Source organism: Phoenix dactylifera, chromosome 2 (genome assembly GCF_009389715.1).
Source record: "Phoenix dactylifera cultivar Barhee BC4 chromosome 2, palm_55x_up_171113_PBpolish2nd_filt_p, whole genome shotgun sequence".
NCBI lineage: Eukaryota > Viridiplantae > Streptophyta > Magnoliopsida > Arecales > Arecaceae > Phoenix > Phoenix dactylifera.
The window spans coordinates 12,457,652-12,561,469 of record NC_052393.1 but is presented as its reverse complement, the minus strand read 5'-3'; the positions used below and the strand labels follow the sequence as shown (position 1 = coordinate 12,561,469).

The following is a 103,818-nucleotide window of genomic DNA, read 5'->3' as shown; positions in this document are numbered from 1 at the left end:
TGCTGAGATCGAGCTCCATCACGATTTAACTCAACCAATATGTAAAAAGGAGCAAAGATAAATTGTTACCGAAACATTTCTGATATTATAAGAAGCATATATTAAAAGCTTAACCAACATATATATGATTAACTTCTACTTAAAATATTAATTTGAATATCTATGTTCAAAAATATTTTAAGATCATAAAAGCTTGTTTACAAAATTTCAGCTGGTATTCTGATTATGTGATCGTGATAAACATGACAGTTTATATTGCATCATACAGTGAGAGATTGATATGGTCCAACGCATATGTGATGTATAATGGATGAGAAAGGTTGAAAGCCTCTTTAGTGGGTGGACGATCTTGAGAGTGGGACGCATGCATTTTCCAATGTTTCACACAACAATCATTATATCTATCATTATAACAAATTCAAGCATCATGTATCATCACAATAGGCGCCATCATTTGATTATTATTATTATAGCTATCATTATAACAGTTTCAAGCATTCATGTATCACTAAAATAGCCACCATTTAATTATTTTATTTATTGCATGTTCCCTTATATGGCATCATGATGGTTAATTTCAATAAAGAAATCCAAATAGAAGAGTTTGCAAATAACGATTGTAGTATACAACACGAGTATAATAAATAGGTTTGGATTGACTCATTCATATTTGTAACAACGCATGACCTCACCCAAAATAACTAGCCGGAAGATATTATTTGGATTTCTTGATCCTGTATAAATACTCAAGATTTATCTAGCAAATAACCGATGTGGAACTAAGCACACGCCCACACAGGTCCTGTATAAATACTCAAGCCTTGACGTCCTCGTCAGGCTAAGGGTTCAAATCCATTCAAATCTAATCATAAATACCACGATCGGTCCGTGGTAAGCCCTACTAAATTCATGCTATAGTGTCTCCTAATCTACATAGGTTATGCACCAGATCTGCTCTGACATCATTTGTCATAACGCAGGATAGGACCTCACCTAAAATGGCTAGTAAAAAAATATATTATTTCGATTTTTTTCTGTATAAGTATGCAAAATCTATTCAGTAAATAATCGAATCTGTACGGATCATCACAATATCCATACTTGTTATCCGGTCATACCTGAGAACTGGTGCTCGTAGGAGAAACAGGATGATAAGGATGGACTCGCGAGTATTAGCTTGCTTCCCGTCCAACCGGTGCTCCGCTGTCTTTCCCTCCCACCGAGGTTATTGAGCGTAAAAATCATGCATCCCTACGCACGCTTTCAAAAAATAAATCCTTTTCTAATTTTACGCAGGCCATCACGTCATTAGGTTAGCACCTGCTAGTTTTGACTCATGGTAGGTACATACATTAGTTGGATCATGGAACTGCCAAAGTAGCTTCCATTCTATGTGCATTAGATTAGATAGCAACACATCAATTGACCCATTAGTTACGGGTTGGCGCTTAGTTAGATGGTCATGGTTGATGGTCACATCTCTCTCAGGAAGTCCGGATGGCAGCTCATCTTATCCATAAAAAATTTTAGATAGGAGTGACGATGTTTGACTGTTTAATTTATTTAATTTGATTCAATATATTATAAATTAAATTAGATTATTTATTTAATAAAATAGTCAAATTATAATTTATATTTTAAATTTATTTAATAAATGTGTCAGAATCAAAAGCAAAATGTAATAGGTTAGCATTAGAGTCACCAAGGTAAACCGATCGAGGTCTCCCTTGTTAAGCATTGTCGCCTCTTTCTTTCTCTTGTCTTGTCAAACAATAGCACGAAGATCCACCCCTTGGTTCGGAATATAGGGATGATGTGTGAGGTTGGGGTGGCCGTCCAGGCCAAACACGTATTCAAAAAAACTAATGAGGCAGCCGATTGGGTTGCTGCCTTCGCGGCTCATCATTCAGGATACACCCTCTGGATGGAGAAGGGGGAGCTGCCACTGACTCTCCGTGAGTTAGTGTTTTTGATTTTATTGAATATATTCGTATACATATTGTATGAAAATTTATTTTTAGTTAAAAAAAAAAAAAAAAAAAGAGCACAAAGATGGACCTCAATCAAGTACGAGTGCATTCAATAGTAATTTCGCCCAGAACCTTGTTCTTCCGTAAATTTATACCGACTTGCCACCTTATTCTCCGGAAAACAAAAGTGGCAGGTAAGTACGACTTCATGCGTTTTGTCTTCTGTTATATGATAAAATAGAAGTCAAGTTAGCTTTAGATTAGAACACAAGGCAGCTGTATAGGCTTATAATATGCTCCCATACACCTCATTTGGTTTTCCACGAGACAATGAATAAGATATGGCTCATAGAAAGAAATACTTGTTTATTTTTATTTTTCAACAAGTTTTAATAGTCCTTATGCCTTCCCCTTTCTCATCAAATTTGTCCTTTGCTGGTGATCCAAATAGATTCTCAAATTCGATAAACAAGTTTTAATAGTCCTTATGCCTTCCCCTTTCTCATCAAATTTGTCCTTTGCTGGTGATCCAAATAGATTCTCAAATTCGCTAAACAAGTTTTAATAGTCCTTATGCCTTCCCCTTTCTCAGCATATTTGTCCTTTGCTGGTGATCCAAATAGATTCTCAAATTCGATATGCACTATTTTACCTACCACAAGCAAGGTTGAACAAGATCTAGATGTAAGATCCGCCATATTGAAAGTCAAGCCATAGGCTGATCTTTTAGAGACTATAACTTGGTCATATGACGTCCGATTAAGATGATTTTTTTTTAGTTGAGTAGTTTTGTAAGATCTAGCCTCTAACATTCCAATATGGCTAAATTTGGGGCCTAAAATAGATTGATCAGACCAAAAATTTTCTTTACAAATAAGATTTTGACTGGACGTAACTCTCTATCTGAGAAGAATCAAGTGGAGCAATAGAAAGAAGAGTTGATGAAGAAGTCGAGATCTACCTCCTAATAATTTTTTATTTTTTTATAATATTTCTACTAGTGATGTCTATTTTTAGAAATAGAGTTGTTGCGGGATTTTCACCCCGGCAACAGCCTTAGTCCCAACCGAGCCGAGCAGAAAGAGACCGCGTCCCCCACGAGGTATTGTCCGCTTTGGGCGCTCCGGTCCGCGCGTCCAGCGCTGACGGAGGGAGACGTTTCCGGCCCACGCGTCCAGCGCTGACGGGGGGATTGCCCTCACGGTTTTGTCCCACAAAAGGGCCCTCGTGAGGAAAGGATTTCCATCCCCCATTTAAGGCACAGAACCTTTCCGCTACTAGCCGATGTGGGACTAAATTCGGGTGCACCTCAACTGTTGCTGGTGGTCCAAACCGAGAACGATTGGCACAGCGATGTGAACGGGGTTCCGTTTGAGTTGCCTTGGTTGGTGTTGATTGCGCTCCACCTTCCACCGAGAAACCTGCAAGCAAGCCTCGCACCACCACTGGGGTAGTGGGGGCCCTCCGACAATCAAGTCAGAGGAGATTGGAGGAGAAGGAGAGATAATAGTAGCAAGTAAGAGAATGCTCTGGAAGTTCTTGCTTACCCCCCCTCCTCCCCCCAGCCGCATATATACCAGGCTGGGGGGTCTTTCAGGGGGGTTCGTCATCGTGGGGCACGATGGAGCTGCCACTGACACGGCCGTTACAGGGCGTCGTGGGGCAGCGCTGGGTACGGCCATGACAGGGCGTAGTGGAGCTCCGCCTTGTACAGCTGTTACAGGGGATCGTGGAGCAGGAGGCTGCGGCGTGCCTCTGGGGACTAGCCTGTCGTTGTCGAGAGATGTCCGACTCGGGGTCGGGCTGCGGAGATGAAGATGTCCGACTCGGGGTCGGATTGCTGGATCAAGGGGCAGCCGACTCGGGGTCGGGCTGCGGAGCCGAAGATGTCCGACTCGGGGTCGGATTGCTGGATCAAGGGGCAGCCGACTCGGGGTCGGGCTGCGGAGCCGAAGATGTCCGACTCGGGGTCGGATTGCTGGATCAAGGAGCTGCCGTAGTCTTCCTGGGCGCGCGTGCCGGTCACGTGGGGCATGGTGGCTAAGTTCCCCCGTAACAGTAGCCCCCCACTTCCGAGCCCGGAACCAGAAGGGGAACGGGTGAAGGGAGTGATGCTTCGAGATTGCCGCCATCCCTCGGAGAGGCGCGCGCGCTTCGAGCCCCCCGCCTTCTTTATGGCGTATGGCGGTTGTTGCTGACCTGGCAGTCTGAGGATTTCGGCGGACATCCTTCCTTGATGGCGTCGATTCGCCTTTGGGGCGCGAGCGACCCTTCGGCAGCCAGGCGTCCTCTGGCGTCACCGAGGTGTCACCCATCTTTTCGCCTATTTAACCGGGGGCCCTCCTCCGTCCGCCTTTCTCTTTACAGACATCTTTGAGTTTCTCCTTTGCGCTGCCGTCATTGCCGTCGGACTGTTCGCTTGCTCCTCCTTTGACGCTCTCGGAGCCGTTCTTCCTTCTCTTCCGGTGAGTTGCCCCATTCTTCAATTTAAAGCTCTCCATACTTTCTCCTTTTGTATTAGTGTACTCCAGTCGTTCCGGTCCTTTCCCCCTTCTTGACCCCGTCCTGACTGTAGATTCACTGGCCATTAGGGATGGGCGAAGTGAGAGCAGACCGCATTAAGTCAGAGCTGGTCGCCGAAGACCTAGATAGGTTCGTGGCTCGATACCACCTTCCCGAGGCCTGCAATGTTACGCTCCCGGGGCCCGAGGAGAGGATGTCCCATCCTCCTCCAGGGAAGGTTGCCATCAATGAGGGCATTCTTCAGGCCGGGTTCCGCTTTCCCCCCTCGGACTTAGTTGTGCAGGTGCTTCGGGGTTTAAGAGTGGCGCCGACGCAACTGGTGCCGAACTCATGGCGCGCCCTGACGGCCTTCCAGGTTCTCTGCCGCATGCACGAGGTTTCCGCCACCCTGAATGTCTTTTGGGAATGCTACGGCCTGAACGGCCACCCCCAGGACAGAGGGTGGTGGTGCTTTGCGGCGCGGCGAGGGTGCGGCCTCGTCAAGGAGGCTCCTTCCTCCATTCACGGCTGGAAGGAGCGTTTCTTTTTCATTGACGTAGATCCCTCTTGGGGAATCAGGGCCACCTGGGAGACGCCGATGAAGTCCCCGATCGGCCTATCGAGGTTGTCGAGGGAGGAATCCGATGGCGTCGCCGTCTTGAAGGGGTTGGTTGCCGAGGGCCGGCTCCCCCCGGTGTCTCGCCTTATTTCTGAGGACACCTTGGTGAACGTCGGCCTGAGCTCGGTCCCCGCTGACCGTGAGCCCGCCACCATTTCTTTTTTAGCTCTTTTCTCCTCTTTCGTCTCGTTCTTTCCTTCAGTTTTTCAACCTCCGACCACCTCGTCCTTTTTGCAGAGATCGACGACGTCATGCGGTCGGACAAGGCAACGGCTGTTGGTAGGACGTCCCTACTGGAAGCAGTCCGGAGGAAGAAACGAGCTCCTCCGAGCGGGGCCCCACCGGCGAAGAAATCCCGCCGGCAGGCGACTCCGACGCCGACAGACGGGTCCGGACCCACCGATCAGGGGGGCGCCGTGGGCGCGGACCGGCAGTTGACGCTGTATCAGCCCTCCGATGCCGAGACTACCGTTTCTCCGGAGGCATCACCCGGGCGCGCCCGAGATGGACGGGTCGGACGTGATCGGTCACCAGCCCAGCCTTCGACTCGGTCGGCTCCGGATGATACGAGGAGGGACGCGCCGAGGCCCCGGCCGAGCGGGACCCTGTCAATTCCAGGGGCGGTCCCCGCCCCGAGCATGGTCAGCATGACTCTTCCCCAAGCGATGGGTAAGGGTAAGGCTGCAGAACCACCGTCCGACTCCGGGGAGAAGTCGGGGTCGGCCTTCACTTTCGCCGGCGCCCGAAACCTCATCGAGACGGTGCTGCTGGAGAAGGACCGCAGGCGGGTCCGGGAGATGAGGGTCCCTGACGTTGGGGCTGCCAGCTGCGTCTGTCTCATGTCGGTGAGTGTTCTTTTGGTCGCTTTCATCATTCATAGGCTCTGTTGATCCCCGCCTGACGCCCTCGTTTTTCCTATCTCTTAGCTCGCCCAGTACATGATCCGCCTGGAGGAGTGCTACGAGGAACAGGCGAGGCTTCTGGCGAGGGCCGAGAGCCAACTGAAGGCAGTAGAGGAGGGAGGTCAGGCTGCGGCGGGGAGGACGACCAGGGACCTCGAGACGAGGCTCCAGGTGGCCGAAGAGCGGGCACTCGGCTTCGTCACCCTCGAGAAGCAACTGTTGGAGGCTCAGGAGCAACTCAAGGTTGCCTCGGGTCTCGAGGGCGAGATCAAGAAGGCGGAGGAGCGGGCCGAGAAGCAGTCCCAGAAGGCTGCCGACTACCGGGAGAGGTGGGAGAAGGCCCAGCGGTCAGCCGACAACGCCCGCAACCGAACCCGGTCTCTTGAAGCCAAGCTGGGCGAATTGGAGTCGGCCTTGGAGAAGTTCCGCGCGAGCGACCAGGAGCTTCATTCGCGCCTGAAGGAGGCTGAGGCTGCTCGCATTGCTGCCGAGGCGAAGCACAAGGAGGCTCAGGCTGATCTGCTGAGGGTCTCCTCCGAGGCGGACGACCGGATTGTGGCGAAGGTCTTGGAGGCGAAAGCTCAGATTATGGAGCGGGCAGAGGCGGCGCTGGCCGAGAAGAGTGCGGAAATCGGGCGTCAGGCGGTACAGGCTTATCGTCAGTCCGCCGAGTTCACCCGTGATATGTCGGAGGCGGTACAGGCCTATCGTCAGTCTGACGAGTTCGTCCGTGACATGTCGGACGCGGGGTCCGACTCCTTTATCTTAGGCTTCGAGGAAGGCCTGACAAGGGTGTCGGCTAAGTACCCCGAAATTGACCTGAGTGGGATCTCTCTTCTAGACTCCTCCCCGGCGCCATTGCCCGCTGATTCTCCAACCGCCTCCCTACCCCCTGCGGACGTGCCCGGCGTTCCCGACCCGGGGGTTCCTCCAAGCTGACCTTCTGTATTTTTGTTCTTTTCTTTGTGTGTTGGCGTTTTGCCAAGTTGTATGGGTCTCGGCCCTGAAACAACGAAAGTTAATGCAAATAGAGTTTCTTCATTTCACTTTCGTCCTTCTTCTTTTTAACTCTTGGTAGCGTCTCGCTGACTCCCGACTCTTGAAATTCTTCTGGCGCTAGGCCAGGTATCTGAGGGTTAGGCCTCAGGAAATTCTTCCGGCACTACGCCAGGCATCCGAGGGTTAGGCCTCAGAAAATTCTTCCGGCGCTAAGCCAGGCATCCGAGGGTTGGGCCTCAGGAAATTCTTCCGGCACTAGGCCAGGCATCCAAGGGTTAGGCCTCAGAAAATTCTTCCGGCACTAGGCCAGGCATCCGAGGGTTAGGCCTCAGGAAATTCTTCCGGCACTAAGCCAGGCATCCGAGGGTTAGGCCTCAGGAAATTCTTCCGGCGCTAGGCCAGGCATCCGAGGGTTAGGCCTCAGGAAATTCTTCCGGCGCTAAGCCAGGCATCCGAGGGTTAGGCCTCAGGAACTTCTTCCGGCGCTAAGCCAGGCATCCGAGGGTTAGGCCTCAGAAAATTCCGCTCGTTGGTCGGCCAAGGCTGGCGCAAGCCGAGGCGACCGGTCGGGGCTTCAGGCTAGTCTGCTCCCGGGATGATCATCGGGTTAGCCTGGCATCCGAGGGCCGAGCCTCGGGAGATTCCGCTCGTTGGTCGGCCAAGGCTGGCGCAAGCCGAGGCGACCGGTCGGGGCTTCAGGCTAGTCTGCTCCCGGGATGATCATCGGGTTAGCCTGGCATCCGAGGGCCGAGCCTCGGGAGATTCCGCTCGTTGGTCGGCCAAGGCTGGCGCAAGCCGAGGCGACCGGTCGGGGCTTCAGGCTAGTATGCTCCCGGGATGATCATCGGGTTAGCCTGGCATCCGAGGGCCGAGCCTCGGGAGATTCCGCTCGTTGGTCGGCCAAGGCTGGCGCAAGCCGAGGCGACCGGTCGGGGCTTCAGGCTAGTCTGCTCCCGGGATGATCATCGGGTTAGCCTGGCATCCGAGGGCCGAGCCTCGAGAAATTCCGCTCGTTGGTCGGCCAAGACTGGCGCAAGCCGAGGCGACCGGTCGGAGCTTAAGGCTAGTCTGCTCCCGGGATGATCATCGGGTTAGCCTGGCATCCGAGGGCCGAGCCTCGGGAGATTCCGCTCGTTGGTCGGCCAAGGCTGGCGCAAGCCGAGGCGACCGGTCGGGGCTTCAGGCTAGTCTGCTCCCGGGATGATCATCGGGTTAGCCTGGCATCTGAGGGTTGTCAGGCCTCAGGAAATTCCGCTCGTTGGTCGGCCAAGGCTGGCGCAAGCCGAGGCGACCGGTCGGGGCTTCAGGCTAGTCTGCTCCCGGGATGATCATCGGGTTAGCCTGGCATCCGAGGGCCGAGCCTCGGGAGATTCCGCTCGTTGGTCGGCCAAGGCTGGCGCAAGCCGAGGCGACCAGTCGGGGCTTCAGGCTAGTCTGCTCCCGGAATGATCACGGGTTAGCCTGGCATCCGAGGGCCGAGCCTCGGGAGATTCCGCTCGTTGGTCGGCCAAGGCTGGCGCAAGCCGAGGCGACCGGTCGGGGCTTCAGGCTAGTCTGCTCCCGGGATGATCATCGGGTTAGCCTGGCATCCGAGGGCCGAGCCTCGGGAGATTCCGCTCGTTGGTCGGCCAAGGCTGGCGCAAGCCGAGGCGACCGGTCGGGGCTTCAGGCTAGTCTGCTCCCGGGATGATCATCGGGTTAGCCTGGCATCCGAGGGCCGAGCCTCGGGAAATTCCGCTCGTTGGTCGGCCAAGGCTGGCGCAAGCCGAGGCGACCGGTCGGGGCTTCAGGCTAGTCTGCTCCCGGGATGATCATCGGGTTAGCCTGGCATCCGAGGGCCGAGCCTCGGGAGATTCCGCTCGTTGGTCGGCCAAGGCTGGCGCAAGCCGAGGCGATCGGTCGGGGCTTCAGGCTAGTCTGCTCCCGGGATGATCATCGGGTTAGCCTGGCATCTGAGGGTTGTCAGGCCTCAGGAAATTCCGCTCGTTGGTCGGCCAAGGCTGGCGCAAGCCGAGTCGACCGGTCGGGGTTTCAGGCTAGTCTGCTCCCGGGATGATCATCGGGTTAGCCTGGCATCCGAGGGCCGAGCCTCGGGAGATTCCGCTCGTTGGTCGGCCAAGGCTGGCGCAAGCCGAGGCGACCGGTCGGGGCTTCAGGCTAGTCTGCTCCCGGGATGATCATCGGGTTAGCCTGGCATCCGAGGGCCGAGCCTCGGGAAATTCCGCTCGTTGGTCGGCCAAGGCTGGCGCAAGCCGAGGCGACCGGTCGGGGCTTCAGGCTAGTCTGCTCCCGGGATGATCATCGGGTTAGCCTGGCATCCGAGGGCCGAGCCTCGGGAAATTCCGCTCGCTGGTCGTGCGCCTGTCGCTTGCCGCCCGACGGGGTTTCTCCGTGGCCAGCTGCGATCATGTTTCTCCTCCTCTCCAAGCGTCGCCTGGGGAACACCAGATGGGCATTAAATGCTAATTGAGGGGTTACCTGGGAAATCGGATCGCCAGTTGCTGCTTGCGAGGAGTGTCAGTTAAGCGGCCGCGATACGCGCGTTCTTCGAGGCGGATGCGGCCTGGGCGCGAGCGGAGATATGTGGACCCAGGGGTACAGGCCGCTCGGAGTGTCCTGCACAAAGAATGCGATTAAGGAGAATAACGCTTAGGAAATCGCGGGAAGATACGCCTCGAGAGCCGGATCGGCTCCGGATTCAATGCGCCCGCATTTATTGGAGCCACCCGCATCGGAACGACCGGGGGGCCGCAGTTTGGCTATAAATATAGGTGCAGGTGCGATGGAGCCTGCCAAGCCGGAGCTGTTCAGGTTGCCATGGATCGTGGGCCTCCTCTCCGGCGCATGGTTGAGAGACCCCTACCGAAGGAACGGGAGGCGCGCCCTTCGCGACTTCCGCCAACTAGCCGTTTCATCTGGGATCAACAAGGAGGTTCTCCCCGGCGGAACTCCGCTCTAGGCGTTTCATCCGGGATCACGTCTCCCCTCCTTGAAGTTCGGCCTCCCGATTGAGCTCCGCGCCAGACGCTTGATCCGGGACCGCGCCTCCATATGCTTTTCTCCCTTGTATTCCTTCTCTTCCCTAGCACTGGGGAGGACCGGAATATCCCTTGGAGGTGGCGTTCCCCTGGAGGCAGCAGGAGCTTCTTCTGCGGCGGCTCCTCGTCTTTTTCGTGAGGCGTGGATGGCGCCTCTGGGTAGGAGCAGTGTGGACTTCTCCTTCGTCCACTTCTTCTTCATCCGCGCCGGCTCTTCGTCTTTTTCGTGAGACGTCGATGGCGCCTCCGGTTGGAAGCACCCACTTCCGGTGGGATTGCAGCCGCTTCGGATGGAGGTTTCGGGATCCCAGATCTTCAGCTCCTCGGAGTCTCCACCTCTTCTTTACTTTCTTTACACCCTGATTCCCCTCTGGGAATTCCTCGTAATCACACGAGCACGCCATTGTAACCAGAAATTATTGAAATGAAAAGTGTTATACATTTTTGAACTGTCTTTCTGGCATTGTTGCTCTACTGGTAATACATCCGCAGGTTAGCGGAATTCCAGCTCCTTGGAATTTCTCGACCATCTAGGGCCTCCAACTGGTAGGAGCCAGGTCGGTTTACCCAGCGAACCCTATACGGGCCTTCCCAATTTGGCGCTAGCTTCCCACCTTCCGTAGGTTGAGATGCTTTAGCTCGCCTTAGCACCAGATCTCCGATTCTGAAAAGCTTCGGTCGGACCTTGGAGTTGTAATATCGGGCCACCCTCCGCTGATACATCGCCATCCGAACCTGCGCCATTTCCCTCGCTTCTTCCAAGAGATCCAGGTTCCCTCGGAGTTGCTCCGACTTGGCCTCGGGTCGGTGTGCGGCCACCCGAGGTGAGGGGAGTCCGAGCTCCACGGGGACAACGGCTTCCGTGCCATAGGTTAGGCTGAAAGGCGTCTCCCCGGTAGGGGTCCGATGCGTGGTCCGATACGCCCAAAGGATATTCTCGAGTTCTTCGACCCAAGCTTGCCCCGTCCGACCGATTCGCGCTTTGATTCCTTGGAGGATTGTCCGATTTGTGACCTCGGCCTCGCCGTTGGTTTGGGGATGCGACACAGATGTGAACCGATGCTCGATCCCGAACTCCTCGCAGAAGTCACGAAAATGCTTGTTGTCGAACTGTCGACCATTATCCGAGATGAGGACCCGAGGTACCCCAAATCGGACAATGATGTTCTTCTTCACGAACTTCCGGACTTGCGCCTCCGTGATAGTGGCCAGCGGCTCTGCCTCCACCCACTTGGTGAAGTAGTCGATTGCAACAATCAAAAATTTCCGCTGAGCTGGAGCGACGGAGAATGGTCCGAGGATATCCATTCCCCACTGGGCGAAGGGCCAGGGTGCAGTGATTGGTGCCAAGGGGACAGAAGGGACTCTCTGGACGTTGGCGTGGCGCTGGCAGGCGTCACATTTCCGTACATGATCCTTTGAGTCCTCCAACAAGGTAGGCCAATAATAGCCTTGCCTCATGATCTTGTGCGCCAAGGACCTAGCCCCCAAGTGTGATCCGCAAACGCCTTCGTGGACTTCGCCGAGGACGTAGGCCGCTTCTGAGGGGCGGAGGCACTTTAAGAGGGGGCGGTGAATGAGGTCCGATACAACCTCCCTTCATAGAGTACGTAGTGGGCGGACTTCATAACAAGTCGCCGAGCTTGATCTTCGTCTTGAGGGAGGATCCCTTCGGCGAGGTAGGCGACAAGCGGGTCCATCCAAGGCGGCTCCGGATCAATCGCCATCACCGCTTCAGCCTCGCCGATGCTCGGGGCATCCAGGGTCTCCAGGTAGATCGCCCTCGACAAGTTGTGCGCGTCTGCGCCCACTAAGCGGGACAACCTGTCGGCCCTGGCATTTTCACTTCTTGGGACCTGTTGGATGTCGACACTGCCGAGGTCGGGAATGAGTGCTTGCACCTTTCGGACGTAATTCTGCATGGTCGGGTTCCGGGCCTCGAACTCCCCACGGACCTGCCCGACCACCAGCTGGGAGTCGGTGAAGACCTTCAGGCGCCGGATGCCGAGCTCCTTGGTGAGTTTGAGTCCCGTGACTAGGGCCTCGTACTCCGCCTCGTTGTTGGTCACTGGAAATCCGAACCTCAAGGCATACTCGGCTATCACTCCATCTGGACTGGTAAGAACCAGCCCGGCCCCTCCACCTTCGGGGTTCGACGATCCATCGATGTGAAGCGTCCAAATCGGGAGGTCGAGGCTGGGTGTTTCCGGCGACCTAGGTTCCGCCTCCTGCACCGTGCACTCAGCGAGGAAATCCGCGAGCGCTTGGGCCTTGATGGCGGGTCGGGGCTGGTAGCGGATGTCGAACTCACCAAGTTCTACTGCCCACTTCACCAGCCGTCCCGCATTCTCAGGATTGCTGAGGATCTGCCGCAGCGGTTGATCGGTCAAGAGGGTGACAGAATGGGCCTGGAAATAGGGGCGAAGCCTCCTGGTCGCGGTCAGCAGCGCGAAGGCGATCTTTTCAGCCTTCGTATACCGCGTCTCGGCATCCCGTAGGACCCGGCTGATGTAGTACACAGGCTTCTGGAGCTTTGCCTCTTCCCGAACCAGTACCGCACTGACTGCGGTTGGGGAGACCGCCAGATAGAGGTAGAGCATCTTCCCTTCTTGCGGCTTGGACAGCAGGGGAGGAGACGCCAAGTATTCCTTGAGCTGGTCGAATGCTGCTTGACATTCGGCCGTCCAGAGGAAGTCTTTCGGGCGTTTCAACACCTTGAAGAAAGGTTGGCAGCGTTCGGCCGATTTTGCCACAAATCGTCCGAGCGCGGCGACCCTCCCAGCGAGCTCCTGAACCTCCTTCACTTTGGTCGGAGGGGACATATCTTGGATGGCCTTGATTTTGTCCGGGTTGGCTTCGATCCCCGCTGGTTGACAATGAAACCGAGGAACCTCCCGGCCGAAGCGCCAAATGCACACTTCGCTGGGTTCAGCTTCATGCGAAACTTCCGCAAGGTGGCGAAAGTCTCCTCCAGATCCGCGATGTGCTGGTCTGCATGGCGGCTCTTCACCAGCATATCGTCCACGTACACCTCCATGTTCCGGCCGATTTGCTCTTTGAAGATTTTGTTGACGAGGCGCTGGTAAGTGGCGCCAGCATTCTTCAGACCGAAGGGCATTACCTTGTAACAGTACAGCCCCCGGTCTGTTATAAAGGCAGTTTTCTCCTCGTCCTGTGGAGCCATCATTATCTGGTTGTAGCCGGAGAAGGCGTCCATGAAAGACAGCAGCTGATATCCAGAAGTCGCGTCGACCAGTTGGTCTATCCGCGGAAGCGGAAAGCTATCCTTGGGGCATGCCTTGTTCAGGTCGGTGTAGTCGACGCACATCCTCCACTTTCCGCTCGCCTTCCGGACAAGTACGACATTTGCCAGCCATTCGGGGTAGCTGACCTCCCTTATGAATCCTGCCTCCAAGAGCTTGTCTACCTCCTGGTCGACCACTCGGATCCGATCCGGGGCACAGTGTCTCTTCTTCTGTTTTACCGGTCGGTGGGTCGGGTCGACGTTGAGGGCGTGAGAAATGACCTCCGGGTCGATCCCAGGTACATCGGCCGCCGACCAGGCAAACACATCGACATTGGCTCGGAGGAATTCCACCAACCGGGCCCGAGCTCCCAGGTCGAGATTGGCGCCGACCCGGATCGTCCTGTCCGGGCGACCTTCTTTGAGGGGAACTTCGATCACACCCTCGGCCGGCTCCCCGTGCCGCAAGGCCACCTCGTCTCTGGCGTCGAGGGACTCGACGCTTAAGGCTTCTACGGGCTTCTTCCCTTTGAGAGTTGCTAGGAAACATTGTCTTGCGGTCGGTTGGTCACCTCGGACCTCTCCAATCCCGGCCGCCGTGGGGAACCGCATGAGCAAGTGGTACGTAGAGACCACCGCGCGAAGGGCGTTCAGTCCGGGTCGTCCGAGGATAGCGTTGTAGGCCGAGGGAACACGGACGACCAAGAACCCGAGCCGCACCGTGGCTTCTGCGGGTGCAACGCCCGCAGTCACAGGCAGCTCAACGACACCTTCGGCCGAGATAGCGTCACCAGTGAATCCTATGAGGGGGGTGGATGTTTTGTGCAACAATTGTCTGGACAAGCTCATCTTTTGGAAGGCCTCGTAAAACAAAATATCAGCTGAGCTTCCACTATCCACAAGAACACGCCTTACATCATAGTTTGCCATAGTGAGGGAGATCACCATGGCGTCATCGTGGGGGGTCTGAACCCCCTTTACATCTTCATCACAAAAAGTGATTACATTACCGACCCTCTGCCTCTTTGCGACGGCTGCCCCTGACGCTTCAGTCGAGCCCCCTGCGTTCCTCTCGGGCCGGGGGCAGCCCCCAGTGATAGTGTGGATCACGCCCGCGACGGGTCGATTCTGCTCCCGAGGCTCCTGAGGGGCCGGGTCGGCCGGACGCGGGTCTGCGGGGGACGTCGGTCGTTCACATATCGACCGAGACGCCCTCGGCGGATGAGAGCCTCGATCTCGTCCCGAAGCTGGAAGCAGTCTTCGGTGTCGTGGCCGTGGTCCCGGTGGTACTCACAGTACGCCCGAGAGGGCCTCCTCCCAGGAATCTTCTTCATCTGTCTCGGGACCGGGAGGTCCTCCCGCCCCTTGATTTCCATGAGGATCTGGGCCTGGAGAGTCAGGAGAGGAGTGTACCGGTTGAAACGTCGGGGCGGAGAACGAGGGCGTAGGGCGCCGTGGTTCCTCGCCGGCGACAGGCTTCTGCGCCGACGTTGAGGCGTCGGGCTCCTCCTCTGGCGTGCCTCTTTTCGCCTTTTCTTCCCGAGCTTTGGAGGGATCTCGGCGGCCTCCTTGCTCCGGTGGGCGGCCGCCTCCTCGGCGTCCGCATACTGGTTCGCCCGGGACAACAGCTCCGGGAAGCTCCGCGGCAGGCGTTTGTCCAGGGAGAAGGTGAGTCTGCCCTTTCGGAAGCCACGCTTCAGGGCCGAAAGAGCCACCTCCTGGCTCAGGTTCCGGACTTCCAGCGTAGCCTTGTTGAAGCGGGTAAGATAATCCCGCAAGCTTTCTCCCTCGTTTTGCCGGACATCAAAGAGGGAGTCGGAGACCAGTCGCCGCCGGCTACTGACGGCGAAATGGGTGATGAAGAGGCGAGTAAACTGGTCGAAGGACTGGATTGAGTTAGCCTCCAAGCCGGCGAACCAGGCCCTTGCCGAGCCACGGAGGGTCGCCGGGAAAGCCTTGCAGAGGAGAGGATCTGATGCTCCGTGGAGGAGCATAAGGGTCCTGAAACTCTCGACGTGATCCCGCGGGTCCGCCGCCCCGTCATAGGGCTCGATCGCCGGCATTTTAAACCCCGGCGGATTCGGGGTCCGCAGGATCCTCGAGGCAAGCGCCGGCTGGGAGGAGATCTCCAAGTCGGCGAAGGGATCTTTGGAGTGGCCCTTCAGGACCTGGAGTTGTCGGTGGAGATCGTCCACCCGCCGGTCCAGGGAGCGCGACCGATGGGTGGGAGACAAGGTGCACCGAGAGGGGGACCGACTGGAGCGCGGGTTCCTTGAGGACTGGGGGGTCTGGGAACGCGCCCGGGCCCGCCTCTCGTACCCCGCGCAGCTCCGATGGGAAGGTCCCGGCAGAATGGACCGTGCTCGAGAATCTTCCTCGCGCCGGCGCTCCTCCCCATGGGAGAGGAAGGAGCGCGGGTTGAGGAGGACAGTTGAGCACTCAGGGAGCAGCGGCTCCTGGGCCCGCTGCGGCGCCCGAGACATCACACCCTGCAGGTTCTGCACTGCCTCCGCGAGGGTGCGAACCTGCTGGGCTAACTGGTCGAACTGAGCGGCTTCGACCATCTGAATGGGGGGTGAAACGGTGGAGTGTTGCTGAGAATGTGTTGGAGACGCAGCGGCCTCCCGGCCGGAGGCGCGAGAGGCCCCGCGACCGGAGGCATTGGAAGCTCCACGACCACCTCGCCGTGCCATTACGATCGCTCTGAGATTCGGGCCCTTCCTCTAGCGCCAACTGTTGCTGGTGGTCCAAACCAAGAATGATTGGCACAGCGGTGTGAACGGGGTTCCGTTTGAGTTGCCTTGGTTGGTGTTGATTGCGCTCCACCTTCCACCGGGAAACCAGCAAGCAAGCCTCGCACCACCACTGGGGTAGTGGGGGCCCTCCGACGATCAAGTCAGAGGAGATTGGAGGAGAAGGAGAGATAATAGTAGCAAGTAAGAGAATGCTCTGGAAGTTCTTGCTTACCCCCCCTCCTCCCCCCAGCCGCATATATACCAGGCTGGGGGGTCTTTCAGGGGGGTTCGTCATCGTGGGGCACGATGGAGCTGCCACTGACACGGCCGTTACAGGGCGTCGTGGGGCAGCGCTGGGTACGGCCATGACAGGGCGTAGTGGAGCTCCGCCTTGTACGGCTGTTACAGGGGATCGTGGAGCAGGAGGCTGCGGCGTGCCTCTGGGGAATAGCCTGTCGTTGTCGAGAGATGTCCGACTCGGGGTCGGGCTGCGGAGATGAAGATGTCCGACTCGGGGTCGGATTGCTGGATCAAGGGGCAGCCGACTCGGGGTCGGGCTGCGGAGCCGAAGATGTCCGACTCGGGGTCGGATTGCTGGATCAAGGGGCAGCCGACTCGGGGTCGGGCTGCGGAGCCGAAGATGTCCGACTCGGGGTCGGATTGCAGGATCAAGGGGCAGCCGACTCGGGGTCGGGCTGCGGAGCCGAAGATGTCCGACTCGGGGTCGGATTGCTGGATCAAGGGGCAGCCGACTCGGGGTCGGGCTGCGGAGCCGAAGATGTCCGACTCGGGGTCGGATTGCTGGATCAAGGAGCTGCCGTAGTCTTCCTGGGCGCGCGTGCCGGTCACGTGGGGCATGGTGGCTAAGTTCCCCCGTAACAAGAGTCATATTAGAAATTAAGAAAAGAAATTCAACCAAAATTATGCAAATGTGAACCTTACTATTACAAATAAAGACTATGTATCTTTTTTTTTTATATCATCGATGAAAAAAAAGAAGACTTAAACCCTACTTTTATAATTCCTCTATATTTTTCTAGTTTTCTTTTAAGAGATTCGACTTAAGTAGATTGAGAAAAATTTTTCTTTTTTCGATATTATTAATAGGGGAACATTGTGCCCGTTGTGTCATTACATACGACATCAAGTTCATTCATTTTTAAGTTGGTTCCTAAGTGCGGCCAAAAGATATACTAATTTCAGAGTGGATGCATGCAAGATTTCCGCTTAACTTTTGCACATTTATATATATATATATATATATATATATATATATATATATATATATATATATATATATATATATATGATATAATCTAACACTTGTGGTCAGCTTTTTCTAATCGGGATTAAAGAAAATTTAAGCTCATTTTGTGCTTCGTGGCACCGCAGTCAAGATCAGCATCATGTACAGCCTCGCTCTAATAGTGGATATGTTTTGTTATCCTTCATATATATGTTTTTTTGGAGGAAACATTCTAATACTCTGAAACCAATGATTACGCTGGATCTAAGAATAACGTAGCATAGAAAACCGGACTTACCAAGGAGTGAATTAGGTATATCTCAATGTCCAAAATCAGCTACACATACTTAATTAGACAATTTATAAACAATGTAAGGATCATGAATTGCATGTAAGAAATTGTGCCTCGATCCTTCTTGAGCGAAGACTGATTTAATGTTTGGTCTAATCCTAGTCGTTTCTTGACATGCACATCTATAACCAAAATATCCAGGCTTTCTGAATTTAGCAAAAACATGCACCATGTTTTAGAGAGTATTCACTTTATTTAAGTACTAAATGAATGATTACGGTAATTGGCTTATCTCCTGCTAAAGAAATTTTTAACAATCATTCCTCTTCATGATATTCTATGATATATGCTTGTTAAATCCCCATGCCACTGTTCGTTTGCGAGAAGATAGTGATTGTGTTTGCATGATCATGCCACCTGCCTGCATGCAATGAGCTAAACAATTTTTTTTTATTTAATAAAAGGGAACTTTATGCAATTCTTAATGGCCAACTATATAGAAATTGAAAATAAATAGTTGGCCTTCTATGAAAGGCAGATATTTAGTTGAAACACTTCCTTCGATCCATCAAAATGGTTCAATATGCCAAATGTAAACTAGATTTATTTTACTTTTAGCTCTACATTATATAGATTAGATTCGATCATTTCCTCAAAAGAAGATTATACTTTACCACATTAGGATTAGACTCAGGCTTGAAGGGAATTGAAGGAATTTATTTTTCTTCTTCAAAGCTTTGCCGTTGATATAAGTTGTTACTTTATATATGGCTTATATTTAGAAGTCGATGGTCCTCTTGTTCGAGGCATCAAGGATCTACAGAACTGACCTGAGTGCAAGTATTATTTGAAGAGGAACCCAATAATCCGTCCATGATCACTAATCACGGACCGTAGGCATATCTGAGGTGTTTCCAAGGAGGTGCTTCCTTGGAAGACACCTGATTCAAATCCAATCCAAATGCTTCCAGATATCCTTGTCAAAGACTGATAAAAGGGTGGCAGCTTTCTTGATGGTCTCCTACACGGTGCATTACTCTGGAGGCTTCCTTTAGGTGAACCAGGCAGATATTTCCGACTTGCTTAGATAGTTTCTGTTTTTTGATTTTATTGGTTGTACTCATATTTATTTGGTGTGAAAAGCCGGTATACAAAAAGAAAAAAAAAAAAGGGTGACAGCCTTGAATCTAAATCCCATCTGAACAAAGAGCCTTGAAGCCAAACGCTACGCACAATTAGAAAGTAGGAATTTGAAGAATTTTATATGTTTTGATTTAATGCTTAATGAATGAGTACATGCACCTACTAATGTCCACATTAGATTAATGCATGAAACTTTGCAATCACCTTGGTCTTCTTCCATGGTGCTAAAACTGTGCACGCTATGATCGCCGAATCTCCAATTCACCATTGAAAGAAATGGTCGAAAAAGAAACATATGGATTGGCTGATTAGGAGAGATGAATGATTTGCTAAGTAATCGTTGTGAGTTTAGCACCTCCTGTCATTATCTTAAGGCAATTGGGCGAGTCAAAGGGGGTGATACGACTGGCTTTCGGTGTCCCCCCAAGGTGGCCATATATGCCAAAGCTGCAAGGAAGATTCCCATATTTTTTGTGCGACCCGAGAACGACGCCGCCGGCCATGTATAAATTATGAGAAACAATGAAACAAGCCAAGTGCCATTTCTAGTCAATGAATGAAAACTCCAACAAAGATAGATTCCTTAAGGAGAGAGAAAGTAGGACAACCAAGTCCTGTAGCTCCCTTCTTTAGGGATCATGGGTGGTGCAACATTAATATTTAAAAGAATGCTGGCGACGAATAGTAAAATTTTGTGTTACAATTTATTTTTTTTGAGCAAAATGGTGGAAACCCATCATAATATTTCATTGATTAATTAAAATGAAGTAGAAGTTGAAGCTAAGAATGGAACGAGATGATCCATTGAGGGGAGGGCGATGGGAAGGAGGCAACAGTAGAGGCTCTACTTTAACAAGCATAATGTTTTTCAGAAATCTCCTCTCCACTCATTAATCAAATCATCCATAAGATCGAGATCGAGGAATAAATTCAGCAATTGCAATTTCTAATTTAAAAGTTTATTGTGGCCTACCCTAATAGCTTTTTTTCTTCTTCTTAATTGAATAAGTTAGCAAAGAAGGAGAAAGCCGACAATCCTCGAAAGAAAGGGCAAAAAGAAAAAAAAAATATTGGAGAAACAGAGAGGTGGGAGAAAGCGAAAGTCCAAGCCCAAGCAACTAGACATTAATTGCCCACTACTTATACTTAATTGTTTGGTTATATATTATTATTATTATTATTAAACAATTTTTTACCCATGCGAGATAGGTGTTTAGCTTGCCGTTCTTTTGACTTTCAATCCTTCGTTCTTTTGACTTTCAATCCTTTAGACCATGCAAAGCCATCATAACGTTTTTGGTGCCCCCAATTACATTATATCTAATATCGATAGAAAAGATAACAACCGTAACCGTATGTTATAGCATCAATAGCAACCATATTTTTCAGTCGAATCTTTTATCTGAATACACATATTTTTCTAAAATCTGATTTTTTTATCAAATTTTCTTCACCAAATAACATTTTTTTTTTGTCCGCAGAGAAGTGAATGGAAATATAATGCACTTACTTTTCCATTACTATCAATTATTTTTTGTTATAATGACATTATAACAACTACTATAATAATGATCGTTTCAATTTAAAATATTTGAAATGCTATTTTTTGAGGCAAATAACGGTCATTATAACCGTTATATCAGTCAATCGCAGTTTAGGTGGGGGCCTGATGCAAATTATTAGAAAGACTCCTTATGAGTTCATGCTGGGAACGTCAATAAGTGCACTGGAACCCAAATCTCACTCCTGGAGTATATGTTCAAGTCCAGGCTGAATGCATTTTATGTGAAACTTGGAAAGTTGTTAATTAAACGATGATATCATGCATTTTTGACTGCATTTAAGATTGAAGCCTACGTGTATTCCCGGATGGCTTGTCCATGGAATAATCCAGGAAAAATAAGGTTCCGAGGTGAGAGTTTGTGAAGGGGAGGAAATATTTTACTGCCACGGGAAACTTTGATTTTTTAGGATCCTGCGTAACAAAAATCACCTTCTAAGGACTAAGATAAAGGAGACTGGGTTGCATCTTTTGCACGCAAGAATGATTCATTGGACATGTTCGGAGTGCATTGAGATCTGTACGGAGCGCGATCTGATGGGTGACACTGCGGAAAAAAAAGATCAACCATTCTGCCGCGTGAAAGATATAACTCGAGCCCAGATGAGTGTGTCATCCCATTTTTTCTGGAGGGTTCGGGTTGTATTTTTTGTGCAAAAAAATAATTCACTTTCTGAATTGCATCCCATGCAAATCTCAAAGCAAAGGATGATTCACCTTCTTACATGATTATTGTACAACCCAAAGATTTGACGTTGCGAAAGAAGGTCAATCATTTCTCTATGCAAAAGATACAACTCGAACCTTTTTCCAGATTGAATGATTGGATTGCTTACAATGATTTCCTGAGACTCTTCTCAATCGCCCCTTCTTCCTTCCCCTTCTTTTACAAGGGGGTTTATTCCTGGACAGCTTATCCGAACTTTCAAACAGGCCCTAAGCAAGTAGATGTTTTTGTTCCATGAACGTAGTTTAGTCTATCCATTCTTCAACGAGTTATTCGAGGTTACATTGGTCTTCGCTGCATACCGTCCCTGTCAAACTCGAGCAAAGAAATTTATGCATGGATGGATAAAGGTTTGGGCCGTGGACGGTTAAATTAGTTAGGCCTCCAGGTACAGTGGGTAATGATGACCAATACGTTTGCGCCTTAAGACTGGTGGGCTTCACGAGGCCCACTGAACAAGGGATTTGCTATAGGCCACAAAACATGGACCCGACCCGGATCCGACCCGCTGTCCCCTCACCTCGTCCCGTCGTTGCCGATCTTGCCAAAACCCTAAACCCTTTCCTTTCGACGGTGGAAGCGGGCGACCGAGCGAGCGAGCGAGAGAGAGGGAGAGCTCCGATCCTATACTTCTTTCCTTTCGACGGTGGAAGGAAGGAAGCGGGCGGGCGAGCGAGAGAGAGAGAGCCGATAATGGCCTCCGCTGTATTACCCGAGGCCGCCTCCAAGGTGTTAACCCCGGAGACCCTTCGCTCCGCCGCGAAGCAATCGGAGGGCATCCACCTCGTCCCCCTATCCCTCCGACGCGCCGTCAAGAAATTCCTCCGAGGTCTTGATCTATTCGCACCACTTCGATTCTCTTTTCCTTCTTTCGAGATTCTTTGAAATCTTTGTCGTGTTCGAAGCAGAGAGGCAGGAGGCCCACATGAACCGCAAGGTTCTGCTCCTCTCGGAGTCCTTCAGCCGCATCAAGGACGCCAACCTCCAGCTTATGGCCTCCTCCTCACGGGACCTTGTCGACGACCCCCACCGCCCCGTCGACCACCGTTCCGCGCGCTGGAAGATCCAGTCGGCCTATGGGGACATCGGTCTTAAGTATAGGGAGGACGAGACCGTGGCCTATGTGGCCTCCCGTATGCCCGCCGTCTACTCCGCATGCCACCGCGTCCTGAGAGAGGTTCAAAGCTGCCAACCCCCCCTTTTTTTTCTTCTTTTCTTTTGAATAAGACCATGTTGCTTTGTTTGTGTGCATTAGCCCTGTTTCTTGTTCGCTTCTCCCCTGTATTTCTTCTGAGGGTGGCTTGCTCTTTTAGGTTCGTCGGAGGTTGCCGGAGTTCTCTCCAGCGAGGGTCTTGGATTTCGGTGCTGGACCAGGTTCGGTACTTTGGTGAGAATACCATAATTTCATTAAAGTTTGCAGGATATTATCTTTTGATTATTCCCAAGGATTGTACTTGTAAATAGTGGAGGTTGTGTATGTCAGGTTATCTTTTCTGTATTACCAAAATTGAAATTCTTCAGGGCAATGCGGGAGGTCTGGCCTCGTTCTTTGGAGAGAGTAAATTTGGTAGAGCCATCTAAATCAATGCAAAGAGCTTGCCAAAGCCTTCTTCAAGGTAAACTAATTTCTGATATCAATGCTTCTTCTTTTGGTGATTGGGGGCCAGTAAAGGTTATCATCTTCAAAAGAAACTCTCTGACCCAGATTATGCAGTTCATTCACTGGATGTTACATACAGTCCTGCAAAATGTTACTGCAGTATATTTCATAAATCATCTATATCATTAATGTTCCAAAAAGATGTACGATTAAAGGTTTGGAATGGCATCTGAAGGACTAAGAAGAGGGAAAATTGCAATTTGACAATAATACATAACTCCTAATACGATTAGGTTTCTTACAAGACTGAAAGATGGAAAACAGAGCTACAATCATCAAAATTTCGAAATGGATGAGATGAGCACCATGATATTTTACAAGCACAAAACCCCTGCAATGCCCAGGGCATGCTATTGTATGTTATTTGGAAGATCAACATAACGAATACAAAAACAAGTCATCAATTCAATCATATGACAGTGCGATGGCTAGGTATTTGTCGGGGAAAAGACGTTGTCAGTGAAATAGTAGCAATTATGGCAATCAAATTCCGTGAAAAATAGTAAACTAGTGAATGGGATTTAGTTAAATAAAGCCTAGGGATATAGTTTGCTCAAGGCTCATGCAATGCACATTATGCTATTTAATCTGAAAAGTATGATATACTAAATATATTTAAATTGGTTTTAAAAAAGAGTAACAGAGCTGGAGCACAATGAATCAATAGCATAGAAAAAAAGGATATGCATAAGATTTAAAAAATATTACTTGATAATGCAATTTAGCCATAATGAAAAAGTCTCACAATTAGCAAGCAAATTCTACAGGGTTGGATCAAAGAAAGGGACTATGGACCTATTAAATAATAAATAGCACATTATTTGGTGTATTTATTTTTTTACAATATTTATGGTAATGGTTTGTTATTATGCTGACTTGATTATAGCTTCTCAGTTTTTGGAAGTTTTGTTTTATATCTTGGTGAATACTTGTGATTCATAAATTTTATCCTTGCAAATTATTTAGTATCTAGGTTGTCATGGCATATGAAACACAACAATTATTTGAGATAATTTGAGTAATTACTTGTTGCTTTTGTCATAGATTTGAAAAACTTACCGCTCATTCATAGCTATGATAGCATTCAAGCATTGAACCGTAATCTTGATAAGCGTGATAGAGAGCATGACCTCGTAATTTCTGTGAGTTCTCTAAACTTATTATTGTTTCATGGATGTTTATTGATTATTTTATTTTTGTGCTAGGATAATGGCATCATGTAAGCTGTCCTACCCTTTCCTTTTCTTTATTTTCTTGCATAAGCTAGGATAAATACTTTTTCAAAATACGTAATTACTTAGGCATGTATTTAGTGACTTGTTCTTAAGATGATAAAATTATTGAAATGCCCTTTTTCTGTAGTTATCAATTTAGAAACTTAGATGAAAGAATATCTAATAGGGTTAGACAATTTTGCTACTAGGATTTTATTCCTCTATAGAAGTGATATAACAAAATAAAATTTGGCTAAAGGCCGATTTTATTACTATTTGTGAATTAGGGAGTGTAAAGCTAGCAGGGAGAATGATCAAGGGTTTGATTTTTAAGAGTTACAAAACAATTGTCTTATGGGAAGCAGATGTGCCAATTGAGATTTAGAACTTAGAAGCAATGTTGCATGAGCATGAATAGGACAGTTTGATTGTGACATGTGTTCATAATCAGACTCAAAAGGAAAAGAAAAAGGGCATGTGTTCATTAATTTTCTTCTTCATAGTTATCTTTATTAGCATACTTTATCAACTCACTCACCCCCACATTCTTGTGCATTTAATTGATTTACAGTATTCAAATTTTCTAATGTTGTTAATTTTCAAGAGTTTGAAATTGTCATGCAGCAAGCTGGTCGCTTGTTTGAACTTATCCCCTTTTTCAGTTTTCTAGTTGGAAGGACATGATAGGCCAGTTATTGGTAATGTTTGGAGGAAGGTCATGTAAAGACATATAAATCCATGTTTGTGCAGGGGGAGAAAATTAGGTTTTATGAAGACATGATATGAGGCTAGACCTGTTAATAGGCAGTCTCACTAGGCTTGGATTTATAGCATTTTGGCTTGGGCATGTTGAACTTGTTGGATCGCCCAGCCTGAGCCCGACTTAGTGGCAGTCCTCTTTGAGGTGAATGGATGACTAAGTGGAGATGAACAAGCTCATATAATCTTAAATGGGCTAAGTGTCAATCGAATTGGATGGGCAAAAGACCATTAATGGTTCTGAAAGTTCAAGGTATTAATTGAGAAGTCAGGACCAATGTGAGGCAGTTAAGAGCCCCTCCTCCTTCTAGATTATTTTCATGTCTTTTTCCTTCCTTTCTTTTCTTTGTTACCCCTACCGCGCCCCTCTCCCCCCCGGGGGCTGTAGAGAATTTGAACTTCATTTTAATTAAAACCTGAGGGCTGATTGCCTTCTTTTATTTTTCTTTCTTTTTGCTGTTGCTGTAAAACTTGCTTGTTGGATAAGAAGGTGGGATTTTATCATTAAATGTCCTTGCATCGTGATGAATTGAAGATTATGAGTGTCCTCTTGAGCCATGGATTCTCCATTGCTACAATTCTCTTTAATCACACTCTTTTCCTTCCCTTTCATTTTTCTTAATCTTTCTCTATATATCATCTGGATTTTTTAATTATTTATGGATTCTTCACATCTGTTTTCACTTGCAGTGTCATGTTCCATTAATTGTATTACTTGGTTTTCTTCTTTAGACCTTTTATTCTAATGATATTGTTGCCCTTTTGCTACCTTTTATTGGAATCTTTTTGTGATGGCTCTATAAATTATAGTTGAAATCTACTATTGCTTTCTTGAAAGCAAGGTTTTAAATCTAGTGGGATAGGGTTTTTCACATAGAATGGGATGCGCCGCCTTCCCGTATTGTCTCGACACTTGGAACGGGATGTCCCAAGACGTGCTGATCGGGACACTGAGATGATGGTGAGAGTTCTGTCCCGACACATGGGATGGTACTCCATCTCGGTGTCCCGCAGGTAGGGTCTGCTGAACCGTACCAGTATCGCCCGGGATCGATAGGTACAGTCTTTGAAAACGGTTTGCACCGGCAGGGAAGAAGAAGAGGAAAGAAAAGGAAGAAAGAGAAAGAAAGAAGATTACCGGTTCGCACCGAGCCTCGGGCTAACCCCCTTCCGAGCACCCGGACGAGGATCAGCCCCCTTCCTTGCGGTTTCTTTTCTTTCCTTGCTCGCAGAAGGGGGAAGGAGAGGAGAAGAGAGGAGGAGAGAGGGGAAGAAAGGAGGAGAGAACGCTCAGGAAGAAGAAGGAAGAAGAGAAGGAAAAAAAAAGAAAAAAAAAGGGAGCGCCTGCGCAGGCGTTAGCGAGGAATCACAGGCCTAGCTCGCGCCCGCGCGCCATTCCACGCGCAGAGAACTGTGTGCGGAAGGAAAAAAAAGAAAAAAAAGGGAGCGCCTGCGCAGGCGTTAGCAAGGAATCACGAGCCTAGCTTGCGCCCGCGCGCGGTTCTCCGAGCCGGCCAGCGAGCCCATGCGGGGCAGCTCGTGTGGGCCATTTAATCCCACAATGCGGACGCGCACGCATCGTTTTTTTTTTTTTTTCCTTCCATGGTTAGTCGGTTGGGGACCGGTACCGGTTCGGCATACCTTGCCCGCAGGACATCCTGCCGAGACTTGAATCCTTGCCCGGAAGTTTGGGATTGTTTGCTGAACTGAAATTTCCAATTTAAGTTCCGTCTCTAATTTGACTTAGCAATGATGAAAGGGAACTACCAACCTAGAAACTCATTATGTTGGTTTTGGCTTGCCTATTAATTGAACTTGTCCGAGTAGCACCCCAAGCCAAAGTCATATTAACCTTAGTGCAGGCTGGTTTTAAGCTAGATTTTTTAGGTCTGAAAAAAGGCCGAAATAACAGTCTAAATGCCTGTTTTGGGTAGGTTTGTTCTGCTGGGTTTTTGTTTGCCTGCATGTGTGGTTGCATCTGGTACATCATTCTTGACATACAAACTCATAGTTTTGGATTTGGTGTGTGTACTGCACTAATTTGTTTTTAATTAACTTAGCATTAATATGCGTAGTGTTCTTGCTGCACATCTTGAAGATTTCAAAGCATCACACTAGCTGTTTAAGCCGATCATTTTAAAATATTGTTGCTTATGCCGACCTAATGGCATCATTCTGAATCTACCTGCTGCGTCTTGGCTATCATTCTTAATCTACAAACTCATATTCTTGAATTGACTGTAGTACACTATTTAATTTTCAATTTCATAATCATTTGTTGTGGTAGTGTTTTTGTTGCATCTCTTTAAAATTTTAAAGTATCATACTGATTGCTGTTTAAGCTACTCACGTTAAAATATTGTTGCTTATGTTGAAGTCGTATGCACTTGGGGAGATACCGTCATTAAGTGACCGGATCACTGTAGTACGTCAGCTTTGGGATCTTACACGAGATGTTTTGGTATGATCAACAAGCTTAGTGTTTTATTTTAATTCATTTATTTTGGCTTCTTCTTGGTTATGGTTATTGACTTATTTATGATGTCAATAAAAATATTTTTTTATTGACATTACTTACATTTGTTTGTAACAACTTGGATGATGTTTTTACCTGTGATTATCTAGGGATGTTTTAGATTTTAGAATATTTTCTAGAATTTCTTGAATGTAAGCACATATCAAATGATAGCTTGGTTAAATTATAGGCAGTCATATTCCACAAAAAAAACTGCCATGTCATATTCAGCTAAAACCATGTTAATGTAGTTATCAAGATTCAAGGCACTTCTTTACCTTTTTCTATTCTTGAAAGACGGTTAAAGGAAAAAAACTTTCATGCAGAGAGAATGAAAATATCACTCTAGGTATCTACCTGTGTTCCTGTTGAAAAGCTTAATGAACTGATTGGAAGAGAAATTATAAAGGACTAGGGCAGTCAAAAGATTACATGGTTCACCTTAACAACAGCCTAATATTGTTTTAATGCATGATCTTATACAAATTCCTATACAAAGACATTTGATGTTTTCTAGACTCATCTTTTGTGTACTCAAATTTTTGAGTGGCACTTCATAAGTTTTCTAATTTGTGACAAAACATAATTTTAACATTTAGACTTCTATTTTATTCTAAGCCTGTCTGAAAGGTGTCAAATTTTGGGTAGGTTTTGTTGGAGCCTGGGACCCCACATGGATCAAAAATTATAACCCAAATGCGTTCGTATATACTGTGGATGGAAAAGAGGGTAAGCTGATTGTTCCCATTAATTCTCTGCTGCTTAGTTCATCTAACTTTTAATGCTTAATTAATTATAATCATTATCTGTTTGCCTTCAAAGAAATGCCGCAAGAGTAATGATTCATCAAGGGAAGTTTCAAGTGATGTAAAAAGTATTGCTGTTGAGAGGGCCTCGCTAAAAAGTGGTGCATTTGTGGTTGCTCCTGTGAGTTGCTTGAGAACAATTTCCTCTATAGTTTTTAAATATAAGGGTTTGGTCTTTCGGTCACTTACACTACTGGTTTATTTTTCAGTGTCCGCATGATGGACGCTGTCCACTGGAGAACACTGGAAAATATTGCCACTTTGTTCAACGCTTGGAGAGGACATCATCACAACGTGCTTATAAGGTGACTTTTCCTTTTTCTTTTCTGTTTCTTTGTACCTCTTTATTTTTCTATCTTGTAGAAGTGAAATGGATATTTGTGCTGGTTGACTGTACTATCTGAAGAATTATGCTAATTATGTTTATGTTTTTTGCTGCTATCATTATCATTTTATTAGCTATAATAAAACTCATTTTGATTATTGCTTGGCTTTGGGTGTGAGGTAGGGAGGAAATTTTACAGTCTGAACAGTTACCTATTTACTGGAGAAATATTGATAAAAGATGGGGTACGAGTGTGTCTGCTTTTGATCACTTTTGCCCTAGAAGCCTTTTAAAAGGCCACATGATTGCCTCGAGAAGACTCCCAAACTTCGTGCTTGCTGCTCTTTTTTGATGTATGTGAACACTAGAGATCCTTGCATGAGTGTGGGTAGCAAACCTGGCCTCTATATGTTTTAGCTTCACAATCACACTTTAACTGCTCCACAACTTACTGTTAATTGTGATGGTTATGAACATGTCAATCAGATTCAGCGACCCTTCTATCCTTTGTGCTGATCCATTCCAATCCCACCTGATCTGACCCCAAATGAAAGGTCATGTCTCAGGTGGGTATAATTCCCAGAAGGGTTAGCAGCCACTTTATCAGTTCCCTGTATCTCCTTGGTTATCTGAGAGCTGATCACCTTGTGAGGCTTCAGTTGTGATATGCCTAGTGCCTGAGCACTTCTTTGTGTCTATTCATGCCTGTGTTACCAAAAAGAATGTCGTATTTACTTAGTTCAGGGGCTCATTAAATCTCCACATGGATGTGGAAAATGCAATGAAGCTCACATCCTCTGTGGGAGCATGATGAGAATCTTATTCTCTTGAGGAAGGCGATGAAATCTCTCACTGGTCTAGTTCCTCAAAGAAAATTCATAGAAAACTTGTTTTCCTTGGATGAACTAGCTTTTCAATCTGTTTGTCTCACAACTTATTACTTACTACATATATATAAAAAAAAACTTATTGCTACATCTCTGGAGAACTTTTCCTTTCCATGTATGACTTTTCCTTTTCTGCAGATTTCCGTGCAGCCAAACATACCCACACTCTTTTCTGCAATTTATTGCAGCAGGTGGGCATGTTTATGGGTGCTTTTGCATTCACATAAACGGGTTTCTATTAGAGGTTTTTCCAACCATTGTTACCAATAACCTTTTCTTGGCACATAGCCTATTTATAGCCCTTGAAATGTGTGGACTAGAGGAACATGTTGAGTTGCCCAATTTTTCTTTTGCTATTGTCTTGCAAGGTTGGAAGGTGTAACCCATTGGTTGGTTACAGCTTTAACTTTGTCTGAATCTTGTTTTTCATCACACCAAAAGCTCATTAAAACCATCTTGTTCTAAAAAATTAGCATTCATGTAGACTTTATTTAGATGATTTAAACATGCAGTTTAAATATTTGAAACATATGCTCATCGATCTCTTTTGCTAAGAATGTGCTCATTAGTCAGGAGTAACACAAAATAATCTAGATTAGGAAAAGATAGTCTTTTCATACCCTTTTTTTTGCATCTTTGTTGCTATTTTGCTATTTTTTCCATTTTACTTATTGTGCCTCTTTGCTGGTGTTACCTAGACACTTGATGCAGGCGCCAACTGTCCAAGTTTCCCCAATGTTTCCACACTTTATCCTTAAGTTCCAAAAGAAAGAACAATTTCATACAACACAAAAATGATGTATATATGTATTTGGGTTGCTTTTCATCTATTTAAATGTTAGACCTTCTTATTTCTTTTCTTTTTTCTTTAAAAAAAGGGGTTCTCCCTCAAGGGAGGTAGGGCAGGATTTCTGTTCATAATGCTCGTGGAACATATGTGCTATGTGTTATACTACACTTGCCATATCAGTACTGAAACTAGGGTCGGTAGTGCCATTCTATGCTGTATGCTAATCCTTCTCATGAGCTCACTGTTGGTTTCCAGTGTTTATACTTCATACTTGTATAAGGGCAAGCCATTGGAAGCTTTTGTTGAGCTGTGAAATTAATGGCTCTTGCGCACTACTATTGGCTAAAAGGGCGAACAGTTAGTTCTCATCTTCTTATTGAAGCACCCATTCTGACCAACACAATTACTTGGCAATACTTAGCACCAGAACTGTTGTGGCAGTAGTCCTTTCTATGGCAGCATTTTAGGATGGCAGCAATGCATATGTTACTTAAAGATGTGCACCCAGTTTGTTCTTGTTTCTGATAAATGGAAAAAAAAGAATTTTATGGTAGTTGCCTTGTGTATCTTGATAGTTTTTTATGCACCGATGACAGAGACGTGTTACCGTTAAATTGGAGAAAGAAAAACCATTGGTTTAAAAGGTAAAAACTTATTGGGGCAAAGATGAAGACTAAAGTTACATGGGAAGGGATGAGAATAAGATAATGTCTTTGTAAACTATTGCATTTTTATTTTATAAGAAAGACTTTCAACCCTGTAAGTATCGTATTATTGTTACATTTCGTTGAAAACTTATTGAGATATTTATTTTACATGGTAATGAAGACTGGACTAGCCCAAGAAGTGAACAACTCTTAGGCTTGCTTGGAGGATTCAAAAAGAGTTGAGAAAGACGTGTATATCCATATAAGTTTACATATACATGCATACATATATACACACACACATAAGCGAAAACTGTATGGAACTATATGAAGGGCAGGGGGAAAGTCGAGGTCCTCCCCCCAAAAAAGCTGATTTCTAATATTTGTAATGAGGTTTGCTGGTTGTAAATATCAATTCTTAATTTATTCTGGAGATACCATTCATTACTACTTAGAACCATCTTTGGATTATGCATTTAGATTCTCATATTCCAAAAACTAACCTACGCCCCTTTTAATTTTGAAAATGTTGATCGATATAGCATTATCACTAGTATGTGAGCCTCACCTCCATGCAGTGATTTGTATGCCTTTTGTCTCCTTTTCCATGTAAAGGTTCTAATAGTTTAATATCCTCTCTCCTCCCCCAGCGGTCTAAAGGTGAGCCATTACGCGGCTTTGAGGACGAGAAATTCTGCTTTGTTGCTTTAAGACGTGGGAAACGACCACGGTAAGATGTGAACAATTGAGTTTCAATATGCACGAGCATCTTGATGTGCTATGAGAAAATTAGGCTGTTTGAAAACTCGTTATCTTATTGTAGACTGGTATATTGCTAAACCATTTTATGTGTTTGGCGATATCTGTTAGAATTTAGCCCAATATGCTTGATTTAACTCCAGCAGCCTGTAAATTTAGATGATTAGTAATCCACTACTATTTACTCTTGAGCTAAAATGCCTGCTTGTTATTATCTTTTTGAGGTTGTTTGTGCACAATTTTTCTGACTATTTATTTTCTAATTGTATTAGTTGTTACAGTGAAAGTTTAACTTTCTTGATTTCTTATTCCTTTTTTTCCTCTTCCTAAACAACATCATCCCTGCCATTTGATCTCGTTGTTGCATCTGGTAAATACTGGATGAATCATATTATTCTTTATGTGCGGTAAAGAAAAGTGCTGCATTGATGGGCTATATTTTGGTAGAGAATGTCTCAACTGCTTTCATCCAGGCACGATACAACTTTCTGAGCTGATGTATCTAGGCCTGATTGGCTTGTCAGTTGGGTCATTGCCAGGGTGGAGCCTGGGGAGTGCTGAGCCACATCAAGAAGAATAAAAATTCTGCTTACAAAAGAAAGTTTGAAAATAACACCTAATATCAATATCACTTGTTCTTATACTGATCAAAATTCTGATGTTTTCAAGAAAAGAAAATGTATAAAAAATTGGTAAATTTTTATGCCCTATTTTCTTTCTTACCAGATGTCATCAATAATTGAATCTATGCTAAATTTCTGCTAGCTGGAGTAGAGATATATCCAAGCTCAGTTTGGCTTGATAATAACCACGACTACCTGAGCTTAGGCACATAATGCTTGTCCTTCCCTGTATACAATTCAAGACTTGGTTACACTGCATGCGAATGTTGACAAACTTATACATCAGTTATTTAACAATTAATTTGCTATTCATCTGCCCAAACTTCCCAATCTTATTTGAGTTTATTGCCTCCGTGTTGATTTCCCTACATGACCTTGGCACCAGTTTATGTTAGTTTGTGGTTCAGCGAGGCCATTTTGTTTTTAATATAACATAAATCTAGCATGGTCTAGGAGGGCTGAGATGTTTCTGTTTGAGTTATCATCATGTTGACTTGTCATTGCAATGCAATGAATATTAGCATAAAAATGAAAAAAAGGTTTGTTCTTATGTATGTTAGCATGCCTTGTCTATCTTTCCACAGTGTAGTTGTTTTTTTCAGTGTGCCAGTGCTCAGCACTATATTACACAAAAAGATGTATTATGCTGGCAATTGATCAATATTTAGTAACTTCCTGCTCAAGTTATTTAGAAGTATTGAATAGCTACGTACTTTTCAGGACTAATTTGTCTAAAATGATTCATCTTGGAGAAGTAGTAAAAGTTGTCTTGGAATATATTTTGTTTAATCTTGGAGAAGATTATCACCTTAACTTTTTCCATACACATGAATTAAACATTTGCTATGATACTTTCGCCATAATATAATATACAATCAACTTTGCTAATATGATTAAGATGGAAATCATTTTGTACAACAACATATGAAGGTTCATTTTGTATAATAATATATGAAGTTTTACATTAAATAATGTTTTATTGTTTCTGAAAGTCATATTCAACAAATAAACTGCCCAATTTTTCGATCACAGTAGGCATTGATCTGAACTTTCTATGGAGTAATCAATACATGGCTTCAGTTCAAGTTTAGAAGAAGGAAATACATTTACCTTCTGCTTTTATTTCAATATTTTAGCAGTTCGATCCTCTTAAGAAATTTGAACAATTATAATGTTATCTGGCTCGTTTTTGTTGAGTAGGGAAGCTTGGCCGCTTGACAGTATGGAATTTGAGACACTCAAAGAACGTCTTGCTAAAAGAAACCCTGAGGATCTTATTGTTGACTTTGGTAATTAACTATTCATTCTAATGTTGTTGAAATCAATTCTATTCTTTATTCTTGTATTTTGTTATATTACTACTACTTTGGATTTTTCTATTTTTTGAAATTATGTTGAACTATCAAATATGAAAAATTCTACAATTGAACTATGCTGTTAAATGGTTTGGTTGTGGATAAAATTGCCGTCCTTTGAAAATCCCTGCTCTACCATATATCCTAGCACATATGTCTCTGTATTTTGGCTCAGTTAAGCAGAAAAACATGATTTCAAACTTACAATGGTAGCTTGCATGCATGAGTTTTCCTATGCACGTATGCATGTGAGTGCATAAGTATGCATGTTTGGGCATACTGGTACAACCATGATCCTTGTGGAAAGCATACATATGCTCGTTTTTAAAATAAAAATCCATTTGTTGCATGTTATATCGGCCTAAAACATTTTCTTTTTTAAAAGAAAAAGATGTGCGTGTCATGATCATCCATCTATTAAAATTTAAACACATTTAACTCTGCCTTTTACTTGAACATGTGCAGTGCTTATTTGAAATATAAAATTGGCTATAGTTAATGAAACACATTAGCCAACAATTTGATGGACGCCAGCAATTTTTTCATGGTGATCAGTAAAATTGCACTTTCTTTCTTTCTTTTTGAACTCCATATCAAAATCAGGTTGATGGTTGGTTGTCATTTGTACCAGAGGGATGAGATACATGGGCTGTTGGAGGGAGAGGGATTTGAGTTGCTATATGGTGGTCAGTTTTACAGTCTGGTGATTGGCAAGCATTCCAGGGGCTTTAGGTGCCGCTGGGAAGATGGATAGCTTTGATAATGACACGAGTTATCCTAGGAAAAACTTACATATCAGGTTGATGGGTATGCAAGATTGAGGAGAGGAAATTTCTTTCAGTCAGTCTAAAGGTGATCAAGATAATAGATGGCTGAAATTACCCCTTAAATGTGGCCTAATGAAAGTGAAGTTCAATGGATATCTTAAATCAAAATTGGGGAGCATCCCGCATAGAATTTCTGTATTTCTAGATAATAACCTTTTGGAGATAGGTGGAAGTGGCAACTTGCATTGCATGATAAGTAAATTGAGTGAATAATGGCTTTACATCAAGAGCTTCAACTTACTGAGCCACTATGATGAAAGATTACTGGAGCATTCCAGAAGTGTTGGATGGGTATCGGTTTTGAGAGGGGGCATAAGGGAGGGAGGGAGGAGAGAGGAGAGGGAGAGGGAGGGAGGAGAGAGGAGAGGGAGAGAAAGAGAGAGAGAGAGAGAGAGAGAGAGAGAGAGAGAGATGTATATAGTAGCCATGTGTCGAGTCATGCAAAATTCGAAAGTATTAATGAGAGAGAAATTGTTGTTTGTCAAAATGATCCAGAAGGATCTCCAGATCGATGTGCACCACTCTAGATCGATGTGCACCACTTTAGCCACTATGAGTAGAGTTGGACAAGGTCTAGGAGCAAGATCCGCCACATCGGAAAGTTGAGTCGTAGGCCAAACTTCTGGAGGCCATAACTTGGGCATACGACATCCGATTGAGATATTTTTTTTTTTTAAATCAGGCAGTTTTTCGAGGTCTACGATGCGGCGCCATGCCCTATAAGGAGCGGTGCCCTAGCGATCGAGCCCAACTTTTATCGTTTAGGGCCTAAAATGGCCTGGTCAAACCGAAAGTTTACTTTTCGAATAAAACTTTGATCGAATGTAGCTCTCTATTCGAAAAGAATCAGGCAGAGCGACAGAAAGTAGAGTTCATGTAGAAGTCGAGATTTACCTTCTCGAGATTTTTAACTTTTTTTAGAACATTTCTACTAGAGATGTTTATTTTAGAAAAAAGAGTCCTGCTAGGGTTAGGAAGAGGAATCCGACCTAAATTGTGTAAGGACAGACCTCACATTATAAATAAAAGCTATGTACCTTGTTTTTTTAGTTATCAATGAAAGAAAAGGGGACTTAAAGTCCTATTTTTGAAATTCTTCTATCTTCTGGTTATTTTTCGAAAGATTTGAGTTGAGCGGGTTAAAGAAAATCTTCTTTCTCCTTGATCGGATCAGAAGTTCAGGTCCTGCCGCTGGATCCTTGTGACCGTTCCAGCTAATTATTAGGTCTGCTGTCCGTGTGACAGACTTCTCTACATATAGCGCAGAAGCCTCCATGGCCCCCACACTGTTGACCTCCCATGGAAATCCCAGGCATCCTACTGCCCGCTACATGCATTGCACATGATAAATACTGGTTTTATATGACAGATAATTATCTGTATATAGGTTTCTTAGTATTACTAATCCAGAATTCCTGGGACCATGATCTGAGTATTTAGTTTAAATTGTTAATATATACAAGCGTCACATGCATCGCATCGGATACAATATACATTCCAATAGTCTGGAGTTAGGCAACAACTAATTGGAAGAGCATGTTTGGGGTGGGGGGCAAGATCCATACCTTTACTGTCTGTTGGAATATTGTAAGAATACACCTTCTTATTGTAGTGCTGCAGAGATATAAAGGAGTTCTTTAGATACTTCTAAATGCTGCACTGATGTAGCAATTTAGAGCATGACATGTAACAGAACATAGATGGCTAATGGGGAATATAAGGAGCCAAATTTCGCTACTGTCATACTGCATTCAATGTGGTGGTGGTCTATCATATCCAAACTTGCAAAATGTTGGAGGGAAGATCTTTGTTCCTTGTTTTCCAACCTTGCTTCCTCTCCCACTTTCATCATGTCCTGACCTTAAAATCAATTTTGCTGAAAAAGGTTTGATGTTTCAGTGGTGCTATTCAGTCACCAGATATTGGAGTATCTAATATCCAAACAGATCTGAAATGGACTCCGGAATTCCAAGTCTATAAATAGCTCCGAGCATCTACTATGGCAATAAGCTATACATGCCTCAATCTGAACAGTATTTTGGTGTTATATCAACCCGCATATTATAACAGTGATTCTCTGCATGAATGTCCGTCCTACTGAAGTAGGCTCATCTTTCTCTTCTGCTGATAGAACCTCCTTGTTCTTTTCTTTTCTATTATAGTGGAAAAACCCTTCTTGATTTTGTAGAATATTACTAGTGCTAATGTCTTTGTTATGGTTTTCATCAGAGGATCAATTTGAGACTGAAGCTGATGAAGAGAGCACATTTGAAGATGCTCTAGTTCCCTACGCTTCTGATATTGCAGAAACCAGCATGTTCCACCAAGATGATGATGATGAAGAAGAACAGGTTCGTGCAGATCTCGGAGGTGGTTGGGGTCGTATTATCTACACCCCACTACGGAGGGGGAGGCAGGTACAGATGGATGTATGCAGATCCACCAAGAGGGATGGATCTGAGGGTGCCTTCGAGCGTGTTGTGGTCACACAGACTAAGAATCCTACCTTGCACCTTCAGGCTCGCAGATCTCTTTGGGGTGACCTATGGCCATTTTAGGTATAATTAAAGAGTCCGTTATCGGTCACCATTTTTTTAATTGTTATTGTCTGTTATTAAATGCCCCAATATTGCATTAAAGAATACACTTGGTGGTGTGGTATGGCAATATTTATACCAACCAGTGAAAGGGAAACTTGCAATTTTTATATTATCATTAAGAAATATGATCTGTATATCAAGCATCGCAGGTGGCCATAACATGGGAAGTTTCCATGGGAGAATATCTAATAATATGCAGGAACGTGGACCATAGGTTATCCATGATCGGTTCAATTTCTTCTTTGTGTTATTCTCGCAAGATCCCTCCATCAAAACCGTAATGGGAAGTGGTATTTCCACTCGCTTGTTGATGCCATTTTTTGGTTACGGTTCCTCATGGTTCACCACTTCTGAATCATCGGTCTCTGTCAATCTCTCTTCAGAAATGAGCCTTCTGGAATTTCCTGGCATCACAATTTTCTGTGGTGAGTCCAGCGAGGAGCCTATTCTGTTTCACGGACGGCATCTGTCTCGAGTTTGTCCATTGGGTCACACATCTCCGTTATAGGCCAGGTCAAAAAAAAAAAAAAGGGTACCTTCCAACCAACTTGGTAGTACAATGTACTACACATGTTATTGCCGGAGTCGCTAAATACATTTTGTGGACTTGCGAGGTCTTTTGCTCGAATCCTATCCGAAAGTCCTCCCTCTTGAATGCTGCTGCCGCTGCTGAGACTGGAAGATGGATACCATGGTGTGAGGAGCAAAGAATGACCTAATGAGGTACCCTCTTATGCATGGCTGGGTAAGCTATCAATCTATTTTCATGATATATGATTTGGCAAAAGACAGCTCGAATAATCCCCAATATCAAACCAAATCAACTCTAAACTAGCGCACATCAGAAATGAGGCCTATTGTGCTTGGGTTGCTGGTTCTCGAACTTGGCAGACCATCATTAGAAGGCGTGGAGATAGCAAAGGGGCCGTTCAACGTTAGTTATCCTACAGCTTTGACGCAGGTTTAGCAATTTTATGTTGAATTCACCACTTGTTCCAAAAGCTTAAGCTAATAGGATGGGGTAGATTTATTTATATATTTTATATTTTCTTACGCTCCTCCTCACATGTGGGCTGGACTTTTCTTTAATGGGTAAGCCCAACATGTGAAATTTTTAATAATGAGGTTAAAAAGTGCGGAGATAGGGTTCGAACTCAGGACCTCTGCTTTGATACCATGTTGAAATCACCACTTGTCCCAAAAGCTTAAGCTAATAGAATGAGGTAGATATATATATATATATATATATATATATATTACATTTTATTCGCGCTAATTACCTGTGCAATCTGATAGTTATGCATTATGAATGGAAATAAGTAATAAGCATGAGAACAGTGGTTTTGAAATCTGATCCAATGATCTTTAAGCAATTTAGCAATGCCCGATTCACATTGTCCTATTGTAACTCATCGTATTTCATTACATGTTCAATCTAATACATTTTTCAAATAAGAACGCTATCAAATGTATCTTTTACTCAAGATTCAATTGAAAAGACAAACACTAGGACATTCTAATGCATCATTCACCTAAAACTACAACACCAACATCGGACTAGGATCTATATGCGAGTTAGACTTGAGCCACAATTGGGTAGCCCATATTTTGGACGCATGCTGCCATGGAGGCACACCTGTGACCCTTTCCGTGCTTCTGGGATAGGGGAGCAAGCGAAGCGACTCAGCCTTGGCTCACTAAGAGCTCATTTGAGCTCGGCTTAGCTAGAAAATAAACTAGACTTAAAACACATTTGAGCACTTATGCTGTTTGAATATGGCAGGAAAGCTCAGCTCAGCCTGATTAAAGCGTGGAAAAAGCTCGGCAGAAGGTTAAGCAATATTCAGCTCGACCACTCTTTGTTTTTTTTTTTTTTTTTTTGATAGATTGGATAGATCATATAGCTTTAGTATGAGTATATCAAAAAATACAAGGTGACGTAAGAGGGAAGGTTGTGGAATAGTTTTATAGCTAATCTAAAAGAAACCACTGGAGTGTTGAGCAATATAGGAGGCGATCTAATTAGCTATCCTTTTCGTCTTTTGGGCATCACAATCTCTCGCCAGCTTGTAGATGTTCTACAGCAATGGATGTCTGTTGCCTACTCTATGCTAATCTTGAATTCATCCGATCACCGTACCAAAGTTTTTTGCTTGGCCACTTCCTTTTTAATATAGGTGGCGTTATTCTCTCCTCCCTTGTAATAAATTTTTTTTTCTGGGTAGCCTTTCGGCCTCCCGTGACCACAAAAAAAAGTAAAAAGTAAAAAAGAAAAGAAAAGAAAACTAGATAAGAAAACCAGAATGCGTCGGTGGACAACTACCAGCTACCATTCCATGACCCAACACCAACAGCAGTACTATAACCTGTCCGCCTCCCCTAACCTCCAAAACAAAGAAAATAATGCGCCGGGGGGACCTCCACCAACCGCTATTCCATGACCCAGCAATCACACAGCTTATTCCTAATGAATTGAGGCTCTGTACTGCTGTAATGCACAAACTACCCATAGTTTTATGCCGAGACAATAGTCTAGAACATGAATAGAAGGCACCTTGCCGGGCTGCTTTGTCTTCTCCCCTCTGGCTTGTAATTATATCTTGATTCTTGGTGTTTTGTTTCTTTCTGTGCGGCTTAATTTAATCACTCCAGATCTTCACCGTGCTGCTTTAATTGTCTTCTCCCCTTCCGCTTGTAATTATATAGATTCTCAGTGCTGGAGGGCTTTGTTTCTTTCTGTGTGGCTTAATTTAATTACTCGAGAGCTTCACAACGTTAAAACAGAGAATTCGTACATTCCTGGGGGAATTACCTGCGTCCAGAAGTTGCGATACCAGAGGTGAAAAAAAGGTAGTTTAAGGTAGATTAATTAATGGCGCCCTCGATTTGGTTGTACCGTACCTTTTCATCATGCAAAATCGAGTCATTAGAACTCATGTTTTAAGGGGAGTATAATAGTAAAAGAAGAGAGTGCGTGGCTTATCGGGCACTGGTGATGGCCTAATCAGTGCCTCGAACAAACCTTGCTTTTTTTGACCAAAAAAAAACAAGCCTTGCTTCTTATGTTGGTCCCAACTAGCACTATCATAGCGGCCTCGAGGTTATGCTAAATTCCCACGGATAGGGGGAGCAATTATATACTCTTTATTTTGGTTTGTTAAAGGTGCCCAAAAATTTATATAAAATTCGTAAAATGCTGAAATAGGTGGTTTAAAATTGACAATATGACTTTATATTTAAGTTGTTTGTAAGCTACCAACAACATTGAAATTATGTATGAAATCTTCCTAAAAGTATGAACCATGAAAATAATATTGGCAAATCTTTCGTCCACTTGGGTTATCTCTAGCTATATACTAAAGGTACAAAAAGAAGATTTTGCAGCTTAATTTGAAGACTGCAACTTAATTTGATACTTTCCCATATTGCACGGGATGTTTTCTTTCCGCTGCTGGACGGAAGTCCCCTTGGTACCTATACAAATTTGTGAAATAAATTTACTCCATAAATTAGACTAAGTAGTTTTATAAGAAATCTGAATTAAGCTGCAAAAATTTTTACAAATACTTGAGGATGTGGACAGGCATGCAGTGTGGTAGGGGAAGAAATTATTAGTTTGACTAGGTCAACTGAGAATGATATTATGACTCCATCTCCCCATCTTTTTCATGTGGTGGACCTTGGATCGTAGGTCCACCGTGGACCACGTCCACCTCATGCAAGGAAAGGAAAGCTATGTTGATTATCGATCTCCTCAAAGAGAGGGAATTTAGTAGTCTGCTAATCCTTCCAAAAGGTTTTCCAAGCTTCCCTGCACACCAGCCTTCCAAACCACAGTAAAACTTCTACGGGAGCAGTCGCAGGTGATCTCTTTTTAGCCTTCCAATGGTCTTTCTTTCCTGTGTCCCTTGTCATCACCTTTACTCGAAGTCCGTCTACATTTTATCTCGGCTATAGGGGTTGGTGGGCGTGGAACGTTTGCTTCCAAATTAAATTTGTATCCCACTCTTGGGATGCCTCTGTTCTCTGAGTCAACGGCCAGGATCGTGTAAAATTTTTACCTCTCTCCTTGTTTGGGGTGTTAGCTCCGGGAAGGGACAGGGGAAGGAGAGAGGAAGGCCACCAAAGGTAGTCAAGAGAGCGATCAAGTTGCAAAAATGAAAGATTTTTTATCTTTTTGTAATTATAACGAACATAAATCAATTAGATAGAAAAGGAGAGAAAAAAGAACTGTTAATTGGACTCCCCTGTTTCTTTTGTTTGCGGCCTGTTCTGACCATGTATCATTTAATAACCCCCAAAATAAAATCGGTCCCGCCTCAGGTTCAAGTAGGGACGTAAATGGAAGAATGATATTTGTCCTGTCCGACAGAGTATGATAACGAAAACTGGGTTGGAGGAATCATGAAACCTGTTCTTCTTACTCTCGCGGACATAACGTGCAAATCCCTAGTCCGCGCGGTCTTTTTTTTCCCCCTCTGCTCTGGACAAAGAGAGCTCAAACCAAGAGTTATAAAGAGGACCTCCTCCTTCCCTTCTTTCTCACAGCACTTCTAGCTTCCATCCTTCTGCTCTAGAGAGATGGCTTGGTCTTCCCATCTCATGGTTTGGCTCAGCTTATTTCTGTCGTACTACGTTCCGCTGGGCTTAGCAGCCCGTCATAAGTGGCCTGTGGGAGGATCTACAAAGTTCTACGACTTCAAGGTCTCTTACTATGTCAACCTCCCTTGCATTACCATTACTTCTCTCTCTCTCTCTCTCTCTCTCTCTCTCTCTCTCTCTCTCTCTCTGTGCGTGTTTGTGGCGTTGTGGGTGAGGAATGCGGTGGGAAAATTGTCACCAGCTAGGTTTGGAAACCCAGAACCGCTCTCCAACAAGAGGCGTAAACGAATTGAGCTCAAGCGAGCCGTAGCTAGTATTATGTTCGTTTTGTATTTCTAAGCTTGAGCTGATATTTAATTTTGAACCAAAGTTGAGTTGTTTACAGACATCTCTTGTAATATTTTGAGACTATCGTTTATGTACTTTGATCTAACTATTCTGATAATATCTTAACTATCTATTATATACCATTTTTTTGTCTATTTATAATTTGATAAAATAAAATATCTTTACACAAAATAATATTCAGAATATTATATAAATATGAATAACTTATTTAGTTTATATATTCATATTTCGAGGTTAATCAATGGAAGTTGTAGTTAAGCATAGTTAATTTCTAGCTTGCTTTGTTTGATAATCGAGCTAGCCAAACTCGAGTCTAACAAATGTTGGCTCAGGAGTAGCTCTCATTTGACGATGCATGCATTGAGAAGATGGAAGTCCTTGGCTTGATATTATTTGGTTTGCTGCTCCTGCAATGTGCAAGAACACATCTGATCTCTCCAGAAGCAGTACCCGGCCTCGCAAAAACTCAATTCACCACTGGCTTTTCATTGGACGCCAGGGGAAAAGTACTTGTAATGTCTTAGAAGTTTTTGACTTTTGGATGTTTGCGGACTCGAAATAATTAGTTAGGTGTCAGAGAAGCAAAGAAGACCTCCTTCCAAAAAGAAGTTCCTTTGATGGTACGTCGGTCTTTGTTTTTGGTGGGTATGAGGCATAGCATGGGGGTCATTTAGGATGCCTTTGATTGCATGTGACTCGAGCATCTTCGAGTTCAGTCAGGACAACTTGCAGCTATGCACTGCTTTTTAAATTAGGATGTCTTTGGTCTCTTTTTTTTCTTCCCCAACTTGCAAATGCAAACTCACATGGAACTCCATCTTTAAATAATTGTAGTTTAGAGTAGAAAAGCCAGTCATGGTAGTTTAGAGTAGTTGAAGGCGTCTATTAGAGCATGGAATCTTCTATTATTCAGTAGTAAACGGAGCTAGCTAGTGTAAAAATAGAGTTGCAGTAAATCTAGCTATATGCAGCTAATTGTTTGTCTTTGCCGTAGGATAACAAATCAATTATTACTGTACCACAACGTGCCCAATATATCGACAACTTAGAAGGAAATGATTGCAAGGGATGTTCCAGAAGACAAATCTATTTAGCTCCTAGTCTGTAGCTTCACTGCACAATTCTGAACGTAATTACATTCTGCAGAAGCATCAATCTGCAGAATTTAGTAGTCTCACTTTGCTTGGTAATTTGTCGTTCAACCCTCGAGCTGTCTATATATGTACCATATACTAGACCATGTTGGTTAGTGAATGAGAAAGTTAAATTCTCTCTTGACGGCCCTAGCGGAAACTAGGATGAATTCTCATGTTGCTGATGAATGCATGTGTTATACTTGTGAAGGTACAAACCAAGAGGATCACGAAGATTTGCAAGACGAGGGACATCGTCACCATCAATGGCAAGTATCCCGGTCCGGTCGTGTACGCCCAGGAGGACGATCGGGTGATCGTCGCGGTCACGAACAAGACCCCATACAACGCCACCATTCATTGGTAATCAGACCATCACCATATGTGATTAATTTGTGCTGCAGCTTGATGCCTGACCGAGCCCAACACCACCTTTAGGGGTGTGCTTGTGTGCATGGGCTGGCTCATCATCTATATCTATATTGTGTGGTCTATAGGCATGGGGTCCGGCAGAGGCTGTCGTGCTGGTCGGATGGACCGTCATACCTGACCCAATGCCCGATCCAGCCCGGCCAGTCGTTCACCTACGAGTTCACCTTGGTCCAGCAGAAGGGCACGCTCTTCTGGCACGCCCACATCTCCTGGCTCCGCGGCACCGTCCATGGCGCCATCGTCATATATCCCAAGACTGGGGTACCCTACCCCTTCCCCAACCCTTACGAAGAGCATATACTAATTTTGGGTAATCATCTCTCCTCTGCCATCTCTTTCCCAAGGATATTGCATTCATCCATGAGGTTTTAATTACAACGAAAGTAGGAAAAATAGAAAAGAAAAACACAGTTCCATGTTTTAAAATTGCTTTTGGAGATGTCAAAAGGTTTAATTGGGAGCGATCATGAGAGTTGTGATGGTTCTAATGGGTGCGGTCGCAGGGGAGTATCGGTTCAATAACTTGGTGAAGCTGGAAAAGAAGGTTCTTGCAAGAGGTACAGGTGCTCCACCGGCGGATGGATACACAATAAACGGCCGCCCAGGGCCTCTCTATAACTGCTCGGCAAATGGTATAGTAGTTTGCTCACATCCTATCTTATGCGTCCTCTGTTAATTTGTTTTCTTAGATAGAGATTATTTAGGTGGTGGTGGTTCCACCTAACCTCTCAGCCATGTGAAGAAGCCTATTTTAATTACGGAGCTAGCTGTCCCCAATTTTGGCCACTCCACATCACGCATGCATTTATAAGCTGCATGCGTCCTTATGAATAATTAATAAGAAGTTACAAGTGCATAGGATGGGCCACTTCATACCGAATCCAGGCTAGCTCGTACTCAGCTAGATCTTATCTGTCTCATAAAAATTAATCTTAGGGAAACTAAACTGATATTTTTTCGCATGTAGTAAAAATTAAGCTCATCTATGATATGAGACCTCACATGGAGTGGTGGCCATGTTGCTGTTGCTGTGTCTCATAGTGTGATGCGAAAGGCCACCGGCCGCCACCAACCTATATACATATATACATACCATAGCTTATGCACATGTTTAAATAATATGCGATCGATCGCTCTTTGTGTACTTGTGATAATTTGAGAGATACAGTAATGCTGTTTAACCGATTTTTCAGATGTATACGGGATTGATGTAATACCTGGCAAGACATACCTTCTACGGATAATAAACGCAGCCCTGAACATCGAGCTGTTCTTCTCCATTGCCAACCACAAGCTCACCATCGTCGAAGCTGACGCCGAGTACACAAAGCCCGTCACAGTAGAGCGGCTCATGATCACCCCAGGGCAGACCATCAACGTCCTGGTGGAAGCCAACCAGCCGATCGCCAGGTATGACATGGCAGTAGGACCTTACGTGTCGGCGCAGAACATTCCATTCGCGAACATCTCCGCCATAGCCCACTTCCACTACTCCGGCGCCAGCGTCACCACCATGGCCCTTCCCGCGCCCCTCCCCGTCTTCAACGACAACCTCGCCGTGAAGAATGGCATGGATGGGCTGAAGAGCCTCAACGCCACCAACCTCCCTCTCGAGATCGACACCAATCTCTTCTTCACCATCGGAGTGAACGTCGAGGCATGCCATTCCTCGACTCCTAACAAGAGCTGCCAAGGTCCCAATGGTGGGACCTTCGCCGCATCGATGAACAATATTACCTTCGTGAAGCCCAGCATTTCATTGCTGCAAGCCTACTACGACAGCTTGCATGGTCATTATACTGATGATTTCCCTTCGAGGCCATTAAAGGTTTATGATTTTGTCAATGGCGCACCTAACAACTTTCCAAATGATACTCAGTCTTTGAATGGAACTAGAGTGAAGGTCCTGGAATACGGTGCTAGGGTGCAACTCATCTTGCAGGACACAGGGACTGTGAGCACAGACAACCACCCCATGCATCTGCATGGCTACAGCTTCTACGTTGTAGGGTATGGGACCGGGAACTACAACTCCAGGACTGCGAAGCTCAACCTCGTCGATCCACCATACATGAACACCATTGGTGTTCCGGTTGGAGGATGGGCTGCAATCCGGTTCATTGCGGACAATCCTGGTATGTATGTTTTGGCTCATCAAACATCAATGGAAAATGCTTTGTGTGCCTCTTGGTGTACCCATTCGCATACCCCAACCCGGTCCTTTTTGTGAGCCAACAGGGATGGAATGGAGAAATTGTTAGGTGGACTAGATCCGCCGTGGATCTAGGATGAAATCATTCTAGCGCATGTTGCTGTGACATATAAAGAGAAAGAAGAGAAGAAAAAAGGGATTAAATTCGAGCATGTGGTTCGGCCTATGCCAAGGGGCACTCAAAGCAGTGCCGTTAATTTTTTCTTCTTCTTTTTATTGCAAGCATATATAATCGAATTTATATGGACTATGGTCTTTGATTAATTTTTTGAATTTTGGTGATTTTGTAGGTGTGTGGTTCATGCATTGCCACCTTGATCTTCATACAACTTGGGGTCTCTCTATGGCATTCATTGTGAAGAACGGTAAGGGCCCACTGGAGACCCTTCCACATCCTCCGGCAGATTTGCCCCTGTGTTGAGATGCAAGCAAGAAAGCAAAAAAAATTGCTTTATGTTGTGGGGATTGTCTGCTGACTTTGGGAATCGATACCATCTGAAATGTGTATTATCTATATAGGAGATCTTTCAATTAGAGCTTCGTTTTGATTTTTTTTCTCTTTTGAAGATAGTTACTTGTATGATTGATTTCTTTTAGTATAAAGGAGATGAAATAAAGCAATCTAACAAAGCACTTCTTATATTGATCCGACTGGGGAGAAAAAAGATTTTCTTCAACCCGCTCAACTCGAATCTCTCGAAAGATAACTAAACAAAGATGGAAGAGTCTCGAAAGTAGGGCTTTAAGTCCCTTTTCATTTGCTAATGATTAAAAAAATGAGGTTCATAGTCTCTATTTATAAGCTAAGGTCTGTTCTAACATAATGTAGGTCGGATTTCTGTTTCTAATCTTAATAGGACTCTTTTTTTTAAAATAGACAGCTTTAGCAGAAAAAAACTAAATATCTCGAGGAGTTAGAACTTGACTTTTACATCAACTCTGTCTTCTGTAGCTCTACCTGATTCTTCTTAGATAAAGAGCTACAGCTAGTCAAAGACTTATTCGAAAAGAAGGGTTTCAATTTGACCAGTCTGTTTCAAAGTCTAACAATGAACTTTTAATCTAATTTAATCTTTTAGTTGTAGATCTCGAAAATATACCCAATTTTTTTTTAAAAAAAGATCATTTCAATTGGGCATCGTATGACCAAGTTATAACCTCCGAAAGTTTGGCTATGACTTGGCTTCCTGATGTGGCGGATCTCGTTCTTGAACCCTGTCTAACCCTACTCATAGTGGTCAAAACGGTTCATATCGAGTCTGACAATCTTTTCGGATCAAGGCTCCCTCTGTTTAGAAAATTTAGGGCTACGACTTGGCTTTCCAATATGGCGGATCTCACTCTTAAACCCTATCCAGCCCCGCTCGTAGTGGTCAAAATAATTCATATCGAGTCCGAATATCCTCCTAGATCATGGCTCCCCTTATTTTGGGGGATTTAGTTCCCGCTAAATCAGAAGTGAATGTGAAAAAATGTCTGCTTCTCCATATCGCAATTGAACCATCTAACTTTGCTTGGAGATGGTTTCTGGCCTCGTTCTTCTTCGCTTTTGAGTTTCAGCAAACCACTTGTTTTGCTCCTGCATCTATACTTCGTGGCAGCGACGTTCATTGCTGTCCTTCGTGGTCGATAAAGACCATAGTGACTCCTCGATCTTGATCTCGGTAGATCGATTAATGAAACCAAAGAACGAGAGCTTGGCATCTCATAAGTAGTATCAAAATTTCGTACCATCATTACAAACTTGTTGCTGGCATTAACAAGTCGCTTCGTTTGGGCAGCAGTTGCACTTCTTGCATTTTGTAGTCGTTGACCATAAACCTCTGTGCTTGCTCAACCGTAAACCATAAATGCTGACTTCAAAATTGGATAAATCTGCCTCCTATCAAACTACGTTCTAAATGACATGGCAATCTTGAATTTATAAATTTACTAAGTTTCTAGAACACATGAAAAACCACAAGTTTTATGTTTGCTTCGTCCCTTCAAATCATGACTATTCTTTGTTGTATCATGGTGGTGTTTGGATATCCATTGCCCATGAACTTACATTTGCATAACCATAGCTAGGTATGAAGAGGATTTGAAAAAGTATTGTCTTAATCTTGAAAATTTTTTAAAGCATGGTGAATATTCTGATATTAATGGTCTTGATCTATTTTCAAAGTTAAAAGTTTTAAAAAAAGTTTACAAACAGAAACTAGTACCTCTATTAATATATTAAGTTTTATAAAAAAATAGATTCTTTTCTAAATGCATGCATTGTTTATAGGATATTGTTAAAAATACCTGTAACAGTTGCTTGCTGAAAGAAGTTTTTCAAAATTAAAGTTGATAAAATCTTATTTGCGGTCAACTATATCATAAAAAAGATTAAATGGATTAGCTATATTATCGATTGAAAATAGTATTTTAATGAATCTCGAGTACAAAAGTTTGATTGGTAATTTTGCATGCAAAAAGCTAGGCAAATTATTTTCAAATGAATTTTTAAAAGTATTTTTCACGTATTAATTTTTTTTCATTATTTTTCAAAAAAAGCCAGAATTCACCAAAGCCCCTTGTTGCCCAAGGTGACAAGCCAAGAGGGGGGGGTGAATTGGTTTCTTCTAAATTTTGATGCTTTAAACGTTTTCTTAATTAAGTGCGGTGGATGCTTTCTTAAGCTATTTGAGTGAGTTAAACTAACGCAAGAGTAGAAGATGATGCAAGAGTAAATGAAAACACAAGCACAACACAAACACAACAATATATAGTGGTTCGGTGCTCTCCTTAGCACCTACGTCCACTCCCCAAGCGTCCCCTTGGGAATTCACTATAATCTCGTGGATTACAGTTGGATTGTTTTCCGGGCTCACAATCCAAAAACCTTTGTTGGTTTTACGGGCTCACCAACGAACCTATACACTTTGGTTTTCCGGGTTCACCAAAAACCTTTGTTGGTTTTGCGGGCTCACCAACTAACCTTTACACTTTGGTTTTCCGGGTACACCAAAAACCTTTGTTGGTTTTGCGGGCTCACCAACGAACCTTTACACTTTGGTTTTCCGGGTTCACCAAAAACCTTTGTTGGTTTTGCGGGCTCACCAACGAACCTTTACAAAGTGTTTAATTAACAAAAGAAAAGATTCAAACTCCTAAATGAGCATATGAAACAATATAAGCTACAAGGAAGAGTTAGAAAGTATTTATCGCTTTGAAGTCGCTTTGCTCTTCTTTGTCAAGGATGCTTCACTCTTTAAAGGGGATGGAGCTCTTGATGCCTCTTTGAATCTGCTCAATCCCTTTCTTTGATTCTTGAATGAAGCTCTTGATGAAGAAGATTAGGGCACTTTTGTATTCTTGGGTACTCTTTGATATTCAACTCAAAAGTTGTTCTCTCTGATGAATAGTGCCCCTTTAAATAGCTTCCCACCTTCTTAGGACAAGTCCCAATGGCTAGATTTGAAAAACTAGCCGTTACTCACCTTGGAAAGGACAAAAAGTACAGTTGCAGAACTAGCCGTTACTGTTCAGCCCGTGTTTGGGTCGGCTCAACCTGTCCTTGGGTCGACCCAACTTTGCCTTGGGTCGACTCAAACATTCCTTGGGTCGACCCTCTCAGAAACCACAGAAACTTCAATTTCAGCCTTCCTTCCCATGGGTCGACCCAACCATTCTTTGGGTCCACTCAAAGTCCACTTGGGTCGACTCAACTTCTTCTTGGGTCGACCCTCTCAGTAATTCCAGAGAACCATTTTCTGTCTGTCTTTCTGTCTTGCCTTTGGGTCGACCCTCTCAGGGTTTGGGTCGACTCGAGCTTGGGTCGACTCAACCACTGTTTGGGTCGACCCTCTCAGTAAATCCAGAGAGCATTCTTCAGTTGTGTTTTTGAGGTTCTTCAAGGTTGGGTCGACTCATGCTTATCTTGGGTCGACCCAACTCACTGTTCATTTGTGCCATTTTTGCAGAAGTGTGCCAAATGATTTCTTGATGTGCCGGGGTTGACCCAATCAACCTTTGGGTCGACTCAATCCACACTTTGCTGCATTCTCAAGGTTAGATTCATTCAAATGAACAAGGTCATGTATCTATTTTCAATTAACCAAATATACTGAGAGTAATGAACTTATAAATGAAGTATCAATTTAACTTATAGCATACTCTAGATAATTGCTTGTTAATCATCAAAATAACACTATCATCCTCAATCTCCCCCTTTTTGATGATTACAAAATAAAGAGTATAAGTCTATTGATACTTGTCTTTAAAATCAGTTTATAAAAGGGATTAAATTGCTGAATTTCAGCTTTTCATATATACTTGTGAAATCTCCCCCTATATCATTCAAATGTTGCCAATTTGACTTTTTGAATTGCTCCCCCTTTCATTTATAATTCATTAGCAATGAAACTTCAAAAATTGGAGATAAACTCTGAGTTTCAGGTTATGTATCGGGGTGCGAGAGGTGCGTGCCAAATTCTGAATTTATATGTGCCAAATTCTGAACTTTGATGGAAATTTTTGATTTAGTCAATTTCATTGTTACAAATTGCTCCTCCTTAGATGTATAAGCTTTCTTATATGATTTTCAATTTGTTTGCCCATTTATTTCTCTTTTCTTTACATAACTTTTATCTTTATTTCTCCCCTTTTTGTTATATTTCTTTACTTCTCCCAAAATTAATACTCTTTCTTTACTTCTTAAATAAAATACTCTTTCTTTACTTAAATTGAATACTCTTTCTTTTCTTAATACTCTTTCTTTTCTTAAATACTCTTTCTTTTCTTCTCCCCCTTTTTGTTATCATCAAAAATATATATATGGGAAAAGATGCAATAAATAATAAACTTCAAACTTCATTGATCAAAATAGGAACATTTTCATACATTCATGTCAAAAACAAAGACAGATACAATGTTCCTTAATCAAGATTTAAAGATACATAAGATAAAAACAAGATACATAGGAGAAAAGCAAGATACATGTGAGAACTAGATATCTAGCCTAGGCTCTAAACATAGACGCTAAGATCAGCCTAGGGGGGAATCTAATGGCTGGGATCTAGTCCTCATCCTCCTAGCATACGTGGCGAGGGGAGGTCGAGCCTGGTGAGACTGTGTCTGGCGTGGAGCACGACGAGCGGGATGACTCTGTGCCGATATTTCTGACTCAGCAGCCTGTGGCACAGACGGTCCATGTGTCTCTCTCTCTCCGGAGTGCTCCTATCTGCTGCCTCAGATCACTGATCTCAGCAGACATGACATCCAACCGGGCGTCCAATCGGCTCGTGAGCCCGTCAGTAATAGTCCTCGCCTGAGCTATCATGAGCTCTGTCATCCTGCTCCAGAAGTCATCCGTATCTGTCGGAGGAGCGGATGACGATGGTCCAGCCTCTGAGGGTACAGTAGGATGATCCATAGGCTCCTCATCCTCATCCTCTTGTGCCTCTCCCTCTGGTGCCTCACCCTGAATGCCTGCACCGGTGTGAATCCACTGCCCGTTCACTTTCGCATATCCCATGCGTATGAGTGTCCGTGCAGTGTACGTGTCCGTGTGATGCAGACTCTTGGATGCCTCCTCCTCAAGAGGTAAACCATGCTGACGGAAGATCAATGTAAGTATCATACCATAAGGTAGTGATACCCTGTTGCTGCACATCACCTTCCTCATCTGCCTTAATATCATAGCCGGAAGATTTAGAGGAGTCCCCCGAATCATGCACTCCATAACTGCTAGATCTCGCTCTGAGATGAGATCAAATCTCCCGGTCTTCGAAAATAAAATCCTATTTATCATATTGAGCAATAACCTCATCTCAGCGGAAAGAGAACTAGCTATTACCTTCTGAGAAAAATCGAAGTTCTCGTTTTCCATGATCAATTGCAGAGCTCTCATTTTGTCTTCTGGCCTCTCCGGAGTGGCTCCTATGCAGGGTAGGTGTAGTAATTCACTCAAGCTCTCCTCGGATACACGGATCCGAACCCCTCGAACTTCCGACACAAGCCCTCCCATACCAGTCTTGAGGAAGGCATAGAACTCTTGTACCAACCCGGGGTAGATGACCACATCTAGGGAGCAAAGATACTCCCAACCTTGTCTTTGGATCCATTCCCAAATCCGAAACCCTTCTTAATTGAAAAACTCCGAATGGATCCTTCTCCCAGTAGTAACCGGCCTCCCCGCAAATCTTGCAAGGATCACTGAGGGGGAAGGAGGAGGAGGGACCTCCGCACGTGCCTCACGTCTTGGAGACACGGGAGAAGGCTCGGTAGGGTGCCTTTCCTCTTGTTGGACCCGGGTCACTCTTCCGGATCTCTTGGCTACGGCTCGTTTGGGTCCCATTTCTCCAAGATCCTTAGGAAATCTACTATTTGGAGGAGTTTAGTGGAGACTGGAGAGTGGGGGCTAGTCTTTTCGGAAGAAGACAAAGGGCAAACAGTGCCCTAGATGTGCTCTCGGGCCCCCTTTTAACAGTGGGGTCCCGACGTTGGGTCGACTCAAGATTTTTCTTGGGTCGACTCAACGTTGGGTCGACCCATGTTCTGGGTTGGGTCGACCCAAGTGCAGAAATTTTCTTTTCTCTTCCTTTTTGCTTCTAAAAAGTTTTCCTTGCTTCCAATCCTTATAAACTCTTTATGGAACAATGATACATGAGTAAGAAATCTATAGATAACAAATTTGACTCATGTTTCATGGGATTTTTGAAATTAGAGGAATGTATCATGAGACTACTATCTCCCTTTTATATTTCTTTAATAAAAAGGATCACATATGCCTAATTCCCTCCTGAGCATACAGAATCTATCTTCACTCAATGGTTTGGTAAATATGTCGGCCAATTGTTTTTCCGTGCATATATGTTCAATACATACATTTTCATTTTGCACATGATCCCTAATAAAATGGTACCTTATTTCTATGTGTTTGGCTTTAGAGTGCTGAACTGGATTTTTAGTGAGATTGATAGCACTAGTATTATCACACTTAATAGGAATATTATCTAGTTTGACTCCATAGTCCTCTAGTTGTTGCTTGAGCCATAATACTTGAGCACAACAACTACCAGCAGCTATGTATTCAGCTTCAGCTGTGGACAATGCCACTGAGTTCTGCTTCTTACTAAACCATGATACTAAGTTATTTCCTAAGAATTGACATGTGCCACTTGTGCTCTTCCTATCTAACTTGCATCCAGCAAAGTCAGCATCTGAATATGCAAGCAAATCTAGACAGGAGTCTCTCGAGTACCATAATCCAATGGTGGTAGTTCCTCTTAAGTATCTAAGGATTCTCTTAACAGCACTTAAATGTGACTCCTTAGGATCCGATTGGTATCTAGCACATATCCCTACACTAAATACAATGTCGGGTCTACTAGCAGTAAGATAGAGCAAGGATCCAATTAGTCCTCTATAGAGCTTAATATCAACACTTTTTCCTTTTTCATCTTTGTCTAGCTTACTAGTAGGATTCATTGGAGTGCCAATTCCCTTATGATTTTCATTCCCAAACTTCTTCAGTATTTCCTTTGTATACTTAGTTTGATGAATGAAAATGCCTTCTTTGGTTTGTTTGATTTGTAATCCTAGAAAGAAGCTTAGTTCTTCCAACAAACTCATCTCAAATTCTCCATGCATTAAATCAGCGAATTCTTTGCATAGAGTATCATTAGTGGCACCAAAGATTATGTCATCTACATATATTTGCACCACTAATAGATTTTTGTCCTTTCTTTTGATGAATAAAATTTTATCTACATTTCCTCTACAAAAATCATTTTCAAGCAGAAATTTACTTAGTCGATCATACCAAGCCCTAGGTGCTTGCTTTAATCCATATAATGCCTTATGTAGTTTAAACACATGATTTGGCAATTCATGATTTTCAAATCCTGGAGGTTGTTCTACATATACTTCCTCCTCGATAATACCATTTAAGAATGCACTCTTCACATCCATTTGATATAATTTAAAATTCATGAAACATGCAAATGCCAGAAGCAATCTAATAGCCTCTAATCTAGCTACAGGAGCAAATGTCTCATCAAAATCTATTCCTTCTTCTTGATTGTATCCCTTAGCTACAAGTCTAGCCTTATTCCTTATAACTAATCCATTTTCATCTAATTTATTTCTAAATACCCATTTTGTTCCAATTACTGAATTATGCTTTGGTCTTTCAGTTAATGTCCATACATTACTTCTTTTAAATTGATTTAATTCCTCTTGCATGGCATTTATCCAGTTAGTATCTTTTTCAGCCTCTTCATAAGTTTTAGGTTCTAATTGTGAAACAAAAGCAAGATAATCATTTAAATTTCTAAGAGATGATCGAGTTCTTACCCCTTGAGATGGATCACCAATGATTAAATCTTTAGGATGTCCATGTGCATACCTCCATTCTTTTGGCACGTCTTGGGGTTGTGGTGGCACGCAATCATCTCCCTTATCTTGATTTGGCACGTCATCAATTTTCAACTTTTCAAAGTCGATAATTCCTGTATCATCATCAATAGTATTTTCTTTCCTAGCAGACTCACTATCAGACTCATCAAATATAATATTGACTGACTCTTCTACTACTAAGGTTATTTTGTTGAATACTCTGTATGCCTTGCTAGATGTGGAGTATCCTAAGAAGATACCTTCATCTGACTTGGCATCAAATTTACTTAAGTCCTCCTTGCCATTATTTAAGATAAAACATCTACATCCAAACACTTTAAAATATTTTGCAGTTGGTTTCTTATTCTTCCAAAGTTTATAAGGAGTTTTCTTAGTTATAGGTCGTATTAAAACTCGATTTAGAATATGGCAAGAGGTGTTTATAGCTTCAGCCCAAAAGTACTTTGGAAGATTTGACTCGCACAACATTGTGCGTGCCATTTCTGCCAATGTCCTATTTTTCCTTTCAACAACCCCATTTTGTTGAGGCGTTCTAGGTGCTGAAAATTGATGTGATATTCCATTTTTAGTGCAAAATTCCTCGAAGTGTTGATTTTCAAATTCAGTACCATGATCACTTTGAATGGCTACTAAGGTGAGTTTCTTTTCATTTATGGTTTTATTATATAGTTTCAAAAATTCTGAAAATGCTTCATTCTTATGTGCCAAAAATGAAACCCATGTATACCTTGAAAAATCATCAACAATAACTAGTCCATATTTCTTTCCTCCTAGACTTGTAGTTCTAGTAGGTCCAAATAAATCCATGTGTATGAGTTCAAATGGTCTAGTTGTTGATACTACGTTTTTCGATTTGAAAGATGACTTAGTTTGTTTTCCCAATGAACATGGTCAACATATTTTGTCCTTTTCAAAAATCAATTTTGGCACATCCTTTATTAATTCCTTCTTAACTAGTTTTGATATTAATTCCATACTAGCATGTCCTAATCTTCGATGCCAAAGCCAACTAGTTTCAATTTTCTTTTCTTCATTAGTAATTAAGCATAAACCATTTTTCTTGCCTAACTCATGAAGATCTACTAAGTAAATATTTCTTTGCCTTTGTCCTACAAGTACAATGCTATTATCTTTAGGATTTGTGATTATGCATACAGATGCTTCAAATGTAACTTTAAATCCTTTATCACAAAATTGACTTATGCTAAGAAGGTTATGTTTCAAACCCTTAACTAATAAAATATTTTCTATAAAAATAGATGGAGCAATGAAAATTTTACCCTTTCCAATAATATACCTTTTACCATTGTCTCCATAGGTCACTACTCCACCTTTCTTTGGTTCCAAGGTGACAAATTGATCTTCGTCACCGGTCATGTGTCTTGAACAGCCACTATCTAGATACCATCGTTTTTCCATTTTATCAGCTGCAAGACACACCTGCAATCAAGATCAAGAAGAACCTTTAGGTACCCAAGCTAAGTTGGGTCCTTTAGGGTTAGTACTCCATGTTCCTTTTGGAACCCAAACTTTCTTGAATTTTATCTTTTGATTATTACTTGATCTGTTTTGACTAGACTTTCTAAAATTACATTCATATGCTCTATGTCCTATCTTATTACAACAATAACAAGTAATATTTTCCCTTTTAGCTTTTACAAAAATATTCTTTAAGAGTTTTTGTTTCCTATTTGTTCTATACCCTAAACCGGCCTTATCATATACAGCTTTTTGGCTATCAAGAATCAAGTTTAATTTGGTAGAACTAAGAGTAAATCTATCTACCAAAGATTTATATTTTTCAGCATCTTCTTTTAGCTTGACATTTTCAGCAATTAGATTTTTGGTTTCATTTTCAAGTTTCCTACTTAATGTTTCATAGTTATGAGACAGTTTTATCTTATCTTTAATGAGAGATTGATTTTCTTCTTTTAGAGCTTTATTTTTATTAATTACTTTCTTATGTTCTTCCATGAGTTCTAAGAATGCATCATGCAATTCATCAACAGTAAAATCACAGTCAAGTTTAGAATCTACCTCATCGTCATTGGCCATATGACATATTTGGGCCGTGTCTTGATGATCTTCCTCCTCCGAACTTGATTCCTCACTTTCACTCCAATCGGCCATAAAATTCTTCTTTTTCAACTTTCTTGCCATCCTCTTCAAATCTGGGCAATCTATCTTATAATGCCCGGGTTTGTTACACTCATAGCAAATGGGAGTCTCCTTTTCTTTTTCCTTATCCTTAACCTTTTCTTTGCTTGAGTTACCTTTAAGAAAGGGTTTCTTTTTATGGAACTTATTCTTACCTCTCATGAATCTTCTGAATTTTCTCCCAAGCACTGCCATCCCTTCTTCATCAATATCTTCATCATCATCTGAATCTTCCGATTCAGTTTGTTGTCTAGGGGTGGTAGTCTTTAGGGCAATGGGTTTTCTTCTCTTGACCTCATCTTCTGAATTTTGCCTCATTGTCAACTCATGGGTCATGAGAGATCCTAGGAGCTCCTCTAACTGCAGTGTGTTGAGGTCCTTTGCCTCTTGAATAGCGGTTACCTTGGCCTCCCAATTTCTTGGTAGAGACCTGAGAATTTTACGCACCAAATCAGAGTTAGAATAAGACTTTCCTAAACTTTTAAGCCCATTTATAATATCAGTAAAACGAGTAAACATATCAGTTATGGACTCAGTAGATTCCATTTTAAACAGTTCATACTTGTGTACTAATATGTTTATCTTGGACTCCTTAACTTGATTGGTCCCTTCATGTGTGACCTCAAGTCTATCCCAAATTTCTTTGGCGGTGGTGCAAGTGGATATTCTATTAAATTCATTTACATCTAAAGAGCAGTAAAGTGTATTTACAGCTTTTGCATTTAACTGTGCTAATCTTCTATCACTTTCATTCCAATCCATTTCTGGTTTGGGTATGATAGTGCCATCTATGTTAAGTGTGGGTATGTGAGGTCCTCTAGTGATGATTTGCCACAGTTCATAGTCCGAAGCTTGAATGAATATCCTCATTCTAGCTTTCCAATATGTGTAGTTTGTGCCATTAAATAGAGGTGGTCTATTTGTGGATTGTCCCTCACTCATTGCACATCCCACTTGGGTTGTCATGATCTTTAACTCTTGATTGTTAGATCAATGAGCACTATTAGAGCACCTCGCTCTGATACCACTTGTTGCCCAAGGTGACAAGCCAAGAGGGGGGGGTGAATTGGTTTCTTCTAAATTTTGATGCTTTAAACGTTTTCTTAATTAAGTGCGGTGGATGCTTTCTTAAGCTATTTGAGTGAGTTAAACTAACGCAAGAGTAGAAGATGATGCAAGAGTAAATAAAAACACAAGCACAACACAAACACAACAATATATAGTGGTTCGGTGCTCTCCTTAGCACCTACGTCCACTCTCCAAGCGTCCCCTTGGGAATTCACTATAATCTCGCGGATTACAGTTGGATTGTTTTCCGGGCTCACAATCCAAAAATCTTTGTTGGTTTTACGGGCTCACCAACGAACCTATACACTTTGGTTTTCCGGGTTCACCAAAAACCTTTGTTGGTTTTGCGGGCTCACCAACTAACCTTTACACTTTGGTTTTCCGGGTTCACCAAAAACCTTTGTTGGTTTTGCGGGCTCACCAACGAACCTTTACAATTTGGTTTTCCGGGTTCACCAAAAACCTTTGTTGGTTTTGCGGGCTCACCAACGAACCTTTACAAAGTGTTTAATTAACAAAAGGAAAGATTCAAACTCCTAAATGAGCATATGAAACAATATAAGCTACAAGAAAGAGTTAGAAAGTATTTATCGCTTTGAAGTCGCTTTGCTCTTCTTTGTCAAGGATGTTTCACTCTTTAAAGGGGATGGAGCTCTTGATGCCTCTTTGAATCTGCTCAATCCCTTTCTTTGATTCTTGAATGAAGCTCTTGATGAAGAAGATTAGGGCACTTTTGTATTCTTGGGTACTCTTTGATATTCAACTCAAAAGTTGTTCTCTCTGATGAATAGTGCCCCTTTAAATAGCTTCCCACCTTCTTAGGACAAGTCCCAATGGCTAGATTTGAAAAACTAGCCGTTACTCACCTTGGAAAGGACAAAAAGTACAGTTGCAGAACTAGCCGTTACTGTTCAGCCCGTGTTTGGGTCGGCTCAACCTGTCTTTGGGTCGACCCAACTTTGCCTTGGGTCGACTCAAACATTCCTTGGGTCGACCCTTTCAGAAACCACAGAAACTTCAATTTCAGCCTTCCTTCCCATGGGTCGACCCAACCATTCTTTGGGTCGACTCAAAGTCCACTTGGGTCGACTCAACTTCTTTTTGGGTCGACCCTCTCAGTAATTCCAGAGAACCATTTTCTGTCTGTCTTTCTGTCTTGCCTTTGGGTCGACCCTCTCAGGGTTTGGGTCGACTCAAGCTTGGGTCGACTCAACCACTGTTTGGGTCGACCCTCTCAGTAAATCCAGAGAGCATTCTTCAGTTGTGTTTTTGAGGTTCTTCAAGGTTGGGTCGACTCATGCTTACCTTGGGTCGACCCAACTCACTGTTCATTTGTGCCATTTTTGCAGGAGTGTGCCAAATGATTTCTTGATGTGCCGGGGTTGACCCAATCAACCTTTGGGTCGACTCAATCCACACTTTGCTGCATTCTCAAGGTTAGATTCATTCAAATGAACAAGGTCATGTATCTATTTTCAATTAACCAAATATACTGAGAGTAATGAACTTATAAATGAAGTATCAATTTAACTTATAGCATACTCTAGATAATTGCTTGTTAATCATCAAAATAACACTATCATCCTCACCCCTAAATGTATTGATTAACATATATTTATATGGAGCCTTAGATAATCCCATAGATGAGTTGGCTAGAGGTGGGCATGGTGCCACATCACTATATACTTCAGCACCCACCGATTCCCTTCATCACCCTTCTCGACACACCACTTGCACAGAGCCATGGTCATCTTTGGATAGCTTCTTATGATTGAAGGGGATCTATCTTTCAATAACGATCATCCGTGATTGACATGATGGCCATTATTGGATGGAGCTCCCTGTCATATTGCCTCATGGGCTGTGAAAAACAGCATCCAATCATGCCTTCCCACCAATCACGGACCGCCATGACTGAAAAACAAACCATCTCCAATCCAAGTGAGGACCGGAGAGGCTCCAAATCCTTCGTATCATCCTTCAACTTTTACAATGTAAAATTTACAACTCAAGATGTCCCATTGACTCTTACACAGTTTGCAACTTAATGACGTTTAACAACTCTTCCTGATTTCTGCGCATAGGTAATAAGACGTAATGAATAAGACTCCCGACTTATGGTTAATATATTGAACTAATCCAACAGTACTCACGCACAGACAGACAGGGAGCGCGTGCGTTTTGTGCTACCTTATTTACACAAAATTCTATCAATTTTCTTCTGAAAAAAATAGAAATTCCATAAATTTGAGTACGTGACATATTTTGTAGTGGCATGATTGATGCCAGTACAAGTTATTTGTCTATTAAACTTGTTGGGCTTGGTTGAGAGCGCTGCCTCCGTAGGCTGCATCATTTTCCTTATGATATTAGTTAAAATGTACAGGCACACAAGCGTAGAAAAATATAATTAAAAATTAATTATTGTAAACCAAATAATGAAAATTTATCTTGCTAATATTAGCATATTAGTTGAGACATCCATGTTATTTATGACTATAGTATTGCAGCACCAAGCTACTCATAATTGAGTATCCGATCAATATCTAGTGTTCAAGAGAAGAAAAAAAAAGAACAAGCAAGTGAACAAAACAAGGAAACAATTAAGCAACATGGTATGTGAATGAGGAAAGAAAAATAAGACAAGGGAAATAGGAGTAGTATAAAATATAGAAGGCCATCATGGAATATTTCTCGGAAATCTAATCTATAAGTGGAAAGATGCAATCCTTTTTTTTCACTGCGAAATTTTTTTTATGAAGTGGAAGGATTCTTGCAGAAAATAGGTAGCATGTCATTAAAATGACAACATGTAAAGGCCGCAAAAGTTCATGACTATATTATACAAGAAGAGAACTACTTCAAGGCCCCTGAAGAAGAGCAAGAGCTTAAGGATAGAGAGAGGTGGAGAATATTAGGATAAAGTTTTATTATTATTATTATTTTTGTTAGTGCAACAGTTTTATAGAGCTCCTGAGTAAATATATCGACCAACATCAGTTATAAAAATATCCCGTAGCCTCTGTGACGTCTCCTAAAATACAGACCCATTAAGGTTAAGCTTCTGCTGCTTCTCTTCATGAATAGAGTTCTTTTGAAAAATGCATAAGTTTCGCTATCAACAATGTAAAAGATTGGTGAGGAGAGAGGATTAAATCCAGGGGTAGATATGGATCATTGATGGAGAGATATGGTTGGTGGGAAGGCTTATATCTTAGTCCTTAGAGGGTAAGTTTAAAGGTTTAATTTTTAATTTTTATTTATCCGTGTCGGTGGACAAGGATGATGCCATTTTCTGGAAGCTAGAAGTGCGTTGGGACGGGTGATATGTAAATAAAACGATAGAAATAAATGTATAGATACAGTTATACATGAATGAAAAGGTGCAAGATATATCATCAGTAACCTATGTTTTCTTGGTAGTATATGGTTGTTTTGTTAACTTTGACCTTTTGTGTAGTAAATTTTTTTTTTGACTTTGTCATGGAAGTTTTTGACTTTTATGGAAGTTCTTGTGTGCTAATGTTTGACTTGTTAATGGAATCATGGGCTCTATAACTCTTAATTCACTAAAATTACAATCGTTACTTTGGGCTGGATATTTTGGAGTTTTTTTTTTTGGTGAAACATATTTTGGAGTTTGGTTAGGAGATATGAGAATAAAGAAGAACGAAATTTTGACAATTGATTTGGATGAGGGGAAGAATATTTTGAGATATTGGAACAAATGCAAGACAAAAATCAAAGGATACACATCATTTGACTAATTTGCTAGAAATAACTACTTCGAAAATGAAAATCTTTATTTTCAAAAAAAAGAAAACAAAAAAAAACAGGAACCAGAGAATTTCCCAATGGCACGAAAGAAGGTAAAGAAAGTAAAGAATGACTTGAAGATTTTATTCGACAACTATTTCTTTATTTCAATTCCTTCTCAAAACAAATATTTTTACGTCGCTGGACGAAAACTACTACTCAATCCAATTTCCTGCATTTGAGGATATGGAGGAACCAAACATCTATGAAATAGTCTGGTCCTAAACATTACTAGATGTAGTTCGCCTAAGGAACACTATCACATATGGTTTCAGTCCAAACTCAAACCTTCACTAAGAATTTATGCGCGACCTGTAGGCCTAGGGTACGTCTCTTAGCCAATGGTACAGCACGAATTCATGTCACAACTGGTTAAAGTGAACCAATCAGTGGTTGGGCCAGAGGGGGAAAAAAAAACCTTCCTCCTAAAATCTGCAAGTAATGATGCTGAAAGCAAACTAAAGTTAAGGTTTGAACAGACCACGGAATATCAACAGCACTAGCTCGATCTATATGCAGGCCAGAGGCCGGCAACATTGCAATCTGGTACGTTTGATTAGTACTGCTGCCTCCGTTGATTTTTCTAGCAAATCTAATTTTCATGCTGGTTGTTAAAAGAGGAGAATGAGAGAAAAAAGTTATATATCTATCTATGGACTGGAGCAACCTTTATATAGACTAGGAGGCCGATGAAATTTGGTAAGGTAAATTTGGCACAATGTCCTACAAAAATTTTAACACTGGTGATCAACCGGGTGAAAGCCAATAAGGTCATCAAAATGTCCCCATAAATAAGGCCGTTAAAGAAGCAGTAGTGTACATACTACATAGAGGCCTCGTTATATTAATTAATTGCTGTGTTCTCTTATAGCCAACTAACGGCAATCTTTTTGTCTATTAGACCAGAACTTAGTCTAATAAGGAATAGAATTATCTTTGTAACTGTAAGTATGAGTCATTATAATAGAAAATAAAAAAAAATGTATTATTTGTGCAAATCACTGCCGACCAAATAACTAATTAATATGAAGGAATTAAACAACGACAACTGTGATCAAACAAGAAAAGAAATAAAAATCACTATTTAGAAGTTCATTGTGTATATAATTAACAAAAATGAGGCATCCGTGATACTCGATGTTCTAATCTTTGTAGTGCATCAAAGAAAGATTTCAAACAAAAAACGTCCACTCGGTAATTGGCATCACATGCCAACCGACAGCCTCCTGGGCTTCATTTCTCTGCATGGAGGTTGCCAACAAACGATCAAACCAAATTGGAGTTGTTGACTAAACTCCCGGAAGATAGGGCGTTCTATAAGGCGAGGAGGAGCAAACCTTGCTTGGGTGTCAGAAGCTGGAGCAGAGGAGCTTTACGTTCCTTCCCATGGGAAGGCTTCTTGCTCAAATGAGTATTCCATTGAGAAAGATGATGCTCCGTGCTCTCCCAGAGTACTGCGGGCTTTAAAATGAAATACTCATTTGGGCAAGATGTCTTGCATGGAAGGTGGCAAACAAACCAACCAGGGTCTTTCTTGCTCATCTTCCAAGTTACCATTGAATTCTCCATTTCATTTGTTCTGTATCTCATTCATCTGGTATTCTCCTCATTAGTATTGTTTTCCCGGTAAAGTGCGTGTTAATCTATTTGAGGATACCTCCTCCACATGATTCCATTCTTCGTGTCAGTTACAGACTGGATACTCATCGTCCCAGTCGACAATTTCTAGAAGAACAAGAAAACCAAAATATCTACTCAAGAACATTGCAAATTCTACCTCAAAGATCTTGGCGCACCGTGATGCGTTCGGTGGCAGGGACTTGATATTGTTTAAAAAAACTTATATCACATCAGAGACAAGATTTCTTTTTTAAACATCTAATCTTCTCAAACATTCCTCAAGAGCAAAGGCTTTTGTGTGTGTGTGTGGACAGATAATCTTCTATACTTGCTGCTCATGTCCGACAGTACCTCTTGTGGCTCGACCAAAAGAGACTGCCTCTGTACTTCATATAGATAGATAGATAGATAGATAGTAGATAAATAGTATTAAGGCCTGACCTGCAGGTCTTCTTTCAGAGTGGTTGAATGGTGGATGGCAGGAGGAACATCTCATCCACCGATGGAACAGGAGAGAAGCATGCCAAATTAGTGGGAGGACCCACATGCCGAAGGCTAAAGGCCGTCAGCTGTAGTTCAGGTAAGCTCTTCCACTCAATTCTCCAAGACAATGTATTATGCTGCTCCTACTTTCGCCTAGCTCTTCTAGTGGACGCTCAGATGCTTTTGAATGTTTCGAATTCAGATTTCTTAAAATGTACCGATAAATTTCTTCGGTAAACACATGACTGCAGAAAAGAACATGCATCTACACATAATTGTATATATCCAATTCCACATATCAATACAGAATAAGTATGCCCAAAATAATGATGGCATCCACATAGCATATCAATGCATGGATTGGTACTTCATTTGTTTGCAGTACATGTATTTGCAGTCCAGTTCATTATTGACTGAACTAAAATTCATGCTTTGGGTGTCCTAGGTGTTGAAGGAGATTCCACATAAAACCGTTTCCCTTGACTGCTGTCAGATTTTCTTAACTTGCATTGACTGCCAAGAGTGAAAATGGCCATTATGCTCTTTGATTGTCTTCGTATTGGATCATAGATAGCTGCTCGGCGTCAAGGTGGGGAGTGGGGTAGGGGTTGGAGGCACGGCAAACTAAATGAGGTTGAAATAGTCGGGAGTTAATTGTAACAGCTGATAAAGACAGAAGAAAAAAAGAAGAAGAAAAAGAAGAAGAAAAAAAGAAAATCTTATGAAATGTAGGAGAGAATGCAACGGGCTGAGAGAAAAAGCAGGCCTTGAAATAATTATGCGTTGGCTGATGTGCTGAAAAAATTTGGCTGATAGTCATTCAGACTAGCGGAAGATCTGTAAAACAAAGTATTGCAAAGAGGGAATGATGTTGGATACTACTTTGAAATCGTTTTACCATCTTTCATCCTTTTGGAAAGAAGCGCCAAAAGGAAAACAAACCTTCTGTATAGACAAGAAGTTACAGTACATTAATTCAAAAGTGGGTTTAATCGTGTAAGTAGCCAAGTGCTGTATGTATAGTATGGCATGCATTTAATAAATGTGTCATGTAATGCATGCAGCTAAAATTTTCTTTTGCTGAATCCTAGTTTGCATCATGGATGAACAATTAAATCCGGATGCAAATCAAAGTGTCTGATCTGGAACAGGAAAAAAGGAGATATGGGAACAACGTTAAAGGAAAAAACCCAAATTGTTTATATTAGTTTTACTATGGAAATAAAGAAATATCAAATAAAATATTTATTGACATTCTTCATCCTCCATAAAAAATTACAGAAATCTGCTATGTTGTTAAGTACTAATTTATTAGTGATTTATAAATTTTAACTTCAAACACATTGATAATTGCAAGTGTATATGAAAGCGCTAGCACAAGTAAATTGATGAAGCTCCCAAATGCCTTAAAGTGTGGCCATAGGTGTGGGATTGTTCAATTGTTGTACATATAGAACTTCCATCCACTACACTATAAAAAAAGTGAAAGCTTAAATCACTTTAAAGAATATATTTTTGTGACTGAAGAATCTAGTATGCCATTTGAAATACTATGGACCATACTTTGCTTCCGTACAACTTCAGTAGGTTTGGCTAAAACATACACAGATACTAATTACTCCGGCGGTCAACATAAATTTTGTTCACATGTTGTAGCTGAAACAAGCTCACTGCATGCATAACAAAGAACTCTGGATGGAAGCTCATACAGAATCAACTCTTTTGGTCACCATACATCTATATGGATTTTTATTTTAAAGGAGGATATGATGATACGGTCATAAGTAGGAAAGAGAACTGGAGAAGATAGGCAAATTCTATTATAACAGAATAACAAGGTATAATAAACTAGGGATCATCACAAAATGAACTGAATATCAAAGTGATCTTGTATAAAAATAGCGTCCAGAAGAATCATCAGAGTTGAAAAAAGCACCTGTTTAAAATAATTCACTTTCATCCAACTTTATGCAAATAAGCACCAAGATCTGAGATTAGGAAGACACATAATTTCTATTAAATTATTATGGGTTGACTTTCTGAAATATCCAAACTTTGCAACCATTCGCACTTGGCCTGGATGTGAACATTAACCTTTCATTGCTTTTCAGATTTAAATAGTCAACCTGAGAACAAAATAGCCAAAAGTACAGTCGGAGAGATTCAGGAAGATGTCACGTTAGATGAATGCAAATTACTCTATCACATCAGAGCACACTTATTTTCACGAAAAACATGTGAAGCCCATAAATGCATGATGTAGCATAATTAATGGGGGGAAAAAAACAAAGAAAACAAATCCTTGTTGACAATCTAACCTGTTCTGGGTCAAGAATTAAAAGACAGAATGCATCAACTGGGCCAGTGGATGGATCAAGTTGATTCTCTGCTCCAGGATTTTCAGTAATAACTGGAAGACCAGGTATAGGTCCTAGGTACTGTAATCTTGACTTTGGGGAACTTGCAAACCAAGCTTTCTGTCTCTGCTGCATAAATGAATATTGATTGATGATTTCAGTAGATATTAATAACCAACTAAATCATTGGGCACTGAAATTAATTTCTTCTTTTTAGTTACACAAAATGAAGAAGTCTGGATAAGCTCTGCAACATAATCCATGGGGCTTTTCAGAAAAGGGCAAGGTACAAAGTGAGAAGGCTTCTATTTTCAGCCTAATTTAAGCTGCTAAAACTTTAAACAATTAAATTTAAATAAACTTAGACATATGGGGAATAAAAAATTTCACCTGCATATGTCAACTAAACAATAAGTGGTTTCTCAACAACTGATAGATAGTTTGAAATAAAAAAACTAAAGGTGAAAAAGAAAACTTAGTATAGAGTAATCAAAGCTATTGATAGAAAGTCTTCTTTAGGGTGGCGACTCTACCACCACTAAAGATACAACCATACTCACTTAGAGTCATAAGCAGATTTCATGGTTGCAGGGGTAAGTAGCATGACTAGCAGGTGTTAAAATTTTACTAGGTACTATGACATTAAGAGAAAGAGAATATATGAATAAATTATAAAATTTTGGTATGAAAATTGCCTCGCCCTCTATTCTTCCTCTTTTGATACCAATTAGTTCATCCAGATCATAAACAGTGGACTCTATAAGCGAAATATGCCCACCACTGACAATTTGAGATGCCTGGTATTTCCGTAAGCAAAAAAAAAGGGTAAAATTATACTTCAAATCTATAATGTATTAGTTGCTCGATCAAATATGGTCATAGTCAACTTTATATGAAAATTAAGCCTAATAAGACAGGTTACAACATTACCTAGATGGTATTTGTGGTTTTCTGTTCAGGGCCTAACTCGAAAAGCAAAGAAAAATCTTCTAGACCCAAAGGATTTCTTACTTGTGTTTATGAAATACTATGATGGGTAGGAACAATTGTTATAGATAGCAAATCATTGGATTAAAAAGAAAATGCTAAAAAAAACTAAGAACAAAAGATAAAGAAAGTTCTCATTTGACAGACATTGATTTTTCCCCATTGCAACTCTCTCATGTGCCCCATTCTTTTCTCTTCCTGGTTTTCCTTCTATCTTCTAGAGTACGCCCAACCTACCTTGTGAACATCACCCTTCCTTATCACAACTGCCTCCAACCTAAGTACGAAGGTAATGTCCCCTACCTCTCTCTCTCTGTCTCTCTCTCATGCACACGTGCATCGCATGCGTGTTGTAGTCCACACCCACACACACATTGCGTGCATGTTATACAACTTATACTCCACACCCTTCCTTATATTCTTTGGCCTTGGTTGCAGGTGACATGGGTTTGGAACACAGGGGTGCCATAAGAACAAAACAAAAGGATAGTGGATGGCTGGAGCAACATGAGCTCTTGCAAGGAGATGGAGAGGAGTATGGGGTGGGACAGAGAGAAGGGAGAATGTGAGAAGGTTTATATCGTCATGGTGAGGATAGTGAGTGGGATAAAGGATAGGTCGAAGGGTGGATAGTGTTAAAAATCTTATTTTGTAGGGGATTTAGGGATAAGAACATGTGGCTTTGTGGTCTTTAGGATGTGATTTGTTGCTCTCCATGGAAGCATGCTTTGATTTATATACTTTTGATATCACCTAGCTTGATGCACTCGACAAGGCATAGGTTTGGGGTATCTGAAAATGGGTTTTAGGGTATAAGAAAGTAAATGATAGGAGCGAAATGGATTCTAAGGTTAAGATGTTGAGACTTGAAGAAAGCACTTTGGGTTTCTTATGATTTGGTGTTGGGTTTAAAAGACCTATACCCTTCATGAGAAGTGAATAATTGGGTTCACTCAATGGCCTTTGGAGCTGCACATCTATACCCTTTGATTTTGGGGTTTATGTGTCCATTTATATCCAAATGCAAGATAAGATCGAAAGACTGAAGGATTTTTTTTTTTTACCCAGAGTGTCAGGTTTCATCCTATGGAATGAACATAAAAAATTCTATAGCATTTTCATCTCGAGGGATAATAAAATCTGAACTACTCAACGTGATTCCTTAAGGAGAGTATGCCCATGGTGTTTGTGTTTTTTGTTATTGAAAGTTTGGAAACAATGAGTTTCCTTAAAGTAAGCACCACCAATGTGCCACGTATGCCATCATATGCAGCTACCCTAACACTTGACAGGGTCTATAGATTATATATAATTTGCTTAGTCATTGTTTTGGAAAATAGTTTTGGACCCAGGATATAAGCCAAGCAATGATGATGGTTTCATAATTCAAAATATGTGCAAGATTATAAATCTATCATTGCAACTTAAAGATTTCTACAAACTTTAACGTGATTTGCAACTAGATGATATAGTGTGATGAATATAATTATCCATTTCCATGATCGGTACTACTGAATTTACATTTGCATTATATTATACCCACTCATACATATTCCTGAATTATTAATAATATACACGAGCTGATAAGCATAGATGGATATATACTTACGCAACTTTACCATTCCAACCAATACTTCCAACATTCATAACCCCCTATTTTAAACTCATGGCAGACCATAAACCACATACTCCCTGAGTACTTCAAGCATGCAGTATCAACTGTAGATTACATATTAGAAAGAAAGATAATTTTTGGTAGAAGTGATGGTCAATGTCAATTGGCTTGATTCACTCACAAAGATCCAGAATTTTGACAATTATGAAAGTGGTTTGGTTAGCTGTTTAGAGAGAAGCAGGAGTAAGAAAGAAGGAAAATTTCCAAACTGTGATGTGGGACATCAAATACTATTTGGCTGTAGCACTAAAGCAAGATAAAATAAGTTGTTCCTTGTCACACAACCAAAAGTCTTGAAAGATGTAAAATTAGTACCAAAAGAAAGCATGTATGATTGCTGTCCAAGTTGGTGTCAATATAAATATTAAACTCCAGCTAAGAGGGAAGGAAAGAGGATAGCACTCGGGAAAAGAAAAGAGCACTAAATGGACCACGAAGTATGGAAGCAGACACCATACTGGCATGATGAGAGAAAGAAGGGGCATTGATAAGCTCGCCTGCCATATGATAGCATGTACAATGTTGTTAATTGGAATTTCATAAGCATAGTGGCAAGATGAGAGAAACAAGGGGCACTGATAAGCTCGCCAGCCATATGATATATGATGCACAATGTTGTTAATCGGAGTTTCATGACCGTAGCAGACCACCCACTAAAGAATATACATAGTAGGTATGTCATGAGCTTTCCGTCAGCAGGATTAAGCAAACTAACATTATCAGCATAACATAACCACATTATACACACAATGATCAGTTCTGACATGCATAATAAATATCCATAATGAATAATTCGAAAAGGCAACGATGAGACAAGAAAAAATTAGGCAAAGAAGTTGGGTTTAATCCTTTGTCCAATGTACTACTTGGAGGAGTTTCGTACTAGGAACTATCAACATTCATTATTTATATGCTATAACAAGATAATGAGGTCACAGTAAAAGTGTCAAAGGCAAAGGAGGATTGATGAGAACTCTGAAAAAAAGGCATGAAGAGCAATAGAAAGCAGAATGAAATAACAAACACTACAACATGAGATATTAAAAAGCTATATATAAACCTCACCGTCAAGATAATCATGAAGAAAAGAATTATTCTTGTTCATATAAGAAGAAATGCATTCACTAACAAACCACAATACCAGCAATAAGAGTGTATAATTACAATTTAAACCTTTGAAGTGACCATTCTTGTACACCTATCTTCAAAAATTCACTAGTAATTACTTGATGAGATGTACTTAGAATGTACAGCCAAGTTGTTGGGAGCCATTCTAGGTCTAATCAATTAGACTATTTCCATGTTTCGAACCTGTGATACCCAGGTCAAAATGGAGCAACCTTACCTACCAAGGCTCATACAGACTTTCAGTATAAAGAAGAAAAACTTTCCTTTATTGTCCATGATATTAAGAGGAGAGAGAGATGTGGTCCACATATAAGATGGTTAGTTATTATATTTTGCATAATCAATCACTGCATATTATTGTGAGATATATACTTATCTTACCTGCAAGGGTACATCCTGAATTGTAAGTGAATGGTTGCAATGTTGAATGCAATACTTCTCAACTGGCAAGAGCATTCTCACATGAGAGGGAACAAGGTCCTACGTGTGAATTTGCTGAAATTTCAGAGGCACCTTGGTCATGGCTAATTACCATTTATTAGATTGAGATACCTAATGGTAGTAATGAATCTCCTGACGAAGTGATTCATGGCAAGTCTGAACTAACGTTACGAAGAGCATGAACCATTTAAAGAAGGCCATCACAATCTGGAGTACATCTTCCATAGTCGACTTGATAGCCATCGATAGGGTTGCACATAGGAAAGCATCAATGGAGAAAGGTCATAGGGAAGAACAATAAGAGCTCAAAAGGTTTTTATAAAGGTGCTTAGAAATAAGTATAGACTATAAAAAAGGTCAATCCATAAAGGTTATATAATGGTGCCAGGGAACCATATGAGGTAATAGGCTCAAAGAATTAACAAGAGAAAAGTGAAAGCCAAGTAAGTGGAGAAGGGACTGACAAACTGAAGATGCAAAAGCAAATGATGCAAAATAAAGAGGCATAGGCAGAAAATATTAATATAGGACTCTCCAAATGATGATATGTAAATAATTAGAGGCATCAAGCAAAAGCTACACCAGCATCTTCATGATCTCAGGTTTGTATCTTAATTGAACACAGGCAGGCAGCAAATTAGTAATAATTTGGAGAGTAGATGGACAAGGCAATGTAGACTTATGAGTGTGATGGTGCCAATATGCAATAGAAAAGTGAAGCACTAATAGAAAATATAACCAAAATTAATACAGGAAGCGAGTTATATAAGATAACCTAGGTAAGGTTGGCCCAAAACTGTCGAAGAACAAAAGTAAACATGAAAAGCACATGCACAGAATTAAGAATGCAATGCTATTATCTCTTAGCAACAATAATTAACTCGGAAATGTGGAAGATGACAACTGCAATGGGAGATTGTGGTGTCAAGATACTTTAGAAGGAGATAAAATCACTTTCAAAGAAGAATATTTTGACTGTTAAGTTGTAATATATGAGATAAACATCAAAAAGTGGCATACAAGATAAAGTCAGGTAGCTTAAAGTCATCAATGAAGCGCATCTATAAAGAAAACCACCTATTTACTACAAGGAGTTTGATCAAACTGAATAAACAATAATAAGCAGGGAAGAAGATTGTGTCAAGTAATGGAAAGAAGAACATTCAAGTACTCTGCTAACCTGTAGCAGTATAGCTTGTATGGTTTGACAAAGTAAAAAAGAGATGTATCACTTAATTCAATGCTGAGCATCATGGATAATACCACGATAATGATGCAACAGGTTGAAAGTGGACAAACTAGTGGAATAGGAAGCAGGAAAAAAATCCAAAGAGAGATTCGACATACAGCCACCTTACTCCATAACAAACCTATCTCTTTGCTTTGTGCGAAAGTCATGGAAAAAATACAGAAAGAGAGTGATAACATGAAACCAAAATCACCTGAACAACATTGAAAGAAATATTTGCATATATAAATAGATTTGTGAACTGTGAGTTGCATTTTTGCTTTCAGTTACATGAGATTGCAATATATTGATGAAGGAAAGCCAAAAGTCTACTCAAGGGGCTTGATATACTTCTCCACCTTGTGTCCAATAATCTATGGACAAGAATCTCATCTTTTGACCAGTGCATTTTGCTTGCTGTAATGGATGGTACTTTACAACCTCATGTTTTGACAAAAGATGGCAACTCAAATGGCATTAGGCAGTGTCATAGGAGGAATTCAGATGCCTTCTGTTCAAACTATTTAAGGCTGCTCTTTTTTCTTAGTAAAAATATTTTTGAGTCCAGAGCAGTGACTGCTGAACTAAGCCAAACCGGCCGGTTCAGCCCGAACCAAGTTAGTTCGCCATTAGAAAACGGATCCGGCCACCTAGGGCCCGGAACCCAATTGGATCTAGCTGGAACCATATGGAACCGATACCAAACCATACCGGGCGTTGACCGGTATGGATCTCGGTACCAGTTCGGTGAACCTTGGTCCATAGCCATTCCAACATCAGTCAACAAAAGTGTAGACAACAAAGAAATGTCCCTAACAGAATCATAGACAACTAAGAAACATATCCAATAAAATTCCACAAAGCAATACAATAATGCAGCACTTTCAAAATAAAAAGCAGGAAAACCATGCACTCTCAATGATCATGGATCCCATACACAATTCAGCAAATTTGTTAATAGCTTCCTTGTTACATAGATCACAACTGTGGATATCAAGCAATCTAACCTGAAGCTTCAAAGGGTCCAAATTTGACCCATTAATGATATCAATCCTTCCACTGATGCGGAACTGCTCCCAAGAGTCTGTGAAATACCAACATATCTACAAGCATCCAAACATTGTCAGGACCTAAGAAAGGACCTCAATTCTTAAATACGAGTCCACATAAAATTTAATTGATTAAACAGGCATAAACAGGGAATATTGACTTCCAATACCCAACCTAATAGTAAAAACTATATTTGTATACATAGCAATCTAAGTTTTAAAAGAACTGACATTATGACTCTTTTAATTCATGGACTTGAGCTTCTTGGAGAATGCTACTATGCATTATCAAAAGGGACTAAAGCATAAAAAATGTACATTTCTTTATACTACGATTTGGCCTTCTCCTTTATCATGCTAGTCTGGTGGCGCGGTAACTGAAAGCTACTGCAAAGTAGTTTGACAAATTTCTACCTTTTTTATCCTCATGACCTATCCCAGAGTGTGCATTAAAGTTGGCAATGGCAACAACACTGACTTTAATATGGAATAATATAAAAAAGATAAAGACGCCACTGATTTAGGACTTTATGCACTTTACCGCTAAGACAGTGGTGGTTAATTTTTGACGAATAAAAGATTTGTTTTAAAAAGAAAAAGCACGTTTTACATGCTTAGTAGAATATAAGACAAGTTATTCCAACAGAAACCAATAAAAAAAGAAGAAACATACACCCCAGAAAAGCAATTACCTTACCTCCCCGAAAGAGCAATACTTGATGTCCTCAATCTGTCAAAATCCACAGGATCAAGAACAAGTACCTCAAAATCGAACTCCTCTCGCCCAGTCAAATATCGGTCCCAAAAAAGAAACTTTTTCGAATTAATTCTACCTTGCTGCTCCGAGCGTCCGTATTGATCTGAATCTTATCGCAATTCTCCTGGAATCCTCTGACCAAAACAAAGAATGGAAATGGTAAATCCCCAAACCCTTAATTATATATATATATATATATATATATATATATATATATATATATATATATATATATATATATATATATATATATATATATTAAATGAAGAACAGAGAGACCTGAAGACCATGGTCCGATTCGCAGGTCTGCCATTCGAGCCGACCGTTGCCTGGAAGATAACGAACAATTTGGAACCCGTTATCGAGAGAGCGAGAGAGAGAGAGAGAGAGAGAGAGAGAGAGAGAGAGAGGGGTACGAGTTGGAAGAAGGCGGAGTGTTTGAGGTGGGAGTTGGAGTCCAAGGCTTTGAGGAGGAGGGTCTTCCAAGGCGCCGAAGCCGACGCCGTCCCGCCGGCCATGATCGATTCTTTCTTGGAAATAGCGGTCCAAGGGATCGAAGGCAGGAAAGCCAGTGTCTGGTCGCCGTGTTTTGATGACGATCGACGTCACCTTATCGGGCTACTCGGCCCGGTAACGGGGTGTACCGCACGTGCCTTCCACGCTGCAAAACGGGCAGGGTTGACTTGTGACCTAATTCGGCCAATCCGTTTAGACCCAGTCCAACCTAATTTCAAGAACGAGTGAAGCTAGATCCGGTTCTAAAATTGAACTCATTCTATTTTTCGGATCGAATTTGGGTTTACTAAATTCCATCCTAACGCATTTAATTTTGGGAGCAATTTTGGGTTTCTTACCCAATGACTCGACTCGAACCTGGTATACTATTAGAGCCCGTTGGGATGCTTAAGGATCTCTAACTCTCTATTCCTCTAATCTCTTCTTATATTTGAGGACGAGAGGAATGAAGAGACTATTTTTGTGTACTATCGAATGTCATGAATTTTACATTAAGACTTAGGTTGGTTATATTAAATGCGAATATTGTTCACCTAAGAAGGAAGTCCAGTCTAATGAAGATAAAATAAAGTATAATTTTTTTCATATGGAAGAAGATGGATTCATGATGAGTCTTTTGCAGCTGTTGAACTTTGTTATGTATCATTATCAAAGCTATATTTCCCATATTAGCCCATGTATGTTTTTTTAGTAGTATGTTTAGAAAAAATAGTAGTAGATGCATTCTAACAAATTCAAGAGTTATCAATGCTTAATAAAAAGGATTAGTATAGATACACTTCTTTTCTGCTAAAAAAAAATATTGTTTACATGAATAGAAAAAAATTTTTGTAGCTAACAAGATTGAGCCTACTATTATTAGGTTAGTTTGTGATGACATCAATCCTAGATGCTTGGGCACTTTCACTTATATGGTCCTGCATAACCTGCTTTCTATAGTTTTTACTCATTGCAAAAGAAACTAAGCATAGGGAATGATAAGTATACGGATTCGGTGCGGACTCAATCAATCGGACAACCCAGCCCTCGCTTCACCACTTCCAAGACTGACCAACTCAAACTTGATCTGGATTCGAATTTTTTAGGTTAGGACCGGATTATACATGGATCCAATCCGACATGAATATATTGGGTCAGAAATTTTAGCCATGGATTCGACCCAATCTTCTATTGGGTTAGGTTGGGGTCCAATATTAGAACCCAAATAAAAAATTAAATTGGATTGGGTCACTCATGATCTAGTCTGACTCGACCCAATTGCATCCCTATTTTTCGGCACCGAAACGTGTTCTCCCTGTGAGTTAGAAAGTTCCCGTGCGAGACTGGTGTAAGATTTCAACCTAATGGTGTCTTCTTCTTTTTTTTTCAAAAAATGGTGACATTTATCGCGCTCTAGAATTCACCGTGTGCATGTCTCTTGATACAGGCGGAGATCTCTGCGCATAGCTGCAGATTCCTGGTAACAAGTCCAAAAGAATTCCAGTTTTCTTCCTTTCATTAAAACCATCCCATGCCTTGAATTCAGTCTCTGATAATTATATATTTGAAAATATTGTTACACCCATTGCGAGGCCTATGCATTTCGACGCTTTCAAGCAAACAATTTGTGTAAGCCTTTGGCAAATTCATGAAGAAACTATCAAAGTTCATCATGCTTCGAGTACAGCTTCTTTTTTTTTTTTTGCTTAAGAGTACAGCTTCTTTAACATAATTTCTTCTTCAAGAAAATGGAGGAGCAAATCTCCACCATATTTCATTAAGGAAATGGAGGAGAATATAGGGTCGCCACTCCTAAAGAGAGTTCAAAAAACTAAAACATTTTTTTGGTACAAAAAACTAAAACTTGCATGTGAAGGTTGGAAGATACATATTTTGGCACAGCACCGACCAGTCATTGAGAAAATTCAGTTCGTTCAGAGCAATTGAGTTCAGGGATGCAGATCGGTTAAGGAAAACTCCAGAATCTCTCATTCCAGGAAGCCGAAGAGACAGCCATGATGGTCACGCGAATATTTGGCTGTTGATCCTTTGGAAAAGAAAGAAGGAATCAAACTTGCTCGGTGGTGATGTTCAGCGGAGATGTTAGATTCTCATCTCAAACTTCCCATGATTGGCGCAGCATTTTAGGAGACATTAATTTCTCTTATTTAAAAAAAGACTGATTCACCTAAGGATACAGGGCTTCTGCAGTTGTACATTGAAGCTACAGAGATCTTTAAAACCATTTATGAAATTGTTCGGTTTGTTGTTGAATGGTTTAACAGGTCTACTTATAAACTACTATTTTTTTAAAAAAACTTCTATTACTCTTTTGTGTTTTTCTTACTTGCAAACTCTTTGTAAATAGTTTTCATGAGCTCTCTTTTCTAATAAAGGCCCGGCGGCTCTGCCTCCCTCTTCATCAAATAGAAAAGACATTTTGCCTCCCAAATATCCTTGGCAAATGGGCAGCTAATAAGGAGATGATCAATTGATTCTCTAGCCTTGCAGAAAACACACCCTCCAATGACTTTCCCTACTTTTTCCCCAAAATCTCTTTTGTATTGAGCTTGTTTTTCCGATAGAGCCGCATGAAACATTTAATCTTCAGTGGCAGGTGCATAACCCATAAATCTCTGGCAAAAGATGTGAAGATCCGACTGAAGTCGGCAAGGAGTGCCGACTTCAGTTGGGTCATCGTGGTCTCCCCACGAAGACCACGCCGGCCGAACGGCCAGCGGGATCTCCGCACACCCCCCCCCCCTCTTCCCTCTTCCCCTCTCTCCCTCTCCCTGATCTCTCTCTCTCTCTCTCTCTCCCTCCCTTTCTCTTTTCTCTGAGAGCCCATCCCTTCCTCTTCTTTTTCCCCTCTTTTGAGAAGATCGTCGGAGCCCCGTCGCCGCCGGAGCCGCCAACGCCGCCGGGGATCCATCGTCGACGACCGGAGGTGAGAAAGACAATCATCTATCTTTTTTTTATGGATTTAAAAGGGAAAAGAAAGAGGGATGTCAACCGGCTTTATTTTCCTGTTTTTGGGAAATTTATTTTGTGGGATTCGGCCGGCCGACGGTGGCCGGCCGGGGTCAATCCGGTCGAAATGGGTTCGGCCGGAGGTGGGTGAACGGGGGCCAGGCTTCCAGCCCCGGTCTCCCTCTCTTTCCTCCCTTTTCTTCCTCTCTCTCTCTCCTTCTTCTCTTCTTCTTCCCTTCCGTCGCCTGTGACCGTGGGGTGACCGACGGCGGCTGGCCGAGCGCCGCCGCCGAGGGCCACGGTCGGCCGCCGAGGGCCGACCGGAACCACCACCCCCCCCCCTCTTCCTTTCTTCTTCTTCTCCTTCTTCTTCCTCTTCTCCTTCTTTTTCTTCTTCTTCTTCTTCCAGCTGGGTGCTTTCCTTGCATCGTTTTCCGTGCCTTGTTGTTGTCTCAAACCAGACACAAATAAACTTTGGGTGTTTCCCCTTGCATCGAATTCCGTGCCTGAATTGTGAACCGGACTTGGACCGGGTTCAAACTGTGAACTGGTTTCATCTATGCCGTGAATGAGGTTTGATCCGAGTTGAATGAATGGGTTTTGTTATGGTCTGATTGAACCAGTGATCAGTAGGATGGATTGAGTTTGAGTTGAATCCGATTGGATCTGTGGGCTGGTTTGGGTTGGGCCCGAAATCTGATCTGAACCTGTTATCCGGTTTGGTTCAATTGGGCCTAATCTATTTTGGGCCACAATTGACTTGGGTTTAAAGGATTCTGATTTTAGGGTATATGTTTGATCTTGGGGGCCCATTCTTGGATTTATGAACTTAGGAGTTTAAGGGGTTGAAATTAGTTTAAATTATGTTTCTTAATTAATTAAATAATTAATATTTATGTTTAATCAGGGGTTCGTGGTATTTGTGGCAGGGATTTTTTAAGCGAGCCCAGGTAGGTGACCTATTGCTTTAAAGTAGAATTTTAACATGTATCTTGCATTTGTTGATTTATTGATTTATTATTAGCATTATTGTTAGATTTAGAATTAAATATTTAATTTCATAAACTGTTATGTACTGTACTATTGGGAGTTTGTTCATGACTTGAGTTGGAAAGTCAATTTGTTGACTTTTAAAATCCGCGTGACTATAGTCTAGGCCCCGCCAATGGGATGATACGTTGGCCCTGTCGACTTGTACTGATGAACTAGTTCCGACACCGCGACCACCGGTGATAGAATAGTGGCGGCACAGGGGTGCATTTTGCTCTTCGGAGCGGCTCAGTGGAGCGTGAGTTTGGCACCAGGGGGTGCGGCACAGTGGTGCGTTGGCTCAGTGGAGCGGCTCTTCGGAGAGTTGTATTGGCACTTCGGTGTAACCATGCCACTGGGTGATGTGGCCGTAGTCATGCGGTTGAGTTATTTTGAGTCTCGGATCGGGTTTACGGATTGTCGTATGAATTTTTGGATTCATGAGTTTTAGCTGCTTTTTATATGCATCATGACATGTTATATGATGACTTTATTGCATGATGTTGCCTACCGAGCTGTTAGCTCACTCCTACTATTTACATTTTTGCAGGTGATGACATATGATTGTAGGAATTATGGGATGGAGAGATCATGATGTAGTTAGCTAGTAGATATGGATTTTCTTTTGTCTTATGTATATATGTGGACATTTGATATGAAAACTGGAATTTATCTTTATTTAGTTATTGATGTTGAATCTGATTTATCTGCCTTGCGTGCCTGCGGAGTCCGCCCTGCAGGTGGCGTCTGCTCGCGCCCCGGGCCCCGAGTTCGGGGCGTGACAGATCTATTGGTATCAGAGCATAGGTTAAAGATCACTAGGAACATTATAACAGAATCATAATAAATATAATAATAAATAATAATAAATTAAAAAAAAACTTAGGAATATAGGGACACATGTGAAGAAATGAGAGTGGGGTAGAAAATCTTATGGGTGGGTGGATCTAACACTAATGATGTGTTATTCGGAAAAAAAAAAACTTAGAAATATAGGGACACATGTGAAGAAATGATAGTGGGGTAGAAAATCTTACAGTGGATGGATCTAACCCTGATATTGTGTTACTTGTGTATGTATCAGCATGCCGCCCCGCCGTGCACGTGTGGCACCTCGCCGCCTGATCGAGACTATCGGGAGTGATCCAGTCACTTCTCATCCGACTGAGAGAGTCCAGGAGGACGAGACTGATCAGACAGTACTGGATGGACCAGATCATGGCCAGGAGAGCAGGATGGGAGGACCGACCCAGGTGATGGAGCTGATCAGAGAGGTTGTTGGGTTAGTTCGGCAGCAGAGGGGACCACAGCAGCTATTTCCCTCTGCTAGTTCTTCAGATCAGGGGAGGAGTATAGCAGAGTTCAGGAAGTTGGCTCCTTCGGCCTTCAAGAGAACTACCGATCCCCAAGAGGCCGAATGTTGGATAGATGAGATGGAGAAGGCCTTCAGGGCCATGGGTTGTACTGAGGAGGAGAAGGTCAGATTTGCCACCTATATGCTTCAGGACCGGGCTCATCATTGGTGGGAGTCTGTAGAGAGGACCATGATGCAGGATGCAGGATCTGTGACCTGGCCGGGATTCCGCATGGCCTTCTACTCCAAGTATTTCCCTTCCAGTCATATCAGGGAGCTGGAGAGGGAGTTTCTGAGCCTCTCTCAGGGGAGTATGACTGTGGAGGACTATGAGGCTGAGTTTGATCGGTTGTCCCGTTTTGCACCATCTCTTGTCCAAGACCCTAAATCTAGGATGAGTAGATTTGAGGAAGGACTGAGGCCTCGCCTGCGTCAGGGTTTAGCTGCTGTTCACTCGACTGATTATGATGACCTAGTTGACAGAGCTAAAAATATGGAGATCATCTGGAAGGAGACACAGGATGCTCAGAAAGGGAAGTCGAAGAGGACCAGGGACTTTGATTCTGACGGTGAGCGGCATCTGCGCCGACCTATGCAGTTCCGCCCAGGAGCAGGGCAGCGAGTTCTATATAGGAGGACTGCACCGGATCACAGGGGGATATCAGGAGTGTGCTTCAGGTGTGGCCAGACTGGACATAGAGCTGTTGAGTGTCTTCAGACACGGCCTGGTATTGGGGCATGTTTTAGGTGTGGTCAGCAGGGCCACCGGATAGTTGAGTGCCCTCAGACTTCCAGTTGTCCTCGTACTAGATCTACGCAGAGGCCACCGAGTTCTATAGCTCCTCAACGACAGACTTCCTTCACTCCAGTACAGGCTACCCAGTCAGCTGTCCCCAGGCAGCAAAGGGGAGGAGGATCTCGTACCCAGGGACGAGTTTATGCACTGACCCAGCAGTATGCTCAGGCATCCAACACTGTAGTGACAGGTACACTGTTGGTATCTTCCACTTATGCTTATGTGTTATTTGATTCTGGTGCTACGCATTCTTTTATCTCATCTTCATATGTGCATAAGTGCGATTTACACTACTCTTCCTTAGAGAGGGAACTATGCATTAGTACTCCAGCTGGAGGTACGATGACAGTTAGTCAGATCTGTATTTCCTGTCCAGTACTAGTTGAGGGTAGAGATTTGAGAGCTAATTTGATTGTTATGAATCTGCATGACTTTCATGTAATCTTGGGTATGGATTGGTTGGCTGTATACCACGCTACCATAGACTGTTTTCTGAAGAGGGTGACCTTCCGGATCCCGGGTATTGATGAGTTCAGTTTTATGGGTGATGACTGGGGTGTCTCTTTTCAGGTAGTGTCTGCTATGCAGGGCATAAGATCTCTTAGAAAGGAGTTTCCCATCTTTATGGCCGCAATTGCAGATTCTGAGCAGTCAGAACAGAGAATTGAGAATATACCAGTAATCAGTGAGTACCCTGATGTCTTTCCTGATGATCTGCCTGGCTTACCTCCTGATAGAGATGTCGAGTTTGCTATTGATATAATCCCTGGTACTGCACCTTTGTCTAAAGCTCCTTATAGAATGGCCCCTGCTGAACTAAAGGAGCTGAAGGACCAATTACAGGAGCTATTGGATCTAGGTTTCATTCGACCTAGTGTCTCTCCTTGGGGTGCTCCAGTATTATTTGTCAGAAAGAAAGATGGTAGCATGAGACTGTGTATTGATTACCGGGAAATTAATAAAGTGACTATTAAGAATAAGTACCCTCTACCCTGGATTGATGATTTATTTGACCAGCTTCAGGGTGCTCAGGTATTTTCCAAGATTGATCTTCGATTTGGATATCATCAGCTGAGGATAAAAGAGTCTGACATAGCCAAGACTGCCTTTCGTACCAGGTATGGACACTATGAGTTTCTTGTGATGCCTTTTGGTTTGACTAATGCACCAGCAGCATTTATGGACCTGATGAACAGAGTATTTAAGCCTTTTCCGGATAAATTTGTCATAGTATTTATTGATGATATTCTGATATATTCAAGGAGTCAGGCAGAGCATGAGCATCACTTGAAGATTGTTTTGGAGACTCTGAGGCAGAATCAGTTGTATGGTAAATTAAAGAAATGTGAATTTTGGTTGGACAGGGTGATGTTTTTGGGGCATATTATCTCTAAGAAAGGAATTATGGTTGACCCAAAGAAGATTGAAGCTGTGGTTGATTGGAGCAGACCGAATAATGTGTCTGAGATTCGCAGCTTTCTTGGATTAGCCGGTTATTACAGAAGGTTTGTGGAGGGCTTCTCTAGTATTGCCGGACCCCTGACTCGACTCACTCGCAAAGGAGTGAAGTTTGAATGGTCGGATCAGTGTGAGAAAAGCCTCAAGGAATTGAAACACCGTCTAGTATCAGCACCTATTCTGACCCTACCAGTTACCGGTACTGATTTTACCATTTATAGTGATGCTTCCAAGAAGGGTTTGGGTTGTGTACTAATGCAGAAGGGAAAAGTTATTGCTTATGCCTCCCGACAGCTCAAGCCCTATGAAGAGAATTATCCCACTCATGATCTTGAGCTTGCAGCTGTGGTGTTTGCCTTAAAGATCTGGAGACATTATTTGTATGGAGAGACATGCCAGGTATTCACTGATCACAAAAGTCTGAAATATCTCTTCACTCAGAAGGAGCTGAATATGAGACAGAGAAGGTGGCTGGAATTGCTGAAGGATTATGATTTATCTATACATTATCACCCTGGGAAGGCAAATGTGGTAGCAGATGCTCTAAGTAGAAAATCTTCAGGAATTGTTGCAGCCTTGATTACTACTCAGAGAAATATCCTGGAGGATCTGAGGAGGGCAGAAATAGAGGTATATCTGCAGGATGCTACCTTGAAGTTGGCAAACTTGCGAGTCCAGCCTACACTCATTGACAGAATTAAGGCAGCGCAAGTGGATGACTCTCGGCTTCAGAAGATCAAGAAAGATGTTGAGTCTGGATCTCAGCCTGATTTTCATATACATGAGGATGGCTCATTGAGGTTCATTGGCAGAGTTTGTGTTCCAGATGATCCTAGTCTGAAGAAGGAAATCATGGAGGAGGCTCACAGTACGAGATATACAGTGCATCCTGGTAGTACAAAAATGTATAGGGATTTGAAAGTTGTGTTCTGGTGGAACAATATGAAGAGAGAGATTGCCCAGTTTGTATCTCAATGCTTAACTTGTCAGCAAGTTAAGATTGAGCATCAGAGACCAGCTGGTATGCTTCAGCCCCTGCCGATCCCAGAGTGGAAGTGGGAGCATATTACTATGGATTTTGTGTCAGGGTTACCTCGTACCCTCAGAGGTAATGATTCAGTCTGGGTGATTGTAGACAGATTGACCAAATTAGCACATTTCCTAGCATTTAAGACTGGGATGACACTAGAGAGATTTGCAGAGTTGTACATTGAGCAGATCGTGCGGCTGCATGGAGTTCCAGTGTCTATAGTGTCTGACAGAGACTCCCGATTTGTGGCTCATTTCTGGGGCAGTTTGCACAAAGCTTTGGAAACCACTCTTAGCTTCAGTACAACTTTTCATCCACAGACAGATGGGCAGTCCGAGAGGACCATTCAGATTCTAGAGGATATGCTGAGAGCCTGTTCTATTGATATGAAGGGTTCTTAGGATCATCATGTCGTTGGTAGAGTTTGCTTATAACAATAGCTACCAGGCAAGTATTCAGATGGCTCCTTATGAGGCGTTCTATGGTAGGAAGTGTAGATCACCTATCTGTTGGGATGATGTGGGGGAGAGAAAAATTCTGGGTCCAGAGATTATTCAGCAGATAGTGGAGAAGGTTCAGCTGATCAGAGAACGACTTCGGGCAGCTCAAAGCAGACAGAAGAGTTATGCTGATATCAGGAGGCGGGATCTGGAATTCCAAATCGGAGATCATGTTTTTCTCAGAGTGTCCCCTTCTAAAGGGGTAATGCGATTTGGAGTTCGGGGTAAGCTCCGCCCGAGATATGTGGGACCATTCGAGATTCTCGAGAGAGTTGGAGCTGTTGCTTATAAGCTGGCACTTCCACCTGCCTTATCGGGGGTTCATTCTGTTTTTCATGTCTCTATGTTGAGGAGGTATATTGCTGATCCCAGTCATGTGATTGAAGTGGCACCTTTACAGCTCCGTGCAGATCTTTCTTATGTTGAGCAGCCTATCCGTATAGTGGATAGGAAGGACCAAGTTTTGAGGAGGCGCACGATTCCTTATGTAAAAGTGCAGTGGAGCAATCATAGTGAGAGAGAAGCTACCTGGGAGCTGGAAGAGGAGATGAGAGAGAAGTTTCCTGCCTTGTTCTCGGAATGAGGTATGTTTTAATTTCGAGGACGAAATTTCTTTTTAGTTGGTTAGAGTGTGAAGATCCGACTGAAGTCGGCAAGGAGTGCCGACTTCAGTTGGGTCATCGTGGTCTCCCCACGAAGACCACGCCGGCCGAACGGCCAGCGGGATCTCCGCACACCCCCCCCCCCCCCCTCTTCCCTCTTCCCCTCTCTCCCTCTCCCTCTCTCTCTCTCTCTCTCTCCCTCCCTTCCTTTCTCTTTTCTCTGAGAGCCCATCCCTTCCTCTTCTTTTCCCCCTCTTTTGAGAAGATCGCCGGAGCCCCGTCGCCGCCGGAGCCGCCAACGCCGCCAGGGATCCATCGTCGACGACCGGAGGTGAGGAAGACAACCATCTATCTTTTTTTTATAGATTTAAAAGGGAAAAGAAAGAGGGATGTCAACCGGCTTTATTTTCCTGTTTTTGGGAAATTTATTTTGTGGGATTCGGCCGGCCAACGGTGGCCGGCTGGGGTCAATCCGGCCGAAATGGGTTCGGCCGGAGGTGGGTGAACGGGGGCCGGGCTTCCAGCCCCGGTCTCCCTCTCTTTCCTCCCTTTTCTTCCTCTCTCTCTCTCCTTCTTCTCTTCTTCTTCCCTTCCGTCGCCTGTGACCGTGGGGTGACCGACGGCGGCTGGCCGAGCGCCGCCGCCGAGGGCCACGGTCGGCCGCTGGCTGAGCGCCGCCGCCGAGGGCCACGGTCGGCCGCCGAGGGCCGACCGGAACCACCCCCCCCTTCTTCCTTTCTTCTTCTTCTTCTCCTTCTTCTTCCTCTTCTCCTTCTTTTTCTTCTTCTTCCAGCTGGGTGCTTTCCTTGCATCGTTTTCCGTGCCTGGTTGTTGTCTCAAACCAGACACAAATGAACTTTGGGTGTTTCCCCTTGCATCGAATTCCGTGCCTGAATTGTGAACCGGACTTGGACCGGGTTCAAACTGTGAACTGGTTTCATCTATGCCGTGAATGAGGTTTGATCCGAGTTGAATGAATGGGTTTTGTTATGGTCTGATTGAACCAGTGATCAGTAGGATGGATTGAGTTTGAGTTGAATCCGATTGGATCTGTGGGCTGGTTTGGGTTGGGCCCGAAATCTGATCTGAACCTGTTATCCGGTTTGGTTCAATTGGGCCTAATCTATTTTGGGCCACAATTGACTTGAGTTTAAAGGATTCTGATTTTAGGGTATATGTTTGATCTTGGGGGCCCATTCTTGGATTTATGAACTTAGGAGTTTAAGGGGTTGAAATTAGTTTAAATTATGTTTCTTAATTAATTAAATAATTAATATTTATGTTTAATCAGGGGTTCGTGATATCTGTGGCAGGGATTTTTTAAGCGAGCCCAGGTAGGTGACCTATTGCTTTAAAGTAGAATTTTAACATGTATCTTGCATATGTTGATTTATTGATTTATTATTGGCATTATTGTTAGATTTAGAATTAAATATTTAATTTCATAAACTGTTATGTACTGTACTATTGGAAGTTTGTTCATGACTTGAGTTGGAAAGTCGATTTGTTGACTTTTAAAATCCACGTGACTATAGTCTAGGCCCCGCCAATGGGATGATACGTTGGCCCTGTCGACTTGTACTGAGGAACTAGTTCCGACACCGCGACCACCGGTGATAGAATAGTGGCGGCACAGGGGTGCATTTTGCTCTTCGGAGCGGCTCAGTGGAGCGTGAGTTTGGCACCAGGGGGTGCGGCACAGTGGTGCATTGGCTCAGTGGAGCGGCTCTTCGGAGAGTTGTATTGGCACTTCGGTGTAACCATGCCACTGGGTGATGTGGCCGTAGTCATGCGGTTGAGTTATTTTGAGTCTCGGATCGGGTTTACGGATTGTCGTGTGAATTTTTGGATTCATAGTTTTAGCTGCTTTTTATATGCATCATGACATGTTATATGATGACTTTATTGCATGATGTTGCCTACTGAGCTGTTAGCTCACTCCTACTATTTATATTTTTGCAGGTGATGACATATGATTGTAGGAATTACGGGATGGAGAGATCATGATGTAGTTAGCTAGTAGATATGGATTTTCTTTTGTCTTATGTATATATGTGGACATTTGATATGAAAACTGGAATTTATCTTTGTTTAGTTATTGATGTTGAATCTGATTTATCTGCCTTGCGTGCCTGCGGGGTCCGCCCTGCAGGTGCGCGGCGTCTGCTCGCGCCCCCGGCCCCGGGTTCGGGGCGTGACAAAAGAGCAACTAGCACCCATCCTGATAGTGAATTGGGGAGAAGCTCCTTCAGAGGAATTTCGCAGAGCCAATTCTCTTTCCAAAACAAAGTTCCTTGGTCGTTTCCAAATTTATGGTGTACCCTATTCCAAAAAGGCTTCCGATGGGGGGCAAAATGGATCGTCCTATTCACAACATGGGACCACCCAATTTCAGTCAAATAAATATCAGCACCAAGCAGGCCAGACCTCAGTTCTGCTGAATACCAGTCTGACCCCGAATCCTATAAAAGGCCGAGCCAGACCTCGCCCAGACCTCTCTGCTCGGAGCGCCCTGCAAGATCGACCAAGAGCCGAAGAGGCCCCGTCGACCGTAAGTATCTATAGATAACGCCCCTCGAGCCGGGCTTGGAGCACCCTGCAGGATCGACCGAAAGCTGAAGAGGCCCAATCGACCGCAGGTATCTGCAACAACGTCTCGTGCCCAGCTCGTGGCCCCCTACCGAGCTGACTTCAGAGCCGAGGAGGCTGGGCCGACCTCAGTGTCCGCCGACCGACCTCACCAATTACATGTCGCGGCCCTTCAAGCGAGCCCGACTTCGCCCACGATCACGTCCACGTGCGCACCTACACGCGCCTCTATGCCCACATACGTGGCCATACATTACAGCCTCACCGCGCCATGCTTCGCTTGCTAGCCACTCCACGACATGTTAACCAGGAGCCATACCCTGCCACCTCTGTCGACGCCATGCCGTTCACAAGGACGGCCTACACCGTATGCCTCAAGCAAGCCCTAGCTGCACACCACTTGGGCACCTCTGCGAAGACTATAAATAGCCCCATCAGGTAATGCTTAACAACTTTTGGCTGAACCACTAAAAATCTACTCTAACTTTATCATCGGAGGGCCCTCACAGGAACCCCACCGGTGAGACTTTGTGCAGGTCTGCTGGCGCGTAGGAAGCGACCCCCTTCTCTATCCCGTCCAGCAGCTCCCCTCGACCCCTCCGGCGTAGTCACCCTCAGGCCGAATTTGAACCACAATAACTTCAAAAGGTAAATTACATCCCTCCATAATCTAGAGCACCTCCTTTTTGGTTTCCGGCAAGCGGAAAGTTTAATTCTTCTATAGTAATTCCATTGCACTTCTTTTTATAGTGTCATCAGCATACTGTAAGATTTTCATGCCACCACGACTCCAAGGACATCCTAGGCCTTCAAATATATTAAAAAAGAGCTGCCTGGTTAAGCATCTTACAAAGTGGATCTGCTGCAAGCCTGCAAGGATCAACAGAAAAGGCGAGAGAGAATCTCTTAGACGTAGACATCGTTTGTGAGGAATCCAATCCCCAAATTCCCCATTGATGATGACTGCGTTCTTACCTGATGACATGAAACTATTAATCCACTGAATCCACTCGAGAGGAAAACCTCTGCTTGTGAGAAGCTTGAGAAGGTAACTTGGGTTCACCATATCAAAAGCCTTTGAAAAATCCAACTTGTAGATGATACCATCTGGTGACTTTCTTTTGGAATGATGGATGATTTCGCTAGCACAGATGTTATCTAGAATGGATCTACCCTTAATGTAAGCAGATTGTGCATGATCAATCAAGCTGTCCATATGAGGTTGCAAATGGTTAGCCAACACCTTTGATAGAATTTTAAGGCAGCTTGCATCTTTTGTATCATACCACATTAATTGCTCTCTTCTTTTTATCATGCCTCCAACCCTAAAATCACAATTCGAGGCATGACAACCACTGCATACTCACAAAAGTTGGATCTATAAGCATGCAAGGCATTCCATTTGTTAGTAAATTGATATAACCTAAAGTCATGTAATTCAACCACATGCAATAGTGATTATTAGAGCAGCTAAATTATTAAACCATAATATCACATAAAATCATGCATACCACCCTAAGTCATAAATAGAGATCTATTCCAAAATTTATAACACAAACTTTCAGTATCTTAATATTTATACATAACTCCAAGCCACACTTTATTGTGCACCATGAATCAAAATCAAATATACTAACTAGGAAGATGGCCTTGCCGCTATTTACTTTTCCCAAAAAGTCGATATTGGTCTAGTTCTTGGTCCTTGGAAGTTGGATCTGAAAATTATAGGTAAAAGTTAGGAGCTTCATAACTCAATAAGTAATGAATCCTCTTTATAGAATTGGATTAAATAAATATACATGATTCGACTCAGTTAAAGTATATAAATCATAGTACCTTTGTACATGTAACTTCATGATAATTACTTTCAATGAGATTCATATGCAGCAATGGTATATTTCATTTTACAAAATGAATCGATATCCAGAATTAGAGTAAGATAAATTATCTGAGTCTCATAATCATACTATAGTTGCATTCATATACTTATACATATGCTATACTCAGGTATCCAGTTTTAGATTTTCGCTCTACAGCCATTAACAATGACCGCACTTGGCCCCTATGGCATATATCACTCCATATTTAATCCTGACATATATTCTAATTAAAAAATTATATATACCTCGTGTGTAAGTGCCGCACCCGGCACCCCCAATTTTATTCCTTTAGAATTGCAAAGGATCATCTATGAGGCTCTTTCTTTTCCCATATCGCCATGTTATAACTCTCACACACATTATCTATCCTCTTCCCTAAATGGTGGCTGCTTTCTTAGCCTTTTCCTTTATTTCACCATTAGATGCAATCTTGGCCGCCCATCTGATGCATCTTTCTCCTGTACGTATTTCTGCATATATTGCACGTGTCGAATTTACTCTAATAACATGCTAGCATTCCGGATTTTATCTTTCACGTGGAAGAATTATTGTTCTTCTTTCATAATATTGGCCCTTGGATCGTATCTCGCACAGCTCTCGAAGCACTTCAAAATCATTCATCAACCTGCTGCACAGCTCACAAAGCAATTATTATACGATCCAACAGTGGATTCTCGGGGAGGACGGTGAATCCTTCTTTCCCACGAAAGGTACAACCTCTATCCTTCTTTTTTCCCCCTCCCGGGCGTTGGCGGGTGGCGATCCTTAAGGCTCTTGGCCGTCCATCTCCATTCTCCCACGTTATTGAAAGGAAGGAATAAAGAAAAATTCAAACACGGCAACTTCTCAGTCCATCGTGCATCGTCATGAAATGCACCTTCTCTTCAGGGTCTCAGGTTCACCTTCCCTCATGAATAAGGAATCTGAATCCTTCTTCCATGCCAAAACGATACAACCCGTTCCCTCTCCTCATTGACCCTCACTTCTCTCTCTTTAATTAGACCTTAGAGATGGGTGCAGCAACCATACGTGTCAAACCTGCCCGAGTTCTACTTGCCTACAGTAGAGTTGGTAGGTATTACGTAGCCATAGGTCATTGTTCTTGTGGCACACGTACTGCTTGCTCTTGAAGGTACCTGGTACCACAAAAAAAAACAAAAATGTGATGGCTTTCAGGTATCCGGATTTTCGTGGCTTGCACGCATCTGTATTTCGGTCCCTTTGCGGCAAGTTTACTAACTTTTTTGCGTTCTTAATTTTCGTCGTTCTTAAACTAATTTCATGTCGCTGAGTCAACCCACAACGCTCACCAACCTCCGGTCCAAGTCCTCGTTCAATTCTACTGACCATCCATTTCCTCATCTCCTTCCCATTTTATACACGTAAAGGAATGAAAAATGGCAAATATTTGAGCCTCCACTACGTAAACTCGTGTTTCGTCCCTCGACTAAAGCGATGACTTCCGTTCTTCTCTCTCTCTCTTGTAGGTTTTCTTCTTTGACGTAGGATTTCGACTTCTTGTACTTCGATTCTTTAAAAATCTTTTTAGGTACTTCAGCTGATAATTTTCCTGTGGTTTTCTTCTCCGGCGGCCGAATGAGACTGTGACTTACATCATTCTATGTGCAGATTCTTTCGGTGTATTATCCTTTGATAAGCGATCTTGTTAGGGATTGGTATGATTGTATCCATGAGACTAGCTTCCAGAAAATCTGAAACTAAACATATGGTTTAATTTTTTTCATGGATTTGAAGCATTCTGTCCTTGGTGGGCCTTTGGTATGGGGACTTTATATGATAAGTATGTAAATACCGAAAATAATCCCAAACTTTTGCAATGATCCTGGATACATCCTATTTAAGGGTTTCCCCCTCGTTGAGCGCAATTGTTCAAACACTTTTTTCTCAAAAGAATATTTGCGAGCATTTTTACAGTACAAAAGCCTATAAATTGCTCAAACATATTGGCCATTCCGTATTATAGTTTTTATTGAATTTATAATAGCTACCTATTTGAATTAAATTATAAACATGTATTGGATATATAATTTGTTGCAGGCTTTACGGAGCATTAAATTCATGCAACAAAGTCTGCTTCAGGGGGAAAAAAGAAAATCATACACCGAAATGTGCTATATATATGAACATAAAAATAACCTAAAAGTGGTCATATACATTAGGAAGATCTAAGAATACTGTTCAGATAAGATCAAATTTGTCATTGAGCTCAATTGCAAACCAGAATTCAGATATCGGTTCGAGAGCAGCTCTTTGTATTAGTAAAATTACCTCTTTCTGTAGAAAGAAGATATCCTTGAATTTCACTAGTCAGCCTCTAATTTACAAAATCAGTGCAGCATAAGCAGTCTAGCTACTATACTTATTAATAATTATGTAAAACTTGAGATTTCACGAGCAAGTATTTTGTATCTCCCCGACAAGTGGTATCAGAATAAATGACCGACGATCCTAGGTAATCGGAATTAGGCTCTGGAGTAGTAACACACGGTACGCTAAAAAAAACTTTGAGAATCAGCCACAAAGCGGAGAATATTAAGGATCATGATGTGTGACATTTAGTCTCATATGAAATAATTAATGGAAGGTTTATGATTCAGCTCAAACGCTTAACGACCCGAGCTACTTATATATCAGGATGTTCTTTCGGTGGAAAAATCTATCTTGAGGACCAAGCTCTAATACCTAGCTTAGAGAGGAATGTGTCTTTCCTTATTTCCCTTCTTGTCCACCTCAAGCTTAAAGAACCTTTTTGACGGTTTCTATCAGGTTGCATGAGCAAGCGGTGTATAGTCAACGAAGTATGTCTTCATGCATGCGCACCAAGTGGTCTTTTAAAGCTTCACGGCAGGCGACCGTCTTTTGGAAAATGAAATTTCCCACCAACCTCATGATGGCTCATGGCATGTTGATAGATGAAGTGCCAAAATTTCAAAGTTTTAATACATCTCACTTTGGACCGTAATATAAAAGCAATTTACATCAAGACTAATTGAAGGCTAACAACAAATGAAGGTATCCTGTCACGGTTATATGCTAACTATTGTCGCAAGCAAGGCAAAGTTTGGAAAGAACTTCGTGTTATTTGGGTATCAGCTGCTTTCTTGTACCACGGAACCATTACTAATGGAAGACATATTTACCAGCTCTTAGATAGTGAATCTTGACGTATTTGCAATGTGCATCAAAAATTCAAGCTATATTTGAACTATTAAACTATATGAGGCAATAAAATTTACATGAAGATGAAACCACTGATGATGCCGCCTTAATATCTGAAACTAGCTTGATTGCAATCATGAGAAGATCTGAGATAAATATCCAGATATACTCCTCACCACTCACAAGTGATATCTTGATTTTCCAAATCCAACTCCAAGTATTTCTGATGGGGAGGATCTCACAAACACTTTCAGATGGATTGGGGACCAAGTCCATAGGATATAACGTGCCTCACCCATCAAAGGCAGTTATGGAGATTAAGATTGATGTTGTCTTTGATACGATTAGGTAGAAATTATTTTTATCGAAACCGTTACAAAATATATCCCATTACCGTATTGGAGCCTTATTTTGAACGGGGAGTCCAAATCAAGTCAATATAGCTCAAGTCCAACATGAACATCTTGTAAATTTAAAGCATTCGCGCTTACCAAATTTCATCGGTGAACTGATATCAGTTGATGCATTAAATACAGTGATGTATAGATAGGAAGATGCTGACACTGTACCGAGTAGGCATAGAGTCCGCAGGATCACACAACATGATGAGCCAATTTTATGGCTGGCAATTCTTACATACAGAAGGAATAGAAGGTGAGCATGCGATCTCTCTCCTTTACAGCGATTCTCTCCTCTTCCTCATCAGTCACCATAGCAACAAGGACTGATCAGGAAAAGGATTCAGCTGCACCTGATCTCCCTCTGAGTTCAAGAGTTCGTAGTACTCTTGGAAGTGCCTTTCAAGTAGTCCATCTTTCGAGGGGAAATCAAAAGCTAGAGCATGGCTTGGGTCATCTTCTTCAAAGAAGAAGCCACATTCCTTGATGTCACACAAATTCATTTCCAAATCCTCCATGCTAATATCTCCTTTCTCTTCCTCTGATGTAGCACTTTCAGTCTTAGGAATTTCAGACACGCTACTATTCTCAATCAGATTACAGTTCATCAAGGTTGGTGTGAACCTTGTGGGTTTTGGAACATGGATCTTGGTCCTAGTAATCTCTGCAGTGCCTTCCCCTTCATTCTTCTTTTTTCTTTTGTCTTGTTGGCTCTTGCTGTTGTGGTTATTACTATTGTTGACATTGTCAGTACTCTTTTTTTGTGATATCCGGGCTCGTTTTGATGTACCTTTGGAGGTCCCTTCTCTAACCTCCATTCCTTGCTTTCTGAGCTTCTTACTGAGATGGCTATTCCAATAGTTCTTTATTTCATTGTCGGTTCGACCAGGCAGCCTTCCAGCTATCAAAGACCATCTATTGCCGAGCAAGGAATGAAGTCGGATAATGAGATCTTCTTCTTCTGGCCCGATGTTGCCACGCTTGATGTCAGGCCTCAGATAGTTCATCCATCTCAGTCTGCAGCTCTTTCCACATCTAAGAAGACCTGAAAGCAGTTTGATTTTAGTGGGGGAGATAGAAGTATGACCTTCTGAAAAGATATAAGTATTACCTACCTATATGAGTTGATTGATTTTTGTAAGAAGAATAGAGCACATCTTCCATTGTTTTCCATTTCTAAGTGATACATGCATCTTCCATTGTTTATATGAGAGGAAGTCCACATTTGCATGCTACATTCTATTAGAAGTCAAAAAGCCTTCAAATTTAATGATATTAATTCCTCAGAAATGTTTCCCATAACTAGTCAACAATTTGGGTGATTCATTCTAATAATTAACCCATAGCAGGTCATTAATATCGTAATAATACTAACTCTATCACCCATATAATTACACTTCAGAATTTCTTTTTATTTCTTTTTCTTTTTTTTTGAGGATAAGGGAGGCGGAAGATGCGCCACCTGGCCTTTATTTCAGATCAAAGAGTAAAAGATACAGCAGAACAATACAAATTAAAGCAGTTATTCTATGATCCATTCAACATGATGACTGGGACTATGGAACGATTGATACTGCACTCTCAAAGGAGGGAAGCCTAAAAACGGCAAAAAAATGAGCTGAAACAAGGAGAAAAGGTCCTCAAAGCAGTAGCATGCAGCAGCAAGAAGTGATAACTTCTTTGATCATTTCAAGCATCTCATCATACGATAGCTTCTGTTCCTACTGAAAATAATATTGAGAAGAATCTGCTGAGGAGATAAAATAATCCTCCCGGTTGCATGGTTTGCCTAAAACTGAAGTGGGAGTTGGTGATAACTGAGAGAACGGAAACATTCAAAAGATACACACACCTGCTTTTTTAGGAAGAGACCTCCAGTTTCCTTCGCCGTGGCATTGGATATAGTTGGCAAGCAGAGCATCTTCTCCTGGACTCCATGGCCCTCTGTGCATCCCCACCTTGGGACAGCAAGGGGCTCTCCCCATCTTCTTCCCTTGCGTTCCTTCCGAGGTTTCGGTGCGATGCCCCAAAAGAGTGCGCGGGGGAGAGGGGCTTGTAAAAGAATGCTCGCTCGTACACTTTTATAGACTCCAAGTGCATTACCTCAAAAAAAAAAAAAAAAAAGCAAAAAAACGTGTGCATGGAAGGAAGAAGTTGGAAGATTTATCGACAAAAGCTTCAATAATGTGACAGTTGGAGCATGCTGACGAGCATGGTCCAAAATGTCCGTAATGTGATTGAAAAATTGGTGCAATCCGCTGGCAAATTCTGAACAGCATTCCAGACCTATCAGATTATAACACGCAACTAGGACAATGAAAATTTTCCCAACTACTGAGGGAGAATCTCAGTTGGATTCTCAAAAACAGCTGCCTCAATCAGCATCATGGCTTCACAAATTGGTGCAACATCGTCCAAATCAACATTATACAGAAACGTTAAAAATTTTATTAAAAGTAAAAAAAGTGGCTAGTTTCCTACTTTAACTTTTAGATCAAGCAGTTGGTTGACAGAACTAGAATACAGACATCAAAAATGACATAAACATCGCTTCAACAGAAATCACATATGAAAATAAACTCTAAGCTAGATGTCAAGTTTCTAATTTAGACAATATATAAATATTCTAAAACTGAAACTTGTGGGAGAAAATTTAGGAACTATGTATATGATTCCTTTTTCTTATCTTGAGGAGAAGATCAAGTATCATTTGTGCAAAACTTCTCTATGCTGATGTGCAACAATGACGTCCAAGAGTTGGTGTGATTCATAAGGACATGTTGAGAATCATTGTCAAATCCTAATCTTGTTAGGAATTTTGTTTAATTTGTCATCAGCTTTAATGACTTTAGAATTTTATTTCTAGTTTTATTCTATTTAGTTATTTTTTTGAGAATAGTTATTATAAGTGTCTCTTTAAATAGGAATCAAACATCCCACCTATTGATGTCCTATTTAAAGGGACCGTTGGTGTCTCTTTGTGATAAAAGAGAAAAAAGAAGAGAGTGAGAATTATCCTTCTTTAAAGAATGAGAGAACATTTTTATGTAGCTCAATTTTTTAATTAAAAATATTTTTTTCTAATTATTTTTTTTCAGTATCTTTTTTTAAATTTTTTATTTAGTGTTTGTTTTAGATTTTAGGCTGCCACGATCGATCTATTCTATATAGCGTGTCATTCAACATGGTAAAATTAGGATGTACAATGTGAACAAACCTTGCATTGGATGATCCTGAGTCACAAACCGAGAAAATATCCATTACAGTAAAACATATCCGCGGACGCTGTCCCATCCAACCACCCTTCTCTCAACGCTGCCTTCCCTTCCCATATTCCTCAACACAGACGCAGGTGGGAAGGTAAAAAGTGGAGAAGTCGACAAAGAGTGATGAAAGGGAGATTGAGAAACGTGGGACAAGAAATTAACAAGATTATGAAAAGCTCACAATAAAAGCCGAGGAGGAGGCCAGAATGGATGTGGTTAGGACTTTCCTGTGCTCTTACGTCATGTTTGGCCAGCTTTTTGTCGTCCGAAGTCGCCGGGAGGCATCCGAGCAATCGGTTTGGCTCTTCTTACCGTCTTCCCAATGGTTTATTACAAGAATAATACTCCCACGATGCCCGACTTTTGAAAAATATTTATTTCAGTTTTTTTTTTGAATTTTGAAGAGACGTTAAGTTTTCTCTCCTATCCGTTTAATTGGTACAGGGGATTCGGACTTATTTTGGATTTTTTTTGGATTTATTTTTCCTACATGTGTGAAATTAGTTAACGATCGATCCTCTCTGCTTTCTATTTAATAGGTATAGAGACAGAGATATAGATATTTAAATAAAAAAATTATATATAAAAATAACAAGTATAATCAAAGAAAAATTCTAACTTCTTGCTAACAATTTTTTTTTTTCAATTTGAGTAATCCACAGAAAACTATTACTCTTTGGACATGAAGTCTTCCTTTTTTTTCTTTTTTTTTTTGATTTTTTCTATTTTTTAATTTTTTTCTGAATCTTGGAGAGAGCTCTAATTTTGTATTTTCTTTTCAACATATAAATTATATTAGATTTAGGCATGTGGTGTACTCCAAGGCACTTGGGTGCCGACGAATTTGGGTTAGTAGCGGAGCTTCATGCAGGCCACCGGGTTAAAGGTTTAAATTCGAGTGGAAGATGCACAAATAATGTGAAGTAAATCAATTTTTATGCCATCGGGCAATACTAGTACTAGAGAAGCTCACAAAACCCTCAACATTTGGGTGAAGGGAGAGGGAGGGAATATTTTTGCTACATGGAGTTACACAAGTCACCTTAATGGTACAATGTGGTCCTTCCCTTCCAGCTGGCGCATGACAACTTGACAAGCTCTAGCCAGCCAACCAAATTGGGTGCTCCGTCGTGTCGTGGCCACTAGAAAGGTGTCACATTCTGCGAATGTGATTCCTTTGTCATCGCTGCTAGTTGTGGGGAAGTCTGGTGTCTTGAATGATTGGGATATAATTGCCAATTAGTTGGAATGGACGGGCTGTCCCATTTAAATCTTGGGAGTGGTTGGATTGCAAGGCACTGAAATATGTGTGGCTAAATCTTAAGCTGAAGTCACAAAAAGTAATGGGTATAATTGAAGGGAGTTCTTAGATTAGCTCCATTATGGAAATATACTCTAAAGTTGAGTGCAATAACTCAGAACCTCATCTAAAAAGACTAGTCGGAAAATATTATTTGTATTCGTTGATTCTGTATGAATACTTAAGATCTACCTAAGGAATAATCAATATTGGACTAAACACACACCCGCACAGGTTCTCATATACTTTCCTCATTTAAGCTCTAACATTTTTGTCAAACTAAGGATTACAATCCAATCAAATCTAATCACAAGCATCATGATCGGTCTGTGGTCAGTCTCACGTAAGGCCTACCTTCTAATTCATACATAAATCTTAAGCTCTTCACTGCTTGGTCTCATACCTTATCTACTCATACTTTCTTGGTCTAAGCCATAATGTCATCATCATGCTAAGGATCTAAATTCATTCAAATCTAGTCACAAGCACAACAATCAGTCCGTCATCAGCCTCAATGAGTCTGTATTATAGTATACTAATATAATCCACTAGTACTTCTTGAGCTAGCTATGAATACATATGTAATGTAAAATTATGAACTATTGGATAACTGTTCAATTCAATAACCAAAGGATGGTTCACATAATTCAGCCAACGAAAAACTGAAAATGATTCTACAAAGAAAAAAAAGAATATTCTCAGTAAGTCACCTTGGATATTTCTCGCACCCTCCGGACTAAAAACCAAGCCATATGTCATGACAGCTAAAATTGAATTTAAGTGCAGAATATTTAATGAATATTCTCAGTGGCGTGTAGTCACAATTAACTATGTTATTATTTGTATTATTAGCTCAATTTCACCTTTCAGGCTTTCACTTAACCAGATTAGAAAATTAGTATTACCGTAAGAATGATGATGAATCAAATGAGTGTTTTTCGACTCCGGCCCTTCCTGCTTTAGAGAGAGTCAATAAGCGAGAACTCCCTAGACCAGCTTATCAACCATCATCCGATTCAGCCTCCCAAAGTCAACAAAAACCACCCAGAATCCACCAGACATGGTAGATCCACGGTATAGATTGATAAAAAAAAATCCAATAGCCCAAGCATCGCAAAAGCACTAAGAATCCAACTTAAGTCTCCTAGAGCCGCCACAAACAGCAATAACTTCACTTCAGCACCCCATCGAGAAACGAGCACCACGAGACACGAAGCGCTTGAAATTATCCACGACCCCAACACAGCTTACCCACACATGGAACCGTCCCCTTTTCTAGGAGGCCACCTTGGACACGTACGTAAGAATAAATGAATGAATCTTTGATTGAATGGATTTTCTCTGTCCAATAATACAATTTAGCCGTCCCACTAGCCCCCGTCCGCTGCTCTACAAGCCACTCTGTCGCATCGCTTTCGCGGCATATAAAACCAAAACCCCAGAAGAGTCCCCAAAGATGAAAAGAAAAGAAAAGAAACGAAAACACCAAAAGGCCCACCACTCAAATACATTCAAGTTTGGCCCACACACGATTCAGTAGGCTATGCTCTGAGCATCAACTCCAGCATGCGGCGATGCTCAAAATAGTAGGTTACTATCAAGCTACACCGGCACCGGCAATCCATAATTCTGGAACCACCTGATCCGCCCATCCAATCCAGCAGTTACTATAACTTGGCCCCACGCATGGGAGGTGCTCTGGCAAGAGGTTTTCAGGAACTTGTACTGGGATTTACACAAGCTAGATGCTGTCGTGGAGCTCGAGGGGAGCTTTTCCTCAGGCCATGTTGCTGAGCCTTTGGGCAGGAACTCCGAGAAGAACTCATGGCTCAGAGCGAAACTACCACCCAAAGGCGACGGATGGAGGTTGCTGCTGCTGCTGCCGCCGCCCAATGAATCTTCTCCACAGCAATGGGGACAAGAACAACCTGTATTTCCAGCTTGGTCCCGAAAGACATGTTGCGAAGGAAGAACCTCGGAGGCGACGGAGACTGCATTTCTACAATCTAGGCCATTCCAAGGTATTGCAATAGATGCATTGTCGGAGAAGATACGCTCGCAAGACCAGGTGCTCTTCAAGCGGTTGGATGCAGGCACTGCCTGGTTTGCATGGCTCCAGACATATACATTAGAGTCCTCACTGGCGGAAATGATATACCGCCCATCTGCAGTGAAGGACGCAGACATCTGACTTCTAGCATTCCGCAGACCTGGACATGAGAATGACACGTACACGCAAGGAATGGAGGTCAGGAAATGATTGTGCTGGATAAAAGGAGATGGCATCTCCAGGATAGAAAGATTTTATACCCTTGTATTTGGAGACAACATCAACCCCATCAAGAATTCGAATTTGTGAGTCGGCAGAAGTGACCAGTAGTTTTCGATGATTGGTTGGGCAAAACTGGAGAATGCAAAGAAATTGAAGATGGACAGTCTGCATGGGTGAAGTTCACAAGAAGAGACACATATATGGATCATGTTAAAAGTCCCAGTTTTTTGGAGAAAGCTACCTGAAAGCCAGTTATCCTCTTGAATGGAGACTTCTTTTTACCCTGTAGGGGGACCTGAACCTCCAGTTGTAGATGATTATCTGATCCATTGTCAAAGAAAGCAATAAGCAATCATAAAGTAACTTGTATAGACAAAACCAGAAAGTGCATTACTGTTTCCAAACACATACTAACCAATACTGACATCAACACAACATAATGCAAGACATAGATAATATATAACATGCAGTTTTAACTCTGGAGAATCTTATTCATGGGTACAACCATCATATAATCCTGATGCTATGACAAAATGCAGTATGAGAGCAAAACTTGTTTCAACTTTCAAGTTAGGAAGAGCAGGCAACAGCAATGCTTCAAAATTCACAAGCCAAATATTTACTGATAACATCTGTCATAAAACAATAATCTTAACAAACACGGGTCGCACTGATAGCGAAAGCACAGAGTGTGGCAAAACTAGTAGTGTACAAGCCAGTAAAAATTGCAGCCAAATATATTACAAAAGGTGTGGCTCAGCTGCTCTGGTTTAAATGAAAGGTACGGAAATGAAGGAATAGTCAGACTGGTCAAAATTTTAACAGTTTCCCTTGTACCATTTATTACCAAGAGTGAACAATGGATGGTAAACTATTACTGAAAATAAGACAACTAAATGGCCCACACTTCATGCAGCAAGGTGAATTCAACTACAAAAGTACTAACTTCCTAAGACAAATTCAGAAGTTGCCCATTGATGTATTGCCACATAAAGGATGACGTTTCCACATAATCTATTTTCTAGACACTAGAACAAGTATGCTTGTGAAACGTTTCACTGCATATGTAAAACGCATGCAATCACATATCCTTATGCCTCCACATTGACATTTTAGACTGAACCATGTGAATATCTGCATCTAATTGGCTGATTTATATTTCTACCATTATGGAAACAACTGCCAGCAACCACAACACTCAATTTGCTCAATTACGTTCTCAGTAAAATCATAGTATATTCACCTACTGAGATCAGCAGATTGCAGTGCTGATAAAAGATGACTTCTAATTCTACTTTTAGGAGACAACTTTTATAAGTGCTTTAACATGTGGATGTTTTACAAGCAATTACACTAACAATGAACGAAGATCCAGTTAGTTTACTGCATTAATCAAGCCATGCCGTATACATGCTTAGACAAAGGATATTTATAAAGGAAATGACATCGAGACCATTAAATCTACCTGATGCATCATAAAAGCGACAATTCCCAGTCAAAGTGCCAACTACTCCTCCCTGCAAGAGAAAAAAAATACAATCATTTACTTACATAGGCTTACATAAGGATCGACTCATTTAAATATTGTTACAGAGAATGGTAATCAACATACCTTTCCATCTGGCCGGTAACACACTGCAGTGACAATTTCTCTAGCATCAGTCCAATCAACTACATGGCATCCCGGAATTTCCCAAATACGAACTTTTCCATCTATAGAGCCACTAATGAAATAATTCTCGTCGACAGGATTAAACTGAACACACGTCACTGGATATAATGAATTAGAAAACAAAAGAACTTATGAGAACAACAAACTAAAACGAGCTAGCAAATTAAATATGAAATGATAGACCAACAATAATGACCATAAATTTAACAAGTCACTTACCATAATTGCTGTGGTAAAAAGCTTTGACGCAGCTATTGGATCCAACTTGCCACAGGCGGACAGTTTTGTCTATGGATGATGAAAGTAGATACTGCAGAAAAAAAAAAAAAAAAACATATGTTGGCATTCAAAGAATAGATTTTGGAGGGCCTTGATAGTCATTAGAGTGAAAAGACTCTATCCTACAAGCACACAAATAAGTACAAATTTTTGAGAAGCTAACTGACCTTATTTTTTGACCAAGAAAGATCCAACACATCACCATCATGCCCACGAAACTCATGCAGTGGTTCCTCAGATATCCTAAAAACTTCCGGGGGTATGACAACACAAGCTGAATATGAAGTCCTCTTCATACTCCTTGATTTAGCTTTTTTCTCCTTATCAGCATATAAGGGAGCTAATTCAGATTTATGGTTCACTGTAAAATATATGCATGAGGGATCATCCTCCGGAAAGTCACTGTCCACATTCCTTTCACGTTCCACCACTCGCCACAGGCGCACGACTCCATCTTCGCCTCCACTGGCCAAGTACTGGCCATCAGGGCTAAACTTCATGGTCAAGATTGCACCATCATGGGCTTGGATCTCTTGGCTCTTGTACACTGCCGATAGTTCCTTGGATCGCTTCCTATATGGATGGACTTTTACTCTCTGAATCCTAGCACATCCACCCTGCTCCGAACCAGAGATGCATGAACTATTCTCCTCCATTTGCCTATCTACAATGCAAGCCACAGCACCCAATTTCTGCAACCACCCAATCTTTCTCCTTCTCATCATCTTGTTGGAATTGCTTGATGCATTATCTTCTTGCGGCCTAAGCTGCTGGGAAAAAGATGATGGACCAAAGCTTCCCTCGAACTCATCCAGCATCGCCATCTGATTCAAACCGTCTTCACGAGGACGTCTCAAGCTTCCAACTTTACCTGACATATCCACTGCAATACCATCATCCAAATTCTTAATTCTGTACTTGAATCTCTCCTCCGAGGCCCCCTGATTGGATGTGCTTGGGCCCTCACTGCAGCAGCTGGCCACCGAAGAAGACCCATTCTCCGAACAAGTGCTCCTCCGCACAGCTCCCCCATCCGACATAATTCTATCGATTTCTGGCATAATTTCTGTGTCTTCCTTGAGCTCCTGGCCATGATCGGCAGAGTCTCGACAGGAACCGCGAAAGATATCCAGACCCATCCATCTCATGAACCTATCTCGCCGCTCCTGTACACTGTCAGGCTTCTTGATCCAGACCCGGTACCCAGGGTCGCTCGAGGGCCCATCGACGAAATTTCGTTCCGGCAACGAATCATCATGGACTGCCGGGCTGCCGGGGCACGAATTGGACGCAGGCGATATGTCCTCCCTCGAGTCGAAGAACACCTCCTCCTCCTCTTCTGATTCTTGGAAGGCGCAACGATGAGCCATGGCTGTCTCACTTGAACACAACGGAAACACAGAATCTCATCTCAGGAATCAATCCAGTGTCCTTATAGACAGCAAGCAAGTCCCTGAATTTCCTCCGGGGCAAGAGGAAAACATGGGATAAACAAGGGGACGAAACCGATCGCGGTCAATAAACAGATCTTCCAAATTTTATAACCCTAATTGGAACCCAAGTCCCAACAAGAGGACCATGAATCTAGTCTCTAATGCAACAGATCGCAACTAAAAAATAAAATCCATTGAAAAAAAAGAAAAAAGCTGCCGACCTCCTTTAAAATTCATGACCAAAAACCTCAATCTCCGACAATAATTAAGGAGGACGCAGCCCAAATCACGAAGCGAAGAAACAAATCATCAAGAAAACCAAAAAACGGTGCGACTTTGACCAAAATAGTCGAGGAAACGAAGCTAAATACGGTGTAGCGACAGGGGCGATGCTTACCATGAAAAGCATCGAAAACGCCGTCAACTCCAAGCAACCAATCTCTCTACAGCAACGCCAGCCTCGCGATTCCCAAGCTTTGTCCCTCCCCCCCTCTTGCTCGTTTGCAAGCGCCGGGCCTAAAGAATTCAAGAAATCGCAATAAAAAAATGGAATTTTGGACCCAAATTGGGCGAAAAAATTGGCCTAGGTGGTCCGAAGAAAGGCTTTGGAAGCCAATGGGAGGAGGGTTTTGGGTGTGAGGCAGCTTACCTCACTCTAGTTTTCTTTCTCTCTTCTCTCTCTCGCATCGTCGGCTTTTAATTCTGGCCTTCTTTTATTTCTTCTTTCTCCACGCTGGTGCAGCTGCCGCTCTTTGCGTGGCGCTCTACTGTGCTGCCAATATCTCTCTCATTCGACCGGCCCCCCCCTGTTTGGCCACTTCTTTCGATCCTGCCCCTTTACCCAGTCGTTGCCGCTCCAGTTCACGCGTCCGAGTCAAATTGGCCCCTTCCCACCAATATTAACCATGGGATGAAGGACTAGCCCTATTTGACTGAGTTTTTGGTAGGTTAAAATATATTTTTTAATTTTTTAAAATATTTTTAGATGGTATAATGATATTTGATAAAAAAATAAAAAATTATTTTAGCTTTACTAGAAAGCTGAAAATATCTATTTATAAATTTTTTATTTTTAGACTAAAATACTCATGATAAAATCATATAATTATAGTAAATGTCTGCATGAAGAAAGAAATCTGCAGGGACCCCAACAATTATTAGTTCCTAAAAATATTATATTAATAAAATATTAATATATAATAATTATTATTATAATATTTTATATCAAAATATTATATTATACTATAAATATAATATTATACTATCAGATTGCATAATATATTGATTTGTTATGTTATATAATATCAAATTATGTTATATTATTATACTAGAGCATATAATATTATATTAACTATATTAGAATAATATTATATTACATTACAGTAATATCATACTACATCATATATTTAAGTATTAATATATATTATATTTTATTATGCTCTGTTGTATAATACTATGTAATTTCCTTTATGGTCTTTTTGTCATACCAAAAGTACTTTTTTAGTTTGTTTGCTAAACACATATTAAAATTTTACAATACTTTAAAAATATAGTTACCGAAAAATAACTGGCTTTTTATAAAAACTCTACTTCTGAAAGCTCTACTGCTAATAGCTCTGCCATACCGAGGGTTTCTTTGTGCTGCCTACCAAAGTCAATAATTCTTGCATTTAGATTAATTGATGATTATTGTAATTACTTTAATTGATGGTTGGGTTAGTTTCGATGAGGCTCCTATGTAGTTTATTTTATGATCAAGATCTTGCTTGTGCATTTATTTTATGAGTGGTTGGGGCTCCATGGGGCTATAAGTCACGGCACTAAATGCACTTGTAGGATCTGATGAGCCGCCTACTAGTATCAATAGCATATACGGTATCATGGAATAATGGATGTTTTGATTAAAAAGAGCCATCTTATTCTTATATACAGCAATAACCACTCCGCAACGTCTCATGAAAGAAGCGACATAAGAAAGATGATTTATATAAACCTCACATTGGCATTGGATTGACACATTTTTCTCTGAAATTTAAGTCTCTTGCTGGTATGAGGTGTATTTTGAAGGGAGAATTCTCCACTAGAAGCAGGCTACTTACACATATTAGTATCTCTCTAGTAACTTTATAAAGTTTAAGAAATTGGTGGAAATGTGTAAATAATAGAACAATACAATTCTATGGATATAGCTTGGATAACTTTTCTAAATAGATACTATGCGATGCTAAGGACATGATCAGAACATATAAAAGGATTTAAATTAGCAACATGAAGCTAGTAGACTTTGCAATACCAAGTATAGAAATTTTCATAATCAATGATGCGGCCATTTTTGTGCCAAACATATAGTTAAGATGTTTGGTGAGCACTTATTATGATACAGCTAGAGGATGGAAAAAGATAACCATGCTTTAGGTTCTTGATGGCATAAAGTAACCACTTTTAAGCTAGCTAGACAAATAATAAATGCATTACTTTCAGATTCAATCTAGTGGTCTATATCTGGCTAAAATCCAACCAAATATCTATCTATTGAAAAAAAAAAGTGAATATGTTGATGTTGGAAATGAGCTTGGAGTTCAGTAATCTTCGAGTATGATAGAATTTGCCTTGCAAAAAGTGTGGCTTTGTCAGCTTTCCAACCATCAAAAATTTGCAAATCATCAGTCTTCGAACTTCGACCTCTTCT

At 42.3% G+C, this 103,818-nt stretch overlaps 5 protein-coding genes and 1 long non-coding RNA gene across 11 annotated transcripts; 3 read left to right on the top strand and 3 right to left on the bottom strand.

The window, feature by feature from the left end:
• Positions 1–21,500: 21,500 nt before the first annotated feature.
• LOC103695449 (methyltransferase-like protein 17, mitochondrial) lies at positions 21,501–36,888 on the top strand. Of its 2 annotated transcripts, none has more exons than XM_008776782.4 (12): positions 21,501–21,807; positions 21,887–22,155; positions 22,292–22,365; positions 22,500–22,594; positions 23,683–23,780; positions 26,989–27,072; positions 27,775–27,855; positions 27,949–28,053; positions 28,142–28,237; positions 31,232–31,311; positions 33,164–33,252; positions 36,375–36,888. In XM_008776782.4, exons 1-12 carry the CDS (start codon positions 21,672–21,674, stop codon positions 36,701–36,703), a joined length of 1,536 nt encoding a protein of 511 aa, XP_008775004.2. In that variant the 5' UTR covers positions 21,501–21,671; the 3' UTR covers positions 36,704–36,888. The 2 variants fall into 2 exon arrangements, with proteins under 2 accessions (XP_008775004.2, XP_026656335.2); XM_026800534.2 differs by having other exon boundaries at positions 21,516–21,807; positions 21,884–22,155.
• Positions 36,889–37,349: 461 nt separating this feature from the next.
• Positions 37,350–46,118, top strand: LOC103695452 (laccase-6-like). 3 transcript variants are annotated; one of them, XM_017846953.3, is made up of 6 exons: positions 37,350–37,490; positions 43,040–43,191; positions 43,326–43,570; positions 43,764–43,892; positions 44,454–45,395; positions 45,763–46,118. In XM_017846953.3, the coding sequence occupies exons 1-6, from the start codon at positions 37,464–37,466 to the stop codon at positions 45,891–45,893; spliced, it is 1,626 nt and encodes a 541-aa protein (XP_017702442.2). In that variant the 5' UTR covers positions 37,350–37,463; the 3' UTR covers positions 45,894–46,118. The 3 variants fall into 3 exon arrangements, with proteins under 3 accessions (XP_017702442.2, XP_038977871.1, XP_038977866.1); XM_039121943.1 differs by lacking the exon at positions 37,350–37,490 and adding an exon at positions 41,194–41,449 and having other exon boundaries at positions 45,499–45,909; XM_039121938.1 differs by lacking the exon at positions 37,350–37,490 and adding an exon at positions 41,207–41,449.
• A 13,557-nt stretch (positions 46,119–59,675) lies between these two features.
• LOC120108344 lies at positions 59,676–63,560 on the top strand. Its single transcript, XR_005509732.1, has 2 exons — positions 59,676–63,101; positions 63,450–63,560. It is a non-coding gene; the product is annotated as an uncharacterized LOC120108344 (long non-coding RNA).
• A 1,310-nt stretch (positions 63,561–64,870) lies between these two features.
• Positions 64,871–73,225, bottom strand: LOC103695453 (pyridoxine/pyridoxamine 5'-phosphate oxidase 2). Its single transcript, XM_039121933.1, has 7 exons — positions 73,043–73,225; positions 72,906–72,955; positions 72,703–72,760; positions 72,567–72,599; positions 71,828–71,923; positions 65,323–65,490; positions 64,871–65,130 (listed from the first exon to the last, which is right to left on the bottom strand). The coding sequence occupies exons 1-7, from the start codon at positions 73,142–73,144 to the stop codon at positions 65,029–65,031; spliced, it is 609 nt and encodes a 202-aa protein (XP_038977861.1). The 5' UTR covers positions 73,145–73,225; the 3' UTR covers positions 64,871–65,028.
• A 17,792-nt stretch (positions 73,226–91,017) lies between these two features.
• Positions 91,018–92,944, bottom strand: LOC103695454 (myb-related protein 308-like). Its single transcript, XM_008776791.4, has 2 exons — positions 92,760–92,944; positions 91,018–91,952 (listed from the first exon to the last, which is right to left on the bottom strand). Exons 1-2 carry the CDS (start codon positions 92,890–92,892, stop codon positions 91,216–91,218), a joined length of 870 nt encoding a protein of 289 aa, XP_008775013.1. The 5' UTR covers positions 92,893–92,944; the 3' UTR covers positions 91,018–91,215.
• Positions 92,945–96,773: 3,829 nt separating this feature from the next.
• Positions 96,774–101,924, bottom strand: LOC103695450 (WD repeat-containing protein 44). 3 transcript variants are annotated; one of them, XM_008776786.4, is made up of 9 exons: positions 101,779–101,924; positions 101,527–101,645; positions 99,864–101,076; positions 99,637–99,727; positions 99,358–99,515; positions 99,211–99,262; positions 97,987–98,066; positions 97,784–97,877; positions 96,774–97,683 (listed from the first exon to the last, which is right to left on the bottom strand). In XM_008776786.4, the coding sequence occupies exons 3-9, from the start codon at positions 101,064–101,066 to the stop codon at positions 97,076–97,078; spliced, it is 2,286 nt and encodes a 761-aa protein (XP_008775008.1). In that variant the 5' UTR covers positions 101,067–101,076; positions 101,527–101,645; positions 101,779–101,924; the 3' UTR covers positions 96,774–97,075. The 3 variants fall into 3 exon arrangements, with proteins under 3 accessions (XP_008775008.1, XP_008775009.1, XP_008775006.1); XM_008776787.4 differs by having other exon boundaries at positions 99,864–101,149; positions 101,527–101,880; XM_008776784.4 differs by having other exon boundaries at positions 101,527–101,878.
• Between the last annotated feature and the right edge of the window lie 1,894 nt (positions 101,925–103,818).

Bases quoted from the DNA above. Each gene is read 5' to 3' on its own strand.
- LOC103695454 (XM_008776791.4), bottom strand. From the start codon at position 92,892: ATGGGGAGAGCCCCTTGCTGTCCCAAGGTGGGGATGCACAGAGGGCCA. The intron at 91,953-92,759 runs GTGTGTGTATCT...AACTGCTTTCAG, and splicing joins GTCTCTTCCTAAAAAAGCAG to GTCTTCTTAGATGTGGAAAG.
- LOC103695453 (XM_039121933.1), bottom strand. From the start codon at position 73,144: ATGGCCGGCGGGACGGCGTCGGCTTCGGCGCCTTGGAAGACCCTCCTC. The intron at 71,924-72,566 runs GTAAGGTAATTG...GGATGCTTGTAG, and splicing joins AGTATTGCTCTTTCGGGGAG to ATATGTTGGTATTTCACAGA. The intron at 65,491-71,827 runs GTTAGATTGCTT...TCATTTATGCAG, and splicing joins TGGACCCTTTGAAGCTTCAG to CAGAGACAGAAAGCTTGGTT.
- LOC103695450 (XM_008776786.4), bottom strand. From the start codon at position 101,066: ATGGCTCATCGTTGCGCCTTCCAAGAATCAGAAGAGGAGGAGGAGGTG. The intron at 99,516-99,636 runs GTAAGTGACTTG...CATTATATCCAG, and splicing joins TTTTTACCACAGCAATTATG to TGACGTGTGTTCAGTTTAAT. The intron at 97,684-97,783 runs GTATAAAATCTT...TCTCATGTCCAG, and splicing joins TGTTGTCTCCAAATACAAGG to GTCTGCGGAATGCTAGAAGT.
- LOC103695449 (XM_026800534.2), top strand. From the start codon at position 21,672: ATGGCCTCCGCTGTATTACCCGAGGCCGCCTCCAAGGTGTTAACCCCG. The intron at 22,366-22,499 runs GTGAGAATACCA...GAAATTCTTCAG, and splicing joins GGACCAGGTTCGGTACTTTG to GGCAATGCGGGAGGTCTGGC. The intron at 23,781-26,988 runs GTGAGTTCTCTA...CTTATGTTGAAG, and splicing joins AGCATGACCTCGTAATTTCT to TCGTATGCACTTGGGGAGAT.
- LOC103695452 (XM_039121938.1), top strand. From the start codon at position 41,327: ATGGCTTGGTCTTCCCATCTCATGGTTTGGCTCAGCTTATTTCTGTCG. The intron at 41,450-43,039 runs GTCTCTTACTAT...ATACTTGTGAAG, and splicing joins CAAAGTTCTACGACTTCAAG to GTACAAACCAAGAGGATCAC. The intron at 43,571-43,763 runs GTAATCATCTCT...GTGCGGTCGCAG, and splicing joins AGAGCATATACTAATTTTGG to GGGAGTATCGGTTCAATAAC.